Below are 144,179 nucleotides of genomic sequence, written 5' to 3' on the forward strand. Positions count from 1 at the left end.
CTAGTAGCACAGAAATTCTAACATGAAGCTCTACAGAATATTTTTGCATAAAATTTCAGCATCTAGAAAGAATGTGAATATGTATAAGATCATTCCAATATTCTGACATTTTTAACAGTTTCATTTAACTTGTATAAGAAGTGTGGGTAGAGAATACAGATTTGGGATTTTCTTTCCCTAGCTTGTAATCCATATTTCCAACATTACTATACCTCCACGTGCTCTGCTGTAGAAACCAACACCCACCCATCATTCACCGGCCCAGTTTTCTCAGGATTGTTTCTCCCTTGTGTGACTGCATGGGAGAAGCTGTTAGTATATGACACTGCTTTCTGGTCCACTGATGAACCACTCCACTTTGGTCATGTGTTCCCACCTAGAGTCCTAAATAGCCAAAACGGATTCTGGCTTATTTGAGGAGATACAAACGTGAGATGAACATGGAAAGAGGAAATCAGGCCACAAGAAGTTATTTATCCAGATGGCATTTATCTAGATGCTAGAGAATGTTTTTGTTGTTTTTTTCTGGTTCCAATTCACTTTGGACACCGGGGGACATCCCTGTTATTTAGTTCTGGAAGATACCTCTGTATGTTTTTAATTTATCTCTTATTGTTAAGCTAGGTGAAGTTTGTGTACAAACGATCACCTTCTTGTTTTCAAGCACCAAGAGCTCAGTCAACACGAGTTTGGTGTTGGACATCCCTCTTCATTGCTATGTATACCTGCTCTGAGTAGCTCAATCCTAAAACACAACCCTAAGACATAGAAGAAGAAGGATCAAACACAACAATGATCCTTCTTGTGGGTACCATACAGGTGTGTGATGGGATGAAAGGATTAATAGATAAGAATACAAACAAAGATGTTGCAATGTCACCATTCTTCTCCAAGTTCACTGGGTCTTATATTGTTTTCACGCTTAATTTAGCCTTTCAGAATGTCTTAAATCAAATAATCCATATCTGTTAGAAGAAAAAGAGTTCATGGACAGGAGGTAGTGGCTCATGGCTGTAATTCTAGCTACTTGGGAGGCTGGAATTAGGAAGGTTGTTTCTAGGCTAGCCAGGGCAGAAAATTCAGGAGACCCCACATCAATAATACCTGGGTACAGTGGAGAATGCCTGTCATCCCAAGGTACATGGGAGACTGAGATCAGGAAGAGTGAGGTTCTAGTACAGCCCAGGCCAGCAGAAAAAAAAAAGCAAGCCCACAATCTGATTTTGTTCTTGTATTAGGGATTGCAGAGGGAAGAGTGGTTTTTCACTTTGGGACCTTAGCATATCATTACAAGATTTTTAAGAGGCTGATTCCTGCTCTGCCACTATTTAGAAATAGAAACATTCCTGGTAGGTAAACAAGTCCCATGTCAGCAAAAGATATGGATGCTATAATTAAACAGCATATCAATTTAGCAGAGGTATTACTCTGCTAATTTACACACGCCTAGAGTTTTGTAGTCCAGGTTGGTCCAGGCAAAACACAATAATTATTCCAAAAATAACAAGAGCAAAAGCAAAAAAAGGCTGGGGGCATAGCTTAAGTGGTAAAACACCTGCCTATCAAATATGAGGTCCTGAATTCAACCCCCAGTATTGCCAAAAGAATGAGAGAGAGAAGGGGTGGGCGGGGGGGAGAGCAAGAGAGAGAGAAAAGACTTGGAAAACAAAAATTTTTTAAAATTTAAATTCCTGAGCATATTATGAGGCTCAGTTGCTTCAGAAAAGCTCCGAGTCAGTCCCACATTATCATGCCCTTCATTTTGTGAAAATATGCCTTCTCAAAACCAAATGGTGCCAAAAAAGCAAGGTAAAAATTATTGTAATTCTTCTAAGCCAGAAAGGGCATATATGCTTAATTTAAGTGATATAGTGAAAATTTTAGACTTTGTTGACAGGTGGCATGTCTTTAGTACAAGTTAACAGCATTCAGGGAAAAATGAATCAAGCATCCACAATAAAGTACTGAACTCTATGCATTCTGAGCATTTGCACTTTTTCTTCAAGTGCAGTCTCCTGGGAACCACATCACAGATACCTTGGTATCTTGGTCTACTGTACACCCATTAGATAAAAGAATAGTTAACGTGTTAAATAATCTGATGCAAATCAATTAAGGTTTATCCCAACCTGTACCTTAAGCAGAAATTTCTTCCTGGCATCTCCATGAGAATGGTTGCCCTGAAACCTCTGTGTTTCATTCAGTTGGTGTTCCCTAAATTACAGGGACCCATTCCTGATTGAATTACATAGTGTACTATTTTCTTGCTATGGCTACCCCCAAAACAGAAAAGCCTACTCTTCTCACATTATGTGAAGATATGGTCCCTTCCCATCACACAAAGCAACATGTGCTCTTTAGTGCCTCACACCCACAGTAAACCTTCAATGTTTAGATTTTAAGAAAGAATGACCAAGCACCTGCACACCCATGTTTATTGCAGCACTATTCACAACAGCCAAGATATGGAAACAGCCAAGATGCCCCACCACTGACGAATGGATTAAGAAAATGTGGTATTTATGCAAAATGGAATTTTATGCAGCCATGAAGAAGAATGAAATGTTATCATTCGCAGGTAAATGGATGGAATTGGGGAACATCATTCTGAGTGAGGTTAGTCTGGCCCAAAAGACCAAAAATCGTATGTTCTCCCTCATATGCGGACATTAGATCAAGGGCAAACACAACAAAGGGATTGGACTTTGATCACATGATAAAGCGAGAGCACACAAGGGAGATATGAGGATAGGTAAGACACCTCAAAAACTAGATGGCATTTGTTGCCCTCAACGCAGAGGAACTAAAGCAGATACTTTAAACCAACTGAGGCCAATAGGAGAAGGGGACCAGGAACTAGAGAAAAGGTTAGTTCAAGAAGAATTAACTTAGAAGGTAATACACATGCACAGGAAATCAATGGGAGTCAACTCCCTGTATAGCTATCCTTATCTCAACTAGCAAAAACCCTTGGTCCAAAAGGTTAGATCAAAAAGAATTAACCTAGAAGGTAACACCCACGCACAGGAAATCAATGTGAGTCAATGCCCTGTATAGCTATCCTTATCTCAACCAGCAAAAACCCTTGTTCCTTCCTATTATTGCTTATACTCTCTCTACAACAAAATTAGAAATAAGGGCAAAATAGTTTCTGCTGGGTAGTGAGGGGGTTGGGGGGGAGAGAGAGGGGGCAGAAGGATAAGGGAGGGGGTGGGGGAAGGGGGGAGGAATGACCCAAACATTGTATGCACATATGAATAAAATAAAAATTAAAAAAAAAAGAAAGAATGACCAAAAGTATACTATTTCCTAGGGGGAATTTCAAACCAAGGATTTGCCCATGTCCTTTTTCAGGACGCAACCATTTTACCCTTTAGTTATCCCCTCAAAGTTCACTTATTGCATTCCCCAGGTCCTTTGTTAGTAAAGCAAGGTTAGGCAAAGCTGGACCCTTCCTTCTAGGACTGGTCGTGCCAAGTTGGAGATGTCACCCTGGGCATTCCAGGGAGCACTATGAGCACTTTACCTTCAGCATAACTACTGCATTTACCTTCTACTGGTTTGGACCACTTTTGAAAGTCACAATGAAAGAAGCTATGCATCAAAATAATTCTTGAAAGAGGTATAATTCAGTACCATCTAATTTTTACTACCCCTCTGATGCAGAAAAAAGTTACTTCTGTTTTGATCCTAGGCATTTGAATGAATGCTCTCTCACTTAACTACTTAAATATTTAACACACACACACACAGAGTACTACACTGATCTACAAGGGTAAACCACACAAATAAAAGCCTTGGCTTCCTTAAGTTCCTAGAAGGGAAGTACAAGCATCCCTTGATGCTTGAATACATGAACTTCAATCTTCTTACCTGGTCTTAAAGATCAGATGATAGTAGAGCTTGGAGCATGGGTCAAGTGAGGCCCTGAGTTCAAACCCTGTGCTGTCAAAAAACTAGATGATATGAAAATGGCACTATTTAACCTTGTAATTCTTCTAACATAAAATTGCAGCACTCAAATCTGCTAATAAATTGTAAACAAACCCCAAATAGTATATTACATTTGAGTCCATTTAACTCCTTAATGTATTCTGAGTTTGAATGAATTTCAATGAATGAATCCTTTGTCTAGGAATCTTCCAAGATTTGTCCTAATAAGATCATAGTAAAGTAGGAACACTGATTTACCCTCCATTCTCTTCTGCCAAGTGTCTGAAAGTGCTTCCTAATGATGTATTTCTTAACTCTATTTCCCAACGAGCCCCCACACAAAGACTCATGGTCCTTGTGATGTGAGTCAGCTCATCCCTTTGCCAGGAGCAGGTCTTTGAATTATCAGCTCATTCCCCTCCAAGTAGCTGATAGAAATGTCTCTCCTTCTACTACTAATTCTCAAGAAGCAACCTGGAGGCATGGTGGACACAATGAGTTTATTTTTCTACTTTGGCTTGTTTTATCTCCTTCTTATGTAAACAGTGAATAAAATTTGAATAGGACAATTTTTAATATTCCTTATTACAGCCAATTAGAAACCACTTTGCATCTGTGCATACCTAACCTAGAATCTATGTTGTTCCCACTTTTAAGCTAACAATCACCCTTCAAGCATAAACTTCACCAGAGGTTGTGTTATATGGGACTATGGGGCCTGCATGCAATTTGCCCCCCACAGTAGGTAGACCAATAATTTTTTGTGGGACTGGGGTTTGAACTCAAGGCTTCATGAAAGAGCCAATAATTTTTATGCACTTGACTTGAAGTTTGTTTTTAGTCATGATTACTACTACAACATACTTTTATGACTTGCATTGAATTACCTTTGTAAGTGTTCCTTGACACAATAATCATTCTAAGGATAATAGTTCTGTATGTAGTCTTGGTTCCCTTTCATTATAATATATAACTTCCAAACTGGTTTTCTATGTATAGTACTATTCTTTCTTTTCATATGTCCCTTACCTACAGATTCAGACAAGAGAAAGGCAAGAAAATATTATGTAGTTACAAGAACTGTAAATAGTCCCTTGGTGACATCAAAAGATCCAGATTTTACACTTTTTTCTTTTTCTTTATTTTTTACCCTGAGGTTACAGTTCCCATTCAAATCCAGAAACAAACACATATTACCAAATGCACAATATACTACTATGTGCCAATGGCATGGGCACCTTCCTGCCTAAAGGATGCTTACACAGTCAGGTGCCTCAGGATAGCCCTGCCACTTATTCTCATGGGGTGCAGTGCTCCTTTCACTGGGGCCCTGCTTTCTTACACTAGTGGTTCAGTGACAGGTTTTGGCCTAGTAGCAAGAGAATAGGCAGAAGAATTTCTGGATTCTAGGCTTGATTCAAGGGGCCACTTATCAGTGGCAGGGTCCTCTCTGTCCTATGTGCAAGGCTAAATTCCAAGGGTTCTGGTTAGGATGGTGGTTCTCCTAGTCTTCCCTATCCAGAGAGCAGATGATCAGAGGAGCAGTGTTGTTAGTGCCAATGCTATAGCAAGGACTAAAATAGGGCAGGAGGCGCCCAGGGAAGGGACAGTGGGGGAAAGTGAAAATGTGGGAACCATCATCAGTCACGTTGTAGAAGGAAATTATCATGAGCCTCAAAATCTAGGAAGATTCCCACTGGGCGTGGAGGGACTGGCAAGGACAGGAGTGGGTATTCATCAGCGCCTGCGCGGTACTCAGTTCCCTTCCTCAGCCTTATCACCCAGAATCCATAGTAGGGGGATAAATAGACCACTTCCTTCCGGTCTATGTTTTCCTTACACACTCCCAGACCCCATTCAGTCCTGTCTCCCACCTCTACTTCCCAGTAGTGCCGGCCTGAGGAGATGCACTGGCTACCCAGAATGATATTATAGCGGTAAAAATCTCTCGGGATTGTCAGGCAGTTTCTGCTGAGTGTCTCCATAGTGCACGCATTTTCTGTCCTCTGACACAATGAGGCGGGAGTAAGCTGTATCTGGATCCAGACGCACATCGGCTAGTGAAAAACGGGGGGGACTGGGGAAGACTGTGTGATAAATTCAGCCACAGATTCCTCAGTGATGTGTAAGTGGTACTAGATGAGACATCCATAGGGCAGTGAGCCATTTTATTTCTATGAGAGGAGTCCCTCCCTCTGCCCATCACAATCTCTTCCACCATCTATTACCTGCATAGGTCATCAAGATCGCTCTTAGCCCCAGCACGCGACAATCTGTCTTCAGCTCCAGGGAGATTGGTTCTGGCCGCTGCAGGCTCCAAGACTTGCTCCTAATAGGTGAGTTTTGGGTTCACAAGTCCTGACTCTGCCTCATGGGACTGACTTTAGTACAGGGAAGAGGGGGTTAGTCAGAGACAGTCAGTGAGGTGCCCCTGCCCAGTAAAGCAGAGATGTGATGACTGGCTCAGCCTCAAATTCTATGACACAGAGATGAGAACATCTGCATTCCCATACTGTGGGTATAGCTGAGTGTGCATCTGATTCTGGGAGAGGAACTGGTGAGCTAAGGAGCAAGGCTGCTATTCAGAGGTGGAAACCTTAAGGCAATCTTTTTCCTCTTTGGGCCATATATTTTATAATCTTTACTTGAAACTCTTAGAAACATCTAAAATGATCTTAAGTACAAAGAAGAGAAAGGAAAGATCAACAAACCCTCTTTAGCCAATATAATGTAAGAGGGAGGAAAGTGTAAATCAGCACCTGCTTTCTGTAGGGACCAGATCTATACTTTCCCCACCTCTGGCTCTGGCCAGGCCCTTCTATCCTCTGTAGGGCTGCCTAGAGGCTCCAAGGATGGGAACATACCTGTTTAAGACTTCCTGAATACCCTAGAAGGAGAGAAAAATGCAGCACCATGAGTACATGCTGTTCCTTAGAGTGACCAGACACAGAACTCTGGAGGGGTTTCTCAAAGTGAAGGGAGATAAGACACAAGGCTGGAGAGAAGCTGTGCAGGGACCGAGGGGGAGAAGCTTGGGAGAGGGCAGTAGAGCAGAATCAGCTGGACTGGCTGACTTCAAGCTCTATCTCAAGACTCCCAGAATGGAAGGAAGGGTCTGGAATGATGCCAAACTACCTGAGTACCTGCAGTTCTCCTGCCCCCTGGCTGCGTGGATGACCAGGCCCATGTCAGTCCCATAGGCCAGGTCATCCATGCAGTCACAGGTAGAACAGCAGGTATCAGTTGGGGGCATACATCAACTGGCAGGCAGAGTACTGACTGGCCCCACAGAACACTAGCTAATTCTTTCTCCTAGAATCTCAAGTGAGTTTATCTTCAACTCTCACTCAGGCTTCCCAGGAAAAGCTGCTACTCACCTGCAGCATCCAGCGGGCAGGTTTCTGAGACCTTTCCTCCAGCTCTGCAATCATCTTCCACAGAACTTGGCTCTGCTGGATGTGCTTATCATGACTCAACTCGAGTTTACGTGCAGTCTCCCCCTCCTCTTGCTCTAGGCTGGCCAGAGCTGTGGCTGCCTCTACTTCCAGCTGCTGACCTGGTGGCTGGTTTTTCTCTAGTAATTTCTTATATTTCTCAAATTCCCATATGATATTCTGCTTTTGGATTTCCACCTGCATCTATGGAGACAAGATTGGGATTAGCACAGACATTTTTACTGTAAGGATCATTCAGAATTAAGGACACCAGCATGTGCATATACATGTATTTTGGAATGTTTTGATACAACCATATACTAGGTGCTGTAGAGGCAAAGATAAGGGATATTCTTTTTCCTAGCTTTCTGCTCCCATAGCTCTAGGGCATGATTCTGGGTCTCTGTTATGGGTTAAGTATTCTCTTATCTGAAATACTTGGGACCAGATGCATTTTGGATTTGGAACTTTTCTGGATTTTGGAATATCCATATATGTAAAGGGATATTTTGGGAATGGGACCCAAGTCTAAACACAAAGGTTAATGTTCCACATATATATTTTATAATATATCCTGATAGTATTTTTAACATGTTTGTATTTTGAGTGCAAACTTTCATGTGAAGACAGGTGTAGAATTTTCTACTTGCAGTATCAGGTTGGTTAAAAAATTTTGGGATCTTGGATTTCAGATTTGTAAATTATCAACACTCAAACTTTACCATTCTTACTGATTCCAACAGGATGCAGGGCATTACCTTGGTACAAGCTCTAGATTATTTTCCATTTGCAGAATAATAACCAGATGGGTTATACTTACAGTTACTTTAGTAACTTAACTATACTGTTAGATATTTTTTTCTTGATGGTGTTATGTATATTCAACATAATGTTTTAGATTGCTTTGGTGTTACCTTCTCTTGATCAAATGTTCTGGTAGTTTCACAGCTGTTGGCTTCAAATGTATTTAAGAGGTGATTTTACTCTAACTGAGGAAGTGAAACAGAAACTATACTTTACTAGCATTCTACAAGTCACACTACCACGAGATAATGTGCATGTGATGCATGTACTTTTCCTTCCTTATATATGAGGACATTAGGTCAGAGGTTATTGCTATATCACAATCAAGAAGCTGAAATGGAATTCTGTGGCTTAAGGTAAAGGGGCAATTGGCATTAGAACTCCAGGATCTCTGACTCCAACCCCCACATTCTGCCTCACAGTGATGAGGAAACTTTCAGCACCAGCTCCAGGACAACACAGAGACAATATAAACTCCTTTCCCAGATGGCCACCTGCCTTCCAGTTGGCAGTTCGTTTCCTCTCACTAATTTCTAGCTTCCAGGCTTCCTTTTGTTCTTTTCTCAGATGTTCCAGAGCCTCACGGAGTTTCCACTGCAAGAGATAGTAAAAATCTCATGAGGTTACCCCCTGGTATCCCAGACTGCTAACAAGGCTTCCTAACATTGGTAGATGATGGGAAAACCACTATCCCTCAGTCAAGAGGCAGAATAAATGCTGGGAGAAGAGGGAACCAAAGAGGGAACAGATTCTGCCCAGAAGACATCCTGGGTAGGTATTGAGCTAAGAATCACTCTAACTCCCATGGCTATTAAGTGCCTGTAAAGTAGAAGAAAGACCCAGCCTTTCTATAAAAAGAAAGTATCTTGGACTTTCCTGTCATGCTTATTTTTATTATTTGACTATTCCCTACGGTCTTCCAGAACCTTGCTATTAAAAGTGTGGCCTGGCTAACTTCACTTAAGATGATGTTCCCCTGTTCCATCCTTTTACCTACAAATGACAAAATTTTATTCTTCTTTAGGGTGGAATAAAAGTCCATTGTATATGAAGACCACATTTTCTTAATTCATTCATGAGTAGTGGGGTGTCTTGGGCTGTTTCCATAGCTTAACTATTGTGAATAATGCTTTAATAAACATGGATGTGCAGGTGAACACCATATTAAGTGAAGTTAGCCAGGCTCAAAAAATCAAAGGCCACTGTTTTCTCTCACATGTGGAATATAGACCCGATACAAATATAAGCAGTATTATATGAAAAACAAGTTATGTTAAGGGGAGGTCACATATGAGAGAGGGAAGGTTAAAGAAAGAGGTTAAGAAGGTGAATATGGTTGATGTACTCCCTATACAAAAATGAATATAGAATTTTTAAACCTGTTGAAATCACTATGAGAAGGTGACTAAGGTAGAAAGGAGAAAAATAGAGGGAATGAACCAATTCAGGTTATAATACTTATATATATGGAAATGTCACAATGAAACACACTGTATAGCTATCTTAAACAAACAAAAATGCCTATTTTTGTTTTAACAAAAACAGAGAACAGGAAGGCAAAACAGGTCCTGTCTGGGTGCACGGGTTGTCAGTGGGAGGGGGAAGTATATAAAGAAAGGGGGTCAGAAGGTGAATGTGGTGGAAATATTCTGTACATATGTATAAAAATGGAAAATGAGACCTGTTGAAACTATTCCAGGAATGGGGGAAAGGGATAAAGGAGAATGATGGAGGGCTAAATTCAACTATGATACATTGTAAGAAATTTTGAAAATGTCATAATGTAACCCTAGTACAACAATAAAAATAAAGTATTAAAAAAAAAAGTGAGGGCTATTATCAGCAGCATTGGCAGGGTCTAGGAACTTGTTAGAAATACAGGATCTTGGGCCTCACCCCAGACCTACCAAATGAGAATCTGAATTTTAGCAAGATCCCTGTTGTAGTACATACATACATTAAAGGGAAGAAGCACTGTCCTAGAACAGCAATGCTGCTGGAAAGCATAATGTATTTTAACAGCACTTTTAATTCTGTTCACAGTAACCATTTTGTTAAAGACTTATCAAGTGCCAACACGCACTAATACTTACCACACTTTGATGTTCCCACTTTACAGATAAGGAAACTAAGAGTTAGAGAGCAACTTACTCAAAGTCATTCACCTAGTAATGCTTGGACTGGGATTTAACTCAGCTCTTAACCCCTATGTTACAATGTTAAACTACCCCTCTGTTCCAATGTTATAAAAATAAAATGCATATACACTTTTAATGTTTTAGAAATTTATCCTATGTAGGAAAAAAAACTTAATTCAGGGTGTTTGTCCTACATTCTTACCTCCTAATCTCATTTCCAAGAAAAAGAATTAAGAACAGAACAGGATCACTTATCACAAAATCTCTGGGATAATGTTGCTGACAAAAGTATGTCAGTTTGAACATCTGAGAAAGAGCTAGGAGAGGCCTAGAGACTGGAAGCTGACAAGGGTGTCTATGAAAAAGGAATAGCTGGTGTAACAGAGATGACTTGTTCCAAAGGAAAAAAGGGAAGAGGAGAAGAACCCTAAGAGCAGGAACCAAGTCCTAGCCTTTCATCTTCCTTTAACTAACTTAACCTAGGTTCATACCTGAGAACAGATACTGTGCTCATTAACGCATGTTTAGTGCTTAAGCACACCTGCCACTTGGGAACTCAATCCTAAGTAACTCACCCATAGTCCTTTTCACCTCTAAAATCAGTTACCATAATCTCAAATTTCTAGGCCTCAGTTTTGTTTGTAAAATGAAGGAGGTAAAGTGACTTACCCAATATCAAGTGACTATGTGTGGCAGTTAGAAGTTTGCAGATCCTGACAGATATAGCCTTGACTGCTAAATAACAGTCTCATACTCAAAGTCATCTACATATCTTTAATGAAAACAAAACTAGTCTCCTTCAAATTCTCAACACTGAAATTACCTTTTTGTTACTCATTTTGAGATTTGGGATGGGTGTGGAGGAAATGGGAGAGAAGGAAATCATAGAAGGCCATGAATACCAGAAAAGGTGTGGTTCAGTGTATTAGATCCCAGGGATCTTAGGACCAAGGAAATCAGCTCCCAGTCTCTGGGCCATAAGCTACAGATGGCTGAGTGAGAGGCAGAGGAGGCTGGACTGTCCAAGCCCTATCTCCCACCTTATACTTCCAGGCGACATTCTCCATGGGCACAACACTATGGGCCTCGTGGCTCTGGGGACTGGCTGCAAGCATTACACATCATCAAGCCATCCTCTTTGCAGAACATGTTTAGCTGCTCCCTGTGGAGTTCGCACACATCACCCTTCAGCCCCACTTCTGGACATGTCCTTAGCAGATGGACTTTTTCTACAACACTGGCCAACTGCCAATTAGGCCGCAGGTTCCTTGGCTGCACAGGAGCCCGACAGAGGGGACAAGTGTAACTCCAGTTTTGGGATCCTCCTGGGATCTCCCAGAGTCCGGAGACACAGCTGTGACAGAAGGTGTGGCCACAGTCCATGCTCACGGGTTCCCTCAGGAAGTTCATGCAGATGGGACAGGTCACTTCTTCCACAATGGCTTCCACTAAAGCCACAGGATCCATGCTTCCTTCTCACATGTGAATAAAACTGAAAGAGGTACTGAAGGCTTCAAAGAACAAAAGAAAAATAATTAAAAAGTAAAAGAAGAATGAGAGCAATAAAAATGACAATTAGTGATTGATAAAAACCCATCATCTTGGATCCTTTATTAAGTTGATTTAATAAGCATTTTCAACTGGAGTTCTGACTGCCATATCACTCACACCACTGAAAGGATGTGGGGATGCCTAAGTGAGTGGATTTTGGGAGTTCTCAGTTTTCATTCATTTGATCAACTCTGTTTCTCCTCTGGGTTTGCTCTACCAGACCATTCCCAATCCAATTATGCTCTATAAATCAGCATATGAAATGTGGTGTTTCAGTATCCAGAGTAAGTCCATAAATACCTCCAACCTCACTTAACAGAGTACATTTACATGTACACTTTAATAAGCTTCAATATGCGAACAGGCCGATGTCAGAAGCCCAGGTAAAATGTAAAAGAAACAGCAGTTCTTTTTTTGTGTCCTGTAATCCCCTGTTCACTCCTCCAATACTAACATACTTACCATTCACCAACATGCCAAGATTCTCTTCTCAGCCTTTAGTAATATATAAGAAGCAGTTATGAAATAATACTCTTGGAAGATAAAGATCAAAATCATTTGATGATAATCAAACCCACACTGATGTCACCATTCCAGAAGAAAAATTTTTTTGCTAGGGCCCCACAGAGGTATGTAGAATGAATGTTTAATACCAGGCTTTTAGCTCAGTTGGAAATATTTATTCACTCACTTTGAAAGTTTGTTAGTACACAGAGTCTGTACAGAGAAGGGTCATACTGATTTTAGTCACTTCTGTCTCCTCAGCATCTAAACAGCGACTGCCATGCAGATACTGTTGAATAAATATTTGTCTAGTGAATAAACCTTTAGACATAAGAGACAGTTTCTAAACCTAAAGTGCATTTATAATGTTAGGTAAGTGAGAGTATAAATCAATAATAATAGCAAACATTCCTTGGGAACTTACACTATGTACTAGGCACTATTCTGTTCACTTTATACAACTTTTGATAGAAACCAGTACTGTTTATGTCATAATTCTTGACAGAAACCATTGCTGTTCTCATTTTTACAGATCTTGTTCCACTACTTTAATTTGGGCAAAAAACCTGTCGAGCTTCAAGGTGTAACACAAATTCAAGAAAACAGAGGGAACTCGCAATGATTTGGATTGTCTAGTAGGGCTTCCTGGAGGAAGCAGGGTAGTAAATTCTGCTGTGCTTTAGTACAGGCCATTGGCAGGTTATGCCTTCTCACTGTCCTTCCTCCTTCTGCTTCCCTCCTTCCAGTATCACTACAAAATTGTGGAATCCAGTATCCTAAAACCATTTAGTAGTTTTGCTAAACTACTATCTCAAAAGCCTATCCTGACTCCTCACAGGAGTTCTCTAGGAAGCACTCTCCTCTCTGTTTCTTTTCTTGTGGTGATGAAAATATCAAACCAGGGCCTCACACATACTAGGCAAGTGCTCTACCACTGATCCCTCTCTTCCCTCTTGAAACAGCACTTGAGCCCACCAAGTAAAAGGATAAACTTCACATTGCTATTCATTGCACCTTATTTGGGTTCTAGCTGAAAATGATGGCTGAATAATCCTACCCTAATATCATTTGATAAGCATTTGTTTACTTCCCAGAGACATTTTCTATTTTGTTCACTACTATTTCCCCAGGGCCAAGAACAGTTCCTCAACATTTGTAAAATACACGAGAATTAAATGTATTTGAGGTCCCGCTGATAGTAGGCTGGGAGTGTATAAAGTGTTAGTATCTTCACGTAAGGCAGTGAGTGTGGGGGAGCACCAAAAGCATTCCCTAAAGCTGACAGAACATTAAATAGAAACTGGCATATATTACTTATACAAAGACCAACAGAAGAATCGAAACAGCAGTTGAAAGTTGAGAAGGTAGTAGCACTGGAAAGTGAGGAAAAGAAATACGAAAATGATAAATCAAGAAATGCAATGGAAGCGTATCATTTTGATTTAGAGCCATAAAAATATCTAAACATAGAAAAATTAAGTGGTGGTCTCTGCAAAGATCTGGGGACGCACAGCAGTCATAACACTGGAATGTGAACTCAGGGCGTTGAGTTTGCTAGGCAGGCGCTCTACCACTTGGGCTGCGACCCCAGCCTCATTTTGCTGTGGCTGTTTTTGCTCTGGCGGCCTGGACAGTGATCCTCCCACATAGCTGGGATTACAGACGTGACACACCCCGTACGGCCAAGGCTTTTTTATTATACATGATCACTTGGACAAAACTTGAATAATCAGCCATTTCGAGGCTCTGACTGTGCCTTCCGCAGGCGGGGAGTCTGGCTGGGAAGACTTGCGAGGGGAGAGGGAGGAGCCTGGGAACCACGGGAAACACCGCGTGGAGGAGTGGGGGTGGGGGGGTGACCTCCTGGTCTCGGGGCGCTGCAGGTCGGGGTCGGGGGTCGCAGCGGTCTGCGGGGCCGCGGAAGGCGAACTTCTGGAGAGACGCGGCTCTCCACCCACCCCCTTCTCGGAAACCGAAAGTGGGGATGTCGGCTCCCGAGGTTCCAGCACAGTGCCAGCGCAGCACTTACCAGCCAGCCTGGCGCCACGGCCCGGGAACCAGAACCCAGTGACCAGCGCCGGCACAGTCCGCAGCTGCTCAGCGGCCCTCCTTGGGGGCCCAGGCCCCGCCCACGTTGCCGGAGCCAATGAGCGACAGGCAGGGTCCACTCGCAGGTGCTGCCCGGCTGGTGACGTTTTTGTCAGGAGCAGCCAATCGTAGACAGGGGCAGGACAACGCTAGCCTATCGGAGATGGGGACGGCAGCTCTGGCGGCTTATTCCGCTTTTTGGGTCCGCTTTCCCGGTGAGAGCGCTTAAATTGTGCAGGGGCCCAGGAACCGGTTCCAGGATCCCTCAAAAGAGGTTCTCCAACGAGCACACTCAGGCTCAGCATTAAATGAGGCCCGTTGTTGTCCGTTCATTTGCTAATTTGCCTATGAGCTCAGCTAGATTGGTTCTGTGACTCAACTTAGTGCAGGGCTGGGAACACGTATGCAGCAGACTCTGGAGTTTCCTGCAAAATATACACTATCTCATGGCTCCAGCCTTCAGATTCTCCATTGGAAAACAAACAAACAAAACCATAGCTTTCCTGGCAAACTTATCCTTCCATACTTCTGCGGGAAGCTCCTCATAATTATTGGGACAGACCAATTTTGGAATTAGAAGCAGATACTGGGAAATAAGAAGTGGAATCCCTGGTTATAAAGTCATTTAAAAAACTAACAAAAAAGCAAAACAAAACCCAAGCGCACACACACACACACACACACACACACACACACACACACTGCTTGAGACAGTGATCTGGGTTTTTCTTTGTACTGCCAGGGCCTCGTCCTTTTCTTGATGCTTACATTTACCAAATAAGCAAGAGAAGGCACATACTATTCTCTTGGAAAATTACTATGTGCGAGATGTGAAATAAATAGGCCAGGCTATTTAAGCCATTCCTCCTGCCCCTCATTTGGTATTTTTCTCTTTAATAGGGTCTCACTAACTTTGCTTTGGCTGGCCTTGAACTTGTAATCCTGACTTATTGCAATCACAGGCATGCACCAACACCCCTGACTGGCAACTACTCTTATATTCCTAGCTTCTGGATCAACGATCCAAAGGAAGCACTTAGGTTAAATGCCTTATATTTTCGTAGGTTATTGTTGCTATAGATTTTCTCCTTTTTTTAAAGAGGTAATGTGTGCAGCAATCCATTGCCTCATGGCTGACAGTGCTTTCCTATGAGGACAGAGTACTTCTCCAGGCCATTTATAGAACTGGTCATAGTCTTGGGTCACTGGACAGGGAAAGGAGATGAAGTGTTTAGTTCCATATGGAAGTTTTATGAGGCACCACAGGCTTTCACCAACTTTTGTTATTTTCCCGTGGCCACAAAGAAGGCATTTCCCAAAGAGGAGTTCCTCCTTCAGCTTAGGTCCTGGGTGAGAAGACATGTGAGTCAGGATCCCAGAAATCTATCTGCAACCAAGGACCTGATGTGTGAGTTGAGACACATTTGTTGTAAGTCTCCAAGATTTTGGAGATTTTGTTATGGTAGAAAAGGTGACAATCAGCTAGCAAGGTGAGTTTATGGCTTTTGCCTTGGTGAGGAGTAGACTCATAAGAAGGAAAACTGCTCAAACATAGAAAGATCATTTAAGTGTTGAACGGCCACAGTGATGACAAAGGCACCAATTCTACATTTACAAAACACAGCTGGGTGGGTTGGCAACACACCTGTAATCCTAGCTACTCTTGAGGCAGAGATCTGGAGGCCAGCCTGGCTTGGGGGGTGGGAGGGAAATTCACACCCATTTTAATGAATAATAATCTGGATATGGTAACATGCACCCTTTATCCCAGCTACACGGAAAGTGTAACAGGAGATCATGGTTCAGGCCATCCCAGAGATAAAAGTGAGATACTATTCAAAAAATGAGTAAAGCAAAAAGAGGTGGCAGCACCTTTCTAGTAAGTACAAGACCCTGACTCCAAACCCTAGTACTGACAAAAAAAAAAAATTTAGGAAACACAAATAAATCCTCAGAACAAAATCTAACCACCGGGGCAGGACCTGGTGGTTCACACCTATAATCCCTTTTTGAAGGAATTGGTATGTGAAACACTTTTTTTTTCTCAGATAATTTAGAAATTTTCAATGTACCATTTTTCCCTTAAATATTGCTGTGCATGTTGCAAAACATCCACACTTTCCATTTCCTTTTTGTCCCTTAAGTTCCAAGTTCCACTGAGGCATTGAGAGTATGCTGTCTCAGGTTTCAACATCTACTTTCTTCTGAGCAGATTTTTAGTCTGCTTGCGTTGCTATTACAAAGTACTTGAGATTGAGTAGTTTGTAAAACACAGGAGTTTTTTTTTATAATAGTTTTGGAGGCTGGGAAGTCCAAAAATCAAGATACTGTCAGGTTTGTGCCTAGGCACCATGAACGTTGCTTCCTTCTGAGGAGACAAACGCCATGTCCTCACATGGTGGATAAGGTGGATGGGCAAAGGGGACTAGCTAGTGTCCTCCAATTTTTTTATAAGGTCATTAATCTCATTCATGAGGGCTTTGTCCTTGTGACTTAGTCACCTTATAAAGGTCCCAAGTCCTTTGGTTTATAATACATATATACATGAAAAGTCACAGCAAAACACCCTGTATAACTATCTGAAATAAACAAAAATGTATTTTTTTCAAAAATGGAGAACAGGAAGGTAAAACAGTTCCTGTCTTGGGGTTGGTACCTGTGGGAGGGGGAAGGATGTAAGGAAAGAAAGTCAGAGGGTGAATGTGATGGAAATATTATGTACTCAGGTACGAAAATGGAAAAATGAGACATGTTGAAAGTATTTCAGGAATGGGAGCAGGGAGGATAAAGGAGAATGACAGAGGGGGTGAATTCAACTGTGATATAAGAACTTTAAAAAATATCATAATGTACCCCCAGCACAACAATAAAATGATTTTTAAAAGTCCCGAGTGTTAATGGAATTTTATGCAGCCATGAAGAAGAACGAAATGTTATCATTCGCTGGTAAATGGATGGAATTGGAGAACATCATTCTGAGTGAGGTTAGCCTGGCCCAAAAGACCAAATATCATATGTTCTCCCTCATATGTGGACATTAGATCAAGGGCAAACACAACAATGGGATTGGACTATGAGCACATGATAAAAGCAAGAGCACACAAGGGAGGGGTGAGGATAGGTAAGACACCTAAAAAATTAGCTAGCATTTGTTGCCCTTAACGCAGAGAAACTAAAGCAGATACCTTAAAAGCAACTGAGGCCAATAGGAAAAGGGGAACAGGAACTAGAGAAAAGGTTAGATCAAGAAGAATTAACCTAGAAGGTAACACACATGCATAGGAAATTAATGTGAGTCAACTCCCTGTATAGCTATTCTTAACTAGCAAAAAACCCTTGTTCCTTCTTATTATTGCTTATTTGCTTATTATTCCTCAACAAAATTAGAGATAAGGGCAAAATAGTTTCTGCCGGGTATCGCGGGGGTGGGGGGAAGAGGGAGAGGGCGGAGTGGGTGGTAAGGGAGGGGGTGGGGGCAGGGGGGAGAAATGACCCAAGCATTGTATGCACATATGAATAATAAAAAAATTAAAATTAAAAAAAAAGTCCCACGTGTTAATCCTATCACATTGGGGTTTAGGTTACAGTAGATGAATTTTGGAGGGATGCATACATTCAAACCATAGCAAGCAGGATACATTTTTTTTTAAAAAAGCATATTTAAAATAAGCTGAGAGTCCTATATTCTCCACAGTCCTTATTGTCTGCTCTTTTCTTTGTGTTTTTCTTCATCTACCACTGGATTCCAAGGATTCTTCAACTCTTTGCCAAAATGACTGTCATAGGTACTTCCTGCAAGGAATTCAGTCCATGAGTCCAGGGGACATTTCCTATCTCTTGTCACATTCGTGAGAGCTGGAAAACCATGATAAACTAATTTCTGAACCTGAGATGGTATTTAATTCCAGATCCAAAACCCCTGGAGACTCAGAGAGGCCCATCCTTGGATGTATCTTTCTTTTTGTTGCTTTTCCTTATCCAGCTTTTACTTTTTTCAGAATGTCCAGAAATGTTGCAACTTCTTTTTCTGAGTAGTAAAAGATGACTCTCATGTCTTTGAATACTCATGTATCCGTCAGCTTCCTGTCACTGTGACACACTTGCTGGTACAATCAACTTCAAAGACAAAGTTTTATTTTTCTCATCATTTCAGATGTTTCAGTCCAGGGTCAACTGGCTACATTTCTTTGGGCCTAAGAACATCATGCAAGTGGGAGAGTATGATGGAGGAGGCTACTGACCATAGGAGAGTCAGGAAAGGGGACACAGAGAGAGGGAGAGAGAAGAGAGGAGGAGAAAAAGGGCTGGACAAGACATTCCCCTTCCCCTGCTCTAGTGCCTTGCATCTTCCAACTAGTCCCCACCTCCTAACTTCTCTATCTCCTTTCCCCCGAAATGCCACAAATTATGAATCCATCCAAGCACCTTCTTCTGAACAGTGTTATATGGGATCCAAGCTTTTGGGGACATCTCATATCTAAGCCACAATTCAGTTTCCCTCCTTTCTCTTCCTGTTCATGTGAGTCCATGATTTTTTTTTTTTTTTTTTTTTGAGACAAGGCTTTCCCTATGTAGCCTGGAAACTGGAAACTCATATCCTCCTGCCTTGGCCTCTTGAGTGCCGCAATGCCCAGCTTCCATTATTTTCTTTTACCCTCTAACACCATTTTTTTTTTTCTCCATCACTTCTAAGAGTAACACATTTATTAGGTCAAAAAGGCTTTCTATGCTCCCAGTTTCTTTTCCAACCGAGTTCCTCCTTCGACTCCTGAGGTACTCTTAGCTTGTCTATTATCATTTCTAAAGTCAAAACCATTTCATAAGTACCCCTCAATTTCTTCTTTAAGACACTATATTATTTTATCTGTTGATTAAGATGATTATGCAGCTATCATTGCTGATTTGATGCCAATCTGAATAACAAAGCAATGACATCCCAGTTACAGGTTTCCTTTGATTATTTATTAGTCTTAAGATTTATGATGATTTTATTCACACCTCCTGCCCCCCACCTTCATCAGTTCAAAATGAGGCTTTTTTAAAATCTACTAATTAATGACAATGTGTTTGGACCTATATTCCAGATATCTGAAATCTACCAGTTGATCAAAGTTTAACTAGTTAAGGAAGCAGAATTAATTTTTGATACATAGTCAGTACCCAGAGAAAGACTGCACCAAACTTATTTTTTCCAGGAATTATTTCTCTCAAACCCGAGATAGCTTAAATCAGTATTAAATAAAAAATCTGAGAAGCTCTGAATTTTATTTATTAATGTGTGGCAGTAAGAACCCAAAACCCTGAAATATTCTAGATAAATATCTACTTACTTTTACTTAGTTTGAAGTTAATTTACCCCATCCCAGAAAAAAAGTTATTCCATTTTTGCCATTTGGCATAATGGAGTAAACTTTCCTACCTGATAAGATGAATCCTTGGCTCTGTAAGTCAGTCTTCCCTATTACATGTATAATTCCATTTTCACCTTGAGGCCTAGACCAGAAGGACACTTCCTCAATTTAGGACATTCAGTTTTTGCTCTTACTGCTTTGCTGCCCAATGGCATAACCTGCTCTGGTTGTTCCCTTATTTGCTGACTACACAGCATACTATTGGCCACTTTAGAAGAATAGCTGTGTATTCTTTGGTTTAGAGTAGTTGTAAAGGGCATAGAGATACATTTATTAGATAGGCTCTCTGATTATTTGCTAAAGGAAAAACGTAGTGGAGAACAAGAGGCTGAAGATATACATGAGATGTAGATTGAGGTTATGAGGTCTAGAAGATAAAGGGGGGTGGGGATCAGAGACCAGATGGATGAGTTGTCTCAGACAAGAAAAATATCTCTCTAATTAAGAAAAAGAGACAAGAATTACTGCAGATATGTTTTATATAGGTGGAGGGACTCAAACATACAACCCTCAACTTCTTTATGAATAATATGTACAGCAGATGTTGATGCTATGCCCTCAATGTCCTCAACTGCAAGCTTGGGTCTGAGGCTTTCCTATGATGGGCCCATGTGCGTCAGATCAGAAGTACCAGCTGATGTTATAGCTCTTGCAAGACTTGATAATTCTTATATTCTTTAGCAATGAAAAACAGAAGTTGGGATATTGTTACTCAAACTTCTCCATTCCTTGGCAGGGGGTAACTCTGAGGTGTGTTCTACTTCCCTGAGATCTCTACTGGATCTGATCCCCAGTTACCTGGGGTGACAACTTGCTTGAAAAAGCGCACTCCTCTCCTGTTTTCTTCTCTCCTTTCCTTCTCTAATATTTCATTCTGGAATCACCTCCCAAATAAATGACTTGAACTTACGTTCATATTTCAGCTGTACTTTGGGGACATCCAAACTATGACAAGTCAGATTATATGCTAAGAAAATTCTCAAAAAAACTTTTTCCTGCCATTTTAGTCCCTCTATACTGTTGAGTTTTTTTTTTTTTTTTTTTTTTAGAACAGAGGGCTCTTTTTCCCTGGTATTGAGGGACATTGCTTTGTAGACTTTGCCAATAGCTTAATAAATAGCTTTAATTGGTACCTCCCTGAAACTATGACTATAATTTTGAATATGAGATAGTTACAGAATACAGAGTCAGATGGCAACTTATCTTCTAATGTGGACAATTACCACATCTATCCAAGTGCATAATTTGATTTCTTTAAAATGTATAGGATATCAAACCATTGAAACATGTAAACAATAGATATTTCAAAAGTCACTATTATTATTTTACGTGCAAGTCAGTCTATATACATTCTAATTTTTACAGCAGATAGAACTATAAGGACTATCATATCTTATGGATGAGAATCCTGGGATATGCATTTATGTGTCTAAGAGCCCAAGTTGAAATCTGAACCCTGGTGTTTATGGAAGTCCTCACTTTTATCCTTCAGCATCCATTTTGCCCAGAAGTTTGGAAACATTTTATTTTGGACTATTCTGGCTGAGAGTCCTCTCCAAATATAGCTGATCTTTTAGATCAGAAGTACATACACACACTGGCACACACATCGTATATTGTTTATGCATAAATACATACACACATGCATATACAGTATACCATATGTATGTAGATATATGCATACAAGTATACATAACAAATATGATTTAAAACAACTTTATCAAACTCCTCTTAATCAATCCTTTGCTTATTTGTAAATCTTAAATGACTAGGTGAGAGATCACTAGCTGTTTCAGGTTTGGACCTCTCCCCCTCTTTTTCTTCTTCCAGTTTACCTAAACTTTCCGGCTCTTCCTGTTTACTGTTTTTAAACCGTGGACAAAATACCTATCAAATAATATTTGTATTGTAATAATTAATAGGTTTAGTATACCTAAAAATGCATCTATCAGGTTTAACTGTTTTGCAGAGCACAAATGGTAACTAGAGGAAGCACAAATTACTTGATAGAGCTAGACACAGGATTTAACACTGGTTCTCTGTTCATAATAACTATACCTGCTTCAATTAAACTCAAATGATGGCTGGCTTATTGTGATCGTTGATGAATCCTCAATGCCAGGATTGAGTCTGGCACATTGTACTGCTGGATATGTTTCAGCTGAGTGATTGGAAGAACAAATTTCTGTTGAAAGTGAGTGACTGGAGTGAAAAGAAAATAAGTCCTAGTATAACAGGCACCCTGCCTACACTTCATTCCACAACCTGACCTCAAAGTAGGAGAAGGCCTGTGTGGGGAAGAAGCAGGTTCCTTTCCTCTCTCCAGGTTCTACCAAATTCATGCAGTTTCTGGTACTGGAATGTGCTTTGAGGACCCTTCTGCCTATCTGGGGGAAATGGACCTGTGCAGTCTTCTGAACATAGGAAAATAAGAACAAGGACAGTGTCAGTGTTCAGAGGAAAGATGGGGCACATGTTCCTTGTGAGGCTCAATTTTTCCTGCCAGCTCTCTGGCTTCCTGGAAAGGGACTGCCAACAAAGAGCAGATATTAAATGTTCCCTAAAGCTTCCCTCTGCCTACAAATGATATTTGGAGATGCAAAGTGTGCAAGCCCTACACCCTTCCCCTCAATCTGCAGACATATCAATGAAGGGCTCATCAACACTCATTGTGAACAGTACAAATGGAGCCCTATTGTAAACAGTACAAATGGAGATAGACAGATTTTATTTTTTTTAAAGAATATTTCTGATAAAGGGCACATCAAATGCAAAGATTCAGAGACACAATGGACCACTGGCCAAGGGGTAAGTCTTCTGGAGAGGCCAGTAGGTGTCAGGCCTTGCAGGGATGTTCCCCTTATGAAGTGATAGGAGTTTGAACTTTATCCAAAGGACAAGGCCACAAAGATTTCAGATGGGGAGTGACATGATTAGCTCTGAATGTATAACAGCCAACAGCAGTTGTGATTTTTTTTAATTTTGGTTCTTTTATTTATTTGTTTTTCATAGAATTGCTTTTTTAATCTTTTCTTTCTTTTTTTATTGTTGTGCTGAGGGTACATTGGGGCATTTACAAAAGTTCTTACACTGTATCAAATCTATCATAGTAGGAGTTGTGATTTTAACTAGATTTATTAGCCATGAAGTTTATTACCAGATGGTCACTCATGAACATGTGTGCCTGAGTGTGACTGGCAAAGTGTGAAATCAAGAAAATAGTTGTATATGTTCAGTTCTGTGTATAATAGTTTTTTTCTTCCATTAAAAATTGTACTTCTTACAGCCACTCTGGAAAAAAATTTGGAGGCTAATTAAAAAGCTAAACATTGATCTACCATTTGATCCAGCAATACCACTCTTGGGGATATACCCAAAAGACTGTGACACAGGTTACTCCAGAGGCACCTGCACACCCATGTTTATTGCAGCACTATTCACAATAGCCAAGTTATGGAAACAGCCAAGATGCCCCACCACTGACAAATGGATTAAGAAAATGTGGTATCTATACACAATGGAATTTTATGCAGCCATGAAGAAGAACGAAATGTTATCATTCGCTGGTAAATGGATGGAATTGGAGAACATCATTCTGAGTGAGGTTAGCCTGGCCCAAAAGACCAAAAATTGTATGTTCTCCCTCATATGTGGACATTAGATCAAGGGCAAACACAACAATGGGATTAGACTATGAGCACATGATAGAAGCGAGAGCACACAAGGGAGGGGTGAGGATAGGTAAGACACCTAAAAAATTAGCTAGCATTTGTTGCCCTTAAGGCAGAGAAACTAAAGCAGATACCTTAAATGCAACTGAGGCTAATAGGAAAAGGGGAACAGGTACTAGAGAAAAGGTTAGATCAAAAAGAATTAACCTAGAAGGTAACACCCACGCACAGGAAATCAATGTGAGTCAATACCCTGTATAGCTATCCTTATCTCAACCAGCAAAAACCCTTGTCCTTTCCTGTTATTGCTTATACTCTCTCTACAACAAAATTAGAAATAAGGGCAAAATAGTTTCTGCTGGGTATTGAGGGGGTGGGGGGGAGGGGGAGAGGGAGAGGGTGGAGTGGGTGGTAAGGGAGGGGGTGGGGGCAGGGGGGAGAAATGAACCAAGCCTTGTATGCACATATGAATAATAAAAGAAAAAGAAAAAAAATTGTACTTCTTTTTGACAGCACTGGAGTTTGAACTCAGGGCCATATGTTTGCAAGCAGGCACTCTACTACTTAAGCCACTCTACCAGCCTAAAAATTGTACCTCTTAGTTCAATGTGTGTTTTGGTCTCTGCAGTGGCAGCAAAGCTTCTTATGAGTACACGGTGCTGAGGCATGAACATCTAGTTTTCCCTTAGCCTCTTTCAGGGTTAAATTCTCTAAGGTTTTTTTCATTCAAGCTTATTGTTTTTTGCACTGTACATGTTGTATGGTATAATAATTTAATACATGCATACAATGTCAGTCCTCTAGTTTATAAGGTTATTGTTCTCAATCATGAGTGTGTTTCAGAATAATAAATATTTTTTTTTTGTTTTTGAGAACTCTAAAACACTGCTGTAAGTGACTGTTAATGAAACCATGTTGTGAAACATAGTTTTAGATGTCAGGGATTTGGGCCATGTGAGACTATGTAGCAAAAAAACAAGGCCATTATGAAATAATATTAAGAAAAAGATCAAAATTCAATATTGCATTCAGGAGGATTCTGGGAAAATGAAAAAATTACCTTTGATTCCATTTTCTAATTCTGCAAGAAGATGTAAGCTTGTCTCATCACGTTATGCAAAAGACAGGTAAGTTTATTCTGAAATCCGGGATTCCTGGGAGTGTGTTGAGCTTAAGGAAGAGGGCAGTTGACCTTCCTTGGAGAAAGCTCTTATAACGCCAGACAGGAAGGCGTCACTTTGGAACCTTTTCTGACAAGCTACTGTCAGACCACAAGTCTACACTGTCGTTTATGGAGGAAAATAAGAGCTATGATTGACCACTCATAGAGCAAAACATTGGCTTGAGAGGGAAGGAGGGAGAAGAACTAACAGGAACCATAGCACAGAGCTCAGGCTCCCTACACAAATTCTAGGAACTCAAGGCCTCATCCGCAACAAGCTGTAACCCCGCTTCTGTACCACAAGGGGGCAGCATCAAGAAGCGAGAGGCTGTAAACTGAGCTTAGCCCCAGGGTCCCTGAGTGTGTGCTTTCCGGTGCGCGCCCACGCCTCCATTCCAGTAGCTCGCTCCTGTCTTCCAGCCCTGCCATTCCTTTTCTCCTTTCCACCCCACAGCACTCCCCTTCCCTTAGTTCCCTAAAATGGCCTCAGAAGAATTGAGTAGAACTCAGGGTTCGGCTTTCCTTGGGCTCTTGGGCGGACAGCAGGTCCCAGTTCACTTACCTTTCGTCGTACTCCCTAGGGTTCCCAGGAAAGTCATATATAGGCAGTGACCCTGGACAGAGGTATTTATGTTGGGCGTCCAGGCTCTGACCAGGGACAGAGGCAAAGGGAGGTTTGTCCTGGCTTTGGGAAATCCGAGGAAACTGGGCACTGCACAGAGGGCGCATTTGATCAGAAAGCCTGGATTCTTGGAGAAGTCTGACAGCAGGCTTTCCGGATTACAGTAGCGGAGATCCCAGACTATGTGCAGTGGCTTACACAAAGAGGAATTTTTTGTGCCTCTTTTTCAAATCTTTGAGGGACCCGTTCCAACCTTTGACTAGTCCTCTGATGAGATCTCCCAGTTCCACCTCTAACCCTTCACTCAAGAAGAAAGGCAAGGGGAATTAAATTTACCCAGGAAAAATGTCAAGTGTGTGTGTGTGTGTGTGTGTGTGTGTGTGTGAAACAGAGAGAAGCTGGAGTAGAAAGTTAAGTTGGAGCCACACCATGACGGGGCTTCGTAGGCAGTCTGTGGAGTTCTGACTTTCTATTGAGGGCTGGGGGAATCACTTCCAAAGCAGAAGCTTGACAACTCTGGACCTGTTGTTTAGGGGCAGTGGTGTGGAGGGTAAATTGGGAGCTCAAGCACCGGAAGTGACCTTATTTGGGGTAAGATGAACTTGAGGCCAATAGCTACCCAGGTAGAAATATCAAGCAGGCAGTGGGTTACATGGCTGGACCTCAAGACAGAGGCTAAGAACAGAGTGGGCTGTGTAGAGAAAGAAGTTGAGCCTGGAGTGATTTGGGATCACCAGGAACAGCAGGGGGAGGAAACTGGTGTGCCTGTGGCTATCAGATAGTAGCAGGGAGCAGCAGCAGTCGCTGGATTTTTTTCCTTGTCTCTGCTGCATCTGGTTTCCATTCTACACCCCAGCCAAGCTCAGTTTGGGACTGATTTTCACATGGGTATTGAGAGATCCAGATGGCAGATTCTGTTCTGTTTTTTTGTTGGGGTCTGGGAATGATAATTCCTCTTCACCCCAACCTGCCCAATCTCTAGAACATCAGAACAGATTTCCACAATTGTCTCTGTTTAAAAAAATCACTTAGGGGACATTTGTTTTTTTACACAGATTTCTGGGCCCCTCCCCTGCAAACCCTGATTCTCTGGGCTTGGGGAATGGTGTTTTATCAGAGAAGTTTGAGAAGTGCTATACAGACCTAAACACAAACCCTTGTCTTGAAATCCACTTCTAGAGAGAATACCTGCCTCCTGCCCTAAATCAGATTAATAGTAGGTTTTAGAGGCAACCACAGACTGAACTCTGAGCCTGCACCTAAACCAGTCTAACCTTGATATGCACCAGAAGAGCTTGGGTCACAGTGGAAGGTCTGTGTAAACCTGTCTATTCTGTTGGGGAGTGGCTGAAAGCACTGGCCTGGTTGGCAGCATCAGCTTTGAAAATGGAGGACTATTTTTTTTTTTGTTTGTTTGTTTGGTTTTTTTTTTTTTTTTGAGTGAGCATTCACTTACCAAGATTAATAGGACAGTGTTAGCATTTGCTTATGTAGTGATGAGTCCTTTAAATGGGCTGGATAAGGTTTCAGGTACTTGGGAAGCATATATAAGGAGAACCAGAGTACAGAGGTGAGGGTTCAGGATACTGAAATATTCACTTTTCTTTTTGTAACTGTACTACTCCAATGCCTTTTCTTTTTGAGTTCTTTCTCTTCTCTGAGCCATGACTGAATGATGTGTCTCCCTTTCTCTTTCCTAGACCCTAGATTTAGAATGCAGAAGTTACAGCTCTTGGTTCCTTCAAATGGAACTTTGGTCCATCCAGCCTATTTCCTACTGGTGGGCATCCCTGGTCTTGGGCCTAACGTGCACTTTTGGCTGGCTTTCCCATTGTGTTTTATGTATGCCTTGGCCACTCTGGGAAACATGACCATCATCCTCATCATTCGCGTTGAGAGGCGTCTGCATGAGCCCATGTACCTCTTCCTGGCCATGCTTTCCACCATTGACATTGTCCTGTCCTCTGTCACCATGCCCAAGATGGCCAGTCTTTTCCTGACTGGTATCCAGGAGATTGAATTTAACATTTGCCTGGCTCAGATGTTCCTGATTCATGCTCTGTCAGCCATGGAGTCAGTTGTTCTGCTAGCCATGGCTTTTGATCGCTTTGTGGCCATCTGCCACCCATTACACCATGCTCACAGAGATTACTGTGGCCAAGATTGGACTAGCTGCTCTGACCAGGGGATTTGTATTCTTCTTTCCACTGCCTTTCATCCTGAAGCGGTTGTCATACTGCCAAAAGCATACTGTCACACACTCCTGTTTGCACCAAGATATTATGAAGCTGTCCTGTACTGACACCACAGTCAATGTAGTTTATGGACTCTTCATCATCCTCTCAGTCATGGGTGTAGACTCCCTCTTCACTGGCTTCTCCTACATCCTTATCCTGCAGGCTGTGTTGGAGCTGTCCTCTCGAGGGGCAGCACTCAAGGCTTTCAACACTTGCATCTCCCATCTCTGTGCTGTCCTGGTCTTCTATGTGCCCCTCATTGGACTCTCAGTGGTGCACAGGCTGGGTGGACCAACTTCCCTGCTCCACGTGGTTATGGCTAATATCTATCTACTGCTACTACCTGTGGTCAATCCTATTGTCCATGGAGCTAAGACCAAGGAGATCCATTCAAGGATTGTCCATATATTCTCACATGATGGCAGGCGAGAAAGATGCCCAACCTAGTGTCCTCAATACTACCAAAGACAAGAAGATTAGGACCTGTAGAATATCTTGGTGATTGGAGCAGTGAACCCACTGGACAGTTTGCTTCTGGTTATCTAAATAGACCTTTATTTCTGTCTCCAAGACTGTGTCAATACAGAACTTATGACCCAGTCTGGACAGTCATCCTAGAGAATGATTAATCTCTCTGTTATGATGTCCTTGACTTTTTCTCTCCCTCCCAACTAGAAAATGCACATAGTTTTGATACAGAAAGGCTATAAATGCCAGTTTGCGTATATGATTTTTAATTGCTGTCTCCCTAGGTGTTCATGTCAGTGGATCTGTGTTGACTATAAAACCTACTACTAATATCCCAAAGTAGTTACACAGTCATAATCAAGGGTTAGCAAAGAAGGTATTTGGGGGATAGTAATTGGAGGGCGCCTGTAACAGGAGAGGAGACAGTTGACATGAGGTTGTTAAGTTTTTTTTAATGCATGTGAGTGCATTTATGTGGACTCTGTCATTGTCCATCTGTGTGGTTTTATGAAGTCTATTAGCTGCATATTTTGGTTGTGGGTGTGAGTCTGTGGGCCTATTTATGCAGTCATATACTTTGAAAGAGAGAGAGAGACAGAGAAACAGAATCGGTGCCTTTACTGTGTTTATGGGGTATTTGTCAGTTGGTATGTGAGAATACTGTAAGGTGGGGAGTATCTTTATATATATCTGGTAAGAATGCTTCCCGTATCTTTTCCTCATATTTGTTACATGTGGGGACCACGTAGTGTTGTGATGGATGTACCTTTCAGCACATGCGGTGTTTACCATTGAGTACATGTTTATTGTGCACAGTGTTTTTGATATGAATGTAATGTTCGAAGTGTGTGTGTGACCCTTTTGATAATTTTTTAGTGCCTGTGTCTGGTGAATGTTTGGACACACTTCCTTTGTGTATTGGATATGGATTGTGTGGCAAAAGACTGAGTAAAAGGCTGGGTGCTATGGCTCGTGCTTATACTACCAACTACTAGGGAGGAAGAGATCAAGCAGATCACAGTTTGATACTAGTTCTGACAAAAAGTTGGTGAGACCCTATCCCAAGCAACAAGCTAGGTGTGGTGGTTTGTATCTATAAACTCAGTTGGATGGGAGGTGTAGGATCATGGTCTAAGTCCAACCCCTGAGCAAAAATGTGAAACAATACCCAAAAAATAGCTAATGCAAAAATGTCTGGGGACATGGCTCAAGTGTAAAGCACCCGCCTAGCAAGCTTGAGGCCCTGAGTTCAGAACCCAGCATTGCCAAAAAAAAAAAAAAAAGACTGAGTGCAACCATTGTGTTCCTGAGTTCTGACTGATGCATGGTTTCCGTGTGTGGAGCTGGGGGTGGAGGTAGGAGGTGGAAGAAGTCTGGCTTTGGGTAGCAGGCATAAATCCCAAAGTTGAGAGATACAACTCTAAGAGACCCAGACTGAAGTGATGGCTCTGGGAGTGAAAAGAATCACTATCCTTCTACTTCACAGTTTCTCAAAGGCCAGGTCCCACTTTCTTCATCCTAACGGGTTTCAGGTGCCTTTGCCACCTCTTCCTGTCATTCCTGCCTCCTCCACTTGGGCATTGGCCTTCCTAAGGCCCTGTCCTCCTGCCTCAGTAGCAGGTCCTAGTATCTTCATCTCTTTCCCTTCTCTTTCTTTCTGGTCTGCCACACATGTTTAAAAGGTCTTGATTGTAGGGCTTCTTGTTAACTCCTTAGGGGAAGCAAGGACCAGGGAGGATGAAGATGTGAGGGCAAAGACTCTGGCATTCCTGCTTTCTGCAGGCACACTCTTAACTTCCACGTGTTGGGATTAGGTTAAAAAAAAACCCACATTACAGAATTACAGCTAGAAAATAATGTAGATCAATTTAAGGTAGAGAGAAGAATACTGAAGTAGGGTTTATAAAACTTGGAAATACCTTACAACCTCTTTATAACTCATTTCCTTTTCTGTATAGTGAGAGACTACACTAGCAGTGATGTTGTGAAGCTTAAATATCATGAACATCCTTTGTAAACTGCAAAGTGTTGGAAACACAGATGGTCATCACATTTATGCTTGTCTTGAGTAAGTTTAGGAGTCAGCATTCACATCATGGTCTCTGTGAATGGTGCTTTGTGATTTTGCAATGGTCATTTGTGGCTTTCCTGATTTCTTATTACTTACTAAAAAGAAAACTCTTTTTTTGTGGTACTTGGGTTTGATCTCAGGGTCTACACCTTGATCCACTCTATTAGCCCTTTTTTGTGATTTTTTTGTTTTTGAGATAGGGTCTCACAAATTATTTGTCCAACCCGGCTTCAAACCATGATCCTCCTGATCTCTGCCTCCTGAGTAGGTAGGGTTACAGACATGAGCCACTGGGGCCCAGAAAAAAAACCCAAAGCCAAAACAAACAAAAGTAACCCATCTTGTTATCTATTAATAAAAAACACCTCTTTATCTTGTAATAAATTGTTTTCACAAAGCTTCAAGGGGTTCCTTCTGATGTCTTTATCAGGAAAAGTGACATTGTGGAGTGGGAATTAAATGAGATACAGTTAAGATTGAAACTTTGATTTGGGGCCAGTTACTTAACCTACTGAATCTTGGTAATTTTGGAAACTAAAAACACTATAAAATGGAAATACAATATAGACCCTATTGGATCATTGTACTGATTAAATAGAAAGTAATTGATAAATACTGGTGATAATAAATAATGAAGCCAACGGTGTGAGATGTGCTAATTTCATTTTAGGAGATGGTGTTTAAGTGCAGTAGCCATTAATTTTCATGACCAACTTCTTTGCCAAGACCAGAAGCTATTTCCTTGTGTAGTTGGAAAGTGTCAGTGGAGTTAGACTTTCTTTCTTAGGAAAGTTTGGGATATCTCTGAATTCTCTAGAATCTTCCTACTTAAATATGGTGGTTAGGAACATTGTGACTTTGTGGAAAGACTTGGCTAACTGCCAGACTAGATAGAGCAAGTCTGCCAGGCACCCACAGTCTCTGCTTTTCTTTATCATAAAACATAAAAGTTCTGCAGTTTTACTGGATGTTTATTTCTCTGCCATCGATTTTGGGTAGTTGTATCATAACTGTCTGTTTCGCCTCAATTGTAGAACTTCAATATCTGCATAATAGTTGTCTATTCCTCCTGAGGAGAAGAACCATATTTTATGACTCTCCATGTTTTCAGAACCTGGCACATAAAGTGCTGGATGGCTGTTTAGCTAGGGTTGCTCAGAGTCAGGAGGAGCCAGAGGCAGTTCTGGTTTGCCTTAAACAAATTTAGTCTTGTGTTCCTAGCCAATCTCATCTCTTATTCCTTTCCCCATAAATTACAGTCTTTCGTTTGACCTGTGCTATTTTATGAAGTCTCCAAAGCACTTTCTCCAGCTATTAATGATTAGTTGTGGTCTAAAAACATAATATTTTAGATATAGCTCTCACTTTACAGATAAGAAAATCAAATTTCTGAAGTTGTATCCACCCCAAGATCACACAGCTGAAAGCAGAATTAGTGACTCAATTCTACGTCCTTTTCCCCAACATTATAACCCTCGAACTGCAGATCTAAACATTCTGTTATACATGGTGAAAGGTGCAAGAAACCTGCTAGTGGGGTGGGGCTACATAAGAACCATCCTCTCGTGCCATACCACATTTAAGTGTTGCACCGCTATGCTGCTATCTTTCTAGGGCAGGTGATTCTTCAGGTTATATTTACAACCTCTCTATTCTCATCTTCAGTGGAAAAGGAGATTCACATTTTCTCCCCATGGCCTTCCCCCTTCTAACCACATTACTTAGCATAGAATGAAAAGTATTTGAACAACCCATTTATATATGAATTTAATATAATGTAATGCACCGTAAACTGCTGAATGTTAGGGGAGCATGGCAATAAAGAGCAACTAATGGGGGTTAATTTGATTAAAGCACAATATACAGGCCTGAAGTGCCAAGGCAAAACCCCCTTGGACTATCAATATACACTTACAAGTAAATGAAAGACGGGAGGGTAAAGCAGGTCTTTTCCAGGGGTGGATACCTGTGGGAAGGGATGGGTATAAGGAAAGGGTGAATGAGGGTGAATATGGTAGATATATTTTGTATTCATATATGAAAACAGAAGAATGAAACCTGTTGAAATTGTTCTAAGAAGGAGGGGAGAAGGAAAGAGGGGGAACAATAGAGGGTGTAAATCTAATCAAGACATATTATAAGCACATATGTAAATATCACAAATTATTCCCCTGTACAACTAGTGTATACTAATAAAAATAGATAAAACTTCCTTTAGTGCAGTATCCTTGGTTTCAGCAGAGCTGTGGGTGATTATAGAAAGGCTGGCATTTATATGAATTCAGGTCCTCTGAGAAGCAGATGCAAAGATGATATTAGGAGTGCAAAGAATTTTTTTTGTATGGGGGAAGTCTGTGAAATATAGTGGGGAGAGGAAATAGAAATAGACAGATAAGACCTTCAGAATATGGTACAAGCTAACACATATGAAAGGAAAAGGAAAGAGGACAATTGAGCAGGAAGAATCATAGACCTCAGTGAGGTTCTGAGAAGTTTCAGCCAGGCTGGAACACACAGCTCCCATGCAAAGGTTGCTCACTGGTCCCACACTGGCAGGAATGGGAGAGTACAAAGTCACTGACTGAAAGTAGCTTGAGTGTCTTCCTGCTAACATGTTGGTAGAACTGGAGGCAGCTGTTGGGGTTCTGGGTCAATTATGTTCCCAGCCACATGCTACCATGAAGGAAGTTAAAGGTCACACCTTTGTAGCTGACATAGCATTTGACCTTGGCTTGTTTTAACCAAGACCAAGTCTGGGGATATAGGTGTTTCTTATCTCCAGCCCTGTGACATATTTATGTTTATTTAATCCTTTAAAGTAGTTTACTGATAAATAATGGATGAGCCATAAACTGCACACATTTGAAATGTAGAATTTCGTAAATTTTGCATATATACATACCTATGTAGCTATTGCCATGACGAAGGTAATGAAAAGATTCAGCCTCCTTGAATTTCTTTGTGCCACTTTGAAATATCTTACTCCCATCTTTCCTAGCCCCCCTTCCTTCACTACACAATTAACCACTGAAATGCCACTCTACTAGTCTACATTTTGTAGAATTTTATGTAAGTGGGATTATATAGTATGTATTCTATTTCGGGGAGGATTTGCTTATTTTACTCATCACAATTACTTTGAGATTCATACATACTGTAGTATACATAAATAGCTCAATCTCTTTGGTTTTCTATTGTCATTCCGTTGTGTAATCATGCCATAGCTTATTTACTCACTTCTTTTTTTCATGATCTGATATGTTTATTTTAATTTTCATTGTGTATTGGTTTAAAATTTTTTTATTGTGCTGGGGGTACATTGTGGCATTTAAAAATGTTCTTATAATATTATTATAGTTGAATTCACCCCCTCCATCATCCTCTCTTATCCCCTCCTTTCCCCCTTGCTGGAATAGTTTCAACAGGTCTCATTCTTCCATTTACATGCATGTGTATACAGTATTTGTACCATATTCACCCTCCTATACCCTTTCCCCGCATCCTTCTCCCTCGCATTGGTACCAACCCCAGACAGAACCTGTTCTTGATGTGCATTTAAGAAGTTTCCAGGTTTTACTGTTACAAATAAAACTACTATGAACATTTGATATGGCTATATGTTTTTTTTCTTTTGGGTAAGTACCCAGGTGTGGAATGGCTATAGTATTGCAGGTGTACGTTTAACTTTTTAACTGTTATACTGTTTTCCTACATGATTGTACCATTTTGCATTCCCATCAACAGTGTGGGAGAGTTATAATTCCATGCTCTCCTTGCCAACATTTGGTACAATTTAGACTTTTTGTTTTAGTAGGCACGAAGTGGTATGCCTTCCTCAAATGCATTTCTATATTGAATGTACTTTCATATTTATTTCCCATCTATGAATCTTTTCTCCATTTTCTCTTGCACTGTTCATTCTGTTATTGTTTGGAGTTGTAAAAATACGTTTTTCTTACAAGTCTTTTGTCAGATATATATTTTCCATCTGCCTCCTACTTGTGACTGATCTTGCACTTTATTTTATAGTTTTTGAAGATCAGAAGTTCTTATTTTGATGAAGTTTCATTTGTTGAGCAATTATTTTATGGACCATACTTTTGGTATTATAGCTAAACATTCATCCGCAAACTCAAAGATTGTAAGAGAAACTTTTCTCCTAGCTCCTTTATAGTTTTAGAATTTACATTTAGCTTTTATCATTGATTTGAAGCTAATTTTATTGTATAGTGTGAGGTTCAGATCAAAGTGTATTTCCATATGGTTCTCTAGTTATCTCAGTACCATTGAGTTCTCTATGTCCAACTAAATTGCCTTTGTGTCTTTGTAAAAAATCAGTTATCTATACATGTGTATGTCTGTAGTGTTCTGCTTCATGACCTATTGGTTTTTATACCAATACCTCATTGTTTTGATTAGCATAGCTTTTAAAGAAATCTTGAAATCACATGTTGTTAGTCCTGTAACTTTGTTCCTCATTTTCAAAGTTGATTCACATGCATTTCTGTATGAATTTTAGTAGTAGTTAAAAATTTATACAAAAGCAGAATAATACAATAGAATTTTCTGGAATTTTGATTTCCATTGTATTTAATCTATTGAGCAAATTGGAGAGAATTGCTGTCATTGAGACTTCCAATACCTGAACAAGGTATAGTTCTCTTTTTAAGTCTCCTTTAATTTCTTTCAATAAAGTTTTGCAGTCTTTAGCCATTATACATTATTTTTCTTAAATTATGCCAGGTTTTATCTTTAAGTATTTTATATTTTGATGCTAATATATATGACCTCGTTTATTATAATATGGCTATCTATTGCTAGTATGGAGAATTATGATTTATTTTTCTATAAATACCGTTTTTCTTCTTCCTTTCCACTGTGGACACTTTGAATTATCTTTTCTTCACCAGGAATGCTACAACATTGGAAATATACAAGATAATTATGAACTAATCTCTATTATTTATGATAGTAAGGGGTAAATCATTCATCATTATGAATATTCTGCAAATTCTTGGAAGAAGTATTAAAATCTTTGCCTACAATTTTGAATTTTTTTGTAATTATATCACTTTTTCAATTATTTGTGAGAATTTTCTTTGCTCTGAAATCCATATTATTTAATGTAATAAGGCCACTTTATCTTTCTTTTAATGAGTGCAATCATGGTATTGCTTTTCTCATTAAAAGTAAATACTTTTCATCTATTTGTGTTTTTATGTTTGAATGCCTTTTTTATAGACAGAAAACTGCCAGCCTTGTATTTTTATCTGAAATGATAATGTCTATCCTTGAATTACATTTAAAATATCTCTTATGTCCCTTCTTCACTTTTTGAACCTACCTAATACAATTATAAAGATCATCTTAATGTCAGTGTCTCCTTGCTTTCACATCTGTTTCAGTTCTAGATAGGTTTGGATGGTTATTCTATTCATCATGGGTCATTTTTATTTGTTTTCTCTTTTGCTTGCTTAGTAATTTGATTACCCGCCAGACATTGATATTTTAGGACCAAAAATATTTTAGGGTGATTATAGAACATGTTAGACTGCAAGTTCTGGAGCACTAGAAACTCTTGAAATCAGTAATTTTGTTTAGTTACAATGGTCTAGTATTAGTTACAATGATCTGGTTTGACCTTGCCTATTTTTGCATAGTTTCAGTGAACTTGCTCTGTGTTGTGAATTAATCTTTTTTTTTTTTTTTTTTTTTTTTACTGCTTACTGATTCCTCTTTATTCTCTATAACTAGTCTTCTAGACTTTATTTTATTTTTTATTTTTTTTATTTTTTTTTTTTTATTATTCATATGTGCATACAAGGCTTGGTTCATTTCTCCCCCCTGCCCCCACCCCCTCCCTTACCACCCACTCCACCCCCTCCCGCTCCCCCCCTCAATACCCAGCAGAAACTATTTTGCCCTTATCTCTAATTTTGTTGTAGAGAGAGTATAAGCAATAATAGGAAGGAACAAGGGGTTTTGCTGGTTGAGATAAGGATAGCTATACAGGGCATTGACTCACATTGATTTCCTGTGTGTGGGTGTTACCTTCTAGGTTAATTCTTTTTGATCTAACCTTTTCTCTAGTTCCTGGTCCCCTTTTCCTATTGGCCTCAGTTGCTTTAAGGTATCTGCTTTAGTTTCTCTGCGTTAAGGGCAACAAATGCTAGCTAGTTTTTTAGGTGTCTTACCTATCCTTAACTTGTTCTGTGTTGTGAATTAATCTTATGTTAACAGTTGTTAACACTGATCAGTTAAAAAAAAAAAAAAAAAAAGAAACCAACTAAAATCATGTTGTTTTATTTATAGACATAGTTTTAGCTTATTTCAAAATTTAAGGTATTTAGTTTCACATCAAATTATTTTCTAACTCTCTAAATATTTGTCAACTATTTTTGCCCTTAATGGAGACACCAGATGACATTAGTCTTATATGGTTAGGTTGGGGGTAGGGTAGGGTTAAAGAAACCACATTCTTCAGCCAAAATTTCAGTAAACCAAAGCTGGGGAGTGGAAGGCAGAGGCACTCTTGCCCCCTATTATGAGTTAACCAGACACAGGAACAAAAGCCTGAGAGAAGCCCCTAGGACTTTGGGGAAGGGAGGATGGGACTACTGGGTTCCAGGCTGAATAAGGACCTAATCAGAGTCCACAAAAAGAAAGAAAGAGAGAAAGAAGACTTCATGATGGAAATAGGCTGACACTTAATCATGGAGTCTCCCTGCAAATTTCCTTTGCCTATCCTCTGGCCAAATTTGATAAGTCTATGAAGAAACTTGGAGAAAGATCCTTGCAAAGACCATGGGCACAAAAATAAGTTTCCTCTAGCCGTTTTTACTCTAACTTCACATTGGGAGCTGATATAAGTATCTCAGCTGGCAAAGGCCCATTCCAGGAGGACTCTGGAGACACATCTGCCCTCTGCCCCTCCTTCCTCACACCCTCAGGCACATCCTCTTTAGACATAGAAGCTGAGAAGGAAACTAAAACCACAGTTAGCTAGTGAGGGGTGTCTGCTGATGGACCCTCTGGGCAAAACCTTGCATGCTAACAGGGAGGAGCAAAAGGAGGGAGGGAGGCGGGAAGACCTAGAATAAATAACTGACCAGAGAGGGCCAAAGGAGGAGGTGGAGACAAAGAGGGCTTGGCTTCTGTGCAGCCTAGCCTGCCAGACCTATTCAGGAAGAGTGCTGGAAAGAAGGGCACACGTTAACCTTCAGGACAGCTGAGGTGAGTGCAGGAGACCAGGGACTGTATATGGTTTGTTGGTTACTTGTAGCTAGGGATCTCCTATTGCACCTTCCCAGAGAATGAGAAAACAGGCTATGAAGAAATAGATCTACAGGGATGAAGATAGGGGATTCAGAGGAAGCCCTCCTGTTCAAAGGGTGCTCAGTCTCAGTAAATTATAAGTTTGTGTGATGAAGGGAAGTGTGCAGGTGCTAAATGTTGCCTAAGGATAATTTTTAATGACCTGTTTACTGAGTTACCCATTTGGGGACATAAACGAATGTGAATGGTGACAGAGAACAGATTAGGTTGGATTTATATTGGGGTTGGGTTGGGGTTGGATTGGGTTTCAACATGTGAACAGGGCCAGTTGTTGGTGTGGTTGGAACTCAGTTTGTGATTGGATGTCAGACTACAGCTAGAGCTGTGTTGGGGGCTCTGAGCTGGGTCAGGCTCATTCTATATTCTGCATGAGGAGTCAGGAGGTAGCTGAGGAAGGAATTTAGCAATCTTTCTGAGGCTCCAGTCCTGGTTCAGATTGTGATTATAATCAGGGTCCCATCTTCAACACATTTAAAATGTGGCTTACTATCCATACTAAACCTCCCCTGCTGTGTGCTCTTTACCCTAGAAACACTAAAGCTCATGCAGCTTTTCAAACACAGTATGTTCTCTCTTGCTTTCCATCTTCCCCTTTGTCAGAGTGCACATTCAAAAAAAATTAGATCAGGTCTGTTGCTTAAATTTCTCTAAGTCATTCAGAGTTAAGTCAAAGCTCCTGGATGTGTTCTACAGATCACTGCCACATGACCTGGACCCTGGCCTCTCCTGACATACTCTTAAGTTCTCCTGTTCTCTCAGTGTTCTGGCCTCCTTGATCTTCTTTCTGTTCCAAGAACATTCAAACTCATTCTTGCTTTAATACCTTAATATTTTGTGGTCTCCCATGCCTGAAATTCTCTTTCCCCAGATCTTAGAATGGCACTTTCTCACCATACAGCTCTCAGCTCATATGTCACCTCTTTAGACTTTCTTGGATCCCTGCTTCAACCTCATCTTTCTCTATTCTGTCACTCCTTCTTATCTATAGTGCACTTGTCTTTATTAGAAATTTCTTTGCCTATTTCTTTGTTCAGCTTTGTTGTCCTGGTGTGTGAGCAGCATAGTGATTCCATCCTTTTTATCCACTGTTTGATCTCTGGTTTTGACACTCTGAACACTAATTCAATGCTGTTATCTCTGCATCCCCTGAACTTCTGGTGAATTGCAATTGGTACCATAAGGTATAATTCAATGTGATCTCTTCAAGGAAGTCCTTTGAGCTTAAAAATTCTGATGAGATATTGTTATCTTTGCATCCAAGTGGCTGATGCTTACCCTTGTACTAGCACTTATCACAGTGTATTAGGATGACTATGTGTCAATCTCTCCCTTTCCCTGGAGGGCTAGAGCTATGCCTTGTTTATGGTGCACCTTTATCTCCAGTACTTAGTGCAGAGTTGGGCACACAGGAATCAGCCACTCAATAATTGTTGAAAAAATGAATGTACTGATCAAAGGCCCACATCAGATCTTCTTCCTGCCCCACATTTGCCTATAGGCAGGCATACACCGACTAGTTCCACAGGACACAGATAAGTAGGTAAAGTTTTACAGGTCTATAGAACATTTTAGTCATTCTCAGGCAGTGGAGGGTAGGGACCTGAACCCTAGGAATTCTGCTTGGGGGTGATTTTAGGGGACTAGTCTGAATTGGGTGAGCAGGGTAGGGTGTGACCTTCACTCTGCTTTCTGGGGATTAGAAATCGCACTCTTATCTTTCCATATCATGTTGGCCATCTTAAAAAAAGTGGGCAACATTTCCAATAAGTGTACAGGCCTTGGAGTAGATAAGGTTGTTTCTGTTTACTAATCAACTGATAAGCCCTTGGGATGTTAGTTCACCTCTTGGAGCCTTAGCTTTTCTCATCTATAATATACAGGGGATGCACAGAACTTCATCTCGTAGTGATAATATTTATGCACTTGGTACTGTACAATGTCTGGCATTTTATAGTCACTCAACAATCTCTGTTAATATCAAAAAAACAACAAATGAGGGTTATGGGTTTCTTTGTTGTTCTCTTGGGTAAGAGGAGAGGGTGAATAACCTTCAGTATTTCTCTTTATCTGCTTTTCCATGGGTCCATGAGAAGGAATGGATTTGGTTCCGGGAAGAGTGTGAGATGGACTGGTGATGGGATTGAGTTCACAACATAGGGCAGAGTCCTGAAGGCCAGGAAGAAGGGAGGAAGAGGACGAAGAGCCTCGAAGTGGGTTTCCTCTCTGTGTAGCTAAGGGCTTCTGCTCCCCCATTCCCGAGAAAGGGCTAAGATGTCCTTCACAGTTCTCTAAGAAACACTCCTGGGACTTTTTAAGATAGTTTGACTTTTTAAAGAAAATTTCAAGCACAGAGCTTTCTAAAAAAAATAAGAAAAAAGAAAAAAAATACTTTCTTAGTTTATTTTTCCTTCATTGTGTTTTATTATCAAAATAGAGTGAGTTAGTTTCAGCTTCCTCCCAAGCTCTAAACCATCTCGAGTGAGGTGCAACTAGTTCTAATTACTAACAGATGCTCTGATTAGCTGACCCTGGGGAATTTTTTTTTTTAATCTCTGCTGCCTCTTGGTGGTGGGCGGTAGGGGATTGGGACACTTCAGGCTAGGCAGAGTCTGAAGGGTGATGCTTGAGCTCTTTGCCTGGTTCCCTCTCCATTCCTTCAGTTTTCTCCGCTGTAGTCGTCTGAGGCTGAGATGATATTTTTATCTCCAGAAGTAGCTGCTTACTTTCCCATTGTCAAAGATTGAGTGTTTTCTGTGTATGAATGTGTGCATAGAATGAGTATACGTGTGTAGCAGTTGAGTGGTGATAGAGATGATAAATGGGGGAAATTAAAAATTTGGAAATTTCATACACTTCTACAGACTTTGTTCTCCATTTTTATGGAACAAAACTGCTATGTGCAATTTTGATATGCTTATCTTATATAATCGCACAGCAGCACTGTCGGGTTATTATTATTCTCTGTATTGTTTAGAGCCAAGACTTATATTCTCAACCCCAGGATTCAGGGCTCATCACATCACTCTGCCCTGAGAAGCAACAGGACTGAAAATGCCAATCCACTGTTCTTTCCCAATATGTCTCTTAATGTAGCACATTTTTATCCTTGGATCTGTCTGCTCTCTTGTGTCTGGTCATGGGAATTTCTGGATGGCATGGATATCTGGCCCTCTGGTGACTCCTGGTGAGGAATTCTAGGTCACTTCTGTTGTCAGGCACAAATTGTGCTGCAGGCCCTGCTTGCATTTATTACAGTCAAGACAGTGTAGCTGCTGTGTTTTCTGTATAGCCTCTCAGGCCCTCTGGTAAGAAAGGGTCTTCTGTTTGACCCTAAAGATTCTTTATGTGAATTTAAGAACATCCTACACTGATGTTGCAAACATTCTTTCCTCCCTCTCAAAAGTCTCTACAGTTGAGACACCTGACAGTCCTACCTACCCCTTGGCTGTGTTATCCCCGTTAGATGCTCATCAAGAGATTCTTCCATTTATAAAACTCATCTCATCTTCAACAAACATTAACTTCACACTAATTACTAAATATAGTAGAGTCGCTGGCATTAAGGAGTTCATAACTCGGGGAAAAATAAATATTTATCATTATCAGGAAGGAAAATGCATAAAAGAAGCCCTAAATAAAGTTATTTGGGAACAGAGAGAAGGAAACATTTAATTACACCCTGGGGAAAGAAGCTTAGGAGAGTAGCATAGGAGAAGACAGAAAGTAAGCCAGAACGTGAAAAATGAGTGTGAGTAGTCAAGGAGGGAGCTCTGGAAGGAATTTTTCTTGACAGAGGGATGAGAAATAAGAAAGACAAAAGACACACAGTCATGTGGATCAGTTTTATATTTGTGCAGTGGCCTGTTTCTCAATGTGGCTGGTGCATAAGAGCCATGTTGAGCAGTGGTGAGGAGAGACCTAGGTCAGATGCTGAAAGAGAGACCTTTAACCTTGTCATAAGAATCTCAGTCTTTACTCTAGAATCCATTTGGAGTTCTTGGGATTACTTTTAAAACAACAGGCAGTGGAACAGATTTCTGGGATTGTGTTGAGGAGGAGGGTTACACTAGAGACATGGTAGTCAGGATGAGCTTATATTTTTAGAAATATTGGAGAAAAGTGATTAATAATAGCAGTTTTAATTTTTGTACTTACTATGTGTGAGGTATTGTATTAGATGTTTTGTATTCATCATCTCATTTCATCCTCACCTTGAGCCCTTGACCAGGGACTGTTATCATTTTAAAGACAGGAAACTGAAGCTTAGAAAGATAAAATGATTCGCCCAGATCACACAGCTCATGACTGGGATTTAAATGCAGGATTGATTTCAAAGTTCATTGTCCTAATAGCTGTTTACTACTGGTTCTGGTATTATTTTTTGGACAGGAAGAGTTTGGTGTGTTTGAGAGACAATCAGGTGGAACAGTTTAGGAAGACCTTAGAATCATGACTATGGATCACAAAAGAGATCATTCAGTACAGTTGTGAATCAAGACTATACATGAAGGGCTGGTGGAGTGGCTCAGTGGTAGAGCACCTTCCTAGCAAGCATGACACCCTGAGTTCAAACCCCAGAATCGCAAAACAAAAAAGTTCATACATTGAAAAATGGACTTACTGAAGGGGATGAGAGAAAATTTTGGAGAACATTATCATTTAAGTGTATGATTTAAGTGTATCATTTAAGAGTCAAGCAGAGGAGGGTGAATATTCAGAAAGGAGTCCAGAAATGAATGACTAGAGAAATGGGGAGAAGCAAACTAGAAAGGAAGAGGTTTTAAGAAGGAAGGAGTTGCTCACAGTTATTACAAAGAAGCTACAGAAGATGGAGGGGGCATTGATTACCTTGTCCTCTTTGCCTGAAGCTCTAGGTTAAAAAATGTTTTCTTTGTCTTAAGTCTTCTCTCTACAATGGATTGAATCAAACTCTATTGCCTTTTGTTCTAAAGTTCATGCTCTCTGTGTTCTTCCACCGAACTCTGTGTCTGTTTGTGGGAACCTCTGAATGACAGTCTAGTAGTGAAACAAAGCTTATTCGATTTGTCCTACGTCTGAAAATGGTCGAGGCCCTATGGATGCTGGTCATGAGCTCTGCCTAACCCTCAGTTGCTTTCTGATAACCTGTGTAGGAAGATCCTACCTCAGCTCTGAGGGACCAAGCTTAAGACACACACACACGCACACGCACACGCACATGCACACACACACACACACACACACACACATACACACACAAAGAGTCATCCCTCTGTACCCATGGGTTCGATATCCATGGACTCAACCAAATATGATGGAAAAAAACCTATTGTGCTTTGGGGCCATTATTAAATAAAATAAGGGTTACTTGAACATAATCACACTGCTACAATGGCAGTGGATCTGATAACCAAGAAGGCTACTGGGTGACTGAGAAGCTAATAGTAACAGTGTGGATATACTAGGTAAAAGGATGACTCACATCCCAGGTCAGACAGAGAAGGATGGTATAACATTTTATCATTTTACTCTGAAGAGCATACAATTTAAAGTTTGTAAACTGTTTATTTATGGAATTTTCCATGTAATATTTTCAGAACTTAGTTGATTGAAATCAATAGGTGATTGAAATCATGGAAGTGAAATCATGGTAAAGAGGGATGACTGTATTGAGGAAGTGCTCCCATGAGAAATATGAGGAAACAAGGCAGAGCAGAGAAGAAAGCTAAGCAAGGCTGTGGTTCTGCTGGAGGCCAGCCTCAGCCTGTTTCTTTGACAAGCTCTGAAGCACAAACTGCATCAGAGTGTTGGTGTAACAGTTGTTATGCTGTATTGTTTAGCAATTATTTAGATAGAATTTACATTGTGTTAAGTATTATAAGTAATCTATATATGATTTAAGGTATACAGTAGGACATGCTTTAGTTACATGCAAATACCAGGACATTTTATATAGGGGACTTTAGCATCTAGATTTTTACATCTGTGAGGGATTTTGAAACCAATTCCCTGTGGATATCAAGAGACATATATGGTGTATGTGTAAATATATTTGAAAGCTACAAGGTGCTTGATCTAACAATTTAATATAGGGTAAGGGTACATGAATATTTTCTCATTAGAGAAAGGAAGGGAGGGAGGAAGTTAGTTAACTCTTTTAATGGAGTCTGATGTAATCTGAGATAACCAGAACTGATACTTCCAACATCAACAATATTATATATATGTAACTTTTATAGTCAGATTCAGCTTGAACTTTCCTATAGAATTGACTGTTCCTCCAGTTCTTCTATCATTTCAGGGTTAGTATTCTAATTGTGTCAGTTCTACTTTCTTAGGCTGGCTGGATCTCCTAGAAGCAGAGCCTGAGAGGGAGATTCTTATTCAAATGACATATAGCAGCCCCCCTTTTATCTGTGGGGATATGTTGAGACCCTAGTACATACCTGAAACTGAATCCCATATATCCTGTCTTTTCCTACACACATAATTATGGTAAACTTTCACCTTTTCACGAAAAAGAAGCATTTATGGCTTCTCTGGCATATCCAAATTACCAGCATCACTACTTCTGAAGGCAAGTTGGGTAACTTTTGTACCCTTATGCCAGGCAGTCATCAGCCTCTAGATATGCATCATGAAAGTATAGTGGATCCTCTGAGAGAGGTGCTTCCCATTTGACCAAGGGCAATTTCCTAAAGAAAGGGGGAATTGTGAGCCCTTAGCATACAGTACCATGCTAAGGGAAATAGATATTTTGGCTTTGTAAATGGGATCTGGGTGGGACATCAATGACATCCATTGTAGTTGTCATTCTTTTTCTGATATAAATTGAGTAGTCTGAAGAAGGGTAAAATTCTGGACACTTTGGCAAGATTGAAATGTAGAGTTAGAGTTCAGAATGGAGTTAGTGATAGGTTTATTGGAATGGGATTTATCATAATTAAATAGGTGTTAATTTGTTAATTTTAGATTTAGATTGAAATGGTTATTACATATTAAGTTAAAGGTAGGGTTCATGCAAGAATTGGGGAGATCATTACATTATTGATGAGGTTAGGTTTCAATACTAATCTGTGTTAGTACTAGTACTGCTAGTACTGTTTCATTCATCTTAAGATAGTCTAATGAAATGATTAGATTTGTACTCACTATTAAGCATAGAGGAGTATAAATGTAGAATAGTAGAGGAAGTGATGGGTTTATTTTTATCATATAAGACCACGTATACTCATTGAATTGTTTTTCTTTGAGAACTAAATATTTAGATTATTAGAATTTTGTCTTATATTTTCCTTATATGAAAATTGACTATGGTGGTGGGATTAGTATATAGGCCTGAGTAAATTTGCATCTGATACTTGACTTACTGTTAGATTGAATTTAGAATTGGGTGACAGTATGGATAAGCATTTGGGTTAGAGAATAAGACATTGGGATAAACGGAGGTACAGTACTGGAATTCTGAAGGATCTGACAATGGCTTATTTTTGTTTTCCAGCCTCTACCTGCACTGGTCACAGCTCAGCTCCTTCAGTATGGTGGGCCCCAATGGCAATGAATCCAGTGCCACATATTTCATCCTAATAGGCCTCCCAGGCTTGGAAGATGCTCAGTTCTGGTTGGCTTTCCCATTGTGCTCACTCTACCTAATTGCTGTGCTAGGTAACTTGATGATCATCTACATTGTGCGAACAGAGCACAGCCTACATGAGCCCATGTACATTTTTCTTTGTATGCTTTCTGGCCTTGACATCCTCATTTCCACCTCATCCATGCCTAAAATGATGGCCATCTTCTGGTTCAATTCCACTACCATCCAGTTTGATGCTTGTCTGGTACAGATGTTTGCCATCCATTCCTTATCTGGCATGGAGTCCACCGTGCTGTTGGCCATGGCTTTTGATCGCTATGTGGCCATCTGCCACCCTCTACGCCATGCCACTGTGCTTACGTTGCCTCGTGTTGCCAAGATTGGCATGGCTGCTGTGGTACGGGGTGCTGCATTAATGGCACCTCTACCTGTCTTCATCAAACGACTGCCCTTCTGCCACTCCAATATCCTTTCTCATTCTTATTGCCTACACCAAGATGTCATGAAGCTAGCCTGTGCTGATATCCGCGTCAATGTCATCTATGGCCTCATTGTCATCATCTCTGCCATTGGCCTGGACTCACTTCTCATTTCTTTCTCATACCTGCTTATCCTTAAAACTGTGTTGGGCTTGACACGTGAAGCCCAGGCAAAGGCATTTAGCACTTGTGTTTCTCACGTGTGTGCTGTTTTCATATTCTATGTGCCTTTCATTGGATTGTCAATGGTGCACCGTTTTAGTAAGCGACGTGACTCTCTCTTGCCTGTCATTATGGCCAACATCTATTTGCTGGTTCCTCCTGTGCTCAACCCCATTGTCTATGGAGTGAAGACAAAGGAGATCCGGCAGCGCATCCTCCGCCTTTTCCACGTGACCACATATACTTCAGATCCCTAGGAATGAGACATCAAACTTCTTTTCCATTTAAAGTCATGCAATTAAGATTTTAATATCAACACTTTGGAAGACAGTATTAAGAAAACAAATCTTTCTTAACAAAAACATAACTCAGATCCTTCAAAGATGAAACTGGCTGGGGAAGTTCCATGTGGAAAAAATGGCAGCACCAAAACTTCAATCATAATTTTTCAATATTATTTTCTCCTTTTTTTTAATCGTTAGGATTACTGAGACCCTGAGGTACTTATGCTTGGAGCATTAGTACTTCCCATTTTACCATCCAGTCAAAATATAAATTGCTTCCACTGATGGTCCACAGCATTCTTAGAAAAGGGCAACGCAGCTGAAGAACATTTACCAAAGGGTTAAAGCAAGGTGAATGGAAAATATGCACAAGAATACAATAAAACTAGACAATCTGGCTTTAAACTATGACTTTCCATAATTCTCAATGACTTTGTTTCTAAGAAAAGAAGTTATACTTGGATTTCCTTTTTCGAAACCACCTCCACAGAAAAGAAGTATTTGCTTTTCTTCTGGGTTCCAGGCCTTAAGGGGAAGATTAAAAGAAAAACCTTGAAAAGTCTACATTTGTCTACATTAATGAATGATGAAACACTGTTATGAGAGTTTTCACAGCCTGTGGAAAACCTTTCCCTATTTAATTTTTTTATCAACTTTTTGGTGTAGGCAGAAATATTTTTAGAATGTTCATTGCACCAATAGAGAAACTGATGTTTCATGGGGACCAGTGAATTGCAGAGGATCATATAAATTCAACAATAAAAAGTAAGATTTCATGTTCAATTCTATATTGTATGGAAGGGCTGTTAGACCAGTAGGATAGTGAGTTAGGTATTTTAAGATTCCTCCATTTTCTAGACAAGGTCTTTAATCCTGTCTCTCCACTCAACTATGTTGAATTGAGGAATTTCTTATCACTAGAACTCATGACTTTAATGCTGTTGAGCTCATTGTCTTGATCCAACTACCACCATTACCTGTGGAGCGGAAGCAGGAGTGTGTTTGGGAAGTTACCAAATAGTGGTTTATTTCAGAAACAGTGTGATTAGTGATGGAGTCCCTGGGATACTGAGCAACACTTTAGGAAAAGAAGCTATAGAGAACATCTGTGGAACAAAGGCAAGACTTGTTACCACAGACCACAGAGTCAAGAGTGAGAGGGACCATAAGACTGAGTAGGGTTAGTAGCCTTTGTGACTCACTAAGAATTAAGGCTAAGGGAAGAATGGGTCCATAGAAGGTGAGGAAAGCATAGGTGTAGATACCATACATTCCCAGGGTTTTGAGCTGTCCTGCAGGAGAAAACTGTAACAATGATGACTGTGTAACCACAGGAGAGGGTCATATAGACTATACATCCCTGTCAGCTGTACTTAGCATAGATGTGACCCTGCCTCACCCCTATCCCAGGAGTTCTGCAAGCCAGGAACAGCACTTTCAGGAGTGAAGTGGCACTATAGGAGTGCAGTACGAATAGACTGGTCAAGGATTGAGATCACCACCGGCAGAGAAAGTCCTAGTCAGATCCAAAGTAGGCAGGAAAGTATGAGAGGCAGGCAACCAGCAGGGAGGACATGGCATAGAGAGAGATAGCCAGAGAGAGGGCATAGAGACAGCATATTCAACTTCTTGGACTATACTACAGAAAATGAGAATCATGTGCATTGTGGAATTGGCTAGGCCCAGGTGAGTAGTGGTCAAAATAAAGAGGAGGATAAACTGTGGTTAATGCAGGCATTAGTCACTTTGAACTGTATGGACAATCAGCCCATTGCCAAGAAGTGTCCTGACATTGGGATTGAGATGTACAGAAAGAGAGAGAAAAGACAATGATTTTTCTTATTAGGAAAGTAATATATGATTACAAAAATCTCAGATACTCTGAAAATGTAAAAGAAATAAAATATAATGAAAATCTCCAATAAAGATATCAACTTAAAAGAGTTTAAAAATTGTTAGCATTTTTTATTTTATCCCTCCAGATTTTAATATGCATCTGTATGCATGCTTCTGCATGGACATATGGTAATATGTGTCTGTTTCATATTTGGAATCCTTTTGGGGCTATACATATATGGATAATAAACAGGCACATTTAAAATTTTATCTAGGGATGCAGTCATTGTCCTAGATTTTAGAAAGGATTACAAGTCTGTGGTAGTAAATATTTCCAGGATAGAGATCATGGCTTTGATCCTGAATGGCTTAAACTTCTGTGAACATAAATATACACACTACCACCATTATGACCCCCACCTCTTTTCTCATGTTTCTCAACCAGTTAAGTTGTAGATATCAAAAATGGTGGCAAACTTTTTAGAGGAATTTACTAACCTCTAGACCAGATTTCTGGTGTGTTACTTCATGACCACTCACTGTGGCTCCCTGGAAGTGTCTGGAGTAGAACTGGGATGAAGGGGAGCTGTTGCTTCTTTTAGGATATTTGATTGGGAAATTACATATGTTCTGAACAAACCTGCATTATCAAGAAGTGCAGGAATGCAAGCTTTTCCAAGAACATATTTACTTCTTCAAAATATGGAGCCTTCTTTTCAGTTTATTCCATTTTTCTAGAATTTTCTTATTTAATATCTACTTGGCCTAGAAAAACTGTATATGTTTTTCAAGGTGAAATAAAAATGATTCATACTTGCATGAACATTTCCCAATCTTTCCAGACAAGTTCTGTCAACTACTGATTTTTCATGTCCTAACAGTCTCTACCATAGACATTAATTATAGCACTTACTAGTCTATTTTGGTCATGGCTACTTGTGTTTGCATGCTTTTTCCTGGCATAAGATTATGAGATTCTGGAGATAAAGGAACATGCTTGATGTATTTATCAATCTTTAATCCCTATCACTGCTTCTTTATGAAATAAATCCATGAACATAAATTTATGACAGAAATAAGCCTGACCATCTTCCCACTGTCTTAGCATAGACTAGGGACTTTCAGTGCCTGCTAAGCCTAACAGGTTTTCATGAGAATTTAGTGGTCTCTTTTATTTAATCTAGACCATATTATATTTCAAGTATCATCAGCCTTTGCTTTTCCTCCTCAGTATCCTGTGCATGCCTTCCCTGATGGGCTTGGACTTGACACTGTAGATGATGGAATTGAGCACAGGAGGCACCACCAGGTACACATAGGCAATAAGAGCATGTACGGTGTTGGGCAAGTGTCTCCCAAAAGAATGGACCATGGACACACCTGTGACTAGGATGTAGAAAACCAAGACAACTAAGATGTGAGAGACACAGGTATTGAGGGCTCAGATACGCTCTCTGTATGAAGAATAAAGACAGGACAATAAGCAAGGAGTCTATACCCACTGTGAACAGAGCCACATACAGCCCATACAAGATGTTGACAATAATGTTAGCACAGGCCAGTTTCATGACATCAGCATGGAAACAGAATGAGTGGGACAAGAGGATCTTACCAGGGCAAAAACTGAGTCATTTCAGCAAGCAGGGGACTGGAAAGAGAGACAGAGTGGCTTGAGACACAATGCCCATGCTAATCCTGATGATGACATTATTTTTGAGGACAGCTGCATTGTGAAAGGGTGTAGTGAAGGCTACAAAATAGTCAAATGTCAAGTGCTGATGTTCCTCTTTAAGCCAGAAAAGCAGGTGATCAATTTGCACCGTGTTGCACATAATTTGCTAAGTTTGTTTTGTACCTGATACATAAAAGTCATTAAATATATTTTAAGTATATTGAATATATATTTTTTTTAATCGCATTTTCTTCCTTTCATTATATGCTTCATGAATTTTTATTTGATGCCAGATGTTAGGACTTTAACAGATTTGGTGCTGGACTTTTTTGCATTTTTTTAAATTCTTTTTTTTTTTTTTCATTTTTCTTTTATTATTCATATGTGCATACAAGGCTTGGTTCATTTCTCCCCCCTGCCCCCACCCCCTCCCTTACCACCCACTCCACCCCCTCCCGCTCCCCCCCTCAATACCCAGCAGAAACTATTTTGCCCTTATCTCTAATTTTGTTGTAGAGAGAGTATAAGCAATAATAGGAAGGAACAAGGGGTTTTGCTGGTTGAGATAAGGATAGCTATACAGGGCATTGACTCACATTGATTTCCTGTGCGTGGGTGTTACCTTCTAGGTTAATTCTTTTTGATCTAACCTTTTCTCTAGTTCCTGGTCCCCTTTTCCTATTGGCCTCAGTTGCTTTAAGGTATCTGCTTTAGTTTCTCTGCATTAAGGGCAACAAATGCTAGCTAGTTTTTTAGGTGTCTTACCTTCCTAACCCCTCCCTTGTGTGCTCTCGCTTTTATCATGTGCTCATAGTCCAATCCCCTTGTTGTGTTTGCCTTTGATCTAATGTCCACATACGAGGGAGAACATACGATTTTTGGTCTTTTGAGCCAGGCTAACCTCACTCAGAATGATGTTCTCCAATTCCATCCATTTACCAGCAAATGATAACATTTCGTTCTTCTTCATGGCTGCATAAAATTCCATTGTGTATAGATACCACATTTTCTTAATCCATTCGTCAGTGCTGGGGCATCTTGGCTGTTTCCATAACTTGGCTATTGTGAATAGTGCCGCAATAAACATGGATGTGCAGGTGCCTCTGGAGTAACAGTCTTTTGGGTATATCCCCAAGAGTGGTATTGCTGGATCAAATGGTAGATCGATGTCCAGCTTTTTAAGTAGCCTCCAAATTTTTTTCCAGAGTGGTTGTACTAGTCTACATTCCCACCAACAGTGTAAGAGGGTTCCTTTTTCCCCGCATCCTCGCCAACACCTGTTGTTGGTGGTTATTAAATATTTTTATTGTACAAATAAGCTGACAGCATGAAGGGAAGGGAGCATCCTCAGTGGCAGCTGAGAGCTTCAGAGTGATGGGAAATCTTATATCTGGACCGACACTGACAGGAAGACAGGAAAGAACTACTGTTGAATATCAAAAGTCTAAATATCAAATTTCATAGTTGGTTCTACCACTTACTGATATGTATAAAATCACAATGATAACAATAAAAGTGTTCCCAAGATCACTACTCTGTTACATTCCAGCTAGTATGCTAGTGTATTTGCCTATATTTTCTCATTTCACCATGGAAATCATAACTTTCTTTTTAACAATCTGGACCCTTTCCTCTGCTAGAGCACTGGTCCTTAGAGTTATATCCAGCTCCATAATATTACCTTGCAAAAGTTTCTCTCTAAGCATTACTCCTGGTCTGAGCCAGTAGAATGATAACCTGTCTGCTAGGAAATATTAACCAGAGTCCATAGGACCTAGGCAGTGTCTACTCTTTGTCCAAATTGAGGATGTGAAATTTTCATGTGCCTTGAGGGAAATGGAGCATGCTTCTTTGAGAAGAGATAAAGACAAGGCAGACAGAAGCAAGGGAGTGTGAGGCTTCATGCAGCCCTAAAATGAGTCTGAGAAAGTGAGAAGTTGCTGTGTATCTTCCTCCAATGGTTTTGAACTTTCTGAAGTTAATTATTCTTCTGGCAATCTGTGTATCTTGCCTCACACTTTTGATGAGTAATAAATTCCATAATTAAAGCTTTAGCATTTTGGGTGAATTTCTTCACACTCAGAATCAAGAGAGACTTTACACAAGGCCATGTTTCCCCTTTCATTGTACAGATAAGGAAAGTGAGTGTCAAGAGCTGCAGTTGCTGACCTCTGGTGAGTGGCTCATATTTTATGGTCTTGGAGCTTGAATTCACGTATGTCTGATTACAAATTCCGTACTTTTTCTTGTGGATAATTCAAGGAGCAAAGTATGTGAAAAATGTCTGCAGTGCAAAGAGCCACAAATACAATTTTTGTTGTTATTATTATGGTGTCTAACATTTTGTATTTCTCAGTCTTTTACCACATAGATTCATTTGATCCTCACAGTTATTCTGAAATGTTGAGGGATTGCTATTCTTACTTTAGAGTTGCTATAACAGTTCAGGGGAGTGACTTGATTCTGTTATTTCTCTTTTAAAATTCTTTAGTAGTTCCTTTGTGCAGTCTGTTAAAATGCTTGTGATGTGACCCACACACTCCTGTGATGTAGCACCTTCCTGCCTGTCCACTCTTACTGCACTCTGAACTATCTCTTGCTCAGGATTCTTCAGCCTTAATGAAATTATTTCAGTTTCTTCAATAGGCCAAGATCTTCAGTTTGGGGTTTCTGTGCTTTCTGTACTCTTCTATTGCTTTTCACATGACTGGCTACTTATTCTTTTAGATTTTATTCAGAGATCCATTTGGATGATCATCACCAATAAATGCCCTAAGCCACACACTCCATCCATTATCCCCCATCACATTTTTTTTTGTTTTATCTATACCACTCAATTGGTTTTAAATTTTTATGGTTACTTCTTTCCCTGGTGATTTTCTATCTTTCTTATGAGAATGAAAGATCCATGAATAAAATAGCCATATGGCTTTGATTGTTAAACACATAATTCTTTCATAGGGCAGTGTCTGGTACAGAGTAAATTCTCAGTAAATATTTGCTTATTTTAATGAACAAATAATAGCATGAATAAGCAAGTCTATAAACACATGAAGGAAAAGGAAGTAAAATATAGTTTTGTTCTGGTTCCAGATACTAGGATAGGTAGATGGTTTAGAAGAGGAGAGCAAATGAGGCCCTATTCCAGGAAGTCATATATTACACATTTGGTCTGAATTTGACACATTTGATTTATAGGTGATTACACACAGAAGAAATTTCCCAAAAGGATTTGGTTAAATTTCTGAACAATGGCTTTTTAACCAAGTTAACAAGGAATTTCAAGATATCTGATGGGGACATTCACACATAAATGTGTTCTTACAGCTTGCTATCACATGATTTGCATAGGGTTCAGGCTGATAGATGGATATGTTCTCATTGATTAATTTTCTCTTCCCAATGTATGTTAAGTGTGTGCTTTCATTCCCAGTTGATCCTGATCTCATCATTTCTTTTACAGTTTCTTGAGGAAGTTGCTTGGCTGTTGTCTTTGCCCTCAATATTTACTATCTCTCCTTCTCTCCCCTGAGCCTCCCTACAGATTTCTTAATCTGTTTCAGTCATTTTAATCATCCTAAGTTACCACATTAAAGTAGTACAGCCTCGCTCCATGGAATTTTGTGATAATTTTCTATGTGCCTGCAGGTCCATACTGACCCTTGAATGGACTCATTTTAAGGCTGTGGAACTGAAATATTTGAGATGACTTCAACTGAAGAGACTCTAGGCATTTTTCTCTACATCTTGTAATCACTGAAGCAACACTAACACACATCATGAAACTGACATCATTAACTTCTCTTTTTTTAAATGTAGAGATTTAGAAAAGATGTTTGTGTATTCAGCCATGAAATAATGTCATTCTATTATGCTGGGTATATATGGCACATATTAGTAATTCAGTAAAGTTCTGATGAACAATGAATTCAACTGTGTTACTGTCTCCTGAAGTCCTTCCACAGGCTACAACTGCATCATAAATTTTTTTTATTAGGATCTAATCTCATCACCTCTTTTTTATTTTTTGTTCATTTATTCACATGTGCATATATTGTTTGGGTCATATCTCCCCACTGCCCCCTCTCCCCCATCCTCCCCTCCCCACCTCTGTTCTAGGCAGGTCCTGTTCTGCCCTTATCACTGATTTTGTTGAAGAAAAGACATAAGCATAATAAGGAAGACAAAGCATTTTTGCTAGTTGAGTTAAGGATAGTTATACAGAGAGATTCTTACTATTGCTTTTGTGTACCCATGTGTTACGACCCATGTTGACTCGACTCTAACTGATCTTTACGTTGGGTCCTGATCCTCTGCTCATGGTAACCTGCTGTTTTAAGGTTTCTGTATTAGTTCCTCTGGAGTGGGGACATCAAAGTTTTCATGTTTTGGGTTTTCTACCTATTCCTATACCTCCCGTATGTGCTCTCCCCTTGTCATCTGATCCAAGTCCAACCACATTACTGCATTAGCCCTGGATCTAAAGTCCGCATATGAGGGAGAACATACAATTTTTGGTCTTCTGAGCCTGGCTGACCTTGCTCAGAATGATGTTCTCCATTTCCATCCATTTACCTGCAGATGATAAAATTTCATTTTTCTTCGTGGCTGAGTAAAATTCCATTGTGTACAAGTACCATATTTTCTTGATCCATTCATGAGTAGTGGGGGATCTTGGTTGTTTCCATAAATTGGCTACTGTGAACAGTGGCTCAATAAACATGGGTGTGCAGGTGCCTCTGGAGTAACCTGTGTTGCGTTCCTTTGGCTATATCCCCAGGAATGGGATTGCTGGATCATATGGCAGGTCTATGTTTAGATTTTTAAGAAGTCTCCAAATTTTTTTCCAGAGTGGTTGCACCAGCTTGCATTCCCACCAACAGTGGATTAGGGTTCCTTTTTCCCCACATCCTCACCAACACTTGTTGTTGGTGTTTTTGATGATGGCTATTCTAACAGGGGTGAAGTGGAATCTTAGTGTGGTTTTGATTTGCATTTCCTTTATGGCCAGAGATGGTGAGCATTTCTTCATGTGTTTTTTGGCCATTTGAATTTCTTCTTTTGAAAAAGTTCTGTTTAGTTCAGTTGCCCATTTCTTAATTGGTTCATTGATTTTGGGAGAGTTTAGTTTCTTAAGTTCCCTGTATGTTCTGGTTATCAGTCCCTTGTCTGATGTATAGCTGGCAAATATTTTCTCCCACTCTGTGGGTGGTCTTTTTAGTTTAGAGGCCATTTCTTTTGTTGTGCAGAAGCTTTTAATTTTATGAAGGCCCATTATTCATCCTTTCTCTTAGTTGCTGGGCTGCTGGGGTTCTATTGAGGAAGTCTTTGCTCATACCTATTAGTTCCAGAGTGTTTCCTGTTCCTTCCTGTAGTAACTTCAGCATTTCCGGTCTGATATTTAGGTCCTTGATCCATTTTGAGTTGATACTAGTGGAGGGTGATAGACATGGAACTAGTTTCAGTTTCTTGCAGATGGGTGACCACTTTTCCCAGCAGCATTTGTTGAAGAGGCTGTCTTTTCTCCATCGTATGTTTTTGGCACATTTGTGCAGCATAAATTTAATACACTGCCCCTCAGCTCTGCCACGTCATTGCAAGGCAGATGTAATGGTCTCCACTTATGCACAGGAACACATATAGAAACCAAATGTCTATCTACAGGAATTAAATGTCAATTGGTTTGGTAGAACGATTCAATCGCAATTCTACTTGGCACCAATTACTTTTAAAAAATCTTTTTTTTTTTTATTTAGCCTCCTCCTTCATCCTTAAAAAAATCTTTTAAATAAACTTCACTGCTTGCCAGAGGTTGTGCGAAGCCAGTCTCACTTTCTCAACTTCCTCATCTGTGACATAGGACCTTAAATTTGATTATCTACTTTTGTCTTTTTTTTTTTTTTTGGTGGTACTGGGATTTGAACTCAGAGCCTCATGCTTGCATGCTTTCTGCCACTTAAGCCACTCCACCAGCCCAATTCTCTGCTTTTGAACTCTATCATTTGGTGTTTTTAAGATCCACTGCTTCTGAAATAGAATTCATTTTTCCTTTCCTACCTCTCCACTTTTCTCTGATATTATTCCTCTGAATTTCCTTCCCCAAAGGTTTCTTGTTCCCTTGTTCTTTTTTTTCCTACACAACACAAGTATTTTTCTTTCCTTCTATCTATTAATTCATGTCTTTTTTTTGTTTGTTTTTGCAGTACTAGGGTTTAAACTCAGGGCCTCACACTTGCTAGGCAGGTGCTCTGCCACTTAAGTCATACTCCAACACTTGAGCCATGCTATCAGGCCCCTTTTATTTTGCATTAGTTTTCAGGAAGGCTCTCCTGTTTTTACTGGGGGTCTCAGAGAATGATCCTCCCGTGCAGCTAGGATGTCCAACTTATTTGTTGAAATGGGAGTCTCACTAACTTTTTGCCCAGGCTAGCCTGGAACTGCCATCCTCCCAATCTCTGCCTCCAGTGTAGCTTAGATGGTGGGCACACCTAAATTTGATTCTTATTAAAAAAGCTTCACTCATGTAACAGCATGCTACATAGAATGGTTAATTTTGTGTGTCAACTTGACTAAGTGATAAAGACCTAGTTTTCAGTCAAACAGAAGTCTAATTTTTTATATGTGATTAAATTTATATCAGTCGACTTTGAATAAAGGCTATCACCCTCTATAATACAAGTAGGTCACATCTACTCAGAAGAGTGAAAAGACTGAGGTCCTCCAAGGAAGAATGACTTCTGTTCCATATTACCTTCACACTTCAGCCCTTAACATCAGCTCTTTCTTGAGTCTCTATCCTGCCCAGCTTATTTCAGACGTGTCAGTCTACACAATTGCATGAACCAATTCCTTGAAAGTTCAAACTCTCTCTTGTTAGGTCTGTTTCTCTGGAGAACCCTGATTTATACATAGTAGATATTAAAATTCAGTTACTTTAATGAATGACGAACAATTCACTGGAGAAACATGTGGTCCATGCTTAGGCATTGCAAAGCTCAGGCATTCATATATTTTCTGGAATGCTAGTTACACAAGTGGCCTTCTTAATAACTATTTTGGAGCACTAATGTAAATATCTTGCTTTGAAGCCAAGCCAGAGTTTCTCAGCCCTTCTCAAAGAGCATTCTGGTCTTCTTTCCCTAAGCAGGATGTGAAATTGCCTGCTGGAGATATCCAATACCTATGTTTCTTTATTCCTCTGCTTCATCTGCCTTTTGTCATTTCTTTTCCTTGGTTTTTCTTTTGGGGAAGGGGAGGGCAAGTCCTCCAGCACTCTGGAAATAAAGGTGTCAATGTGGACCCTAGCTATTGTGCTAGGCTGATCTGTTGCACTACATCAGGAATTCTCTATGGCTAAGATACTATTATTTTATTCTGCTCCAGGAAAATGCATCCAATCTCCAAGGTCAACAGGCTTTGTGTCATAGAGAAATTTCTCTCTGGTCAACAGTACCCCTGTGGTGAGAATATCTGATGAGAGAGTGAGGTGGGTTGAGGTAGCAGTGAAGAGAAAGGAAAGTTCAGATAGATTAGTGATAAGAGTAATCCAAACTCTCTAGCCCAGACTGTCCTAAGACAGTGTTTTAACAAGTTTTGGTAATTCAGTGGCCCATTTGCACTTATTCACTTCGTTTTTAGAAAGCATAACTATTTCCTGGAAGGAGGAAGAGTTAGACAACCCTGAAGTCAGACTGCTTGGAACTAGTGACAGTTTAATGATTCAGTAGAGGGGAAAGAAGTAAAGGTATGTCACAAAAAAAAAATTATGTACCAAAAGAGCTTCAAAAACAGAAGAACATCTCTGAATATGAACATGAAGCCTCTGACAAAGGTGTTAAATTGAAAATGGCAAATGTTCTTATAAAACATAGTTTTGATTAATTCTCCAAAATTCAGCAGCCTTCCACATTAGGGAAGTTCTCACATGTGCAGTGGCCTTTGTCTTGTCAGCACACCTTCTCCAAAGTAAGTACTGGCTGTTGAACTTTATACCTGGAACCATCAAGAAAGAGCCTCAATACTTGTCAGTCTTTGAATTTCAGAAATATCACATAATATACTTATGAATAATTCTTTGACACATTTACTAGGTAACCTAGTAGGTTGCCAGCTTTGAGTGGGCTCCAGAGCAAGAGAGAGATGAGCACCAGCAGGTCAATCTATTTGCACAAGAAGTTTTACAACCTGATAAAACCACGCTATCAATTTGAGACACCATGTTGTTGTGTGGAGTCTCTACTAAGCTCTAACATAACAACTGCTAGGTCTGTAGACACAAATGAAAAAGCTCTCCTTGATATGGAAGTGGTTGTACTTCATCATCATTAGAATACAGAGAAAATTCCTTCAGGATCCAACTCCCTTGGCAAAACTGAAAATGTTCTACTTGTGTGAGTCCCTACTTCCTCCCCCTCTCCTTACTCCATATCAGTAACTTATAACTTGTTATTTTACTTTCATACTCATAGCTCTCTATTTCAATGGACGATGACATTCTCAAAGGCAAACAACTGTACTAAACAGAACTTTCTCAAAAGAAGAAATTCAAATGGCCAAAAAACACATGAAGAAATGCTCACCATCTCTGGCCATAAAGGAAATGCAAATCAAAACCACACTAAGATTCCACCTCACCCCTGTTAGAATAGCTATCATCAAAAACACCACCAACAAGTGTTGGTGAGGATGTGAGGAAAAAGGAACCCTAATCCACTGTTGGTGGGAATGCAAGCTGGTGCAACTACTCTGGAAAAAAATTTGGAGGCTTCTTAAAAATCTAAACATATATCTGCCATATGATCCAGCAATCCCACTCCTAGGAATATACTCAAAGGAATGCAACACAGGTTACTCCAAAGCCACTTGAACACCCATGTTTATTGCAGCACTATTCACAATAGCCAAGTTATGGAAATAACCAAGATGCCCCACTACTGATGAATGGATCAAGAAAATGTGGTATTTATACATAATGGAGTTTTACTCAGCCATGAAGAAGAATGAAATCTTATCATTCTTAAGTAAATGGATGAAACTGGAGAACATCATTGTGAGTGAGGTTAGCCAGACTCAGAAGACCAAAAATAGTATGTTCTCCCTTATATGTGGACTTTAGATTTAGGGCAAGTACAGCAATGTGGTTGGACTTGGGTCACATGACAAGCAGAGAGCACACACAGGAGGTATGGAGATAGGTAGTAAACTCAAAACATGAAGTGTTTGATGTCTCCACTCCAGAGGAACTAATGTAGAAACCTTAAAGTGACCGAAGTCAACATGAGAAGGGGATCAGGAACCAGTGTGAAGATCAGTTAGAGATGAATCAACTTGGGTTGTAACACATTTGTACATGGAAGCAATGCTAGGAATCTCTCTATATAGCTATCCTTAATGCAACTAGCAAAAACGCTTTGTCTTCCTTATTATGCTTACATCTTCTCTTCAGCAAAATTAGAGATAAGGGCAGAACAGGTTCTGCCTGGAAGTGGGTGGGGGAAGAGTGTGGGGGTGGGGAGCAGGGGGGAGAAATGACCCAAACAATGTATGAACATGTAAATAAGTGAATAAAAAATGGATATTATTCATTTATGAGGCCTAAGAGTCATACATAAACACAAATAAAATATTTGCTTAATAAATGAATGAAGGATCAATACAATAATAAGAATAGGAAAGCTTTATTGGCATTTGCTACATATTATATATCATTGAATGTGTAACGATCCTCACAATACTATTAGCTCAATGCTATTATTATTCCCATCTACTCATAGAAGCAAGCAAAACAGTATGCAGGTAAATAACTTGTTCCTTTGCCTTTCACCAACACTCTATGCAATACCTCTAACAATCCACTTATTACACATTTTCCCACTATGTACTTTGTATATATACTGAAATTTGAACTTTTGAAGGGCAAGGCAATATAGAAATCATCTTTGTGTTCCTGGTATCAAACATGGGGCCAGGAGAAAAAAAGCTGGCATGAAAAAATACATTTGAAATAAGTGAGATAATAAACTAACAAAAATAATTTTTCAGAGCTGGAAGTATACCTCAGTGATAACTTCATGCTAGCATGTAAGAGGCCCTGGATTTGATCCCCAGCACCACAAAAATCATAACAGTAATAATGACTTTTCATCCCAATGTGACACCTCTCTTCCCAGATCCCCATAACAAAGCCATGAAAAAGACTTGTGCCACCTGGAAGTTTTGTTTGTTTGCTTCCTTGTCTGTTTACATCCTCTTCACAGGGCTCCAAGTCATTGCAAGCACACTGCATCATCAACTCTGGCCTTTTCCTATAAACACCCTGATCATGGCCCTCCTGATGGGCTTGGACTTGACACTGTAGATGATGGGATTGAGCACAGGAGGCACCACCAGGTACACATAGGCAACAAGAGCATGTACGATGTGAGGCAAGTGCTTCCCAAAACGGTGGATCATGGACACACCTATGACTGGGATGTAGAAAACCAGGACAGCTAAAATATGAGAAACACAGGTGTTGAGGGCTCGGATGCGCTCTCTGGGAGAAGCCAGTCCCATCACTGTATAAAGAATAAGTGTGTAGGACAGTACAATAAGCAAGGAGTCTATACCCACTGTGGACAGAACCACATATAGCCCATACAAGATGTTGACAGTAATGTCAGCACAGGCCAGTTTCATGACATCAGCATGGAAACAGAATGAATGGGACAAGAGGATCTTACCAGGGCAAAAGTTGAGTCGTTTCAGTAAGAAAGGGCCTGGGAAGAGGGACAGAGTGGCTCGTGCCACAATGCCTATGCCAATCCTGATGATGACATTATTTGTGAGAATGGCTGCATAGTGCAAGGGATTGGAGATGGCCACAAAACGGTCAAATGACATGGCTAGGAGCACTGAGGACTCCACCACAGAGAAAGAATGCAGAAAGAACATCTGGACTAGGCAGGTATTGAAGCTGATGAACCGATGGTCAAACCAGAGCACAGTCAGGGTGGTGGGCAGTGTGGACAAGGTGAGGCCCACGTCAGTGAGAGCCAGCATGGATAGGAAATAGTACATGGCCTGGTGCAGGCGGGGGGTCCTCTTCACAGCCAGAATGATGAGACAGTTTCCAGTGAGTGCCACAGTATACATGGCAGAGAAAGGGACAGAGATCCAGCGATGTATGGCCTCCAGTCCTGGGATGCCAATCATGAGGAAGGCAGGTGGTTGGAAGAAGGAGATATTGACATAGGATTGGAAAGAGAGCATCCTTGGAGACAAAGGAGGCCTCTTCAACCTGGGAAGAGACCTAAGGAACAAAGAATTATTGGTGAAAACAATAGCTCTGGTATCTGGTGAGGTGGGCTCAATCAATCATAATAGTAAATATAATGAATGTGAAGCAGATTTAAAAACATTTTCTTTCAAAGGAAAATGGTATTCTAGGAAGAAAAAAATAACTATGACTTAAACCTACTGACAACAAAAGTATCTTCCAATTGTGTGAAACACTTCATAATCAAACAAAGTACTACTCTCTTTAAAAACACAAGGAAATCCTATAAAGCCCAATGAGTAACCCCTTATTTTATACAAGAAGCAGTGATGTTAAAGTAATAATTGGAAATATACTGGAAAAGCCTGAAGAGTCATCAGCATGGGCTTGGCCTTATTTTTCTTTTCTTAGATTCAGCTTTTATATCCTGAAGCAAACAATAAACATGTTAATAAAATAACAAGCCAAAATAATAGTCTAAAGGTAGGTCAATCAAAAAACAAAACCCAAACCAAAAAAAAAAAAAAAAAAAAGATACCCAAAACAACAACAAAACATATAAGGGAAAATAGTTATTCAAATCTCTCTTAATAGAGATTTGTAAATATCGGTGCGTGAGCTAAAGCGGACTTTACTGGGATCACTGGAGTCCACAGTTATGCCGAATCTTGGCAATATAGTTAGGTCACTTAGAAGGCAAGGATGACCAATTCTGCAGGGGAGGGGGACGGGAGGATGGGAGAAGATTATGAATATTTTAGTAGATTTTAAAACTACATAGTGATTTAAAGGAGCTCAGCTCAGCTATCTTCGCTTCTTTCTCTCTTATCCATTGTTTTTGAGCAAATACCTACTCCTGATTGAACATATTATGAAGAGTAAAAACAAGTTATAACACAGAATTTGTATGGATGTGATTTTTAAAAAAATTGAAATGAATAAAACAAATTAAAGATCTGTAAAAATACTCTTTGAGGTAAGGAGTTATTACAGAAAACAGGAGAAAAGTCTACATGAAACTTTTCTAAATACTTTTAAAAATTAAAGGAGTCATTAACCAAATTAAAATCTGTAATATTAGAGGGTATATGAATTGATAATAGAGATAATGAAAATCAGAATGATAGTTTAAAGAAAATAGTAATACAAATAATAAAAGCCAGTGTAAAATGAAATAAATCCTTATTATAAAAAGGCATGCTACTCAAAATACTTAAAAATATGGAGAATAGGGTTGAGAACAAACAAAATTAAATTGAAGCTATAATAAAAGTGGTGAGAGAGAACATAAACCATGTTGAATAAACAGTGGAATTATAAACATAATAATTCTTCCTGCAGAGGAGCTAAGTAAAAATGAAAAACAAAAATTTTTCCAATACATAATAAAATATTTTTCTGAAAACTTTTGAAAAAAGAATATATATCGCAAAGTATTTATGTACCTAGGAATAAATACTAACAAATAGGCAAATATAAATTATGTTTAGGTATGTTATTTTGCACACTGTTGAGCAGCAGAGGATGTCAAAATGGAAAGATGTCAGACTCATTCCAGAAATTCTCAAGACCACTAGATTCTCCCACATGCAAAGAGTGTATACAGAGAGTTGTAGAAAAATGGATATAATTTATATATTTAAAAATATATGTAGAGTGTTGTCTAGATAGAAAAGGGAGGAAAATACATTGATGTCAAGATTTTTTATTATTAATTATAATACACACTAATATTGTAGGATTAATCTTTTGAGTAATTATGTCAGGGCCTTAGGGAACTAAAACTTTCACGGTGAAAGAAAACAGAAGTATATCTAAACTCAAAGTTAATGAAAACACTGTCATCATAAAGCTGAGTTGGGAATCTAAGAACAAGCTCAAGAACAGAAAATAAGGGCAAGCAAGAATGACTCAGTTATCAAGGGGCACCCCGTTGTTTAGATATGGTCTCTAAATACTATTTCCACTGAAAGGACTTAGATATCTTTTAACAAATGGATGATTGCAAATCTTGTGCTAGAAATATAACAAATGAACTTGGACATCTTTCAATACTAGGAAATAGGGAATACAAAAACAACTAGGGCCATTTATAAAGGACAAAAGGTCAAGTTGAAGAGGCTCCCATTTGCCAAATATAGGCCAACTAAGCATCAGTGAGAATAATAACTGTAGCAAATTGAAACACATTCAAATTGTGCTCATTAATCACTCCTCATTAGTCAGATGATGCTGGGTACTCAGTATTATGAAAACTGGTAAATAACATGCACTTATTCTGCAACCTGTCACGTGACATAAGCAAAATGTTGGTGAAGAAAACTTTTTCTTTATGGTAGCATTATGGCTATGAAATAATAGAATTATAGTAACTTTTTTTTTTTACAAACCTGTGAAATGATGGAAAAATCATCAAGAGTCAATAGCTCATAAACAGAAAGAAGAATGAAAATTTTGTTTGACTCTTGTTTTGAGAAAACCAAATATAAAAAGAGAGCCAACTAACAAAAATCCTTTTACAGGATAATTGGGGAAATGTGACTAGATACTGGTTGAACTTTTTTGATGATGTTTTATTCTGGTATGATTATAATGCAGTTATGTTTCAAAATCTGAAAATATTTAAAAAATATAGTGTGATACAATTATTTAGATGCACACATTTTATGGATAAGGTTTATCTTAATAATGAAGGATATATAATAAAGCATTTCTGAATGCTTGGAAAAGAAGAATTAAAAATAATTAGAAAAATACTTGTAGCACAAGAGGAACTAGTAGCTGATGTTTATGGCAGCTAGACATGGGAAAACAGAGCTCAATTTTATCCTCTTTCTAATTTGGAGTAGATTTGAATTAAAAAAAATAAAACATTAGTAAAACGAATAGTGCTCCTCTATAATAAGTAACAATAATGACAGAAAGAGTTAAACATAGAGATTTATGGAAAACATTTATCTAACACTACCCAAAACCTTATTTAAGTGATAGGAAGAAATGAAAAGTCATTAACTCACAAGGACAGAAGAATAGGATTGGTATAATGCATGCAAACCTATTATTCCTATTATGGATAAAAATAAGAAAAGTGTTAAGAAACTGGCAGAAATACTTCAATTTCTTGTAGAGCATTTATACCACAGATCCTCTTCCAAAGGATTAAGAAGCTAGAGTTGATAAAAACTTTTAAGTAAGGAGTGGGATTGAAAACATGATTATATAAGAACAGCTATAAGATCACCCATCCTAGCAATACTTTCCATTCTTGCAGAAGATACATTACTTTCTGGAAAAATTTTAGCAGCAAGGATGTGGACCCAGTGATATCACAGAGAATATTGAAAAGAAGCGATTTGAGGAAAGGGGAGACTTCTTAACTTTCTCTTTTCCCTGCTTGACTCAAAGTCCTGGCAATCAAGTTTATTCTACACCACCTGACGGGCATGTTGAGGGCCCTTCCAGCTGGAGGAATATGACCAATAATGCTTATGGAGAAACAACAGTCAGTACAAGGACAGCTGAGATACTGACCCACTGTTCTGATGACCTCAGAATGCCAGATGGGAAGAGAATTGTACATGTCTTCTCATCCACTCCCTCTCTTGAGATACTATGAATGACATATCTCACGGGAAATAGTGTGGGCCTCTAGTTTATATGTGTAAACTCCAGGACCTTGAGAAGGCTGTCTGCTTCAGCCTCTTTTCTTGGGATAGACATATTGTCTTCCATTGTTCCACACTTTGTAGTTCTCCTTCTTTTGCTTCATACCAAGCCCCTTCCCACTGATATTGCCATCTGAGGCTGAAATGCTGGCATCCACCAATCTAAGAAGTGGAGAGAGGATGTGTGGGGGCACCAGGTACTTACTCTGGCTGTTGTCTCAGGTTGCCCTGGCACTCACATCTTGCAGAATCCAGAATGTCTGCAGCAGAGGGACTGAGTTTTATCTCACTGCACAGACAGAGCACCTTGCAGCAGTGCCTGTCTTCAGGGAACATGAAGCTTAAGTCACAAGGAGTCATCTCACCCAGGTACCTAGGGAGCAGAATAGTTGGAACTGGCTTTGAAATCCAAGGCAAAATGTTTGGAGGAACTAAAACATAAGAGAGAAAAGGAGTCCAGACTCACACTCTACAGTACCCCTTCAGGTTTAAGTTGTCTGTAGAGACTATTGGCATCGATGGCCCATCTGAATTTGAAATATTTCCAGGATAAATTTCCCAAAGCCTCCTCAGGGCCAGGCCATGGGATGAGTCCCACAGGAATTTGGAATCTTTGTGGAAGGGGAGGATATGAGGGATGTGTTTGGGAGCTCAGTGGTGGCCTAACCCAGCCTAAGGTAGCCATGGAAATTTTTAGAGGAACTGAAGAGGGGATAAACATGTGAAAGGTCCAAAGACCCTGTGTGAAGCTATCATCTCTCATTCTGCAACAGATACCAGGACTGAGGGCTTGAATCCTTAGGGCTAGCAAAGATTCTTCCCATACTCCTAGCCTAGGATTGACTTTCTAAATCAAGCAGGTTCAAAAAAGGAGGTAATTTGGACAATGGAAAAAACATGAATTATAAGCCAGCCAGACCTGGTTCAAATGTTGCACTTTATTTCTCATCACATGTTTGCTCTCTTCCTATCTTGTCTCATATTTTAGAGAGGCTCCATAGTAGATCTTTCCTAAATCAAATGGGGGTTAAGGTCATTCCCCTAGAACTATTTCCTGTGGGCACATGGGACTCATTCTTGTCTTTGATTATGGCTGCACTTTTCCAGGCTGATCTTGGCACAGACTGTCTGCTTATATTACTCTTTTTGAGAAGACCAGTAAGTTTAGAAAAAAATCATAATCTCACAAATTTTATATCAAAGACCTTAGTTGAGACTTTAGCACCACTTCATGATTCTTTTCTTCCAGTTTTTAGATCATCACCATTTTTCTTTTTTATTTATTTTTGTTTATTTATTTACATGTGCATACATTGTTTGGGTCATTTCTCCACTCTGCCCACCTTTCTCCCCTTCCTCCTTTCCCCCATTTTTCTTATTGCTTCCCACATCACACAGAAAAACAGAGCCATGAAGTGGGCATTCTCTACGTTTCCTGCCCAACTCACCTGTTATCTTAACTATTTCCATTCTGCATCCATGCTCTACCAGAGAGATCATGAGTGTGTTGCTTCATATTCACTCTCCAGCAGTTTAACTACTTCTTTGTTGACTACCTATTACAGCAAATAGAAAAAAATGTAAATGCCATATCATGGCACTTACAAGGTTAATTATGTTGAGATGGTTGTGGATCTTCATGCACTTCTAATTCAAGAGATCCCATATGCACTTTACCAAGTTCCCTTAGTTGTAACATCTTGCAAAAACAATAATACAATTTGAAAACAAGACCCGGGCACTGATGGTTCCTGCCTGTCATCCTAGCTACTCAGGAAGCATTAATCAGGAAGATTGCAGTTCAAAGCCAGCCTGGGCTAACAGTTTGTGAGACACTATCTGAAAATACCCAATACACACACACACACACACACACACACACACACACACACACACACACACACACACACACAAAGGGCTGGTGGTGTGGCTCTAGTGGTAGAACACCTGCCTAGCAAGTGTGAGGCCCTAGGTTCAAACCCCAGTACCACCAAAAAGTAAAAAAGGAAAAGAAGAACACTGAAGGTACAGAAGGAAGGTGCATCAGTATAATAAAGACTTTCTATGGCAAGCTCACAGTTAATATCATACACAATGAAAAAAGCTGATAGAATCTCTTCTAAGATCAGGAATAAGACAAGAATGCCCATTCTCACTAATTCTGTTCAACATGGTACTGAAAGTATTAGCTAGAGTAATTATGCAGGAAAACATAAAGTCATCCACAAAGTAAGAAGCAAAATTGTCTCTGCAGATCACACATGTAATATATGGAAACCCTAAAGATACCGCAAAAATTGTTAGAGTTAATAGGTGAACTCAGAAAAGTTGGTGGATAAAAATCAACATATATAAATAACTTCCACTTTTATATACTAACAATGAAATATCTGAAAAAGAAATAAAAATCTAATTTACAACAACATTAAAAGTACTTAGGGGTCTAGGGTCATTGCTTAGCTGTAGAGTACATGCATAATAGAACAAAGCCCTTGGTTTATCCCTAGTACCCCAAACCTTAACCCCCAAGAAAAAACACTTAGGAATAAGTTTAACCAAGGAGGTAAAAGGCTTATATACTGAAAATTAAAAAACCCTGGCAAAAGAAATTGAAGAAGACACAAATAAATAGAAAGGTATCCCACTGCTTAGAAGAATTAATATTGTTAAAATGTCTATCCTATGCAAAGTGACTTAGAGACTTAATAAAATTCCAATGATGTTTTTCAAAGAAATAAGCAAGAATAATGAAATTGAACTAATGTCTTGCCCCATAAGCAGAAATCTTCTCAACATAGGCCGAAGACTTAAATTTAGGACCTAAAAACGTAAAACTACTGGAAGGAAAAAAGTTTCTGGTGATTATTCTGTGCAATGAACTTTTTATATAGGATACCAAAAGCATAGGCAATGAGAATAAAAATAGGCAAGTGGGATTATAGCAAGTAAAAAGTTTTATGCATAGAAACAGTCAAGTGAAGAGACAACCTGTGGAATATGGTTCTTTGAATAAAGAATAAAGAACTTCCAAAGTATTTTTTAAAAAGCAAATTAAAAAAAAATGGGCAAGGGAACTGCGTAGACAGTTCCTAAAAGGAGACATACAAATGTCCAATAGGTATATGAAAAGATACCTAATCACTAGTTATCAGGGAAATGCAAATCAAAACCACAATGAGATAACACCTTGCATCTATTAGAATGGTTTTTATAGAAATAAAAAATAGAGGCTATATAGCAAGTGCTGGATGTGGAGAAAAAGGGACTGTTGTATACAAATGGTGGAAATATAAATTGGCAGGGTCATTATGGAAAGCAGCATGAGTTTCCTCAAAAATTAAACATGAACTATCACATGATCCCACTACTGAGTACATGTCCAGAGGAAATGAAATCAGCATGTTGATGAGCTGTCTGCTTATGTTCTTTGCAGCATTATTTGCAATAGCCAGTCTAAATGTCCATCAACAGATAAATGGGTAAGAAAAATGTAACATTCATGTGGGCATACTCACTCGCTTGAATGTTATTTGGCCTTAAAAAGGAAGAAATCTAGTTATTTGCAACAGCGTGGGTGAACCTAGAGGACATGATGCTAAGTAAAATAAGCCACACCAAGAAAGACAAGTACTGAATGATCTCATTCATATGTGGAATCTAAAAAAGTCAAATTTATTACAGAAGTAGACAAAATCAAGCCATAGAGTGGCAGCTTCCCTATTCCTAAAAACTGTTCAAGCTGTTTTTCAGGATTGAGGTGCAAAACCTTAGGACCTCACCAAAAATGATGTTGAGAGACCAGTGGATCCAAAAGTTTCTGACAAGCAGAACTGAGGAACAAGAACAGATCCTGCTAGACTTGTATTACAAGTGGGGGATGTTGGACTAGAATTATGCAGAAGTTCCACCTGGACCATGTGCTGGCTGCAGACTATTCCATAAAGACTCCCAGTTACAACCTGTGAGCCCCCTTAACTCAGGGCTACTTACATTTCTTTGCTACTGGTCCCTGGGGAGAAGGACTTGATCATGCCTCCTGTCTCCTTTTTGGTCAATTTACATGCAACAGAGCTCTTTCTTTTTGCAAAAACCAGTGCCATAGTATTGGCTTTTATGTATGTTGGGCAGTGAACCCTAGCTCTGTAACACAGAGAGAGGAATGGTCATTGCAGATGGGGGGAATGGGGAAAGTGGTTCAACACGTGTAGTTTTAGTTATGTGGGATGAATGAATTCTGCAGATCACATGTACAGCACGGTGACAGTTGTTAATTTTTGTGTATTGTACACTTAAAATTTGCTAAGAGACTAGATTTTAAATGTTCTCATCACAAAAATGGTAACTATATGAAGTGCTGAATATGTTAATTAATTTGATGGGATAATTATTTCACAATATATAGGCATATCAGAACATCAGACTTTATATCATAAATACGTAAAATTTTTGTCAATTATTCCCCAATAAAGCTGGAAAAATTATCTTTTCAGCCTTAGCTACCAATATAATTGTAAACTACTTAAAATCCCTGTAACCTCATTACTCTTTATTTTTATTTCTTGTACTGGAGTTTGAACTCCAGGCCTTGTGCTTGCTAGGCTGTCACTCAAACACTTGAGCCACTCTGCTTACCCTTTTTTTTCTCTTGTGTTGGGTGTTTTCCAGAAAGGGTCTCATGAAGTATTTTCCCGGGCTTGCCTCAACGTGCATTCCTCCTGATCTGGAGTAGCTAAGATTAGAGGCATAAGCCATTGGTGCTCAGCTCCACAATTTCATTTTTTATTCCCAACTACTTTGGCTACTAGTTCTGTGTGGCGTTGGCCAACTTAACAAGGTGCAACCTGTCAGAACCTCACTTGGGCCCTATGCCATGCACAACTTCCTTCTCATCTGGAGTTTCTCCTTTGGTGCTATGGCATGAGGCCCCATGAGAACCCGCTGAGTAGTCAAGTATAAGCAACCTGGCAGTGCTGGAGTAATGCCCTGTGGGACAGGGATAGGATTACAAAGGGAAACTACTTCCTCTTTCTTTCTAAGGGAAGAAGATGCTGAGACAAATTTTAGGCAGTCTTCCAAGATCTGCCTGTTGGATAGACAATTATATAATGCATCTTTGGTTTTGGCTCTCTCTTTTCCCTACTTCAATTCCACTGTCACTCCCAGTTGGTCATTGAATCTGATTCCCAAAAGAATAGCATTTAGGCTTTTATCCCAGGATAATGGAGGGGATATAGCCTATGCTCTGGCAATAAAAGCTTCTTGCAGTGTTGGGAATCATCTCATCATTTCATGCCTCTGTATATTCCCCATTCCTTTGCTTTTCCCCATTTATTTCCCTCAACTCCAGCCTGACTTCAATATCACTTGTTCATGAATTTCTCCCTTACCCCCACAGCAAAGTTGCTTTCTCCCTCTTTTCTGTGACAACTGTACCCTGTAAATCTCTCTATGGGCCACTGAGGGCTCAATAAAATAAATTTCGTTTTTATATCTGATACCCATTATAGTTTCCTTTATTTTTAATTTCCTTCATGTTTCAGAGTGTGGGATATTGTAAATGATTCTTAAATATCTATCATTGAATGGTATTAATAAATGGATACCAGTCACGAACTTTGACACCAGCTGGGAGTCTTGATGGTGATCATTGTCAGAAAAAATCCCAAGTATGTGATGCTGGCAGAATCTATTTCTGAACATATATTGAGTGTAAATCTTTTCCTCTGATAATAATAATAATAAAAACTCTAGGGAAATCAATTCCAAGAAACAAGGAAATTTATGTTCTTCTCTTATTTCTTATTGACCCAGTCTGGGATGAATGATATGCTGCTCAGAGATGAGGGCTAGATGAAATTGCTGGGGGATGTTAGCTGTCCTACTCATTGGGCAACCTTGGACCGTGACTTTCAAGGGGAATTGGTTACCCCACTGGTGCCCTTCACTGATTAGGCCAACATAAACATGGCTGGGAACAGGGCAGTGTTTTTATGGTCCTCAGTCCCGGGAGACTGTTTCACTGGGAAAGACATTCTCACTGTAGTGACTGCTTGCCTGAGAATCTCAATTTCAGTGGCCTCTCACAGCAGGAGCTGCCTGGGGCCACCTCCATGAGGGTTCAGCTTCCCAAGCACCCACAGGGCCTCCTCCAGGATGCCCTTACAGATAATGGAACATTCAGACTCTGGTCTGAATGAACAAAAGAGGAATAAGCGGTAACCATAGCTACTCCCTTTAGTTTATCACCTTCTGAAAGGCTACCATATAATCCTGGGACAATTTCAGAAACTGGTCTTTCTGTGAGTCTTCTTTCACAAGTGCACAGGTGAGTTAATTTCAGTCACAATTTGTTGTCATTGGAATCCCAACTGTGTTCCCTTTCCTATCCCCATCCAGCTTTGGAGAAAGAGAGATAGAGAGAGAGAGAGAGAGAGAGAGAGAGAGAGAGAGAGAGAGAGAGAGAGAGAGAGAGAGAGATGTTAGCTCAGTTCTTAATTCCCAAGTTTCCTGGCCAATGTAACCAAGTGAGTAGCACTGAGGCAGGAAGGAAAGAATGAAGAAAAGAAAGAACATCTGTGTGGGTTGCTTTCTTGTCATGGCTCTAACACACATTCCTATCCCGTGAGACAGGAATTATTACCTACTACCCTTCCAATGGTAATATGATTGTTGAGTTCATACTAAGTGCTAATTGCTCTGCTAACTTGTCTAGGGATTATTGAGTATAATTCTTACAAAGCCTCAAGAAGCAGTGTGATTATCATCCTTAGAAAATAGATGAAGGAAACAAACCCCACAGAGAGTGAATTGACCTAATGAGTCACAGAACATCTGCTCTTTCTATTGGACCTGACTTCCTTTCAGAGAGCCTGTGAATACCTCCTAGGGTGGAAAATCCCCAGCCTCTGGGAGCAGTTTTGGTTTTTGGAAAGATCCATAATTGGCAGGAACAGGGGATAGGAGATCAGGTTGAGAAATGCCATGTTTGGGCAACAAGCAAACAGGTGTGGTCATGGTCAGGAGGCTGGTGCTCCACTAGCCCAGAGAACAGTTTCCATGGATTCCCCAGGGGTATTAGCCTGTAGGCCCTTTGGAATGTCTGTGGCTTCTTAATGGTATCCAGAGAACATCCTATTTGGCATGTGGCAAGAATTTAGAAATTATCTAATTCAATCACCATGGTAGTACAAAGGGATTATGTGAATTGTGTAAGGTCACCCACCAAGTGGCAGAAAAGGAAATGCAGCTCAATGCTCTCAAATCCTATCTTGGGGTTCTGTCCTCCCCTCTGAGGACACCTTCAATGTGTCCTTTCCTTTGGCTAAATCTTTTTTGGGAAAAGAATGTAAGCATTTCCAGAAGTATTCATGTCCACCATCTTTCCTTTTTGCATTGTAACCTTAGTAATGTTAGTAATGTATGGCTTGAACTGAGCATGCTAAGGAGTTTGCCTACCCCCAAAGTGCTTTCCCATATGAATGTGTTTAGCTCAGCTCCCCAAATAAAATCCCCATGTTTCCTTTGTTCAAGGAAGACATCATTTTGGAAGTAACTCCTGTGCTTCCCTTTTCTGCTGCAGGTAATACATTTTTCTTCACTCTTTTATTTCTTGGTCAAGCTTGTTTCAGCTTTGCAGCACTCACCAAGATGTGAACAGGTTTGTTCAGTTACAAAACTTTTACTCCTTTCCTTAATCCAGCTAGGGAAGAACGCTTATGTATTCCATGTCACACTTCCATGGTCTATCTCTGAGTTCACACTTTCCTACCTCAGGTGAGTGCCTCTTTGTGACTTCTCTGCTTTAGGCTTTCTGCAAAGCACGCACTGAAACTGCCCAGGAGTTTAAGCCCCAGGGCAACCTTTTATAAATTGTTGATGGACAAATGTCTTAATTGAACCTTTGGATAGACAGTTCCCCAAGGCATCTTGTACTGGGAGAGTTAAGCACCCATTGTCCATAGTGTTGACCTTGGTAATAACTCTGTATTGAATTTTTTTACTCCCCATGTCACTCTGCCCTCTCCCTCTTGTTTCCTAGAAGCAAGTCCTTGTCTCAGACTCTGCTTTTGGCAAACTCAAATCGAGACACCAAGTACTTCTTCTATAAACCACCGTCTTATACTTATGAGACTCTCATACGTTTATAGATTTTGCTAAAGGCCATCAGCTAAAGGCCTCTAGGGACATACATGTAGTCAAAAAAAGCTAGATTTATTAACTTGCTGCAGCTAAGGAGAATCTATCAAGGGAATTATTAAGTGTTTCAAAAGGAGACAGGCAAGTATATTTATAGAATATGGGGGCCCTGGGGTTATTCATAGGATGGTTATGGCAAGGATTGTTTAGGGTCTTTAGAACATATGAGTGCATGTAGTTAAGGATCAGTCTCTATTTGGTCTTGAAGCACATGGTCTGAACAACTTATGTTACAAATTTTTGAGCTTAGATAGTTTGTAATGCTTATCAATGATTGGGCTGGCACAGTTAATCTGTTTTAGGTTTTGCATGTTACAGTTTTTATGGTTTTCCCTCAATTTTCAGTTCTTTTACATTTTAGCTGCCCATAGAGATGATTTCTACCCTGTTTTCAACTGTTAGTCAGGGTACTTCAGAGAAGCAGATCCAGTATGATGGATGGAAAAATATATCTAAATCTAAATCTATATCTATAAAAATCTGGATATAGATATATGTAGCTAGACAAACATATCAGCAGATACATACAGATATCTATCTACATATATATGTAAATATGTTAATGGAAAAGGTGCAGTCTGTGATCAGATTTCCACGTTCTCGTATCCCACTCATGGCAGGACATGTGGGTATAATGGAGTTTATTAAAAGTTAGGGAGGGGAATTACAAAAGGGGGCATAGGGGGACCAGGTGGAAGTTGGAAGCAGAGAGAGTTTTTTCTTTTTTAGGAGTTTTAAAGCTTATGCTAACCTATGGGAAGAGAAGAGCCTAGAGATTTCCAACCAAGAATTGTGAGTGAGGAGGGGCGTGGGTGGTCCTTCGGCCAGGTGAGGGTGGTTTGAGTTGTCCCTGAGTTAGGGTGTAGATAACCTACACACATTTGCAATTGAAAAGAAGGCTTAGAGAAAGAGGAATGTTCAACCTGAAATTCAGTATTAAGTCATATATGTTCTAAGAGTCCCAAACTTTTCCCAATTCTAGCCTGCTTCAGATAGATAGATAAATAGATAGATAGATAGATAATAGATAGATTGATAGATAAACAGACACAGATGGAGATGGAGAGAGACTTATGTTATGGCATTGAGTTGCATGATTTTGGAGGGTGATAAATCCAAAATATGTAGAGTGAGCTAGTTAACTGGAGATGCAAGGAAAATCAACACTTCAGTTTAAATCCTAAGATTGTGTGTGCTTCAGAATTCCCTCTTGTCCAGAGGCGGTCAGTCTGTTCTAGTAAGCCCTCAACTAATTGGGTGAAGTTTACCTACTTTATGGAGGGAAATCTTTGCTCAGTTAACTGATTTAAATGTTAATGTCATTCAAAGAACACTCTTATGGAAAGATCTATAAAAATGTTTAACCAAATAGCTGGACAAAATGGTGTAAACCAATTGATGCCTAATATTAACCAGCACAAGGTCATGTGATTTTCGTCTCATATACATGATTACCACTTTGTTACTACAGTCACAAAGATCTTGCTAAATTATTACCTGATAGTCATAGAAGGGTTTATAAAGTAGACTTGGATTTTTTATCTATATTTTTGCCTTGGAAATGTAACCTATTATAAGGTTAGAAGTAGAACATAGGAGCTAAGAAAATGTGTGACTTTTTCAAGTGTGTATAGTGACAGGAAACTTTGCTATTTTCTTTCTATTTGTCCATCCTTAGCCTATGTGACTAGATGTAAATGCAGTTTATGTTCCTCACAATGGATTTGAAGGTTGTAAATATTGCCACTAAGAACCATGGGTCTGAGCCCATAGGTGAGTGGTACATGCCTATACTTTGAACTACTCAGAAGGTGGAGGTAGCAAGATCATGGCCTGAGGTCATTCTGAGCAGAAGTGTGATACCCTATCTGAAAAACAACAAACAAACAAACAAACAAAAACAAAATAAAACTAAACTAAAAGCAAAAAAGGAATGGGGGTTTGACTCAAATTGTAGATTGCTTACCTAGAAAGTACAAGGTCCTGAGTTCAATCCTCTATACTACAACAAAACAAAACAAAACAAAAGAAACAACAACAAAAAGCAAAACATAGGCCTGTTTCAACCTTAGTTGTCCTACTGTTAAAACTTTGTGACTTTGGGCTAAATAGAATTCTTTTTAGCTTCTTAAGAAAAAAGTTCTTTTTTTAAATTAATTAATTAATGTATTTTTTTTTGTCTTATTATTCATATTTGCATACAAGGCTTGGGTCATTTCTCCCCCCTGACCCCACCCCCTCCCTTACCACCCACTCCTCCCCCTCCCTCTCCCTGCCACCCCTTCAATACCCAGCCGAAACTATTTTGCCCTTATCTCTAATTTTGTTGAAGAGAGAGTATAAGCAATAACAGGAAGGAACAAGGGTTTTTCCTGGTTGAGATAAGGATAGCTATACAGGGAGTTGACTCACATTAATTTCCTGTGTGTGTGTGTTACCTTCTAGGTTAATACTTTTTGATCTAACCTTTTTTCTAGTTCCTGGTCCCCTTCTCCTATTGGCCTCAGTTGCTTTTAAGGTATCTGCTTTAGTTTCTCTGCGTTAAGGGCAACAAATGCTAGCTAGTTTTTAGGTGTCTTACCTATCCTCACCCATCCCTTGTGTGCTCTTGCTTTTATCATGTGCTCAAAGTCCAATCCCCTTGTTGTGTTTGCCCTTGATCTAATGTCCACATATGAGGGAGAACATACGGTTTTTGGTCTTTTGGGCCAGGCTAACCTCACTCAGAATGATGTTCTCCAATTCCATCCATTTAGCAGCGAATGATAACATTTCGTTCTTCTTCATGGCTGCATAAAATTACATTGTGTATAGATACCACATTTTCTTAATCCATTCGTCAATAGTGGGACATCTTGGCTGTTTCCATAACTTGGCTATTTTTTCTTTAACCCATTTTATCCAAAATAAAGTAACTTCAATATGCTTTTGATATAGAATCAATAATGCAATATTTTAATTTTATGATTGTTATTACAATAAAAATACATAACACACAATTTTAAGCATTAAACATTATGTATACAATTCACTAGAATTAAATACATTCACACTGTTCTACAACCATCACCACTATCCATTTCCAGAACTTTTTTTTTAATCATTCCAAATTGAAGCTCTGCATCCACTCAAGCCCATACAGGCCCAGTGATTATGATCAAATTTCAGCTAGTCTTTGGAGCTGCTCATAATACAACATGAGTATCTTACCTTGAAATAAGATACGTTCAGCATCTATACAGTTATGCAAGCAATACCTGTCAGGACCCTGCACTGATGGGAAAGAAGCCTGGAGAATCTCTCACATCTCCATCCTAGTTTATGGGATTCTATCAACATAAAACCAGTAAGCATAACACTTAATAAAATTAAGAATAATTTTTCCTAAGTGAAAATTCAGGTAATATCAGATGCTGGGCATTCAAAGTATTTGCCAGATACTGGAAACACTAAAAAAAAAAAAAAAAAAAAACAGAAAAAAAAAAGAAAAAGGAAGACATGTTCAAGGAAATGTGAGAGATAAATAGACAAAAACTATTCTCCTTTAATCTGGAAAGAATTAAATACATGACTATGCCCCCATGAAAGGTAGCTGTAAAACACAATGAACAAACTAATGTGGATTTGTTGCCCTCAATCAGGGCAAGGTTATCTCTTAGCACAAATACAAAGACATCCATCTTAGTACACAGAAGAGAAAACAGGATTTATACAGAGGAAATAAATGACAGATGTTAAACAGGAAGCAATATAGCATGGTGGTAAGGTAACTGCATTCAATTATCAAATTTAATTTCAGATCTTCACATAGCACACAAAGTTCTGTGACTCAGTTAAGTCATCTTGCTAATGAAAGCTTCATTTCATTTCTTACACCTGTAATGAGGGAACAAAAATGGTACTTACTCCATAAACACTGAAAAGCACTATCACAGCACATGGAACATAGTAAGCACACAAGAGATATTCATAAGCATTATTACTAATTGGATAAATTCCCAGGTAATGAATAATAAAGCAACGCTGAAGACTGTGAAAGCCCTGACTTCTATAAATTATCAGTTTCATTTTCCAATTGTTAAAAGCTACATATGCCAGCTGAACAATACCTCTATGACCAAGAATTTAGAAAGTAGGTACAAAACCAAATTGTTAGTAATTTGAATGCATTTCTTTCAAGGTATATGTCAATCATATATCCCTGTTGTTTTACTTAATATTAGAAACATCTTTCATTTTATATCAGTGTTTAAATAACATAATATTCCATTAATATGGATTATTTTACATAATATTCCATGAAATGGAGGGACCATAATTTGGTTCATGTTTCCAGCCAGGGAAAAGCATTGATATGCTATGGACAACTGGAATTAAGCCAGTTTTAGGAAATAATTTTATCAAGTCAGCCAGGATAAGGGGATGTGGAATAGTAAGGGTCACCTGTGTCCCACAGCCTCAATGTCCTTGTCACAGCTGATCTTGAACATAGCCAGCACCCGTGTTCTGATCTGTTTGGTCTTGGCACCATAGATGATGGGATTGATCACAGGAGGCAGCAGTAGGTAGACATCTCCCATAAGAACATGAACAATGGGGTCTAGGCTGTTTCCAAAGCGGTGCACCACCGAGAGGCCAATGAGTGGCACATAGAAGGCCAGGACCACACCAATGTGTGACACACAGGTCCCAAAAGCCTTGGCCCGCTCTGACTTAGAAGGTAGTTGCAGAACTGTTCGTATAATCAGAAAATAGGACAAGGAAATGAACATGACATCCATGCCCATGACCAGCAGAATGGCAGTAAGACCGTAGACTACATTGGGCAGTGTGTCAGCATAGGCCAACTTCATCACGTCCTGGTGCACACAATAAGAGTGTGAGAGCACGTTGGAGTGGCAGAAGGCCAGTCGCTTGATGAGCAGTGGCAGTGGGAAAAAGAAGAGTGATCCACGGACCACAGCGACCATGCCAATCTGGGCTGTTACTGTGTTGTTGAGTACGGCAGCATGGCGCAAAGGGTGGCAGATGGCCACATATCGGTCAAAGGCCATGGCCAGAAGGATAGTGGATTCAATGGCTGACAGAGCATGAATAAAAAACATCTGGGCAAGACAGGCATCAAAAGTAATCTCCCGGGAGTCAAACCAGAAGAGGGCGAGGATTTTGGGCATGGTAGATGTGGACAAGGCCAGGTCAATGGCTGCCAGCATGCAGAGAAAGAGGTACATGGGTTCATGCAGGCTTCGCTCTGTCCTCACAATGAAGACCACGATGCAGTTTCCAAACAATGCTACAACATACATTGAAAGAAGGGGAAAGCCAAACCAGAAATGGGCTTCCTCTAGTCCTGGGATTCCAATAAGTACAAAGGTGGCATGTGTGAAGTTGCAGGAACTCATAGCTTGCACCGAGGAGGGGGAACTGTAGACGGTGAGGCCACACTGGCAACCTGCTAGGACATGGAGCACAATCAGAGAGTTCTCTGGAAACCTGAGGACTGAGTGCATTTTACTCCTTCTTCCCCTTCTATGTCACCACACTCCCAATTAAAACTCTTTTTCATAAGCATTAAGACCCTCTATTTCCAAAGGAGAGAATGTGACAACTCAAATTCCTTTATTGACTGCTATTCTCAAGGCCCATTTAATTTTCACAAAAGAACTGTGGTAGAAAAATGTTTATCTCTAAATTTAGCTTTTTCAAATTTCCTCATATGTTTCCTCCTGCCTCACACCTTCATTGTCTCAATATTAAATAATATTTTTTCAGAAAGATACCTTATTGGGAACTACTTTCAAATAAGTTTGTTTTCTTTCCCTTCCTTTCTCCCTTCTTCTCCTTTTCCTTTTATTCTCCCTTCCTTTTTCTTTCCTCCCTCTTTTCTGCTCTCTCTCTCTCTCTTTATTATACTTATTCATTCATGTTTCATAAGTATTTACCTGTGTGGCCTCTTATGTACAAGGTTATTTGTCAAATTCTGCAGGTACAGAGATGAGAAACATTCCCCTTGACTTCTTCATGGCTTGCCTAGGGTAGGAGATAGACAAGTAACCAATATATTAGAGTAGTCTGGTAAGTGCTGGCATAGGGTACACATTTAATGCATGGGATGGGAAGAGAGGCTTGATCAGAGAAGTTTTCATAGAGAAGATGATAGTAAACATAAGTAGAAATTAGACAGACAGAGGAGGGAATAAAAGGCATTCCAAGGCAGTGAGGATGAGAAATACTTTGCAAATTTTCAGGATCTTAGGCTCTCATTTCTAAGGTCAGCAAGGGGGAAAAGAAACACAAGAGCAATTAAGAAAAAAAAAAACTGAAAAGAAAGCAAACAAAAACTAAGAGCAAAAAGCCCAAAGTCAATCTCTTAAGAAAAAAAAGAAAACTCATCTGGATTATAAAATCAAAGGTAACAGCTCCATATGATAACCTCTTCAGCAGAGGTGAAGGTACTGGCAGGACTCATGGCCCCCAACAGATCCTAGCTGCTTGGCATTACCCTGTGAAGGATTTTCCCTTTGTTCCTGGCCAATGAGCACTTCCACACATGAAAGTTGTCTCCAAGGCCACTAATATTTTCCCCAAAGAGAGCTTGGGTTACATTGCAACTTTGGGAGGCATATTATTAATCTTACAATGACGTTCTGAGAGCTTTGTTTTGCAATCTGTGTCAATAAATCATTCATATCAAGTAATATTTTCATTTTTTTGGGTTCAAGGTTGCTTTGCCCCAACTTCCTACTCCACCTAAACACCCAGACTCTGACATCAAACTCTTTCTCTGTTAGGCTGTCTAAGTGACCTGGCATTTAGAGATAATTGTCTTCAAAGAGCTACCAGCATGGCTGTGAGAAGCAAAGTATGTGACTCTTGGAAATAAACTCTAGCGGTGTCTTCATTGATGGTGTTCAGGTGAACCTGTTTATCCATTCCAGGAATCTTTTTCACTTCTAACCTGGATCATCACTGCAACTGGGAGGTGCTCTTCAATTTGGCCTTAATGGAGAGGGTGTAGAGACAGAAGTCTTAAAATATTGTAAAACAAGTACTAAGAGATTTGGATTGGATTCTCCTCATCTTGGATAAACAAGAACAGCCAGGGTTCAAAGGTTACAAAAGTCACACACATCTCTAGACCTCTATTTTTAATTCTCCATCCTTAAAACTTGGTAGGTACATAATAACTTCTTCTCTTTGACAAATGTCAAATCCCAAATGTGGCTTTCAGCTGTTATTACAACATGAAAACCACCTTTAAAAGGCAGATAATTGCATTCTCAAACAATATACAAGACAGTTTGCACCTTGAAACCATCTGTTCAGCTATGTACCATCATAAATATCTCATAGGTGCAGAAATCCAAAACACTGTGCTGAATAGGATAGGAAAGAGCTAAGGGACCTTCCATGGAGAGAAGTGAGGTCACTAGACCACAGTGTTCAAAAGAAATGGGGCCAAGGGTGAAAAAAAAGGCAGGCATGAGGGGTCTCAAGAACAGCATAATATTTTCCAATTTCTCAAGGCCTTTTGCAGTGCTGACAGATAAGAGGACTTCTGCTGGGCATAGAGTTGGATATTTTCTTAAACCCTCTCTCTGCAGAGCACATTTTTCTGCTTTTCTGGTACCTGCACTTCCTACTAAAGCCTAAGACTTTTGGGCCATGATCTCACCTCCTAATGTCTCTCTCCCAGCAGATCTCATGTCCTCCTTGCATGTCATTTGACTTCCTGGCAAAAGACACTTCTTGCAAGAGCCAGGTTTGCCATCTTTTTGGGTCTGGATGTGGCTGATGCATTCATTCTTATCTGCCTTTTGGAACTGTTAGCTAAGGCTCTGGGACTTTTTTCCAGCCCATGAAGGTGTAGGTAAGATATAAGAAAACTCCTCTGTCCCATCATGAGGTAGTTTGTGGGGTCTTTGAGGTTCTTTTGGATGGCAGAAGCCTCAGGCTTTTGGACTCCAGGTGAGGTTGCACTTACCTGAGAATGGTGCAGTCCTTTTGCTTTCTGGAACAGGTCTTTTTTATAATACCACTTAGAAGTTGTGGGAGTATAAGCTGAGACCCCAGAGAGTTGGCAGACAGAGGAATCACATCTTCATGTTTACTTGTGTGCCACCCCCACAGGCTGTGCTCTGTTTCTGTCGAGGAGAACAATCTCAAAGGGCCGCTGGCTCTCCCATCAGTCCCACAGTGACACATAAAAGTCTTTTGATAATGCATTCCCACCCTTCCAAGCTAGCTCAGGTTAAGCAGTCAGCACAAGGTTAGTATGTTTTCTCATTAGCCACTGTACTGGACATATCAGGCAAAGTGAGTGTATAGTTATGGTCCTTGAGGTATAGGAGTTCATTTCATTAAAAACAAAATGTGATACAATGATGTAGCCACTCCCAATACAAAACAGTGCCACATGCTTCTCTTTATATCTCCCCAGCTTCTCGATTAGTTGAAAAATAGCCCTTGAAGTAGTAAAGATACTCCTTATTGATCTATGTCACAGATAAGATGAAGTGAAAGCTCTTACTCTGGGTCACATACTTAATGATAATTTTGGCTGAAGAGCCACATGTGTTGGCTCTTTATTCTTCACATTCAACAAATATTTGTCTAGGGCCTGTAATGTCATAAGAAAAATGACAAAAAATAGTCCTACTCACATGGAAGGTGGTAAATGTGGGGGTAGATATTAAATGAAATTAATATATAAACTAAATAGGATGTTAGGTAGTCATAAGGGGAAACAATGAAGGGAAGAAGAGAACAGACGAAAACCAAGAGGAGGGAGTTGAAACTCTAGATGAAGTTGCCAGAGAAAGCCTCACCTACTGAAGAGTTTTGAGGAGATGCCTGAGTAAGTAAGGGATATATCCATGGAGATATCTATGGAAGAGCATTCCAGAAAGAAGGGACAGAAATTACAAATAAATTTCCTGAGGAGGGAATGTGTCTGGTAGTTGAGGACAGCAAGAAAGTCTTTGGCCTTCCAAGCAGAGAGACGGGGGGAAGTAGTAGGATGATTCTGGGATATGGGCCACATGGAGACTTGCAGCCTATTTAAGGACTTTCACTTAGACTCTGAGTGGGTTCAGGCTCTATTGGGGAGTTTTAAACAGAGGAAGGAGATGATCTGATATAGAGGTAGACTCTGAACTCTATCACACTGGTCTTCATTAGCTCTTCAATGGTCTTGTTTGTACCCATGTGTCATTGCCCATTCTGGTCTTTATTTCTTTCCCACATGTTCTTCATTCTTCAAGCCTTTAAGACTCCTATCTCTAGACCCTATGATCTTTTGCTACCAGGACATGTCCCCTACTTCATACTCATCAGTGCTATCTTTATACTTTGTTCAACACTTCATATTGTTCTCTTCCATCTTCTCTAAGTGTTCTCACACAAATCTTACCTTGTCACTGTCATTGCAGTTATTTAAAGTAAGAACAAAATTATTCTCTTATCAATGAGCCACTAAGACTTTCTTATTATTCACCAACATTTTGCTGTAGAGTTCATTCATCCACTCAACCACCCACCCACCCATCCATCCATCCATCCATCCATCCATCCATCCATCTATTGTAGAATAAGCAATATCCTCAATACTCAATTTTGTGTGGGCAAAACTGAGACTGGAATATCATCAAGTAATTCCTGGCAAGGTGTTCACAGATTCCATCACAATCTTGAAATAATATGAAAGAGTGGTGAATGTCACTGATTTTTATGAGAACTTGAGAGGGGTTATTTATTGAAGAAGTGGGTATTATTGCAGAGATAAAGTCAGAGGAAAGAAACATAATTCTCTATGGGAAGACTAATAGCAAGTTCGTGTGGCTGGAGCATAAAGGCAACACAAAAGAGAAAGAGAGAAATTGGAGAAGCAAAAGGACCTCATCCTATTGGAGTTGGGTATATCCCTGTTCTTAGCAGGGATCTCATAACCAGAAACGTGTTTTAGATTGCATTTCTAGAACCTGTTGAGAGGGTGAATTTGAGGAAGATAAGATTGGATGTGCTTATGAATTTAGTTATGAAAGATGGAAACTTAAGATACATAATTTTCCCTCATCTCTCACATGTAAATCTTCAAATAATCTTGTCTATTTTTCCTTTTAAAAAATCTCTTGAATGTATCCTCTCATCTCCATCTTTACTTATACAACTGAATTCAAATAGCTACAATTTTGGCAATGTGACTGCTATTTCTCTGGTTTCTCAGAAAATCCCTGACTCATTATGAACTCGTCCACCTTGGTCAGAGTACATTTGCTCTACAACCCACCCACTTTCTAAGTATCCAAAATCCGCATCTACACCTATAAGTTTCCAGTGCCATTGGACAGTAAGGCTGTCCACAGGTTAGTGTGTGGTCAAAGTTGGGGAGGAAAATCTGTACTAGTCATGTGAACATTTGGGTGTCTGGTTCTTGGGACTGAAGTTCCCTCTTCTTCCCAGTTTTAAGACTCCAAGTACCTTCATTCTTTTCCTCCAGTCCAACTCACCCCTTCTCCTTTTGTATGTCCCATCCATGTAGAAACAATAAAACAAACAAAAATTCAGTGTGTACACTCACATTATCTGAGATTTTCTATCTTGGACCTTCTTACAGCTACTTTGGAGTTTTGGTTTTGTTTCATTATATGTTAGGAATGTGTAAGGAGGATGATGCATAGGGCACTTGTAAGGAAATAGAAAGGAGTGGAAATAAACAGAAACTAGCACTTTATTCAAAATACAGTTACCCCTATAAGATGGCCCTCTCACTTTTTGATTTTACCTATATTCATTAGGTGAGCAAACAAGGCAAGTTTTATGTTAGAAATAGAGAGAAGTAAGGTGGCACAAGATTAAGGTAAAGTTACATTAGGCTGGATGTGTCAGAGTGAAACTTCCATTCTGAAAGGTAGCACCTTGTTCATTGTCCTTCAAAATGAGGAGTTTTGTGAAAGCATCTCTATAGACACTAAGAATAATTTTCTGATCTAGATAAACTTTTTATGTTCGTGTATGCATCATTTAAGTTATTATTTATTCATTAATTCAACCAAGAATTTTTATGTTCTTGTATGCATCATTTAAGATATTATTTATTCATTAATTCAACCAAGATTAAAAGTCAGTATGGAGCCCAGTGTGGTGCCACATGCCCATAATCCCAGCAACTTTGGAGTTTGAGGTAGGTGGATTGCAATTTTGAGGCCGGCCAGAGCAACTTAATGAGGATTTGCTTTCCCAAAAAACCAAAAATATAAACAGAGACAACAACACAAACAAAAATACAAGGGCACTATTCAGGCATGGATAGTAATGTACTAATAACAATGAATAAAACAGAGTTCAGTGTTGAGAAGTGAGTTCAGAGTCTGTTGTAGGGAGAGCAGTAACAATAGAATCTGAAGAAAGTCATTGGAAGACAGAAGTCCAAGGGACTGCAGAGTGCCCGAGAAGGTCACCAGGCCAACTGGAGGGAGTAAAGAAGTCTTCAAAGGAGTCACTTCTCTTCTAAGTCAGGATGAGGGAGATGGTGAGTACTATAGGTGGAGCTAATGGCTTATGAAAAGGCTTGAAGGTAACAAGTGACAATCAGGATTAAGGAAATATAATATGTTCATTGTGGCTAGAACATTATACAGAGGAAAAGAAATTACTTGAGAGATGAGTAAAAGTCATTCAAACATCCTATTTTGTTTACTATGTAGCAGGTCCTCTTTGAGGAGCTGGAGACAGCATGGATAAATTCCTTGCTCTTGAAAGCCTTATCTTGTAATAGGGGAACCAGAAAAAAGTATAATAGATCCTTATTATTTGCAGGTCTATGGTTCCAAGACGACTGCTGTTGAGAAAACTCCATGAATGTTCAGGATACATAGAGTTCAGTGCTGTTACTGAGGATGCTTTATTCATTTTCCCTATAATGCTGCCAACTTCTGCTAAAGGCATACCATCTTTCAAGAAATCTAAAATTTTGGGCTGGTGGAGTGGTTCAAGTAGTAGGGCACTTGCCTAGTAAGTGTGAGGCCCTGCGTTCAAACTTACTGCCAAAAAAAAGGAAAGAAACCTCAAAAATATAAAATATATTTATATATTTATATTAATATAAAAAATATATCACATATATTAATCACTTAGTTAAATTTTACTTTGATTTTTGGGTATCATTTGATTTGGGGGAGGCATATTTTCACAAAATTAAGGGTAGGGAAACACTCAGCATGTCACACAATGATTTAAACACAACTGACAGTAATGTGGGACTGCTGAGAACTTGTCCATTTCCATAGAGCGGTGTAATACATACGGGAGAATTAAAAAATGTTTGAAATTTCTTTTCATTTTAAAATTCATTACTATTTGACCATACTAGGCAAAAAATGGATGTAATAAGTCTTTGAATAAGGTGGGCTTGCTGATAACACATGTGAAATACATTAGATGTGAACGTGCTGGAAATGAAATACAAAGCAGGTAGGGGTGACTGTGGATACAGGCAGGAATTAATGGAGTGGTTTTGTTATTATTATTTTTATAACATCAAGGATCCTGCAGTAAGATACACTGAAAAGGAACCTTCAAGAAGTGAGGTGGTAAGCTACATAGGTCTCTGGGGGAGGAATGGGAAGTATGATGTATGAAGTTGGAGCAAGTTTGGTGACTTGAGAAAATATTCAGAGGCTAGTGTGGTGTACTACAGTGACTTAAGAAAGAGTAGTGGGAGATTGATCTGGGTTGGTGGAAGGAAGTCAGATCTTCTTACAAGTTATTACAAAGATTGGGAATTTCTTGGGTAAGACAAGACCATAGGAGCATGTTGGACAGAGAGAGCAAGAAGATATGCTTGTGTATTAAAATAATCACTCTAACTACTCTGAGGGAAAATCGACTGTAAAGCAAATCTGGATGAAGGAAGACCCTTAAGGAGGCTGTACATAAATGATTTAGTGTCCAAGATGATGTCTGGCATCGTGATGATAGCAGTAGAGGCAATGGTTGGGTTCTAGATTTGCTGATAGTTTGGATGCAAATTGGTGTGACAGAGAGGTAGCAGGGGTAACTTCCGATGTTTTATCTCAGCAACTTGAAAAATAGAGTTACTGGGCTAAGGAGGACTGTGAATGAGATGTATTTTTTTTTTATGGGAATAGTAGGATATAGTTTTGGACATGTTGAGTCTAAGGTAATGATGAGACATTAGAGTAAGGATATTGATTCATAGGAGGTTGGATGACTATGATAAATATTGATTTGGGATTTGTCAGCATATAGATGTTAATTAAAGCCATGATGTCAGATAAGGTGGCTAAAGACAGAAGCATAACAAAGAAAGTCTGAGAAGAAAGTCCAGGATAGTCCACATGTGGAAATGAAAAGTAACAATAATCAAGACTGAAAATATTATCAAACATGCTAAGAGAAAGGATGGACAAATGGGACTACATGAAATTAAAAACCTTCTGCACAGCAAAAGACGTGTTCTCTAAACTGAAGAGATCACCCACAGAGTGGGAGAAGATATTCGCTGGCTATACATCAGACAAAGGATTGATAACCAGAATATACAGGGAGCTCAAAAAACTAAAATTCCCCCCAAATCAATGAACCAATAAAGAAATGGGCAACTGAACTAAACAGAACTTTTTCAAAGAAAGAAGTCCAAATAACCAAAAAACACATGAAAAAATACTCATCATCCCTGGCCATAAAGGAAATGCAAAAAAACCACAGTAAGATTCCACCTCAATCTTGTTAGAATAGCTATCATCAAGAACATCACCAATAACAAATGTTGTTGACTATGTGGGGGAAAAAGGAACCCTCATACACTGCTGGTGGGAATGCAAGCTAGTACAATCACTTTGGAAAACAATAAGGAGGCTTTTAAAAAAACTAAACATAGATCTACCATATGATCTAGCAATACTAATACTAGGCATATACCCCAAAGAATGCAACTCAGGTTATTCCAAAGGCACCTGCACACCCATGTTTATTTCAGCACTATTCATGATAGCCAAATCATGGAAACAGCCAAGATGCCCCACTACTGATTAATGGATTAAGAAAATGTAGTATTTATACATAATGGAATTTTATTCAGCCACAAAGATGAATGAAATTTTGTCATTCACAAGTAAATGAATGGAACTGGAGAACATTATCTTAAGCGAAGTTAGCAAGGCTCAGAAGGCCAAAATTCATATGTTCTCCCTCATATGTAGATTATAGACCTAAAACAAATGCAGTAGTATTATTGGGCATGGGTTACACACAAGGGGAGACTGTGCATGGGAGGGATAAGAAATCTAAAACTTGAATGTGGTTGATGTGCTCACTGTACAGGAGCAAATATAGTAATCTTAAAGTGAGAGAGGCCCCTATGGGAGGAGGACTAGGAAGTAGTGAAGAGGTCTGGTAGAAATGAACCAATGTGGGTTGCAGTACACCTGTGCATGGAAGCGCTGCTAAGAATCTCTCTTTATCTCAAACAAGCAAAACTCTATGTTTTTCTTATTATCTGTTATGTTTTCTCTTCAACAAAATTAGAGAACATAAGGGCGGAACAGGTCTTGCTTGAAGAGGGAGGGGTGGGGAGGTGGCCCAAACAGTGTATACACATGTAAGTAAATGTAAAAATGATAAAATAGAAAAATGCTGAGGATTTTGACATAATTCTTATTATTAAATAGCTAGTAATGTATTCACCTAATAAATTCCCTGTATATATGAATGACCACATGCACTTGCTTTCTGAACCTGATACTAGCCATAGGATCCAACTTAACTGAGTGATATCAATGTGCCATTGAAATATGTGCTTTAATAGAAGGGGTGAACTTGTTCAAAGTACTCTGTACACATCTAAGGAATTATCATAATGAAATCTTTTTGTACTGTTAGTGTATGCTAATAAAAATAGTAACAAAGATATTATGAGAGGAAAAGTTGAAAATTAATGGATATATGATGACCAGCTTTCTGGATCAAGAGTATTTCTAAGTAAATGAAAGAAATTGTAATTCATTGCACTTCTTAGTCATTTAATGTTTCTGCTGGAGAGACAGATGGTGGAAGGCCAAGAGAAATTCTGGAATATGCTTAGGTCAGAAAAAAATCATTAGGTGGAGTGTATTTGTGAGGTCTGATGATTTTGATTTCAGTTTTTCTCCCTAAAAACATTTCCAGAGGACACAGATGTATGTTTCAAAAATTATATTTTATGTCCCTTAGTACAAATCATCTGGACTTATATATATGTGTATGTATACTAATAATATGCAGAATTTACACTATATTGATTATATAATATAATGTATTATACTATTGGCATAAATACAGCATTCAAATTGAAAACATAGGAGTACCCAGAGTCAGTTTGCATAGATGATACTCTGCTACTTACTGGCTGTTTAAGCAAGCTAATTAATATTTAATGTCTTGAATTTCTCATTAGTAATGAAAGTGACTTTCTTGTAATGTTATTTAGATATAAAATATGTTAATTCATGTAGCAAGTACTTTGAACCATAACTCATTGAAGGAAATAATACATGTCAGTTAAAATTATTATCTTGATTAGAAATTACTGTCTATTTTTCACAATGGAATGAATTTTTATAAAATGCCATTCTTATTGCTATGAAGTAGATAGAGTAAGAATAAAATAGCTATTGATAGGGTATCAGAAGCAACAACAGTTTGGACCAAAATGTGGGAGGAGGAGAAATTATTGACTTAGGCTTTAGATTGTTCATCTTTCCCCCATGTGTAGCTCCACCTCCTCATCTTTAAAGCAAAGAATTAAAGTAGTGGACATTCTTGATATGTTCTACGTTAAATTTATTATTTTTTTTGCTTCCATGCACAAGTGTATTACAACCCCACTTGATTTAACTTTAAATAATTGTATACTTGGTGTTAGTGGGCACTGAGTTGTGTTTTACTTTGTTTTAATTAATAACATGACATGAAGTAGATGATCTTGAAGGGACCATATATCTCTAGAATATTGATTCTGTTTCTTCAATGGAGAAATTTTAGCACAGTCTTACGTATCTGCTTGGTCTTCACACTATAGATGATGGGGTTCATTACAGGAGGGATCAATAGGTAGGTGTTAGCAATCATGGTGTGTACATAGGGTGGGCTCTTTTCCCAAATCTGTGAACAAAGGATAGACTTATCAATGGAATATAGAATATAGCCACGGCCCCAATGTGGGAGATACATGTACTGAATGCTTTCTTCCTCTCTTCTGGGGAAGCAATGCTGAGGACAGTTCTAATAATCAAAACATAAGAAAGGAGGATGAAGACCAAGTCCACTCCAACAGTAGAAATCATGGCAGTCAGTCCAACTGCATTGTTGATCTTGGTGTCTGTACATGAGAGCTTCATCACATCAGGGTGGAAACAGTAGGAATGGTGGAGCACATGACTGCTGCAGAAGGATAGTCTTTTAAGAAGTGCCACCATTGGTGTCAGCATTACAGTCCCCCTGATGACAATTGCCACTCGAATTTCACCTATTCTGGTGTCAGTTAAAATAGAGGAATACCTAAGGGGATTCGAGATTGCCACAAAACGATCAAAAGCCATAGCTAGTAGCACCGAGGATTCCATGACAGTGAAGAGTTTAATAAAGAACATCTGTGACAAGCAGGCATTGAAGCTGATCTCCCTAGAATTGAACCAGAATATAGCCAACATGGTGGTCAGAGTGGATATGGATAGTCCAATGTCAGTAGTGGAAAGCATAGACAGAAAGTAATACATGGGTTCATGAAGGCTGGGCTAAGTGATAATGATGGAGAAAATCAGGCTGTTCCCCGAGAGGGCAGTTGCATAGAGAAAGCAGAAGGGAATGGAGGTCCAGATGTGGAATGCTTCCAGCCCAGGAACACCAGTTAACAAGGAAATGTTGGAAGAGGATGTGATATTCTGGGAAGTTGACATGCTGGATTAAAAGGACAGAACAAGTCTGAAACGGAAAAGCTACATTGGCTTGTATTTTATTAAAATTAAAAGGAATTTTATTCAACAGAAAATTGACCAAAGATGAATATCTATATATGAAAATATGAGTGGTTCATTTAAATTGATAAAATTATAAAATTTCAACTACTGTGCCTTAGATTTTTTTTCCTCAGTTCACAATTTTTTTTCTCTGAGGCTCTTTCCTATCAGCTATATTTATACCATGCAAACTTTCTTCCTACTTTTCTAGCTTAGATGACACTGTCTTTCACCTGATATAATTTTCTGCCATGTTCAACTGTATTTCTTTCTTTGATCTGCTTCAAGACTAGTTCTGCACAACAAATTATTCTCCATTTTGATAAGACATACTCTTAGGATATACCTATTAGAAAGTTACTGTTTCATTTTGGAGGGAAAATATAACTTTACTGAAAAGAGACATTCCTTTTACCATTGAGTAGAAAATTTAAGACTAGGAGGATGGGAATGTATGAGTTGGAAATGGAGGTCTGCAGAAAAATGGAGATTAAGGATGAAGCTGGAGAGGGCTCAATGAGAGACAGTCAAGTCTAGGATAGATTCTTCAGTGGAAACAAAAAATATAAGGGGAAGTACAGGATAAAAAAAGGGAATGGAGGAGAACCTAAATATTTCTAGCCCATACACATTCACCCACTTAAAGTGCCATCTCCAAGAACATCTAAAGATACCTTAGTTGTCCAGGTGCAATGGCTCACATCTATAATCATGGCTACTTGGGGGCAGAAATAGGAGGATTGCAATTCAAGGTCAGTCTGGACAAAAAGTTAGCGAGATCCTATCTCAAGGAGCAACCTAGGCATAGTGGTGCATATCTGTTATCCCTAATTCTACAAGAAGTGCATTTAGAAAGATTGAGGTTTTAACTGAAATTATCAGAAAATTAGAGCAATCAATGAAGAAGGTTACATGAGTTAACCAAATAAGTAAACCATAAATTTAGATTCTGAACTTTACATTAATATGTCTTCATGAAAGTGGTGAAATTAGTATCAGAAATAGGCACTTAGATGTTGCAATGAAAATAAGAATGAATAGTTAATAGTGATGCATTATGTATTTCAAAACATTTGGAAGGGAATATGTTAACTGTTCTTACCACAAATAAGTGGTGAATATTTGATATATATGCTAATTAGATTGATTTAATCATTCCATCTTTGGAAAAACCACACTGTACTCCATAAGATGTAATTATTTTTGTCTTTTAGAAAAAGGATAATAAAAAACCAAACAGGAATTTAAAAAAAATCCAAGAAAGATAGGAAAAGGAAAAAAGACTGAACACTGTGAGTGGACATTTGGTTGGCTGTAGAATTTGGAGAAGGCTTTACAGGAAAAGTGGTGCTTGAAATATTTCTGCATATTGTCTAAATTGAGATGAAGAATTCCAAGACTTCTAGAACTCCATATGTAAAAGTACTGAGCAAAAACTGTCTTGTAACATTTCTTCCCTTAATCCTGTTTTTTTCTGATTTGATCATTTCAGAATGTATACATTTATGGAAACACCACATTGTACCTTATGAATGCATATACTTATTATTTGTCATTTTAAAGATTTTGAAAAACCAAAGTGCCTGCTTTTCACATAGCTCTGTGATAGAAGCTAAGAACATATAATCTCCCCTTAAAATGAGTTTATAGTTATATGAGAGAGACCACTACAGTTTTCAGTAACTTTAATATCTAGTGTACAAAAATAATGAAAAAGCTATTTATGAGATGCAAAATGGCTCTCTATATGTCAATTAATTCTGGGTATCATGGCTTTTATTTTACATTCAATAAATAAGTTGCTATTTTTGTCATTCATTTCAGGAAAATTTATAAAGAATGACTTTAAAAGGATTAAACTACTATCGAATAATTTCTTTTACCTTAATTTCTTAATGGCTCCCTTTTCAATAATTCATTTCATTTATTACCTATTTTCATTCTTCTTATCATTTTTTTCCTTCCCTTTTAGGCTGAAAGATCATAAACCAAACCAAACTACATAGCACAGTTTAGCCTGATCTATATTTAACCTAGCAGAAGAGAACTCAAATTCTCTCCTTTTCATGATGCTTCTGCCTTATTTTCTTATACTCTCTTGTCATCTCTGCTGGGCCCTGACATAGAGGACTGCACATTCTTTCCACTTCTACTTAAGTTCTTCATGCTGTATTATAAATGCTTAGTTCAGTTCAATGCAAACATGTACTAACAGCTCATTGTGTCTTGTGTTAGCCCCTAAGGATATGAAGCAAGTGAAATAACAAGTTTGATGACTGAGGGTATCACAGAGGTAATTAGGGGCTGAAAACCCCAGGCTTACAGCCCTGAAAATCTTATCTTTAGTAAGTCTGGTGACTTATTGATAATGAAAATTGAACAATTTTGAACACCTACTGTATGTCAGATACAGTATAGACATAATACATAAAAGAGAGTCAGAGACAAAGAGAAATGCCACTAGTTATTGAGTGCTGAAGATGTGTATATGTAAGAGAAAAGACAGAATGAGTACAGTGACAGATTCTGAGTTATGTGTGTTCATGAATGTGTCGGCATAAAGTGTTAAGAGCAATTAGTTCCAAGAAATCTGAGTAGCATAGATGCAGTATAACTGTGCAAAGTTTTGATGTAAGCTTACAAGATTGAACAAAAGGGAAAGGATGTTCTTAACATGGATAATATGAACAATATGAGTCAAGATGTTGGATATCTATAAGAAAATTAGCATGATGATACATTAAATGTGAAACTGGGTGTTATGGGAGATGAAGCTACAGAAATTAGCAGTGTATGTCATAAAAATCTTGAGTTCTATGGAAAGAATAATGAATTAAGATTTTAGTTGCAGAGCATTAAGAACCAGTTATTTCTAAATATTTTGTGAGTAAGTAAACAAATCATTTTCCATCCCTTCCAATTTAACTCCAACAAAATTCCTTTCCTTCTTTAGTATCTTGTTTGGTACCATTGGTTCCTTTTCTGCAATCTGCAACATTCATGTTTTACCCTAACTCAACAATAAAAGCTTTCCATACATTAATGTAGACATTTTCTATGTATTGAATTCAACCAGGGTATATTGAATGTCTTATTGGCCTCTGTGCTTAGATAACAAGGGATACAAGACATAAATGTGGTTTCTTCCTCAGTTTCCTGATATATCTTTTATAATGACCAAAAAAAATGTTTCTTTGAAGAACAGTCTGCTTTTGTTTATTATTCTATCACCTTCAGTAATGATTGGATTTTTTTCTTTTTAATGACGCTCAGAAAGCCCTTAAACTGATGTTACCAAGGATTTCCTAAATACTAAGCAGGCAAGTTTCAATCTTTTTCTCTCTCTTATCTCAAATTTTGATGATGTAGACTATCTCTTCCTTGAAGGTTTCTCCTTCAGTGATTTATCTGCTTTTCTTCTAAGAAGTCCCTCTCCTTTCTTTCTTTCTTTGCATTACTGTCCTTGAGATATCTTAGTTATTCCCTTAGCTTTAAATAGCACTTACATCCAGATGATTCACAAGTCTGCAATCTAATTATGGCATCTCCTGACTAGATTTCAAATGTTAGTACAACCCTTAAAGCTGTGTCTGCATTTCTGGGCTCAAACACGAAGGGCAGCAATGAAACATGGAAATAGAGGGAGATGGTCAAATCTGCAATTCAGAGAAATTCCCATAGTAGTTTGGAGAGCAAATCAAGGCTCTCTGCTTGGAGTCTAAATTAAAGGTGAATACAATAGCTATCTCTGACAGACATCTCCATCTATAATCCTTCAAACACTTAACCTCAATATGAGCCTAATAGAACTCATTCCCTCCACCATTTCAAACTCAGCTTTTCCTCCTTTGTTTCATTTATCAACAAATGACATTTAATTAGAATTAATATACACACACAGACTCCTCTCTCTTTCTGTGTGTGTTTTCATCTCCTACAGACAAACATTCATTAATTTTTTTGGTCCCTTTTTTATTGATTCTATTGATACTACTTCTGAAATGTCAAAACTGGAGCCATGGGAGTTCTATATATGAAGGCTAAAAAATAGCAAACTGTTACTGGGCTGCTGCTGGTGGGTACTTGGTTACACTTTATTGCATTTTTCTTACACTCAAGAAAACTGGTCATATCAGAGAATTATAGAAGGCTAATCAATATTTGTTGCAGGAGGCACTAAATTCCCCAAAATTACTCTGTTTTCTGATTTATTTTGTTGTTGGTTTGAGTTAGGGTCTTATGTAGGGATTGGACTAGAGATCCAACTGCCTCAGCCTCCCAAGTGCTGGGATTGTAAGTATGAACAAATCATACCTGGCATCTCCAAGCTATTCTTTTGCATTTAATCACTCTCGGATCTGTCAGATTAGGTCTCTCTTGTGTGAAATAAGATTTAATCACTCAAATAATTTTCCTGTCTATTTGGATCATGTTGCTCTTTCTTCATTATACTGTTTTGAACCATTGTTTGTATCTGTCATTAGCTGCTAAATTAGGCCACATGGCATCATCAATACTCTTCAAGTCATTGTCAATGGCCTGACTACAGTGTGTGACAGACCTAGGTTCAGGCCATTGCTCAAATACTAGTTTTGAAGCCTTGTACAGAAATAAAAATATTCTTAGCAATAGATAGTATTTATTGGACACTTGGTGAGCAAGAATTACTGTGCTAAGCACTTTATAAACACTCTATCTTTTAAAACTTAGTACAACTCCATGCATCAAGTATTATTACATTAACTTTAAGCTTACTTTTCCAATAAAGAAACTGAGATTCTGAGAGGTTATGAAACATATTCAGGACCACACACAGCTGGTGAATGTCAGAGTTGGGATTCTTAACTCAGTTCTTTTTAATTCCAGTGCTCATGCTCTTAAAAATGTTTACGCCACTGAAACCTACAAGTAATGTAAATGTTCTTTGCTCCAGTTTCATTATCTATAAGATAGGATATGTACTGTGCCTAATACAATTGCTGGCATGCAGTAGGTATTCAAAATTAGTAATGTTTAAAGTTTTAGTAAGAGTCACTTATCATGATAAATGTATCAGTAGACTAATTAAATCATTCTGTTAAAGACAGGTTATCTAACCCTTATCAGGCAAAACAAAATGCTCATTTTTCTGAAGATTTCCTGGAAATAAAGAATTCTATTAATCCTACCATCCTCTTCAGTCCACCATCTCACCATTTTACCTAATTCTGCATATTGTGACAGAATTCTTCCCTGTGGATAATAAAGCATATATCATGTAGAGTCAGGAATTTTATTGAACAGTTTACTTACAGAGCCCATACAGTAGTTCTGCCGTCCCTCTCAGGCTGACTCAAAAGATAGAGGAGACTTCAGATTCCAGGAGAGAGCTGACCTTAGGAGACGTTTTTCAGTCTGATTGGAGACAGGCACAGATCTGAGAGGCTAATTCCTGGTAGCGGTGCTAATATACTAAGTCTCCAGAGTGTGGAGGTTCCCAGACTACTTCTTTTTGCCTGATACAGTCTTTTTATATCTGCCCCATTATGCAATTATTTATTGTGACTGCATGCTTTATGGGTGGATGTAACTTTTTGTCCTTGTGCCATTTTATTGAAGAGGGTTTTTTTTTCTTAACTACTTTATTGAGATATAATGCACTGAGTGTAAAATTCACCCACTTATAGAGATTTATAGTGTATAATTCAATATTTTTAGTAAGGTCATAGTGGCAGCAACTATCATTACAATCTAATTTTGGAAAACAAAAAACAAACAAGTAAGTTAAAAAAAATCTCGGGGCTGGAGGCATGGCTCAAGTGGTAGAGCACCTTCCTCGTAAGCACCTTGAACTTTGAGTTCAAACTCCTGTGCAGTCAAAAGAACAAAACAAAACAGCAAAAAAACCAAACCTGAATCTCATACCCATTACTAGATTCTGAAGGAGAATTAAAAAAATTCGAACTGCTGAAGAGAATGTCTTATGAATGTTGTGTTACACTCCACCCCATAAATCCTTAGCACCTACCTAACGTTATTCATGTCAGTACTGTTACTTAATCTACCTGTGATTTTTTTTTAACTGAAGCAGCCTTTTACATTTAGGGAAATAATTCATTATTCATCCATACATATATACAGTAAGTATTTCATACAAGCATCCTATAGTCTATTCCAAACATCCTGGTAAATGCTGAAGATTTAAAACATAAAAGAAAGAAGAGTAGAACATAGATCTTACTGCCCATGGTTTTAGTTTAGAAGATAGACAGGTTAACCCAGAATTACCTGTTAATCAGTGATAAGGCTATCTTAGAGGCATAAACCAAGTGCTTGGTGAATAAGTGGGCAAAGGTCTCAGTGCACAAGTTAGGTGTGTAGAAAGTATTGTTTTATTTACTTTTCTATGATTTAATCTATTTTTCAGGTCCTAACCCACTGGGTGGAAGAAAATTAATTAGAATAATTTGGTTTCTTTGCACTTATGTTCAAATTCTGAGAATCTTGTATTGTGCTAAAGTGTTGCGATGGGTGGGTGATGGATTTGGCCAGTGATTTCATCTGATTTGAGGCGACTGTTACCCAATTAGTCTTTACAAAATAGTACCCATTGATTGATAATATATATTCTTTTTTTTATTATTGTGCTGGATGGGGTACAGTGTGGTATTTACAAAAGTTCTTACAATATATCAAATGTGTCATACTTGAATTCTCCCCCTCCACCATTCTCCTTATTCTTATGTCTTCTTTAGATCCTCAGATATTCCCACCATTTTTAGTCCACTCTTGGGCACATGGATCTTTGAGTCATCCTTGATGTCTATCTGTTTTACCATGCATTGAATCTGTTGACATATCTTGTCAATCTCTCTGAAAATACAACCAGAATTTGATTATTCCTCATCATCTTTACAAGTACTGCTTTTATTATGTTACAATTTCTCTTACTAAGATAATTATAATAGTTTCCTAGCCATTTCCCTTGCTTCCATCCTTATCTCCCCTTGTCTTCCACCATGTCTATTCATCACCAAAAATGTCTTGGCCTGAGATATTTTATTCTTTATAATGTAACAAAAACAATAACACAAATAATAACAATACTATTTTATTGTGCAATCTATGTCCAAGATATATACAGTCTGTAGCAAGCAGAATAATGTTCCCCAAAGATGTCCATATTCTAATGCCAGAACCTATGAATATGTTATCTAGCAAAAGAGACTTTTTAGACTTGATTAAATTTATAGACTTTGGGATGGAGATATTAGCTGGGTTGTCTGGGTTGACTCAATGTAGTCATGTGAGTTCTTAAAAATGTAGAATCAGAAAGCCAGTGTTATGAGAAGGGCTTGACTTTGGAGATGACAAAAGGAGACCATAAGCCAAGGAATGTAGACAGCCCCCAGAGGAGAAGACAAGGAGATTGATTTTTCCCAGACTGTAAAACAATGCAGTCTGATGATGTCTTGATTTTGACTCAATGAGACCCATATCCAACTTATGACCTACACAACTCTAAGATAACAAATTTGGTAGAAAATCCATTATTAGTTTGGTCTATGCAGTTTAAATTTCACTTACATAGATCTCTCAGTAAGATCTTACATAGTAAGTCGCACAATTTTTCAGTTTTCTAAACTAATTTTTTGAAGTTTTCACATGACTGTCCATCCACTGTTACTTCCAATCACATCATCTAAACTCAACAGCATGCATGTATGCTTATGGACCAGACTGCATGCTAACAGGTTGTCACTTGTGTGTGCTTGTATTTTGTACATAATGTACAAAAACTGTTATGTCTCCTCATAGGGAAATTCCTGAGACCTGTAAAAACATTACCTCTACCTGGTTGGGCAAACTCTAGGTCTCTGATTGCTTTTCCATCAGTCTTGGAAGGTATTTGAGAATGGTAACATTTATTTTTCCTGTAGTTGAAAATGTGCTGCTCTTCTTTCAGAACAATAGATTGCTGTAGTGGTAGTGTGTAAATTCTGTTTCAGAGCTTGGTACATGCATATAGAATTAATGTGAGTATTGGTCAACTTACTGATAAACATATTGGTACACGTAAAATATGGACTTTCTTTACTGCCCTAGTCTCATACCAGTTTAGTAAAACTGCCACTGGTGATTTTATTAAATCACCATTTTCCTCAATAAAAATCACATGAAAACATTTCTAATTAATTTGTCAATATCAGTACCATTGAATATGGGAAACATATCATAGTCTGTGACTTAATTAGATTTCACATTAATATTTCCAGAACTTGGTAACCCACTAAGATGATCAGAATTCAATGTGTTCCAGGGATTTGAAATAAATCATATTCCATGTCAACATTTTACTGGAGTTAATGGAAAGATATTCTTGCTTATCAAATCAGCAAACCTTTTTTTAAAACTTACAATGTACAATGTTAAGTTACTGTTTTACAGTGAACTGAGCATTGTTTTACAATGTTTGCATAAAGTGGATTTTCCAGAGTACTATTGTCTTAAAATGTCCATATATTCCATTTAGAAATTTACCACAAGGAAAATATGAGAGATATAGGCCACATTTTATGCACAGGAGCATTTATTGCAGTATTATTTACAGTCATCAAAGAAATAAGAAAGTGGGTATCAGGGCTGAGAATCTTACAAGGCAACCCAAATAGTGCAAGTTTGAAAGAAACAGAGTTTGTTGTAGGAGAAAGAGGTCAGAGGCAAATACGGCGATTTATGGCTAAACTATCCGAATTGTAGAAATATACTTAAAAGCAAGAGAATAAGGACAACAGCAACAAAAGCTGATTGTTGTATTAAAAGGTGATCTACCTAGACCACTGTTTTCAAAAACATACTGAGGCCCTATGTTTCCTCCTGGCCCTCTGTGGTCTGAGGAAAGCATCATTCACCTCTTTTGCTGGCTCCAGTCATGTTGAGTTATTAGAAAATTTCCTACCCCTGTTGGTTTGATCAACTCTAACACTGGTCATTTAATTTTAGAGTATAGAAGAATGTGGCTCAGCCTTACCACTTCCCATGAGCTTCTGCTGGCTGTTCCTAGGACTCCCATTTATTACATTTCTCTCTGCTCCCACAATGTCTTGTACATGCTTCTATAAAAGTTTTTCATTCAGCTATCATTCCAGGAAATATTGTATAGTGATTTGGAGTATTACTCAATGGTAGAGTACATTTTTAGCATGGGCCAGGCTCAGGTTTGCCTTCCAGTACTGTCAAATATATCTTATATACACTGTATACCTGATACTGAACACAATATTGAGGATGAAACAGTGAACACAACAGACCATCCCAGATACTACAGTTAGAGCTTTAATGTGGGATACAAATAAGAATGTGGGAAATTAGAATGCTGAGTTACAATTACTCAAATGGGGTATTAACTGAGATTTTAGTTGTTAAAGGACCAATAGCTTGGCATCATCAGAAAACTTACTGAAAATACAGAAAAACTTAGATATCCTGAATCATAATCTGCATTTTCACAAGACATGCAGGTTATTCATACAACATTTAAATTTAAGAAGTCCTGGGACAAACTCCATCAAAATTCTTCACAGATATAGGACAATCAACCCTAATATTCATATAGACACATTCAAGAATCCAATTGCCAAAGCAATCCTGAGCATAAAGAGCAATGCTGGAAGTACTATAGTACCTGAATTCAAATTACACTGCAGAGTCATAGTAACAAAAACAACATGGCACTGGTACACAAAGAGACACATAGACCAATGGATCCAGAAATAAACTCACACATCCACAGAAATCTGATTTTTGACAAAGGAGCAAAAAACATATTGGGAAAAAAAAAAACCCAGCCTCTTCAAAAAATGGTGTTGAGAAAACTATATACCCACCTGTAGAAGACTGAAACTAGGTTAGTATCTCTCATCCTGTATAAAATAAATTCAAAATGGACAAAGATATTAATCTAAGGCCTGTAACTTTGAAACTATTACAGGAAAACATGAGAAAATACATAAAGATATAGTTATAGGAAATGACTTTCTGAGTAGAATGCCAATTGCTCAGGAAATAAGAGCAAGAATTGACAAATGGAATTGCTTCAAATTAGAAAGCTTCTGGACAGCAATGGAAACCATTACCAGAATGAAGAGACAACATGCAGAATGGGAGACAATCTCTGCCAGCTATTCATTGGACAAAGGATTAATATCCAGAAAAAAAATCTAATAAATAAATGGGTAAATGACCTGAACAGACAATTCTCAAAGGATGAAGTACAATGTCAAATACATGAAGAAAAGTTCCTTAGTGATAAAAGAAATGCAAATCAAAGTAACACTAATATTCCATCTCCCACAGTCAGAATGGTCATCGTCAAGAAAACAAACCACATTTCTTTTTCTTTTTTGGTGGGACTGGGGTTTGAACTCAGGGCCTCATGCTTGCTAGGCAGGTGGGCTACCACATGAGACCTGTTGAAACTATCCCAGGAGTGGAGGAAGAGGCGATAAAGGAGATGATGGAAGGGATGAATTCAACTATGAAATATTGCAAGAACTTTTGTAAATGTCACAATGTATGCTACTGCTACTACTATTACTACTACTACTGAACAAATGTTGGTGAGGATACAGAGGAAACAGGAGCCCTATACACTGTGGGAATGTAAATTGTTGAAGCTAGTATGGAAATCAGTATGGAGGTTCCTCAAAACCCTAAAAATGGAAGTACCATATGGTCCTTCTTTATCATTCTCAGGCATATACCGATGGAATGCAAGTTGCATTCAAGAGAGATATCTGTACACTCATGTTTATTGCTGCACTATTTACAGCAGTGAAACTATGGAATCAGTCTAAGTGCCCAAAAATAATGAATGGATAGAGAAAATGTGGCTTACATACATAATGGAGTGTTATTCAGCCACAGAGAAGAATAAGATTATGTTGCAGAAAAATGGGTAGAGTTGGAGATAATTGTGTTGAACAAAGTAAACCAAGCTCAGAAATGCAAATATTATCTTTTCTTTCATATGAAGAATTTAGACCTAAAAAATAATATAATATGTCCATAAATGGGGACTATTTGGGGTTAAAGACCAAAGGAGTGTGTGATGGGAGTGAATACTAATGAAGTACATTACATATATGCATGAAACTTTAAAAAGGGGGTGAAAGAGGGAGAAAAATAACAAACAGTAAAAGAGGAGGTGAATTTGACCAAAGTATATTGTATGCATGTATGGAAATATCACAATTAAACCTCTGTACCATTAATATATGTTAATTAAAAAAGAAGTAATTGTATTGGTCATATAGGTGTCAGAACAACCCAGCTTCTATGGTTGAGAGAAGTTGACCAAATTTTCTTGCTGAAATAATGTCTGAAGAAATGGGAAGCTAGGAATGAGGGCATGAGAGCAGGGTAGGGTGAGATGATAGATGTTAAGTGAATAACTTTTGTGTTTTATCCAAGATATAGACTAAAGACAGGATTAGGGAACTATGAAGTATGGGAACTAGAAAGAAAAGAAAAAAGCATGGTTGGTGGTGTGGCCCAAGTGGTAGAGCATCTGCCTAGTAAGTGGGAGTCCATGAATTCAACCTCCAGTACCACCACAAAAAAAAAGGAAAAATTCTCAAAAATTACTTGAAAATCAAAATGTATAGGAAAAAAAGCCATTGCAATTTTAATGTCAATAAAACAACAAAATACATCTTAATATTGCTTTAGAGAACAGAATGGGAGAGGGCTCAGAGTGGATCCAAAGTGCTATGTGTTCAGGGAAATAATGATAAGTGTAATGTGGCTGAAGCAGAGAGAGTGGAAAGATGGCCCTTGTAAGGACTAAGCCAGAGGGGTCACAAGGTCCTCAGACCACTGAAGACCTTGAGTTGAAGCAATGTTCTGACCAGATTTGCCTTATTATCATTGTTGTCTTATCTATCTGAATTGTAGACTTCTTGAGTATACATACCACATCTTTCATCTTAAAGTCTGGAATACAGTGTCTGGTACATACTAGGTAATAAATGGTAACTTACTAAACTATATCAATGAAAGACAATAACAGGCAGGAAAATAATAAGAATATATAATAACATGTTTAGGAACATGATTTGATTGAATGCAATGTATTGTACTGAAGTCTTTCTATCTTATTTTACAAAATAAATCTATAGAGCAGATATAACTATTTCCCCCATATCAAAATACAAAACAGAGATGAAGAAGTTATACAGTTAGCCTATGGTCACGTGATTGGCGACAGAGCTGAGTTTTGGACCAAGGCTGTCCAAAGATTTTGAGTTGAGCCAATGCTATGTTAACTGTTGATGGACAGGTAGGCACAGGGAATGTACTCCAAATATCTGTCTCAGGACAGGCAGAAAAGAACAGACACTCAGCCAGTCAAAATTAGCTCTAGGCATCATGCCCTTTGTATGCGTGTCCATTGATTATTATTGTCTTGGGTGATGAAGGGCTTAAATTTCTTGGGTTTGAACCAAATAGGTCCTGGAATTCTGATAACTGCATCCCACTTCCTGCAACTGTGTTCATGGGCCATTTCTCCTTAGACTGGAGTCCTTAGCAAGGACAGCCATTTTCATTTTTATAGTCCTGTAACAGTCTGGACATCTTTTGCTTCTGTATCTTGGAAGCATCTATTTGAACTGTGCATTGTCTCCATAGAGTCTTGCATATTTCATGGCACATTTATCTGGACTGTGAAAATGTTTCCCCCATCTGTTGAAGTACTTTCTGGGAAAGGACTTTCTGTTAGTTCAGATAATACCTAAAAGTGACAGCACATTTTCTTAGGTACAGCACATTTTTCTAGGAACTCCTAGAAAAGAATTTTTTCTCTAGACTTTCTCAAGGACCAAGAACCTGTGATATAAAAAGAAGAAGAAAAAATATACAGATCACTTAAGATATCTGTTCTACAGCCTCTTTAATGGAAATAAGTATTTAACTGATTCTCTTTTACTATATAACAGGCAAAGTAATTCCCTCTTAATCCTTTGCCAAGATACGTTTAATTAATCATTATTCTTGAATTTACCAGCCATCCAAGGCCACCACTCAGTGTCATGGCTTTATTAATAGACAAAGCCTGAGAGCTACTTATGAGCATCCACAGTTTTAACAAAAGCTGTCTGTGCAAATGACCAATTTTCTACTACTATGGGAAATATACTGGTAGCAGTTCGGGGGTCAGTTATCAGAGCAGCTTCATAGTCCCTTCAGCTGGCAAAGGACATACAAGAGACTCGCAAAGGTTTGGAGTCTTCCTTTGGTTGCTCCCTGTTAAGTTGTTTTCTGTGCCTATTCACAGGTTGCTAGCAACCCCCAAGATATTCAGAATTCCCAGGTAACAGCTTGGGCTGTCAACCATTTCACTCACTTCAATGAATGTGGTTACCTAGCAGCTCTTCTTCTGTGTTGGCTTTGTGTCTTTTGATTGCTATGAAACTGGCAAGTGACAGCTGAACAAACTCATGGATGATCCATTAACACCATTTCTCCCTGCACGGTGACCTGATTTGAAGCTTTGTTCCACAACTGTTTAGGTCACAACTGTTTGGGAGTGACACTGTTGAGACTTGAAACTGTAGCTCCACTTCTCCTTTGGGAAAGTAAGAGTGAAGATAGACTTATAAGAAACTGCCCTTAACATTTTATTTGAAGCACAAAGTGTTAACTGGGCACAGCTGTACAGAGTTCTCCCTAGGAATTTGTTTTTTTGCTGGGCAAATGTCTCCCTCCAGGCAGCTTCTGGATTCCTTATAAAGCCTCCCTTTTTCAATTATGATAGCATTCCCATTCCTGGATTTTCTTCATATGGCTTCTCCTGGAAAAAGAAAAGCTCTGGAGCCAGTGTCAGGAGCAGGGCCGCTCAGCGGCTGATCCTCCAGTTTTAGTCTAGAAGGACCTTTCTGCCTGTAAGTTTGTGAGGTTGATATAATCTCATTCTTTCTTTTCCCCCAGACTCTCAGCTGCCTCTGATGACCTGTCAAAAATCAGGAGGTTGGATCAGGATCAAATGATCTCATTCCCAGACTCAAGAATTCTGTGCATGAGTTTGGTGTTTTGGAGCAGTGAAGACTTTATGAATACATCAGGCAGTGGATAATCTTCAGATAGTTTGTGAAACCAACATAGAACAGTTCAGAGGAATTGGTGAACATAAACCCAATAGTTATTTTCAACAGATTAATATACTATGTCAACTTAAAATATGCCATAATGTTCAAAATTGTCACCACAAATATAGACTACAGTCACAAGCATGTGTTCATTCATTCCACAAATATTTTTTAAATGAATTCTTTTAAAATAGTTGCAAGACCAAATGGAGTTTGGAGTCAGAGAGAACAGAGTTCAGTTCCTGGATCTGCTATGAACTTGTTGGGTGAATGTGAGAAAGTCACATGATTCTTTTGAGCCTTGACTTTTTTATCTGTAAAATGGAGTTAATAATACCCAATGATGCTGTTGTGATAGTGATGTATGTGAAGCATTGTAGCAAAGGCTATTTAGGTGTTCCTGGTGGTCTAATTACAGGAATGTATACTCTATAGCCCCTGTCTTTAAAGAATTCTCAGTGAGGGAGAAAGAAACATTTAAGCATGTCCAAGAATAGTTGTTTAATATTTGTTCATTAGCTTTAGTGTATGACAACTCAGGGTGATTTAAAGTTTTTAAAATTTACTCCTGCTCCCAAGCTTAATAACAGAGTTCCCTATGATAGAAGAGTACTGCTATGGTTCTCTCTGATAACAGACGTTAAAAAAAGATACTATGAGAAGTGTGCAGTGGGAAAGGGGACTCGGGGATTAAGGGAAGTAAATTGGAATATAGGAGGTATCTAAAACACTGTAACTGTGTTATCAGAGAGAAATCCAGCTTGAACACTGGATAGTCCATTGGAGTTTTTCTTTCTTAATTTAAAATCTTTATTTTTGTTGTTATCTTGTTTATGTATTTTTTATTGTGTTACTAACATGAGACTTACCAACTTAAAAGTTTTAAGTGTACAACATAGTGTTATAAACTATAGTTAAATGCTGTAAAGTAGCAGATATCTAGAACTTAATCATCTTGAAAAACTGAAGCTTCACATCTGTTGAAAGCAACTCCTGTCACCCTCTCCCTAGCTCCTGGAAACCACTTTCTACACTGTTTCTATGATTTTTGACTAAGATACCTCATATGTTGGTATAATCATACAATATTTCTCCTGCTATGACTGGCTTATTTCTTTTAGCATAATGCTCTCTAAGTCCATGCATAACATGTGTCAGAATTTTATTACTTTTATTTTTTATTTTTATTTTTTATTATTCATTTATTCACATGTGCATACATTGTTTGGGTCTTTTCTCCCCCTTATCCCCCCTCCCACCATCTCTTCCCTTCCCCACTCAGTTAATTTTATTACTTTTAAAGGCTGAATAATATATATCATACATTCTTTAGCCCATCATTTGTTGATGGGCATTTAGGTTGTTTGCATATTTTGGCTATTGTGAACACCGTCTCAATGCACATAGAAATGAAGCCATCTTTTCAGCATACCGATTTCATTTCCTTTGGATATATACCCAGAATTGGGATTACTCAATTACATGGCAGTTATATTTTTAATTTTTTGATGAATTTTATACTGCTTCCCATAAAGGATGCACCATTTTGCATTCAATAGTGTACAAAGGTTACAATTTCTTCACATTCTTGTCAATATTCTTAAAAATAATAGCTATCCTCATAGGTGTGACTTGACATCTCCTTTGATTTTGATTTGCATTTCCATGGGTAATGATGTTGAGCCTCGTTTCATATACCTATTGGACATTTGTGTGTTTTTTTTTTTTTTGGAAGAAATGTCTACTTATGTCCTTTTCTCACTTTTAAATTGGCCTTTGTTTGTCTTTTGTTATTGAGTTTCACTAGTTCTTTATATGTTTTGAATACTAATTATAAATAAGGTCTCTTAATTTTTCACTATAATAAAAAGAACCTTAATTGAGAGTCTCCTTCTTCATCTTTAAAACAAAGAGGGTATGATTTTAAATCTTTACTCTCTACTTCATCTAGAAAAAGACTGTTTTTATCACTACGTCTAAATTTTAGTGAAGTCCTGGTCTGAAGGATACATACAGATTAGTAAGAAATTAGTTCTCTCCCTTTAAAATATGCAAATGTGTTTACATGAATATCACTTGTAAACTGATGGAGTCATATATGAACAATGGTAGCATCCACCTAAGTATTGAGTGTCCAGGCTCTGTTGCTATTTTAAGGAGCAGTTCATTTGCTTATGTGACAGATCTGCTAGTAGATGCAGTGTCAGGCATGACCTCTGGCTCTGAGGTCATAGGTCTGAGAAAAGTGGGTGAGCTCCTGTGTTTTCTTAGGCATTTTTGCCTTGGCAGCCATGGCTCATTAAAAGGTATTTCTCTGCTTTTTGCTTAACTACTGCTCCTCCTCTGGGGCTCTTTTCTCAGACTTCTCCTTTAGATTTATTATTTCATGTATTTTCATCACTCCTATGACTTCAACCCCAGACATCAGCATGACAACTCTCAAGTCCTAATATCAGGGCAGAAGTCTCTTCCCTTGGGGTGACTCAGTTCTTGCATGCAGAGTTACAAGTGAAAAAGTGAAACTTGTCTTTCAATTGAGTTCCAAGGACAGGCTCCCAAACCCATAGATTTTGATTTGTTTTGCATTACTGCTCTCTCTTTTTTTAAAAAAAAAATTATTATTATATTATTGTTGTACCAGGTTTACACTGTGACATTTACAAAAGTGCTTACAATGTATCTTAGCCAAATTCACCCCCTTTGCATAACCTCTCAAGTCAACATTTCCAGACTTTTAAAAAAGTGAGTACTTGCTGTAGTCTGGATTGTAAATGTTCTCTAGAGGCCCATATGTCAAAGACTTGGTCTTTAGCTTTGTGTTAGGAGGAGGTGGTAGAAACTTTAACAGGTAGAGCCTAGTGGTCATTGGGAATGTGTCCTTAAAGTTGATTGTGAGACTTTGGCCTCTTCCTCTTTCCTTTTCTGTTCGCAGTCATGAGGTGAGCACTTTGCTATCACATGCTTCTGTCATGATGTGTTGCCATAGATCCAAAGAAATGGGGCTACTTAGTCATAGACTGAAACATCCAACTCTGCTAGCCAAGATAAACCTTTCCTCTTTATAAGTTGATTTCCGAAGTGCTTTGTTATCGTGACAGAAAGCTCATTAACCCAGAATATTGGTACCAGGAGTGGATTTGTTGCTGTCACATACCTGATGACATGGATAAGTCTGTAGATTGGTTTGAGGGAGGAATTTGGAAGTGTTTGGAGGCCAGGCTACAAAAAACACAGTGTTGTAAGTGGAGCTTAAAAGACAGTCCTGGTTAGGGCTCAAGAGATCAGAATGCTGACTGAAATATAGACAGTAAAGGCTGTGCTGATAAAGTTTCAGATAGAATTCAGGATTCTATTTGGATTTGGATTAAATGTCACATAATGATAAAGAATTTGAATTCATTTTATCCATGCCCTGAGAGTTTGTGAAGCTGTGTTTAAAAAGAGCTACTCTATTTGTGAGGTAGAGGCCAGAGGGTCACTTAAGCCCAGGAGTTTGAGACCAACATGGGCAACATAGCAAGACCCAGTCTCAAAAAAAAAGAAAGAAAAGAAAAATTCGCACCTACTAGTTTGTGTCCCAGAGGAAATTTCAAGGCAGCACAGCATAGCATTCCTGAAGTTACATGGGTATCACTGGCTGCTTTTTGCCAAATTTATGATGAAAATTAGAAGAAAAAAGAAAAAAAAACCACCAAAAACAGAGCAGACAAATTTGTAAAACTTTCAGCTTGGCTAGAAAAGGAGTATGTTTAAAGGTATAGGCAAGGAGGTGCAGTTTCTAAAGAGATTAGTGCCATTAAAAAGGAGCCAAACACTTTGCACAGGGACTATAGGAAAGATACCTCTACCCATCACAGGTTCAGAAGTGTTATGTGTTTTATTTGGGCCTTGGTACAGTTTATGATGGCTGTTGACATTGGCATCATCCATGTGATACTGGTTTTGCTGGCACACAGAGAACAAGAGTTACAGGGTCATGGAGGCTTTCGTGGAGATTTCAGAGGAAAGCCTAGGAGGCCAGACAGTGTGTAGCAGGCTTGGAGTCCCTGCAAGTAGCTGTTTACTTGGTGGATGTGAGAGCTGTGACAGTGATGTTAAAGCCACAAAACAGGCGGGAAGGACAAGATGCCCAGTATTTGGAATGCTTTCCAAAAGAAGCTTCAGGTAGCATGCAAACCTGGCCCAAGAGAGCGGCCATGTGGACTATAAGTAGCAAAACCACAGGGGCAGGTCTGCCCAAGTCCTTGGGAATATGCATCATGCAAAAATGTGTCCTGGATGCTGGATGGAGCTATAAGGTTTAATGTTTGCCCTGCTGGGTTTCAATCTTGCTTTGGTTCAATTCCTCCTTTCTATTCCTGTAATTTCTCCCTTTTGGAATGTGAATGTTTACCTAATATCATTGTATCTTAGAAGCCATAACTTATTTTCAATTTTACAGGGGCTTATAGCTGAATTTCCCTTGTGTCTCAGAGGAGACTTTGGACTTGGACTTTTGAGCAATGCTAAAGAGTAAAAACTTTGGGGACTCTGGGTGGTGCATTTGCATTGTAAATTGGGCATGAAACTTTAGGGGCCAGAGTAGAATGATATAGTTTAAAACTCAAATGTTCCCAAAGACTCATGTGTAGCTTGGTGTAGGTGGGAGGTAGTGAAAACTTCAAGAGCCAGGGCCCAGTGGGAGGTTTTAGGTAGTTAGGAGCATGCCCTCAAAGGAGACTATGGGATGATGGTCTCTTCCTCTTTTTCTCTTTGCTTCCTGTCTATGAAGTGAGCATTTTCCTCACCACATGCTTCTGCTATGATGTGCTGCCACAGAGCTACTTGATCATGCAATGAAGCCTCCAAAACTGTGAGCCAAAATAAGTCCTTCTTCATAAGTTGATTACATCAGGTATTTTGTTACAATGATGCAGAGGTGATTAAATTAGTACTCAAAAGAAGCTTTATCTCCTCAAATATCTAGAAATGCCCCTTGATGTTCTTCTTTTAGCCAATTATTCTAACTAATTCTAAATTACTGCCAATCCAGTGTTTTCTTTTTCAGACATTGTTTTCTTTCTTATAGTAACAGATCCAATTCTAGGACATGTTCATTGCATATACTGGCACTTTGAAAGTATGTATGTATTTGTTAAGTAAACATATGCATTAATGAATGTGAAAGGAAAATAAATGTATATTAAAGCCAAGCATTTTTTTCTGTACATTAAAATATGGTATCAGGAAACTTAAGAATGCACACAGAGGAATTCATTCAATTCTGCAGATTTAATGATTTGGGTGAGTGCACACTTGTCTACAAACAGAGAAGCAAACACCTGCAGTTACAAGTAAAAATGAAAAGTCAGGATGCTTGCTCAGATAACTCTTCTCTAATGATTATCTATGAGCGTCCAAGGAGTTCCTATGTTATTGTTAAGGACACTTTTAAACCATCATTCTTAAACATAAGAAATTTTCCTTAAACATAATCAAGTTCTCAACTATTATCTATGTAAACAATCTTTTTCTCTCTATTACCCAGTGTGGTCTATTAGAATAGATTTAATTGGTTCTTTTCTTGTGTTTAAATTTTCATAAAAAGCTATTGTGTATTTATTCAGTCACAGGCACTTTACTAAAAATTCTTTAATATTACTTATTCTCCCACTTTCATTTGGTACATTAGAACTTATACATCTTAATGACCCACTGGATTCTTGCCTCAGGAACCAAGAAGTGAAAAGAAGCTGGGCAAATTATCTTTTGTAATCCCGTCTGCCAGTGTCTATGATCATAGAACTGGAAAGTACTTTCCATCATCTAAATTAATCTCCTCTTTCATGTTTGTACACATAAATATAAGATAATAGGACTCTTTTGAAAGTCTATGTTTCCTCACATAATTCAGTGTTCTGTTTCTTCCTCTAGTTTACTTGAGATCAATTTGAAATCTAAGGTAACAGTAAATGGCTATGCATTTCCCCTGAAGATCAGAACAATGATGTGCTGCATTAATCATCCTAAATTGTATGGTATAAATAGGAAAGTGAAAATGTTCATCCCCTATTTGCATAGAATATTGTCCTTTTCCCTAAAGGTATCTGCTTCCTTCAATCATCATGCCATCTTTCAACCAGAGCGTTTTCTATCCTGAAATGTTCTTCCTCACCGGCATCCCTGGTCTTGAAACCTCCCACGCCTGGATCTCCATGCCATTCTGTTGTCTCTATGCCATTGCCATCTCTGGGAATAGCATGATCCTGTTTGTCATCATCAATGAGTCAAGCCTCCATGAACCCATGTACTATTTCCTCTCCATGCTTTCTTTTACAGACTTAGGTCTATGCCTTTCCACACTGGTCACCATGCTGGATATTTTCTGGTTCAACTTTAGAGCAATCAACTTTGATGCCTGCATCGGCCAAATGTTCTTTATCCATGGCTTTACATTCATGGAGTCCTCAGTCCTCCTGGTGATGGCCTTTGACCGCTTCCTTGCCATCTGTAACCCACTGAGATATGCCCTGATCCTAACCAATTCACGGATCATCAAAGTAGGCTTTGCAATTGTCATCAGGGGGACCACAGCTCTAGTGCCTTTACTCCTGCTCTTTAAACGCCTGTCATTTTGCCACAGTCATGTGCTGCACCATTCCTACTGCTTCCACCCTGATGTGATGAAGCTTTCATGCACAGATACCAAGATCAACAGTGCATTTGGCTTGGCTATTGTCATATCTACTGCTGGCTTGGACTCTGTCTTGATTCTCCTTTCTTATGTTCTGATTATTCACTCTGTGCTCTGCATTGCATCCAAGGAGGAGCGGAAAAAGGCTTTTGGTACCTGTATCTCTCACCTTAGTGCAGTTGCCATCTTCTATATCCCCATGATCAGCTTGTCACTGGTGCACAGATTTGGGAAGCATGCCCCTCCCTTTGTGCACACTCTCATTGCCAACGTTTATCTGCTCATTCCTCCTGTAATGAATCCTATAATCTACAGTGTGAAGACTAAGCAAATTCGGAAGGCTGTGCACAAGGTGTTCCTTTCTAAGCTATTTTAGGAAAGTTTTAATGTACCTTCTTTAGAAAGTCTTCTCTGATCCATGTTTGAATATTTAGTAGTGTGAGTTATCACAATGCTTTGAAAAAACCTTTATGCTTTCCTTTTATTCTGATTATCCAGTAGTTTACTCTTTACACAACTCTGGATTGTAGATTATTTGATGCTGGCACTTCAAGTCATGCATTTCTGATCTGCATAAATACTGCATCTGGGTCGTGATTGTGATATGGTTAAAATATGTCTGTAAGCATGGACAAATGAAGTCAAAATTTGGGTCCAGACTGTTTCATCCTCTCTATGTTATTTAGCTATCCAGGGTATGTCTCATATAGTATAAATTAGTAGGATAAGTCTAAATTTCAGTAATTATTACTATTGGTAATGATTATTATTACCAAAGTAGATTATTCATAATTATTATTATTAAACATAATAATAAGAAGAAACATGAATGAAAAGATTCCTGGTTTCTGAAGAGACTTTGGGATCTTTTTTGTAAATGCCTTAGTATTTTAATTATATATGATCTAGTGATTTGTCTTCTAAGTCTGTGTCTATAAATGGAAAAATTACCTTGATTTGATTATTATATACTTTATAAAAATATTGAAATGTCTCTATATCATATACATCTGTGTAATTATATATATTAGCTAAAATATTTAAAAATGTTAGCGATGTAAATGCTAACTATCTTGATCCAGTATGTATTGTAATCATGTCCTGAATTATACTGCACTCAAGAATCAGATGTACTTAAAATATTAAGTAATAAAAATAAATGTGCTTGTTGTAATTACTGTGTTTTACATCTGTTTCCTCACTGTGGTGAGAACCTTGGAAGAAAGAAACTCTGCTATATTCTATATATTATCAGGGCAGAAGCCTGAAATTAATGTGCTTTTTGAAAGAATGAAAACAGACAATTTTGTTTTGGGTGAAAAATTTCCTAAAAAAACTAAAGACTTTAAATAATGTTGGTTTCTTAGAGCTGATAAATTTATCAGCTGGATAATAGAGTAATATGTAGATGAGTGGTAAGCTCAGTGATATATCAGATATTTATATTTGGGGATTTTTAAAATAAGTTTAAATTTAATGAAATTTTTTTAGGAAATGGAAGAAAGAATTATAACATTTATTAGTCACTTGATGGAAACTATAAAGGTAGATATAATGAAGTAGAGAGAAATGAAGCTGTGAACTACAATGGGCTCTTGGGAGGTTCATACTCTGGGGTGGAGCCACGAAGATCTCTATCAGAAGCCTCCTGATTAAGAGATTCCAGGATTCTAAGACATAGGCTCTGATATGTGCTACCTATTCCCGAGTTGAATACCTTCCTAGTTCCAAAAACCCCTTCCTGGAAAGCAAGGCAGGAAAGAGCACATCTATCCATTGTAAGTAAAATTGCTGCATTTTAGGGAACCATCAGGCTTTATGAATAGTTCTCCATGTAAAACTGAGGAAGATTTTCTTAATTGCCAAAGACTCTTATGAACACCTAAGGAAAATTGCAGAAAGCTCTTTCCTGAAATCTGTATCTTTTGAGGGCATTCTAGTCTAACCAAGGGCTCAGTGTGTCTGGACTATTTGTCTGTTTGCCTGGAGAATTTTAACATGCTCTTACAACTTGAGTTTTCTGGTTAGTTTTTTCACATTTCAAAGTTGCCACTTAAGATCAGCTGCCACTTGCCACCATTCATTGTTACCATTATCTTCACCCTTATTTACTGTCATCAAATTCCTCTCAGGTTCTGTGCACTAGACAGGACATTAGATACTTTACAAATGCTGTTACTTTTAATTCTTATGTTCCATTGTTGAGCTACCAATTTAACAGAAGTGGAATCTGATATAAAGTGCTCATTTGGAGAATGTGTTCTGCTTGGTGGCAGAGATAGTATTTGAACCTGCATTTGCTTTATACTATAGTCACAATGATAAGTCTGTAATCACAAAAGAGAGATAGCTAAGGAAACTCAGAATAGGACCTGAAGTATGGTCTTATAGTGGGAGTGGAATACCACCGTCACACAAGAAGAAGTATTATTAATAAATGAGGGTGCACACTAAGATCGATTATTGTATAATAGGACAGAATCCTCCATCAGAAAACCACAGTGACTCTCTCTCTCTCTCTCTCTCTCTCTCTCTCTCTGTGTGTGTGTGAGAGAGAGAGAGAGAGAGAGAGAGAGAGAGAGAGAGAGAGCTCAGTTTGCGGGAATGAGAGAGACCTCAGTGAGATTCTTCCTGTAGTCCTGTAGTTATGTATACAATTTCAGGCAATGAAGCATGGTTTAAATAGGCAACATTTCACTGTGGTGAGGTTTGGAGATAGTTCTAGAATCCTTGATCAATTTATATCTCTTGGATTGAATTAATATCAATGAGTATATAGTGTTTACTCTGTCTGCTGAGGTTAATATGTGAATCATCAGGAATACGATTATGAATAAGCAATGCCCCAACTTCTAGTGTCTTAATTTAGTTAAAGAAGCATATTTTCAAAATAACTCATGATTACACAGTAGAGCCACTAGAATTCTAGATGCATAAATATAAAAGAATATAACTCCAGAGGAATAAATAATTTCTTTTGCTTTGACTTAGTTTAGGTGATGCTATGAATGCTTCCTAAAACAGATAAATGCATGTTGAATTTATAAATCATTCAGTGGATCAAGTAATGAGTCTAAAGAAATTAGTCTTGATCAAAAAAGGGAGCTACTTGAATAAGGAAAGCACATTAGCATGAAGAACTTGCTATATTTGTTAGTTTGGTGAGGTAATGACAAATCCAGATTGAGTATATCAGAAAGTTTCTGAGGGTAGGGAATTGGATAGGTCACTGTAAAAGTTGATATTAGTCAGACTGGGAAGATCCTTGATTGCTGGGATAAAGAGATAAAAAGTTTATCTTTATACTAAGTCAAAGAATCATTGTCAGGAGTATAATGAAGATACATTTCCCATAGGTCCCACTGGCATCAACATAGAGAAAGTTTGGAAACCCTTGAAACACAGGGGAGGGAAATCAACTCGTATAACTAGTGCTATACTTCCTGCAAAAACTGATGACAGTGTTTTATACAATAGTGATGATGGATCTGGAGGATAAAGATAGTCAAAGGACATTGTAGAAGTCATATGCATAAAGGTTTAAAAGTGGATGCCTTTATACTGATTGTAGGCTAAATTATTAGAGGTCCCTAAAGATTCCTACCCACTGTGGTGAATTTGCTCTGTATTATACCAGTTCCAATGGTGTGAGAAGATTCTGTAACATGACGGAATATCACTTCAGTAACTGATACATTGCATATCACATCGTGTGAGGACTTCAGGATTAAGACTGAGGCCAGTCTATAGAAGGTAAAAATACACCCAACTCCCAGTTGGCAAGAAATTGGAGATCTCAAGCCTATACCACAAAGATCTAAATTCTGTTAACAACCTTGGTGAGCTATCAATTTCACAGAAGTGGAATCTGATGTAAAGTGCTCATTTGGAGAATGTGTTCTGCTTGGTGGCAGAGATAGTATTTGAACCTGCATTTGCCTGATACTATAGTCACAATAATGAGTTTGTACTCACAAAAGAGAAATATCTTAAGGAAACTCAGCACAAGACCTGTGGTACTCTCTTATAGTGGAAAAGGAATATTATTGTCACATGAGAAGAATTATTATCAATAAATGAGGGAGCACACTATGGTTCATTCTTTTATAATAGGATAGAATACTGCATCAGGAAACCCATGGAAAAGAACTCTTAGTTCCAGATGAGGACATAGTCCTGGCTGAAACTTCAGCCTCTCCTTTGGTGAGATCCTTAATGGAAGATCTAATTTTGCTGTGTTTATATATCTGACTTAGAGAATTGTGAGATAAGAAATGTGCTTTGTTTCAAGCTACTAAAGTTTTAGTAATTGTTAATGCCACCAGACTTAACTAATGCAACAGAGTACGTTTAAGTAAAAAAAGAAAATACAACTATATGTATAAATAATTGAAGAGGAAAATGAGGACAGGCAAGTCACGTTATGAGTGTTGGTGAAGGAAGGAACCAGGGTTGAGAATTTAGTTGTTTTTTTAGTGTAAGGTGAAGAAGAAATCAGCGTGTTTACATAGGCTGTGCTAATGGCACAAATTTCTCCCCCTTCCCCTCAGTGCTAGGATGGAACTCAGAGCCTCACACATACTAGGCAAGTACCCTACCACTGAGCTACAACCCTAGACCCTCTTTGCCTTTTTTTTGGTGGCAAGATAATTCTCTACTTGATCCCTGTTATCTATTAAATACTTACTATCTTTTAGCATTTTATGTTTTATGCTATGGTGGCATTTTAAAATTATCTGAAGCTCTGTTGTCTTTGGATATGATTAGAATTTTCTTCTCGAGGATTTTTTACCTATCAGCTTCTATATAAATATTTTGATGCCACTCCCAAAACATTCTCCTGCATAGTACCACTGTATTTTAAACATAATACCATCATTTTACATATCACACGGGTTTTTATTTGTTTACATATTTGATTTATAAACTTTCCGATATTTTCCTAACTATCCTTGAGGGCAGGTGTCTGGTGTGACTCTATATTCTTATTCTAGATTATGGCAGGATAAAAATTCATAATACAGAACTGTCCATGATACTTATTGGAGAACCTCTGTACTCAAATCATTCTGTTTATAATTATCTTAATTGCTCATAATAGCTATATGGAGTGAGAATTGCTCAGTTCAGTTTTTGATATTTCAAATAGATAACCTTAGAATCACTTCATATACTGTTTGCTAGTCATCTAAAACTTTATAAAGCATTTTCTGTACAATTCAACCAATACTAATGGACTACAAAGCACTTCAATAAGGAAGGAATGAAGTAAAATCTCAGTCTTATAAGCATGTGAACTTAAATGAGATGAAACCTTTGCTTTTTTTGTATAAATTTTACATCCTCATGTAATTGTTCTTTTTCTGACTTCTGGTTCCTTATTTCTTGTGGTTGCCATTGTTTGTTTTCTTTACATCAATTTTCATGAGCTCTTGATGTAAAATAAGAATTGTCTTTAAGAAATGTTTTTCTGGTGAAGTAACTAATTTTGGGTTTAATATACAATAAATTGTTACAGTTTACCATTTCAGGTCACTCAACTAAAGATTTTGCAGTCTGAGTTCAATGTCAACTTCCCAGAATATCACATCGTCTTCCATCATTTTCCTGTTAACTGGTGTTCCTGGATTGGAAGCATTCCACACCTGGATTTCCATTCCCTTCTGCTTTCTCTATCAACTGCCCTCTCAGGGAACAGTCTGATTCTCTCTGTCATTATCACTCAGCCCAGCCTCCATGAACCCATGTATTATTTTCTCTCCATGCTGTCCACCACTGACCTTGGGCTGTCCGTATCCACTCTGGCCACCATGTTGGGTATATTCTGGTTCAACGCCAGGGCAATCAGCTTCAATGCCTGCTTGTCACAGATGTTCTTTATTCAACTTTTTACTGTCATGGAATCTTCAGTTCTGCTGGCTATGGCTTTTGATCGTTATGTGGCCATCTCTAATCCTCTTAGATATTCTTCTGTTTTAACTGACCTTAAAATAGCACAGATTGGAGTCACCATCATTACCAGGGGGGCACTAATACAGATTCCTCTGGTGGTGCTTCTTAAAAGATTGTCCTACTGTGGCAGTCATGTGCTCCACCTCTCCTACTGTTTCCACCCTGATGTGATGAAGCTTTCATGCACAGACACCAGGATCAACAGTGCAGTTGGGCTGACTGCCCTGATCACCACTGCTGGAGTGGACTCAGTCTTCATCATCCTGTCATATGTTTTGATCATTAGGACTGTCCTCAGTATTGCTTCTACAGAAGAGAGGAAGACAGCTTTTAGCACATGTATCTCCCATATTGGGGCTGTGGCTATATTCTATATTCCATTGATCAGTTTGTCATTTGTGCACAGATTTGGGAAGCGAGTCCCACCATATGTACATACTCTGATTGCCAGTGCCTATCTGCTGATCCCGCCTATCATGAATCCCATCATCTATAGTGTGAAGACCAAGCAGATACGGAGAGCTGTGCTGAAAGTTTTCTGTTCCAGGACAATAAAGAACTAGATGTCCCTTTCCTTTTCTTATAGTGTTTCTCATTGTGTGGATGAGTAATATGCCCTTCAGAGAGGTTAAAATGCTTAGACTGATGCTTATCTTGAAAGTTTCCAAAATAGTAACTTTAGGTTTAAGTAATAAGACTGAACTAAGAAAGACTAATATAAACTGCAGATTTTTCAAAGGTATTACTGTTTTCCTAAAATATTCACAATGAGAGTAAGAGCTTGCCTTCTTTGTGTATTAAAGATTTCCAGTAACTGAGATTGATTTTCCAATGCAGAATTTTTTTTTTGATATGGAAGAAAGGAAATTATTTACTTATTGGTTTGAATTTACCCTTTATCAAGATAAATAGCAATACCTCTGTTTGTGAATGGGAATAAAATGTGCATGAACAATTCCAAATTACTGAATTTTATCATGTAAATTTACCATGGGCAATTGATAATGCCCATAGTTGCTTAATTGTTTGAAATATTCTTACTTCTGGTCTCCCTGATCTCCTCATTTAATAGCTAGTGTAATCATAAGTAAATGTTTTCTTTACCTTATCAGTAACCTAACCTTATTCAGCATGTATTGGCATTTTCTACCTGCTCTTCTGGAAAGATTTTGAGCTTAACCTTCTGAAAAATACCTCTAATTCAACTCCATTGTATAGTTTCCTCAATATTACCCATGCCATCCTTACTACTTAATCTGTTGTTCTTTTGGCAAAGATTATCTCTAAGTGAATTAATTTTCTTCAAAGCCCCTCAAAATCATCAGGAGACAAGTGTAGAAATATTTTAATGTGTTTAGATTTGTATGCTCTATTTTCTCTTTAACTAAAATTATGGTGGGTATATCATCCAAGCTCCAATTTGGAATATAGAAGTCATACCAATGATGAACACAGGGGACCTTTAATTCAAGGAATTGTGTAAACAGGGATTGGAGGAAGATGCCAAATGATACACAAGTAATGCAGAGATAATAACTGTAGGACATTTCTTCCACCTATATGGCTTCGGGTACAAAGAGAAGAATTTAGGTGTATTAAAACCTAGAATCTTGGTAGTTGGATCTCCCTTGATCTAACACTCTTACCTATAATGAGAGGGTGCTGCCCTGTTCATTCTTGTACTTAGGGAGCTCAGAGGGTGGGTCATCTAGAGTCTGACTTAACCTCAGAGAAAGGGGGACTTCCCACCTGGACCTCATTTCTTAGTAGCACAGAGGAAGACTTCTCATAGGTTGTTAGATCTCAGAAGGGCCCAGTAGTACTTTGTTTCTTTTTTTTTTTTGAGAGGGCTGTTTAGATCAGTGTTGGACTGTGGAAAAAAAAATAAAAGTGGACACTGGAACTGTTTTGAAAGTACATTAGGCAAATATGACAGAGGTACTTATCCCTTCAGCATCTAGCATCTCCCAATTGCCAGAACAAGTAGGGAAACAGCTGGCAAATGATGATTGTGATTCATGAGTTGCAGCCTTCTTACCAAATACAGTCTCTAGAATGGTTAGTTTGGATGCGAAATATAATAGCTTTACAATAGTTCATGGTGCTTATAACAAAATAAAGCTCAATGGGAGCATGACTGGGGTTTGATTAGGCACTCCAACCTGGACTGTTTATTATAAAAGCAGTAACTAGTAACTATAGCTTCTGTGGTTCAATAACTTTTATTAATCTGCTGAAAGTTTACTTGTTGATAAATTTCAGGTCTTTCTTGGAGTTTTTTCCCCCCTTTTCTCTAGTTTTCCTTAAACCACCCTCATCTCATTTTCAGCTCCAGGTTGCATTTGTATAAGCTTCTGTTTTGAAGTTTGTAGCCTGTTCTGGGACTCTATGGATTAATTATACTTCCTCTCTGTTTTTAGAATATCACTCATTTTCCCCAGTTGCTCTCATTTCTGTTTATTAAGGGATTTCTTCCAAAGTCTGAGCATTCACCATTTCTATCCTTAGATAATAGATTTTCACTTATTATTTTCAATTTCCTCCCTTCTACACTTCTATTATTCACCCTCTGTGCTTTGTATGATGTTCTAGGGTATTAACCTCAATGAACTGCATCACCCAGTTTCCACCGTGAACTGACTTCAGGATGAATCCATAAAGTCAAAGGCACAGGAAGGATAATGTAAGGTTAGAAGAGAGATCTTACTTTGGCAATGTTCTCCCTTGGCCCTGGGCTATTAACAGTTTCTCACTATCATTGGTCTCTTGGGATCTCAGCATCCTTTGATTTTGTTGCCTGTTCCATCCCTTTGCAATTAGTTCTACCTCAAATCTCTGATGATTCATAGCTTTTTCATGGGCAAAGCTATTGAATCCTAATCCTGAGTCTGCTTTTACTAAACCTGTAAATATTTTTTCAGTTTCAGATACATAAGAAACAGAAGCAAGATCAAAAGTCACATGATCCTCTCAATAGACACAGAAAAACCCCTTGACAAAATCCAATAACCTTTTATGATAAAAGCTCTGGAGAAACTAGGCATAGAAGGAATGTTCCTCAACATAATGAAGGCTGTATATAACAAACCTACAGCCAACATCATACTAAATGGAGAACTATTGAAACCATTTATATTAATATCAGAAATGAAACAGAGCTGTCTGCTTTCTCCACTCCTATTCAGTATAATTTTGGAATTCCTAGCCACAGCAATAAGACAAGAGCAACAAACAAAAGGGATTCAAATAGGGAAGGAAGAAGTCAAACTATCTGTATTTACAGATAACATGATCTTATACCTAAGAGACCCCAAAAACTCTACCAAAAAACTATTAGAAATCATCAACTCTTTCGACAAAGTAGCAGGATACAAAATTAGCATACACTACAATCAGTGGCTTTTCTATATACCAACAATGAACAAACTGAGAAAGAAATCGGGGAAACAATCCCATTTACAATAGCCTCAAAAACAATAAAGTACCTTGGAATAAGTTTAATGAAATAAACCAAAGACCTTTTTAAATGAAACTATAAGCCACTAAAGAGAGAAATCAAAGAAGACATCAGAAGATAGAAAGATCTTCTATGCTAATGGATTGTTAGAATAAACATTGTGAAAATGGCCACACTACCAAAAGCAATCTACATGTTCAAAACAATCTATATCAATATCCCAATGACATTCTGCATGGAAATAGAAAAATCAATTGTGAAATATGGAAACACAAAAGACCTTGAATAGCCAAAGCAATTCTGAGCAAAAATCCAATGCTGGAGGCATCATAATTCCTGACTTCAAACTATACTAAAGAGCCATAACAATAAAAACAGATTGTTATTTGTACAAAGACAGACAGGAAGACCATTGGATCCAAATAGAAGATCAAGACATAGACCCTGGCATCAATAGCCAGTTTATCTTTGATAAAGTATCCCAAAACACATGTTGGAGAAAAGACAGCCTCTTCAACAATGTTGCTGGGAAAACTGGATATCCACATGTAGAAGACTAAAACTAGATCCCTGTATTTCACTCTGTACCAAAATCAACTCAAGGTGGATCAAAGACCTTAATATAAGGTCTGAAACTTTGAAACAACTCCAGGAAGTAGTAGGTAATATACTGGAACAGATAGGTATAGGGAACAACTTCCTAAGCCAAACTTAAAAGGCTCAGCATCTAAGAGAAACAGTGAACAAATGGGGATTCCATCAAGCTAAAAGCATTCTGCATAGCAAAGGAAATAGTCAGCAGACTCAAGAGACAGCCCATAGAGTGGGAGAAAATCTTTGCCAGCTTATTAGTATAAGGGACTAATATCCAGAATCTACAGGGTACTCAAAAGACTCAACTCCAGAAAAATCAACACCCCAATGAAGAAATGGGCACATGAATTAAACAGGGAATTCTCAAAGGAAGAGGTAAAATGGCCAATAAGCACATGAAGAAATGTTCAACTCCCTGGTGGTAAAAGACATGCAAATCAAAACAATACTTAGATTTCATCTCACCCCAGTTAGGATGGCCATAATCAAGGGTAATAACAAAACAAATGTTGGTAAGGATGTAATGAAGCAGGAACCCTAACACACTGCTGGTGGGAATCAAATTAGTACAACCATTATGGAAAAAAATATGGAGATTCCTCAAAAAACTAGAGATAGAGCTGCCATATGACCCAGTGATACCACTCTTGGGCATCTACCCAAAGGAACATAAGACAGGATACAGTAGAGACACATGTACACTGATGTTCATTGCTGCACTATTCACAATAGCCAAGGTCTGGAAACAATCCAGATACCTTACAACTGATGAATGAATCAAGAAATTGTGGTATATATACACAATGGAGTATTACACCATAAGGAATAATGACATGTTGTTTGAAGGTAAATAGATACAATTGAAGGATATCATGTTAAGTGAAGTAAGCCAGGATCAGGAACAAAAAAGTTGCATGTTTTCTCTCACACGTGGAAGATAGATCCAAAGATAAACATATGTACAAAAAAAAGTATGATCATATACAAACTCAGATGTAGAACATGTTTGTAACAGTGGAACTACTCTGTGGAACTCGGGAAAAGAGGAAAAGGAAAAGAGAATGACAGAGAACCAGTAATATTGCATAACATAAGATGTGAAGGTAGAGGATATAAGGATGTGTATTGAAAGCTGTTGAAAAATGGGGGGTGGGAGGTAAAGGAGTAAGAGAGAGTAATGGAAGGGGTTGAATAGACCAAAGTAAAGTATGCCCACAATGGGCATACATTGAGTTACCCTTTTGAACATCAACAAATATTAATAATGAAAACCAGGACTGTAAAATAGATATAGTTTGTGTGTGTGTGGGGGTACACACACACAAAGATAAACATATGTACAAAAAACACACAAAAAACACACACACAAAAGAGAGGAGGGTGAAGGAAGGAGATTGTGATGGTGTATGGTCGATGGACTTCATATACCTATATGAAACAGAACTAAGAAGCCTCTTGCAATCACTTTAAGTGGGGTGGGGAGGGGGTTGAGGGGGAGAGATGACAGGGGCAATGCAAACAACATACTATATAAGTCTAATTGGAAGTGTCTTATGAATTCCTACCACACAGTGAATATATTCTTAGAAAAATTTTTTAAAAATAGGTCCAGTTTGTTCTATGACATACCTAAGTTGTGAAATAAATGACTTTTCTGGGCCTTTGACCTAGAATTTATTACCATGAGCCTTTTTTCAGTTACATATAAGATCCCTGGAGAAGCCTGACCAAGATGACTCCTAAGCATAGAGGGGCTATGGTGTATGTTCCTCTATACTCTATCAGGGCCTAAAACTAGAAAGGAAGACTGGGATGGACTTCTGACCCAGTCTGTAGGGTCCTGTGCACTCAGCTTAGTACAGTTCTCTCTGTTTCAAATAGAATAGACAGCCAGAATTTCAGACCAAGAGGAAGGAAGCTTCTGTTTTGCTTCTTTTGCCCTTAGCTTACATTACAGCATACAAGTTGAAGTAATGTATTTGTTATTTACCTTGTGCTTTACCTTGTGAATGCAGTTTAGTTTTCTGGCCTTCCAAAAGTTGAGTCTGGTTTGGAAGTAAGAGTCATATTCAAATGTTTTGTAGAATGTAAGAACTAAATGTAAGGTTGTCATAGCCCTACACGAAAATCCCCACATAAGGGTATGAGATGATAGGGGACAATTTCTGCATAATTAAATTCAACAACATAGACTTTATTGATTACTATAATGCATTGTTAAAATTGGATTTTCATATCCAGTTATGGCTGAGGTAGAAAAACCATAGGTACTAAATTCTGATATGCATTGTCAGCTTATTAAAATGCAAGATAGGTCAGATGCAAATGGGGAATTCATAAGTCAGAAAAGAATGAAATTATTATAGACACAAAGAAAAAAGACTAAAAATGATATTCAAGACTGTCTTTTTTTGCTTACAAACCTGAATACACAAAAAGAATGTAGGGATATGTATATACAACAGTATTATTGGTATCTTGACATTGCAAATGTCCTTTTATAAAGCCCAGTGCAGAGCTAGCTCAGTAACTTAAGAAATAGGCAAGTGGCCTATCTGCAATAAGTCTCAATCTTTGTTGTCTTAATTTAATTTTCTAAGAACTTCTTTTTGTTTTATTTTTCTCAGGTCAGAGAATTTTGAGACCAGAGAAGTAGTAGGAGCAGGGCACTCTGTGATTTAGGAACGTGTTGTCAAATGGGGATTTTATGAAAGTTGTGACGAGGACTATTCTAGAGAAAACTGTTGTATCTATTCACTGTCTCACCAATGAAGGGTCAGGTGGGTTGAGATAAACATAATGGTGACCTTCAGAGATGGGACAATAATTCTCTTTGAGAAAACTAGAAAACCATAAAAGGGACTGAAGAGTTTCTGTGGTGTTAGAGGAAAGAGACTTAATGTTTTATACATTGTATTCATGCTTCTTTCCCAAGGTTTGCTTTGTACAAAGGCTGCATAAATTTGTTCTATGGCCCAGATGTAAAATATGTGTACTTGTTCTTTTAAGCAAGTGAGAGTGTCCAGAAGGATGCTAAAAAGTACAGCAGAACTTCAACTGAAGAAAATTGGGGGGTGACCTCTGAGCCATGGAAAGAAATAGAGACATCTACTAGATCAGAAGAATCTCTGTGAGAAACTAGTACCATTTATTGGGAGATCTTTGATTAACTCGCAATAGCAGTCCACAAAAGAGAGCAAAAAATATCACTAAGCATAGCAAATATGAAAGCATCTAATGACAATACTACATAAATAAGAGGTTCACCCCTGGATTTACTTATTTTCTCTTCCTTTTCACTTTGACCTTGGCAATGTTAAAAATAGCAGAAGTATAATGTGGGTATAAAAGAGAGAAAAGGCCAAATGCGGCCTCTTTTAAGATGTATTGAGGCCTATTACACGAGCTTTAGCTCAGATATTGAGAAAGAGTATTATCTTTGCATGAAGATGCATGTTGATTAATTTATTGAACTGAGTTCTTTCAATTTTTAAATTGAAAATGTTTTATATCTCAAAGTAGGATTTTATATTTCCTTGCATAAGCAGAAAATGAACTTTTTTTTGTCAACATTGTCCAGGGACAGGAAAGGATGTTTTGCACAGAATAGCTATGAATAAAGGAGGAAAAACTTCACTTACTTTAAAGAAAACACTCATGAGTATTATATGTTCATTAACATAAGTTACATTATAAAAGATAACCTATATTACCTCTTATTTTCAAGCAGTTCACTTAGAAGTTGATATTTCCTATTAGGCATCAGATGATCTATTTAATAGCATTTGTTAAAATGTTTGGTTACAGTCACTAAATATTTATAAATAGCAAATATAAAAATTTTAGTATTTAAAAAGAAATTTTTATGGCATGGTTGAAAAAAATATGTTTTCCCTTAACTATTTGCCTCAGTACCAGATGCCTGAAAACTCTAATAAAAAGCACCCAATCCTCATCAGCTTTAGTATTTGAGAAGATTAAGAATAAAGCAATGAACTGTCACTATTCAACTAGGAAATAAGCAAAGATTAAGTATAACATCATTATAATGGAAAGCACAGGTGAGCAGAATACACCCATTATCACTAGTGGAAATGTAAACTGTACAGCTCTCCTGAAAGGTGAAATGGAAAGCAGAGTAGATGCTAGGTACTGTAAGTTGGTACATTATTTAATTCAACAATTCTAATTAGAGTGATGTAAATGAAAAATAATTTTAATAAAGTTGCTATTCAAAGTTGTATTATTCATATGGAATAAAAATGGAAAGGGCCTCAGTAAATAATTTAATTTAGGAAAATTTTTCCTTATGAAACATTATATTATAATCCAGGAAGAAGTTAATTACAGTTATTATTAATTCTTTTCATCAGGGTTAACTTACCATTCCCCAAGATTTTTAGTGTTGGCTGCTATCAGCTCATGGCTCTATCCCTCTCTGGGAACTGACAAAATGTATATGGAGATGCCGTGTAATATCCTCTGGGGTCCCTTATTCAATTACTGATCAATACAGGACTGTGACTGGTCCTCCTTGCTTCAACAACTCTGAAGGGTCATTCCATCTCTAGAGCCCCCATGCAGCATCCCCTTCTGCCCAATGAAGCCTCCCTTACTCTGTAATAGATGCTATTCCAGAAATGCACTTCAGCAAGGCTCCTAAATACAAATATATATCTCAGAGTTTTTTTTCTCACAGATCTCACCTAAGATACAATATTGCCCTTTTGTTTCCTCCTATTCTGTTCCCCTTCCTTTCCTAAGAGGTGCTTGTTAGAGACCAACTCTATTCTAAATGTGATGAGTGCTGAGATTCCAAGGTGGCAGCTAGAAGGAGGAAGCAGAAAGCATGCTTCCTAAAGTAAAATCTTGGAGAGATGCTGGAGATACACATTATAGGAAAAACCACTGAGAAGAGGCAAAACTTTGAGTCCTCCACACCCTCAGCCCACACATAGCATCCCCACATCATGTTAAATGGAGAAACCAGGAGGGCTCCAGCGCCACAGCCAGATGCCAGCGCCCAGACAGCTTAGGAAGATGTGGACCACAAAGTGAGTCAAGTGGCACGTGATACTCTCACAGACAACCCTGGGCCAGATCAGTATAGCCCCCTGGTCAGACTGACTCCCACTCAGGGAAAAAAGAAAAAAAGAACTGATATAATAAGCAATAACAACAAAAAAGACATGTAGCAAAGAGGGCGGGGCACCCTAAGCACCAAAGAGGGAGGGGAGGGGCAATCCCTCATGGAACTGTAAATAAACAAGCTGGCCAGAGAAGGCAAGAGCAGCGGCACACACCCAGCAATCAAGAGTGGGAAAGCTTGTAAAAGTGGCACTGGGAGGAAAACTCCACAGGAGAGGGGAGAAGGCCCACTTCCCACATGAACTGTAAATAAACACACTGGCCTGAGAAAGCAGGTGCAGTGTCACCTCCCTCAGTGTGCTTGGAAAGGGGAAAGCTTGTAGCAGTGGTGGTTGCGCCCAGGAGAACTCTAAGTAAACAAAGCCTGTGGGGCTAGGTGAGTGTTAAGCTCACTCCTGAGATCTGCATAAATAAAGCCCCCAGCAACAGCAGGCTGACAGCTGTGGGCAGGTGAGCCACAGCCTCAGATAGCCATTCACAGAACTATCTCCAGACTCTTTTTTTTTTCTCCCGTCCTTTGATGAGACAACAACTGAACTACACCTGCATGCTGAAAAACGTTCTGAAACTGTATTGATTTGAACTTGGGACACTTTGTGGGTTTTTGTTGTTGTTGTTGTTGTTTTGTTTTGTTTGGTTTTTTCCCCTTTGATGAGACAGTGACAGAGCTACTTCTGAGACACCATCTCCAGGATTGGATGCTGAGGGACTAACACAAAAATTATTAATACTGAAAATTTTATTGCATTTGAAATTGGAGGTTTTAAAATTTTTCTTATTTTAATTTTAATTAATTAATTAATTAGTTAATTTCCCTCAATCCTCTCTCTGTCTCTCTAATGCCTGTTCAGCTTACTGTTGATTAGTACACTATCTCTCCCTGTTTATATCTTTGAAACTTTTGTTTGTTTGCTTATTTGTTTTGTTTTTTTACTTGTTTATTTGTTTTTCCCTCTTTCTTTAACTTCTTTGCTTTCCCTCTCCTCTCACCCTTTCATTCTAAATATCACCATTGTTATTATTACAAGCTAGAAAATTCCCAATTGCACACAGTACAGGGACAGTAACAACACCAAGGACAATGACGGGAAGACAGAAAAAACAGGGAAACCACTTTCCCCACAGCAAAAAATTAGTACAGGAACCAGAAGGGAATGAAGAAAACAGATACTCAGATTCAGACTACAACAAAATGAAGATAAACTATGCCAAAGAACCCAATGAAGCCCACAAGAACAATCTAAAAGAAGAAATACTACAGGTAATCAATGAGAATTTTATAAAGATGAACTGGATATGGTCAACCAAAATGTACAGGACACTCAAGAAATTCCAAGACAACAAAAATAGAGAATTTGACAAAGCACAAGAAGACATAAAAGAAACCATAGAATCACTGTATAAACACAAAAGTGAAACAAAGAACACAATTAATAAAGAGATAAATGAACTCAGGACGAAAACAGACAACATTAAAGAGGAAAGGACTCAGGATATGGAAAACCTCAGAAAAAGAATGAAACAGAACTGCAAAACAAAATGGAAGGCAGTCCAGCAGAATAGAACAAACAGAAGTCAGAATCTCAGAACTTGAAGATGATATGGTAATTAAAGGAAAAACCAAAGAACTATTAGTTAAACAACTCAAGACCTGTGAAAAGAAAATGCAAGAACTCACTGACTCCATTAAAAGACCAAACCTGAGAATCATGTGCATTGAAGAAGGAGAAGAGGTGCAAGTGAAGGGAATGCATAATATATTCAACAAAATAATAATAAAAAATTTCCCAAATCTAGAGAAAGATATTCCCATACAGATGCAAGAGGCCTGCAGGATAACAAACAGACCAGATCAAAATAGAACTACGCTACAACATATCATCATTAAAACAACAAGTTTAGAAACTAGGGAAAGAATATTGAAGGCTGTAAGAGAGAAAAAACAAATAACATACGAAGGTAAACCCATCAAAATTACAGCAGACTTCTCAACAGAAACATTAAAAGCAAGAAGAGCTTGGGGTGAGATCTTCTGAGCACTGAATGAAAATAACTTCAACCCCAGGATACGCTACCCAGCAAAACTATCATTTAAAATAGATGGAGCAATAAAAGTCTTCCATGATAAGCAGAAACTGAAACAATATGTGACCACAAAGCCACCACTACAAAAGATTCTTCAAGGGATTCTGCACACAGAAAGTGAAACCCAACATAACCATGAAAGGGCAGGCAGCACCAAACTACAGGAAAAGAAAAAGCAAGAAATTAGAGAGTAACCTCAACTTAGGTACACACAATCAAACCTTCAAACAACTAAGACAACTAAAAGACAGGAATCACGACATACCTATCAGTACTAGCACTTAATGTTAATGGACTTAATTCACCCATTAAAAGTCACTGTTTGACGAACTGGATTAAAAAGGAATATTCAACAATTTGTTGCTTACAGGAGACCCATTCCACTGACAGAAATAAGCATAGGCTTAGGATGAAAGGCTGGAAGAAGATTTACCAAGCCAATGGCCCCTGAAAACAGGCAGGAGCAGCAATACTTATCTCTGACAAAGTAGACTTCAAACCTACATTGATCAAACGAGATAAAGAAGGACATTCCATACTAATAAAAGGGGAAATAGACCAAAAGGAAATAACAGTTATCAACCTGTATGCACCCAATGTCAATGCACCCAATTTCATCAAACATACCCTGAAGGACCTAAAAGCCTTTATTAACTCCAACACAGTGGTTGTGGGACACTTTAACATCCCATTATCATCAACAGATTGGTCATCCAAACAAAAAATCAATAAAGAAATCATAAATCTAAAATATGCCATAGATCAAATGGAACTAGCTGATGTCTACAGAACATTTCATCCAACTTCTACACAATATACATTCTTCTCAGGAGCCCATGGAACCTTCTCCAAAGTAGATCATATCCTAGGGCACAAAGCAAGCCTCAGCAAATATAAAAAAATTGAAATTATACCATCCATTCTGCCTGATCACAATGCAATAAAACTAGAACTCAACAACAAAAGTAAAGACAAAAAAACATGCAAACAGATGGAAACTGAATAACTCATTGCTTAATGAACAATGGATCATTGATGAAATAAAGGAGGAAATTAAAAAGTTCCTGGAAGTCAATGAAAATGAAAGCACAACCTACTGGAACCTATGGGACACAGCAAAGGCAGTCCTGAGAGGAAAGTTTATAGCCATGAGTGCATATATTAAAGAGACTGAAAGATCCCAAATCAATGACCTAATGATACATCTCAAACTCCTAGAAAAACAAGAACAAGCAAATCCCAAAATAAATAGAAGGAGAGAAATAATAAAAATAAGAGCTGAAATCAATGAAAGAGAAACCAAAAAAGAAAAAAATTCAAACAATTAATGAAACAAAAAGGTGGTTCTTTGAAAAAATAAACAAGATCGATAGACCCCTGGCAAACCTGACTAAAATGAGGAGAGAAAAAAACCCAAATTAGTAGAATCAGGAATGCAAAAGGAGAGATAACAACAAACACCATGGAAGTCCAGGAAATCATCAGAGACTACTTCGAGAAACTGTGTTCAAATAAATTCAAAAATCTTAAAGAAATGGATAGATTTCTAGGTACATATGATTACCCAAAACTGAACCAAGAGGATATTAATCACCTGAATAGATCTATTACACAAAATGAAATTGAAGCAGCAATCAAGAGTCTCCCCAAAAAGAAAAGTCCAGGACCTGATGGATTCTCTGATGAATTCTATCAGACCTTTAAAGAAGAACTGATACCAACCCTCCTTAAACTGTTCCACGAAATAGAAAGGGAGGGAAAACTGCCTAACACATTTTATGAAGCCAGTGTTTCACTTATCCCAAAACCAGGCAAAGACACCTTCAAAAAGGAGATCTATAGGCCAATCTCCTTAATGAATTTTGATGCAAAAGTCCTCAATACAATAATGGCAAACCGAATTCAACAACACATCAAAAAGTTCATTCACCTTGACCAAGTAGGCTTCATCCCAGGAATGCAGGGGTGGTTCAACATATGAAAATCAATAAACGTAATAAGCCACATTAACAGAAGCAAAGACAAAAACACTTGATCATCTCAATAGATGCAGAAAAAGCCTTTGATAAGATCCAACACCATTTCATGATAAAAGCTCTAAGAAAACTAGGAATAGAAGGAAACTACCTCAACATCATAAAAGCTATATATGACAAACCTACAGCCATCATTATACTTAACGGAGAAAAACTGAAACCATTACCTCTAAAATCAGGAACCAGACAAGGATGCCCACTATCTCCACTCCTATTCAACATAGTACTGGAATTCCTAGCCAGAGCAATTAGGCAAGAAGAAGGAATAAAAGGAATACAAATAGGACAGAACCTGTCAAAATATCCCTATTTGCAGATGATATGATCCTGTACCTTAAAGACCCAAAAAATTCTACTCAAAAACTCTTAACACCGTCAATAGCTATAGCAAGGTAGCAGGATATAACATCAACAAAGAGAAATCATTAGCATTTCTATACACTAACAATGAACAAACTGAAAAATAATGTATGAAAACAATTCCATTTATAATAGCCTCAAAAAAAATCAAATACCTAGGTGTAAACTAACAAAGGATGTGAATGACCTCTACAAGGAAAACTATAAACTTCTGAAGAAAGAGATTGAGGAAGACTATAGAAAATGGAGAGATCTCCCATGCTCATAGATTGGTAGAATCAACATAGTAAAAATGTCTATACTCCCAAAAGTAATCTACATGTTTAATGCAATTCCCATCAAAATTCCAATAACATTCATTAAAGAGATTAAAAAATCTACTGTTAAATTTATATGGAAACACAAGAGGCCACAAATAGCCAAGGCAATATTCAGTAAAAAGAACAATGCTGGAGGTATCACGATACCTGACTTCAAACTATATTACAAAGCAATAACAATAAAAACAGCATGGTACTGGCACAAAAACAGACATGAAGACCAGTGGAACAGAATAGAGGACCCGGATAAGAAGCCAGACAACTATAACCAACTTGTCTTTGGCAAAGTCACTAAAAATATATGATGGAGAAAAGACAGCCTCTTCAACAAAAACTGCTGGGAAACTGGTTAGCAGACTGCAAAAACAGGAAACTAGATCCATGTATATCACCCTATACCAATATTAACTCAAAATGTATCAAGGATCTTAATATCAGATCCCAAACGCTGAAGTTGATACAGGAAAGAGTAGGAAATACTCTGGAATTAATAGGTATAGGTAAGAACTTTCTCAATGGAACCCCAGCACCACAGCAACTAAGAGATAACATGGATAAAAATCTTCTGATCAACAAACGAAATGGTCTCTAAACTGAAGAGACCACCCACAGAGTGGGAGAAAATATTTGCCAGCTACATATCAGACAAAGGACTGATAACCAGAATATATAGGGAACTTAAAAAACAAAATTCTCCCAAAATTAATGAACTGATAAAGAAATGGACAAGTGAACTAAACAGAAATTTCTGAAAAGAAGAAATTCAAATGGCCAAAAAACACATGAAAAAATGCTCACCATCTTTAGCAATAAAGGAAATGCAAATTAAAACCACACTAAGATTCCACTTCACCCCTGTTAGAATAGCCATCATTAGCAACACCACTAACAACAGGTGTTGGTGAGGATGTGGGGAATAAGGAACCCTCTTAAACTGCTGGTGAGAATGTAAACTAGTACAAGCACTCTGGAAAAAAATTTGGAGGCTACTTAAAAAGCTAAACATTGATCTACCATATGATCCATCAATACCACTCTTGGGGATACACCCAAAAGACTGTGACACAGGTTACTCCAGAGGCACCTGCACACCCATGTTTATTGCAGCACTATTCACAATAGCAAAATTATTGAAACAGCCAGGATGCCCCACTACTGATGAATGGATCAAGAAAATGTGGTGTTTATATACAATGGAATTTTATGCAGCCATTAAGAAGAACAAAATGTTATCATTTGCTGGTAAATGGATGGAATTGGAGAACATCATTCAGAGTGAGGTTAGCCTGGCCCAAAAGACCAAAAGTCATATGTTCTCCCTCATATGTGGACATTAGATCAAGGGCAAACAGAACAAGGAGATTGGACTTTGATCTCATGATAAAGCTAGAGCACACAAGGGAGGTATGAGGATAGGTAAGACACCTAAAAAACTAGATAGCATTTGTTGCCCTCAATGCTGAGAAACTAAAGCAGATACTTTAAAGCAAATGAGGCCAATAGGAGAAGGGGACCAGGAACTAGAGAAAAGGTTAGTTCAAGAATAATTAATTAGAAGGTAACACACATGCACAGGAAATCAATGGAATCAACTCCCTGTATAGGTATCCTTATTCCAACTAGTAAAAACCCTTGGTCCTTCCTATATTGCTTATACTCTCTCTTCAACAAAATTAGAGATAATGGCAAAATAGTTTCTGCCAGTTAGTGAGGGGTTAGGCGGGGAGAGGGAGGAGGCGGGGGGAGAGGGAGGAGGTGGGGGGAGGGGAAGGGAGGGGGTAGGGGAAGGGGGGGAGAAATGACCCAAACATTGCATGCAGACATGAATAAAATAAAAATTAAAAAAAAGTTATGAGCATCATTACTTTAAGATTTTTACTCAATACATATATAAGCACACAACAGAGCACGTAGGAATGTGGAAAGATTTTTAAGTCAAATAAATGTATTCTCAATGTATAATTTGTTGTATTAACCAAAACTATTTGATATATAATACTTATAACATATATGGTTTTAGAAGTGTGTGCATTATATTTTATATTAGAACTATACCACATTTAAAAACATTTAAATTGTTCATGAACATTTAAAATTTTCCCCAATTTTTTCTGTGACCACAATATCACTATCTGAAGCTTTAAATTGGAATCTATATCTATATCTGTATATCTATCTATCTATCTACCTGTCTAATCATCTCTCACTATATATGTGATATATATATTTGTAATATATATCATATATATGTGATATATAAAAATATATAACATAAACATATATATCACATGTTAAGTTCTCTGTAAGCTAAATTTTCTTAAACCACAATGTAGAAATTGTGGTTTAAAAAGAAAGTTGAAGTCACATCATAGTTTCAAAGAATGATGTTGTCATTTGTGATGGAGACCATATAAACCAAGCAAAAGATGACAAGTGGCTCCGTAATCCAACTTCACGGAGCCACTACAATCTTGTAGCTGGAGACTCTGCTGTTCCTGAAATGAAGAACTATAATTCCTGATAGAAGGTAGAAGCATGAAACAAATGAAATGCATCCAAAGAAGCTGTCCAAAATAGAGAGGGGCAGGGAGAATTTCCTAACTTGTTAACTTGCCTCATTGTGCTACTAGTGTCTCTAATGGGCCAGCTGGAATCTAACTAACACAGATTCCTGAGAAATACAGTCTGTAAGGGTCAGCTTCCCTACAATACTGAACAGAACGGACTAAGGGAAAGGAATGAATTGGAGGGCAAACATCTTCAGGGCCATCCCATACACTCTTTGTTAAATACATTTAATGACTTCATGTTATAGCCTAATATATGTCAACTCTTTTCATAGATCTATACCTATGTCTATCCATCTATGTAATTATCCATCTATCCAATCATCTATGTATACACAGTTGTCTTCTTCTCTGGAAACAGTGGTAAATAAGAAAGACTTTAAACAGAGTGTTCATTACAAGTCTAGGATTTACCAGTACCAAACACATTTTCCAGTCTGGTCAGGTATTGATGATCTTTAGGAATTGATGATTTCTGTGATAAATTGTAAACTGAAGTAGTACAACCATTCCTCATTCAAAATAGCGAGGAAAGGGAAAACATCATTAGTAAACATATTTGCTTATATTCATTTCTTATTTAAAATATGCATACATGATGCAACCTTCATTTTTATAGCTGGTCATGAAACCATACCTTATATTTGTCATTTTTATCTCACTGTCTATTACATATTGCCTGTTACTTACTTGTCATTTTGGTTGGTAATTTAGACAAATTTTTATTTCCTAAAGTTCTGTGTTCTCATTGGTCTTGTACTTACTGCTGTAGTATTTCACCTGTCTTTACTATAGGACATGTAACAGTAACAGTGGCCCAGTGAAACCTCTGAGTTTCAGATATGGTATCACAACCCCCATGGTGTAGCAGCTCTCTGATTTCTCCTTGGTTTGTAGGATCAATATTGGAAGGAGATGGCAGAAATTAATAGCATCATTAAAAAGCTAGAATGTGGGATAGAATTTCTCATCATTTCTCCTGTTTTTGCCACTTTTGTTTCTGGAAAAAAAAACAAAGACCTTTGAGAATTAAAGGAGACTACTTCAAATGCAACCAAATAGTAGCCTTTTTGTTGCTGATGTGTTAAGGCAGTTTGACATGGTCTCCAATGCATGTGATATGGATATTGAGCTGGTCTTGACCCAGGACTACATTGTCTTTATGAACCTTTTTCATAATATTGTCTGAAAAGACCTGGAGCCATGGCTATTCCTCAGAGAGTCATACTAGCTCCCTATATTGATAAAATGGTGAAACCATGCTCAATATGTAGGAAGGACAAGAAGTAGCTAAAATGCACACTCCAGAGGGAAGCTAGTAAACTCTGCAAAGATGTAAAGGCCTGCTGTATCAATGAAACTTTTAGTGGTCTGGTAGTTTGGAATTGTCTTCCACAAATAAGAAAAAGCATCGAGTCTTTTATTTTCTACCACAAGAATGATGCATCTTCTTAATATGCTGCTTTGTGTTCTGGTGGGGTACACTACTCCTATGTAGTTAGGTGCGGCCTAGCTGACATGGGATATTTCTTGAATACCTAAAGCCCTCTCAGACATTTCTACTTTTTCTATTAAAAGTTTAGCTTACTTGCATAAGTTTTTTCTGAATGAAGATGAAAATTATAAGTATTCATGAGCCTAAGAACTATGATTGGTCCAGAAATCATCTCTAGCTGCCCATACCATAGCACATGAAGGCAATTATCAATGCCTATTCTGTTCCATCTCCTCCTCCTACATTCATGTTTCTGGGGAATAAGAGAATGTATTTCTAAGATATGCTACATGTATACCTCTAATGCAGAGACCCTTCCAATAATAAATTCTGGTGTAATGTTCTAGGACATAAAATTTATGTTAAAGTGAGTGTGCATGCCTATGTATGGCTATTTCCTGGCAGTTCTTAGTGAACCTGAAATGATCTTGGTTGTTGTTCACTGTGTGGTCTTCTATATGTTTAATATTTCCTGTTCATATTTTGGGATTTTTTTTCTACTTATTATAGATTATTGCCTTCTGCAATATGTGAAATCGATGGGATATACTGTCATGGGGAGGGAGGTTATGCTATCAGCTTTTGATTTAGGCATAGGGTTCTCTGTACCTCCTGGATTTTGCTGGAGAGTTAAGTGCAGACTTAACTCTCATTCTTCCCATTTCAGGCAAATATGCCCCTGTGGCCTAAAAGATGGCATGAATAGGACCAGGCTAGAGTTAATGGGGTAGTAGTAAAAAGACTGAACATTTCAATGGAGTTTCTCCTGTGGAGAACTCTGAAGTTCTTCAGAGCTTGTAACATTCCTTAGAATTCTTCCCATTTATCTTTCCCCCTATTTATCTTTTAATATTTTCTGTACATATTATGGGTGGTAGTTTTGCATGTTTAATCTTTTGTTGTATCATTTATGGATTTTCCAACTTTAGAGATCACTGATTATATTTTTATTTGTATTACAGTGTGACTTTCTTCCAAACATATGTTCTCCCTTTTCTAGGGTTAGAGGAGTTTGGATAGCAGCACCTTTTGTTTAAAACACTGTATTCTTTCTACATTGAACTGTTTTGTAATGCTGGTTGAAAATCAATTGATAGGAAATTTGAGTGTATATGTCTAGACTCTCAATTCTAGTTAAGTGATCAATATGTCTATGTGCATCCTATTCCAGAATTATGTTGTCTAGATCATTGTAGCTGAGTAGTAAATTTTAAAATTGCTAAGTGTGAGTCGTGCAAGTTTGAACTTATTTTTCAAGATATTTTTACTATTCTGGATCCCTTAAAATTCTATAAATATTTTACTATCCTTGCCAATTTATGAGTAGAAACAAGCTTGAATTTTGAAAGCTATTGCACTACATTTGTGGATTTATTTGAAGAATATAGTTATATTGACAATCATAGGTCTCCCAATATGTGACTATTTCATATTTTTCCATTTATTTAGGTCTTTATTTTTTCATCAATGTTTTGGTGTGTAATGTTTTCATTGCACAAAACCCATTCTTCCTGATTAAATTTGTCAGTATTTTATTTGTTTTGATGCTTGTTAATGTTTTTTTCTTTGATTTCAGTTTTAAATTGTTCATTGATAATGTATAGACATACAATTTATTTTTCATACTGATCTTGTATTCTGAAACTTTACTGAACTCATTTATTATTTTTAATAGATTAAGATTTTCTAAACCAAAAATCATATATGAAAATAGAAAGTTACACTTCTTTATTTCCCTAAATTTGTTTTGTTGACTTGTGTAATTGTGACTAGAGCCTCAAGAATAATTTGTTGAGTAAAATTGTTGCACCAAAAATGCCTTTTCCATGATGATAGGGGAGTGCCTTCATAACTATGCATTATATTATCTATGTTTTTTTCTTAAGTGTCCATTCCCAGCTGAGGAGAATTCTTTTCTCTTCGTAGTTTGTTGAGTGTTTATCAAATAAGAAAGGGACTAAGGTACAAAGGAGAAAAATACAGGAGATGAACCAATTTGGGTTGTAATACATATATACATGGCAATGTCACAATGAAACTCACTGTATAGATATCTTAAACAAATGAAATGTCACTTTTTTTTTTACAAAATTGGAGAATAGGAGTGCAGAACAGGTCCTGTCTGGGGGATTGGTATCAATCGGAGGAGGGAGAATGTGGGGATAAGGAGTAGGGGGGGTGAATATAGTACAAATACTGTGTACACATGTATGTAAATGAAAAAATGATACCTATTGAAACTGTTTCAGGAATGGACAGAAGGAGGAGATAAAGAAGAATAATGGAGCAGATGAATTCAACTATGATATAGTTGATATAGTATAAGGACTTTTGTAAATACCACAATGTACCCCCACCTAGCACAACAATAAAAGATTAAAAAATGATGAATTTTGTCAAATGCTTTTTTTGCATCTTTGAGCTGATCATGCACTTTTTGTCCTTTATCCTATTGATTATTTTATAGATCTAATCCCAATGTTGAGTCAATCTTGACTTTGGGGGTAAGTTCTAGGCATGTACCACAATATTTTAAATATGTTGCTGGATTTAGTTTGATACTATTGAATTGATTGTTTTCATCTATGTTCACAACAGATAATGGCTTGTGATTATCTTCTTGACTTAGGATGTGTTTTTCTTATTCTCATTTTGAAAAGAAAAATGACATTACTTCTTTCGTAAGTGTTTGGTGGAATTTGACAGTAAATCATCCAGGCCAGCCTGGGTGTTTCTTGAGAAGTATTAACATTACTTATTCAGTTGGATCAAAGAACATTTTATTGATTATTATCTGTTATTTATAGATTATTATCTATAATTTTTTCATCAATTTCCAACCTAATCATTATTTTTTTTCCTCCTGCCGGATTTAGGTTTAGTTTATGTTTTCATTTTTTTCTCCAGAGTCTTAAAGTGAAAGTTTAAATTATTGGTTTAAGACATTTTTTCAAAATAGGCATTTTGTAAATTTTCTCCTAAGAATTCAGCTTTATCCTATAAGTTTTGGTATGTGATACTTTTGTTTTCATTCTCATAAAACCATTACCTAATTTACTTTGTGAATACTGTATCAATCCATTGATTATTTAGGAATTCAATGTTTAACTTTCTGTATTTTTGTGAATTTCCAAATTTCTGCTGTGGGTTCCTATTGTTATTCAATTGTGGCCCACTATCTCTGGAGTGAAATTCCTGCTATATAAACAGGGCAGTGGGAGATAGTATATAGTCTTTTCAGCTTGTATGTCTTTGCATGGATCCTCTATCTTATGATTGTGCTAGGGAAAGTTTGATGCAGCCCAGTATTTTCTGGCTTCCCTGGTTGGAGTAGAGCTTCTTCCTTATGAGTTGGAACTGGGTTGGTAAACGAAACCATTGTCCTCTTAACTGCACTTCCCAAAAACTTAGCTTCAGCAATATTGAGCTATGATGGTGGTAATAAATGCTGATGGTCTAGACTGAGAATTGAGGGGGTTGGGCTGAGAGGAAAAGAAAGCTCTATGTTTTTAACTACACCTGCCTGGTTGGGCGACAGGGGTAGGGAGGCCAGAAACAAGCTGTATTTTAAGTGCCTTAGACCATCATTGTTTTTACAGCAATGTAATAGATTTTCTTGATTTTTTTTTTATTTTCTGAATGCCTTAGGAAAATTTTTAGAGAACTTCAATGTTTATATTACCAGGCACATGCATATATAATGATAAATAATCAGTATTTATGGTTACAGTAGAAATATGTACTGAGATATACATCTATCAGATATATAGTGACATGTTTACATATCTACATGTATATTCATATCTACATGCATGCCACTGCTAATGGTTGTCTACCTGTGAAATGTGTCCTTAGAGCTCCTCATGTTACCATTCTGGAAGTAGATCTCTCAAATTCTTGATCAGTAACTCAAATAACATATTTTGATGATTTCCTGATCTTTCTAGGCAAAATGAAACATACTTCTTAAATATTCTTATTACTACTTTTGCCTATATGTACATGTTATATCACATGGTAATCAGATCTTTATTGATTTTTTATTTACATATTTCTATAATTGTGACACTATCTTATTTTTCTTTGCCACCCTATCATATTGTGCAATGTCTGATAACCTGGTAATAATAGTTATTTAGTGAATGAAAACATTAATCTGTGATGATAAAATTATGTGTAAGAATAATAGATAATAGGGTCTAATTTAATATAAAGTCAAAGAACATTAATAATCTTTATTATGTTTATTTTTAGAAAAATCATATAAGAAAGAAAATATGAGTTATAATTTAAGGGGGCCTGGTCTCATGAACAAAGCATTCACTTTGACCATTATCATTTATACATCCAAAACTTTACTAACACTTCAACAAAATTCAAATATTTCATTGATCATTCCCATTGAAAATAAAGAATAATTTCCATCAAACTTCATTTTACACACAACCTTCTACTTTATTTTGTTTCATTTCAGGTTACTCATAAAAGATATCACTAGGTCTCAGAAAGGATAATCAAGAAGTAGATTTTATTGCAGAGGTATTAGTCTCAACTCAGATCACTTGGGGAAGAGGAATTTTTTAATGGCTTTCAGATCTGCTTGGTTTTCACATTATATATAATGGGATTTATCACTGGTGGAATAAGCAAATATACATTGGCCATAAGAGTATGGACATAAGGAGGTGCTCTTTTCCCAAACCTATGGACAGAGCACAAGCTAATAAGAGGGATATAGAAAATGGCAACAGCAACTGTGTGAGAAATACAAGTGCTAAAGGCCTTATGCATTCTTCTGTGGAAGCAATGTTTAGGACAGTCTTAATAATCAGGATGTAGGAGAGAGGAAGAAAGAGGAATCCACTCCTGCACTAATTATCAGGGAAGTAAGTCCTAAAACTGTTTATCCAGTTGTCAGCACATGAGAGCTGGATAATGTTGAGGTGGATACAGTAGGAATGATGGAGCGCACAGCTTTGGCATAATGAAAGATGTTTAAGAAGCAAGGCCAGAGACACTAAGATTGCTATTCCCTTGATGAGGATGGCAAACCACATTTTGATGATTCTGGAATCAGTGAAGATGGTAGCACATCTCAGTGGGTTACAAGGGGCAATGAAACAATCAAAGGCCATTGCCAGGGGTACTGAGGACTCCATGACAGTAAACAGTTGCATGAAGAAAGTCTGGGCAGCACAGGCATGGACACTGTTTTTTCTTGCATTGAACCAAAATATGCCTAGCAGAGTGACAAGTGTTGAAATGCACAAGCCCAGGTCAGTAGCTGAGACCATAGAGAGAAAATAGTACATAGGTTCATGGAGGATTGACTTTGTGAGAATGACAAACAGAATTATACCATTCCCAAGGAAGGAAGTTATGTAGAGATAGCAGAGCAACATCTCTCACTTTGGAAAACAATATGGACGGTTCTTAAAAAACTAAACATAGAATTCTATTTGACCAAAATGTATTAAAACTAGAACTCAACAACAAAAACAACAATAAAAAACATGCAAACAATTGGAAGCTGAACAACACATTACTCAATGATCAATGGGTCATTGATGAAATAAAAGAGGAAATTAAAAGGTTCCTGGAAGTTAATGAAAATGAAAAAATGACCTATTGGAACCTATGGGACACAGCAAAGGCAGTCCTAAGAGGAGAGTTTATAGCCATGAGTGCATATATTAAAAGGTCAGAAAGACCTCAAATCAAAACTTAATGCTTAATCTCAAACTCTTAGAAAAACAAGAACAAGCATTCCAGCATTCCAAAGCAAGAAAAAGGAGACAAATAAGAAAAATAAGGACCAAAATCAATGAAACAGAATCAAACAAACAAACAAAATACAAAGAATCAATGAAACAAAAAGTTTGTTCTTTGAAAAAATAAATAAGATTGACAGACCCCTGGCAAACCTGACTAAAATGAGGAGAGAAAAAACCCAAATCAGTAAAATCAGAAATGCAAAAGGGGAGATAACAACAAACACCATGGAAATCCAGGAAATCATCAGAGCCTACTTTAAAAATCTATATTCTAGTAAATTTGAAAATCTTGAAGAAATGGACAGATTTCTAGATACTTATGAGCATCCAAAATTTAACCAAGAGGACATTAATCACCTGAATAGATCTATAACACAAAATGAAATTGAAACAGCAATAAAGAGTCTCCTGAAAAAGAAAAGCCCAGGACCTGATGGATTCTCTGCTGAATTCTATCAGACCTTTAAAGAACTAATACCAACCTTTCTTAAACTGTACCACGAAATAGAAAGGGAAGAAACACTACTAACTAATTTTATGAAGCCGGTATTATACTCATCCCAAAAGCAGACAAAGACACCTACAAAAAGTATACCTATAGGCCAGTCTCCTTAATGAACATCAATACAAAAATCCTCAATAAAATAATGACAAACCAAATACAACAACACATCAGAAAGATCATTTACCATGACCAAGTCAACTTCATCCCAGGGATGCAGGGGTGGATCAACATATGTAAATTTATAAATGTAATACAGCACATTAATAGAAGCAAAGACACAAACCACTTGATCATCTCAATAGATGGAGGAAAAACTGTTCACAAGATCCAACACCACTTCATGATAAAAGCTATAAGAAAACTAGAAATAGAAGCAAAGTACCTCAACACTATAAAGGCTATTTATGACAAATCTACAGTCAACATCATACTTAATGGAGAAAAACTGAAACAATTTCCCCTAAAATCTAGAAAGAGGCAAAGGTGCCCACTATTCCCACTCCTATTCAACATAAATGGAATTAATAGCCAGAGCAATTAGGCAAGAAGAAGAAATAAAAAATACAAATAGGTAAAGAAACTGTCAAAATATCCCTATTTGCAGACAATATGATCCTATACCTTAAAGACCCAAAAATCTCTACTCAAAAGCTCCTAGACACCATCAATAGCTATAGCAAGGTGGCAGGATACAAAATCAACTTACAAAAATCATTAGCTTTTCTATGCACCAAGAATGAACACACCGAGAAAGAATATATGGAAACAATTCCATTTACAATAGCCTCAAAAAAAAATCAAATATCTAGGAGTAAACTTAACAAAATATGTAAATGACCTCTACAAGGAGAACTACAAACCCCTGAAGAAAGAGGTTGAGGAAGAATACAGAAGGTGGAGAGATCTCCCTTGCTCATGGATTGGTAGAATCAACATAGTAAAAATGGCTATACTCCCAAAAGTAATCTACAGGTTTAATGTAATTCCCATCAAAATCCCAGTGACATTCATCACAGAGAATGAAAAATCTACCCTAAAATTCATTTGGAAACACCAGAGACCTCAAATAGCCAAGGCAATGCTCAGAAAAAAAGAGCAATGCTGGTGGTATCACGATACCTGACTTCAAACTATATTACAAAGCAATAGCAATAAAAACACATGGTACTGGCACAAAAATAGACATGAAGACCAGTGGAACAGAATAGAGGATCCAGATATGAATCCACAGAACTATACCTACCTTATTTTTGACAAATGTGTCAAAATATAGGATGGAGAAAGACAGCCTCTTCAACAAATGTTGTAGGGAAAAGTGGTTATCCATCTTCAAGAAACTGAAACTAGATCCATGTTTATCACCCTGTACTAGTATCAGCTCAAAATGAATCAAGGACCTTAATATCAGACCCAAAACCTTGCAGTTAGTACATGAAGTAGCATGAAACATTCTGGAAGTAATAGGTATAGGCAAGAACTTCCTCAATAGAACACCAGCAGCCCAGCAAATAAGAGAAAGAATGGACAAATGAGACTTCATAAAATTAAAATGATACTGTACAGCAAAAGAAATGGTCTCTAAACTGAAGAGACCACCCATAGAGTGGGAGAAAATGTTTGCCAGCTATACATCAGACAAAGGACTGATAACCAGAATATACAGAGAAATTAAGAAATTAAACTCTACCAAAATCAATGAACCAATAAAGAAATGGGCAACTGAGCTAAACAGAACTTTCTCAAAAGAAGAAATTCAAATGGCCAAAAAACACATAAAAGATGCTCACCATCTCTAGCCATAAAGGAAATGCAAATCAAAACCACACTAAGATTCCTCCTCAACCCTGTTAGAATAGCCATCATCAAAAACACCACCAACAATAGGTGTTGGTGAGGATGTGGAGAAAAAGGAACACTTGTACACTTCTGGTGGGAATGTGAGCTAGTGCAACCACTCTGGAAAAAAATTTTGAGGCTTCTTAAAAATGTAAACTTGGATCTGCCATATGATCCAGCAATCCCACTCCTGGGGATATACCCAAAGGAAAGCAACACAGGTTAATCCAGAGGCACCAGCACACCCATTTTTATTGCAGCGCTATTCACAATAGCCAAATTATGGACACAGCCAAGATGCCCCAGTACTGAGGAATGGATTAAGAAAATGTGGTATTTATACACAATGGAATTTTACTCAGCCATAAAGAAGAATGAAATCTTATCATTCTTAAGTAAATGGATGGAACTGGAGAACATCATTCTGAGTGAGTTTAGACAGGCTCAGAAGATCAAAAATCATATGTTCTCCCTCATATGCAGACTTTAGATCAAGGGCAAATGCAGCAATGTTGTTGGACTTGGTTCACATGATAAGGGGAGAACACACATGGGATGTATGTGGATAGGTAAAAACCCAAAACATGAAAGTGTTTGATGTCCCCACTCCAGAGGAGGTAATACTTAAACCTTAAAGTGACAGAGATCAATATGAGAAAGGGATCAGGAACTAATGAAAAGATCAGTTAGAGATGAATCAACTTGGGATGTAACACATTTATACATGGAAACAATGCTAGGAATTTCTCTGTACAGCTATCCTTATCTCAACTAGGAAAATGCTTTTTCTTTCTTATTATTGCTTATGTTTTCTCTTCAACAAAATTAGAGAAAAGGGCAGAACAGGTTCTGCCTGGAAGCAAGGGGGCTTGGTGGCGAGATGGAGGGATTGGGGAGTAGGGGGTAGATATGTTCCAAACGATGTATGCACATGTGAATAAATGAATAAAAAAAAAACCCTAAACATAGATTTGCCATATGATCCAGCAATACCATGTGGGATATACCTGAAGTAATAGGACTCAGCTTATTACAAAGGCACCTCATACCCATGTTTTGTAGCATTATTCACAATAGCAAATCTATGGAAATAGCCAAGATGCCCCACTATTGATGAATGGATTAAGAAAAATGGATTAAAAAACTTGAATGTGGTTGATGTGCTCACTGTATAGGAGCAAATATAGTAATATTAAATTGGCAGAGGCCACTATGGAAAGCAGACTAGGAAGTAGTGAAGAGGTCTGTTAGAGACAAACAAATTTGGGTTGTAATACACATGTGCATGGAAACAATGCTAAGAATCTCTCTGTATAGCTATCCTTATCTCAAACTAGCAAAAAATGCTATGTCTTTCTTATTATCTTTTATGGGTTTTTTTTCTACAAAATTGGAGAACAAGAGGGTAGAGCATGTTCTGTCTGGAAGTGAGGGGAAGGGGGAAGTGGTCCAAAAATGTATACACATGTAAGTAAATGTAAAGACTAAAAAATAAAATTTATAAAAACTATCTCCAGGTAACAGTCTCAGTTACCTAGTATATATGTATTAAATACCTGTTAACAGGAAGGATGATTTTCTACAATTCAGAAGAAAGAAGTAAAATGACAAAGTCAAGGAACTCTGTTGCTTTTTCAATAGAAGAAGATTAGGCAGTTTGGGAACTCAAGTGGAAGAACTTCT

At 38.1% G+C, this 144,179-nt stretch overlaps 8 protein-coding genes and 1 pseudogene across 8 annotated transcripts; 4 read left to right on the forward strand and 5 right to left on the reverse strand.

The window, feature by feature from the left end:
- Positions 1-3,195: 3,195 nt before the first annotated feature.
- On the reverse strand, positions 3,196-14,462 carry LOC109699179 (E3 ubiquitin-protein ligase TRIM68-like). The gene is given in 9 exon segments (XM_074084499.1): positions 3,196-5,596; positions 5,598-5,876; positions 5,878-5,990; positions 6,162-6,262; positions 6,798-6,820; positions 7,311-7,571; positions 8,670-8,765; positions 11,350-11,400; positions 11,402-14,462. Coding segments are annotated over 9 exon segments (1,458 nt in total). The 5' UTR covers positions 11,777-14,462; the 3' UTR covers positions 3,196-5,437.
- A 12,570-nt stretch (positions 14,463-27,032) lies between these two features.
- LOC109699184 (olfactory receptor 51D1-like) lies at positions 27,033-28,002 on the forward strand. The gene is given in 2 exon segments (XM_020183775.2): positions 27,033-27,454; positions 27,456-28,002. Coding segments are annotated over 2 exon segments (969 nt in total).
- A 9,275-nt stretch (positions 28,003-37,277) lies between these two features.
- LOC109691360 (olfactory receptor 51E1) lies at positions 37,278-47,741 on the forward strand. The gene is made up of 2 exons (XM_074066639.1): positions 37,278-37,327; positions 44,910-47,741. Exon 2 carries the CDS (start codon positions 44,947-44,949, stop codon positions 45,898-45,900), a length of 954 nt encoding a protein of 317 aa, XP_073922740.1. The 5' UTR covers positions 37,278-37,327; positions 44,910-44,946; the 3' UTR covers positions 45,901-47,741.
- Positions 47,742-59,722: 11,981 nt separating this feature from the next.
- Positions 59,723-60,685, reverse strand: LOC109679424 (olfactory receptor 51I2-like). Its single transcript, XM_074066644.1, has one exon. It carries the CDS (start codon positions 60,683-60,685, stop codon positions 59,723-59,725), a length of 963 nt encoding a protein of 320 aa, XP_073922745.1.
- Positions 60,686-75,587: 14,902 nt separating this feature from the next.
- Positions 75,588-95,033, reverse strand: LOC109679426 (olfactory receptor 51E2). Its single transcript, XM_074066667.1, has 3 exons — positions 94,861-95,033; positions 78,496-78,583; positions 75,588-78,005 (listed from the first exon to the last, which is right to left on the reverse strand). The coding sequence occupies exon 3, from the start codon at positions 77,953-77,955 to the stop codon at positions 76,993-76,995; it is 963 nt and encodes a 320-aa protein (XP_073922768.1). The 5' UTR covers positions 77,956-78,005; positions 78,496-78,583; positions 94,861-95,033; the 3' UTR covers positions 75,588-76,992.
- Positions 88,577-89,578, reverse strand: LOC109679427 (olfactory receptor OR51C1-like). Its single transcript, XM_074066656.1, is given in 2 exon segments — positions 88,577-88,704; positions 88,707-89,578. Coding segments are annotated over 2 exon segments (930 nt in total). The 5' UTR covers positions 89,509-89,578.
- A 14,765-nt stretch (positions 95,034-109,798) lies between the features above and the next one.
- LOC109679428 (olfactory receptor OR51C1-like) lies at positions 109,799-110,743 on the forward strand. Its single transcript, XM_020154638.2, has one exon. The coding sequence runs from the start codon at positions 109,799-109,801 to the stop codon at positions 110,741-110,743; it is 945 nt and encodes a 314-aa protein (XP_020010227.2).
- Positions 110,744-115,932: 5,189 nt separating this feature from the next.
- On the forward strand, positions 115,933-116,882 carry LOC109679429 (olfactory receptor OR51C1-like). Its single transcript, XM_020154639.1, is given in 2 exon segments — positions 115,933-116,041; positions 116,044-116,882. Coding segments are annotated over 2 exon segments (948 nt in total).
- Positions 116,883-138,971: 22,089 nt separating this feature from the next.
- Positions 138,972-139,675, reverse strand: LOC109679425 (olfactory receptor OR51C1-like; annotated as a pseudogene).
- Positions 139,676-144,179: the final 4,504 nt, after the last annotated feature.

The sequence above is a fragment of the Castor canadensis genome, chromosome 1, assembly GCF_047511655.1.
Source record: "Castor canadensis chromosome 1, mCasCan1.hap1v2, whole genome shotgun sequence".
Taxonomy (NCBI): Eukaryota; Metazoa; Chordata; class Mammalia; order Rodentia; family Castoridae; genus Castor; species Castor canadensis.

Bases quoted from the DNA above. Each gene is read 5' to 3' on its own strand.
- LOC109679424 (XM_074066644.1), bottom strand. From the start codon at position 60,685: ATGCTCTCTTTCCAATCCTATGTCAATATCTCCTTCTTCCAACCACCT.
- LOC109679428 (XM_020154638.2), top strand. From the start codon at position 109,799: ATGCCATCTTTCAACCAGAGCGTTTTCTATCCTGAAATGTTCTTCCTC.
- LOC109691360 (XM_074066639.1), top strand. From the start codon at position 44,947: ATGGTGGGCCCCAATGGCAATGAATCCAGTGCCACATATTTCATCCTA.
- LOC109679426 (XM_074066667.1), bottom strand. From the start codon at position 77,955: ATGAGTTCCTGCAACTTCACACATGCCACCTTTGTACTTATTGGAATC.